We start from the raw sequence: 125,522 nt of genomic DNA, 5'->3' as shown, positions 1-125,522 counted from the left end.
ATCGACGCTTAGCCACAATATTGCGGCGAAGTGCAGCAGTGCAAAGCTGCATTTCACTACAAAATTGTGGCAGAGCCTCCGTGCTGTTAGACTCACTGTAAATTAAGAAACAGTTTTTTATACCAGCTATACAAAGGATACTTTCGTTTCTCAGTCACCTACCATTATACGCCAGCCTTATCACTGTACTAGTGAGAGGGCAAATTTATATTTTATTCGCTCAGGGAAGGGTGCGACTGGAATTAGGCGAGGATGCGTTTGCTCTCTCTTACATAAGTTCCGGCATAAAAGGACAATAATAGGCTAAGCATTCGACACGGATTATGCTTACGGAGCACGTTGATGCAATGGTGCTAAATACTATATTGCCTTTAGAAATTTAAATACATGTTTTAAGGTATTATAAATGTTCATCGCTTAGTAAAATCGCTTGTTGAGAGCCGGTTTTTACAACTGCAAAGCGAATAAAACGAAGAATCCCCTTTGCCATTTATACAGGAGGCGTAAAATTAGTTTACGCCGAATATTCTTTTTTGACAAGCTTAACACTTAACATAGGGGATGCAGTTCATTTGATAGGAGCAAGCTGTGAATCTGTTACATGTGGCCCCTTCTCAGCTGTCCGAGGACGACTTCATGGTCGCACTCACTGTGTCTGCACAGCTTGCCGCCCCGTCGATCCTCCCGTGGCGATCTATAGGGGTTCTTCACAGATTATTATCTCAGCTCATAAGCCTGCACAAGCACCATAAGCCTGCAAGCTTCTGCCAATGTTCTATCTCCATGCGAGCTGTTTGCTTAGGTATAATGATGAAATTATGTTAATGCATCGATGAGCTGACCGGTTTTGTAAACGCTTACCGAGGGACCTGAAGAGTCCATGATGCCTAGAAGCTTTCTTGTGTAAACTCTTGTTCTTGTTCCCTAGTGCAAATAGACACGATAGCTTTTCGATCTTTCTTCTTTTCTTCTTCAGTCGGCGCGAATGCCTTCTTACTGCAAGGTCAGCTACCGCACGTAGATGCCGTTGATGATGGTGATGATCCGAATTTATGGCACGTACCCACTAAGGGGATAAGCCAAGAATCTGGCGGCAGGAGGCAAAAACGAAAAAAGCAAAAGGAAAGACCCAGAAAATTGCTGCAGAACCCGTCTCAGGATGACTGTCGAAGTTAATTCGTTCGCATTTAATAAATGTGGCTACACAAGGTACTGCCACCGTCGAAACGAGTTATGCATGAGGCATGTACTGCAGCGCGACTCCTCTTTCGCGCTTCCCTAAGAACACTGGGCGCCATCTAGCGCCGCCACCACGAATCATGCGCGTGACGTCCGAAATGCATGGCGCACAAGCGCGGGCGAACGCTGAGAAACGCGTCGTGCGGCAACCGGGCTCCACTCTCACGCTTCTTCCCAAACACGCGTCAGCGCCACCTAGTGGCGCTGCCGAGAAGTCCGCGCGTGGCCTCTGAGTCGATAAGCGTGGTGCGCCGTGCCTGCGAACACTGATAATGGTTCCCTCGGTTGCCGCACACTCAGCGACACATACTCAGCGATCCAAGGTTGGCGAGACGTTCATTGAAGAGTGACACATACCCAATGCGTTCACGGCGCAGCTCGGTAAAGCGTCGGCATGGAGAGGAGAGGAATCGGAGCATGGAGAGGAGGCATGGAGAGGAGCATGGAGGGGAGGGCATGGAGGAGAGGGAGAGGGCATGACGTAGTAGGTTCTCCTTTTTTCTGTTTTTTTATTTCTTTTGCTATAGCGGCCACGCCTTTCGCGCCACAACGGCGGCTTTGTTGTGGTTGTGTCCGCTCACACGTGTTACTCCGTAGGTTTCGTACCGTGGCAAACGCGCCGTGTGGGCAGGTTTGCGTTGGTCTCCGTGTTTTGTTGCGCTGTGTTATCTGGACCGTACTCCCCTGGATGTTGCTGTGGCCAGGCGGGACAGGAGGAGCTAAAGTCCTTGAAATTAACGCGCATGCAACGCTGTACGCAATGTACTGCGCCACGGCAATGGAAACGGACGAAGGAATATCCGCGGGAAGTTTTGCCCTCTTTGGCAGAATCACGCTAACGTACCATCACAGGCAGAAACAAATGCATTTCAGAATCTGTACAATGAACACCTTGCAGGTCAGTGATTCCTGCTTTTGATAGCGTATGGCGCATTTGCGGCACGTGGAACGTACGTTATGCAAGAATGCATAGTTCGTATTCTGTAACAGCTTGCTTGTATGCATATTAAAACACACGTTGCTTAACTGTTGCTTGTTTCTCGCAGTACTCGCGACAGCACGAAGTCTTTTGAGCAGAGCGCGTTCGAGGTTCATACACACCCGCACAGGTGTGCCTCAATACACGTGCTGATAGAGCGTTACGCAGAATGTGAGCATTTTGGTGCCCTTGGCACCGTGTGCCGGCCAAACGACGCTTTATCCTGGAAGATGGGAAGGAAGCGGCTGCTTTGACTTAAGGAACGAATCCTCCCTACCGCAGGCGTATCTTATCTATGAGCGCAAGAAGCGCATTAGCGGATGCGCTGCAAGAGTCAGCAAGACTCCACAGAACGTACGCCTGCGAACACATCAAACGAATGTTTCATGGTCGCTCGTAGGCCGGTTCTACGCGCGTACTGTTCTGCACCGTGCGTCAGATATCGCAAAACTTTGGTTCCGCGAAGCTTCACTTACCGAGGTAAGAAGGCACCTCAGGCCGCAGTCAATCAATCTAAACGCGAAGTCAGAAATGACATTCTGCCTCCTCGCCGGCGCGCTGTCGTAGTGATGCGCGGCCACCCGAAGTTTGTTCAATAAATCACGACAATTGCTCAAGCCACATCGAGAATATGTGTTTGTGCTCATCAACTCCAAATGGATCGCAAATGGGTTGGTGTGTCATACGTGTCTCCAATGCGCTCTTGCAGTGCAGTGAGCATGCGTACATTGTTTTCGTATCGCCAGACGTCTAGCTCGCAATTTCGTCTGAGAACCCCAGGAGGCCCAAGCAGGGGAAAGTAAGTAGAAGAAAGCGATAAAGGTGACCTTTTTTAAAAAATCACGCAAGAACTGGGCAGCAGCCAGTACCTGCGGTTCATGAGAACAGTTCAGTTGGCTGGCCATATAAGGCATGTTTACTTTCATAAAAGCCGGTAAAAGCAGCCGATTCGACCTCACGGCCCAATTTGCGAAGTTCATTTTGAACTTCTTTCAACATGACTTCGGCAACGGCTGCAACGAGACATCGCGATTGCATCCTTTGGTTAGTATTGCTGCGGAGCGCGCGCGTCCGAGCGGCCCGGTTGCGCGCAGCCCGGCGTGGTTTCGTGAGAAATGTAAACAAGAGAGGAGAACTGGCCCGATAGGTGGAGAAACGCCAACTTCGGGTTCAGGAAGGGCCCTGAGGAAGGGCCCTGACGTCACTCATGAAGGGCCCTGAGTGACGTCAGGGCCCTTCCTCAGTTTTCCTTCCTCCATGAGCGTCGTCGTGAAATGCGTTCATTGAAAAACGGCACATACACAGTGCATTTGTGACGCAGCCTACTAGTGAGTCGGGTTGCTGTCCTTGGGGAACGTTTGTAAGGTGGGTTTGATTCCTGTCAGCATCGCAGAAATTTAGAGGATCTTTTTCGTCATTGTAGCGCGGCACATTGACTCAAGCTGCCATCAAAGAGGTTCATTCAAGACCAACACAGAACGATTGACACACACCTAGTGCTCCAAATCGGCGTGCAGCGGTGCAGTCTCGCACCTACAGTAACCCATGCCGGCGTGAAAGAGCTTCGTTGAAGAGAAGCCACTTACGTACGCACCCGCACGTGTTCTGTGACCCGAGTCGAACCGATGGCTGGTTTCGAGCCCTGTTACTTCAGCATAGCATTACGACGCACTAACCTTTCGACCACGGACTACAGTGACCCAGGTAGCGCGGGTTAGATAGATAGATAGATAGATAGATAGATAGATAGATAGATAGATAGATAGATAGATAGATAGATAGATAGATAGATAGATAGATAGATAGATAGATAGATAGATAGATAGATAGATAGATAGATAGATAGATAGATAGATAGATAGATAGACAGACAGACAGACAGACAGACAGACAGACAGACAGACAGACAGACAGACAGACAGACAGACAGACAGACAGACAGACAGACAGACTCGAAAGTGCATGAAGTACCCAAAGAATTAAAAACAAGAAAAGTATGCGAATGAGTAGTCAGACTAACTGACACAACCTGGATGAATGATCCACCTATCCGCACGGGCGATCGGCCACACAGCGTGTAAGGAAATGCGCCTGCGAAGTAACGGGACGACTTGCAGTGCGAAGCTGGACATCGAGGTGACTGATGCCTGTCAGGAGCGGCAAGTGCAAGTAAAGGAAGCGGAAGAGAATGAGATTATACGAACGAAAACATACAAGACATCGAGAAAAATTCAGCGCCATTCCACTCTGTAAAGGTGGATCACCAACGAAGCTGTGTATAGTGATGACTATATTGATCTAATATATGGTGATTACCATATTTATTGAATAAAGACAGATGCACGTGACTTCTTAATTCCTACCGTCTTTTATTTTATTTTATTTCGTTACCATAGTGATCATTGCTTTATGGCCACTATGGTAGACGGTCATGGGCTGAACGACGATGCTGGAAATATTTTACCAAACGTCAAGTCTATACATGGACGATTACGCGTAGTTGGTAATTGTCATGTGCATAGCATTAAATGCCGAAGCTATCCAGCAGGAAAACGACACTAACCACGTTCCGTCCGGTGGGGTCAGATCGATGTTGAAATCGCCTACAATATATATTGTAGGCGATTTCAACATCGATCTGACCCCACCGGACGGAAAGTGGTTAGTGTCGTTTTCCTGCCAAGAAACAAAAACATCAAAGATACCATAGAGGAACTTACTCGTTCTTACTAATTGAATTAAAGAAATGATAAATATAATGGCAATGAAAGTGGATGAAAAAACAACTTTCCGCAGGTGAGGAACGATCCCACGTCTTCGCATTACGCGTGCGAGCTGCGGCGGCGCCGTTTTCCCATATACTTTCATGGGTATTTATGTTTTTGCCACACGGTTTCATTAAGTGCGTGCAAACAAGGTAATTCGTTCCGATTTCTTTTATTCCGATGGCAATTATAAGGACACTCCTGGCGCATTTTTGCCGTCGTCGTCGTCGTCAGCGTCGCCGTGATGTTGGCATCAAGTCCAAAGGCGATAACACTGTTGCAGCGCGTCGCATGCTGTATGCGCGAGTGAAAGCACGCGAGGGAAGCCAACGATCGCGACTCAATCTTGCGCGTACGAAGGACAAAGCGGAAGGCAAGCGCGCCGTCTTCCGTCGCGCGAAAGGCCGTAGGGGGATGGGAGGGAAAGTCAAGGAGCGGCATTGTGCTTTGGCAGCAACTACGCATTTCGTGACCGAGCGTAAAAGGAACTGGCGATCACAGCTCTATCTTGCGTGCCATATATGGAGTAAAGCGGAGATGCAGCGCGGGAGGGGGGCGAGGGGGGGGGCGGCGTCGACTTTGCGAACAAGTGCGTACTTCGCATGGCCACGCGCGCAGTATCTGGGAAGGAATCTCCAGACGGCTCATACCTTTGTGCGCACTGCAGATTCAGCAACACTGGGAAGGTGACTGTTCAGAAGCACTGGAAATAGAGTGTTTTAGTTGAGCGTGTTTACGCTCCGCTAAGCAGTTAAGCGGAGCGGAAGCGCGAATGCGCATGCGCCATCCGCTTAGCCGTAAGCGGGATAGCGGAGCGAGGAACACGGTCCGCTTAGAAGCTGCCTGAGCGGAGCGTGCAGCGCAGCACTTTGGCTAGCGTTGGCGTCAGAACGGATTGGATTGGATGCAGGAAGCAAGCGCGCTGGCTAACACGTGGCGTTCCCCAACACGGCGCTTTATTTTCCATTGGATAAAATGGACCGGTAACGCATTACAAGCGCACGTCTAGATACTTCATGGAGAAATAAGTTATATATATACACATATACGTTTTACTGTATAAGAGTGATCATAAAGTGTTTTTGTTTTCTTGCATTACCCTGTATTTAGCCAGGGGGCGCTGCAACCACGAAAGGTCCGCTTCGCTACGCAAAACGTATAACTAAAACGTGAAAATCGCCCGCCGCTCCGCTGTGGCTTAGCGGGGCAGCTCGGAGCGGAGCGTACCGTAAAGACGCTCAACTAAAACACTCTAATGACTTAAAAGGGTACTATTGCGAGCACCCATGGACTGGGAATGAATTGCAACAAATTATTGAGGACCTCAACGAAAGAAAGTGTAGAATATACGGTTGAAAATAATAAGCAGAAGAGAAAGGTAATGTTGAATAGCCTTGCAATGTCACAATCACCTGATTCTTGGCCAATCCCCCATGGTGGGTATGAGCCACTATCGAAGGCAAGCAATGAAGCAAGCAAGAATTTGTGATCGCCAGTCAGCCTCTAGAGTCTGTGCAGGAGTATGTTTATCTAGGTCAATAACTCACAAGGGTCCCTGACCATGAAAAGGAAACTTACACTGTAAAAATGGGTTGGAGTGCATGTAACAGGCATTAACAAATCCTGACTGGGAGCTTATCACTGTCGTTGAAAAGAAAAGTGTACAATGTGTCAGGATTGGGGCCTCAATCCCATCGCTCGTGATCCGTTGTCAAGATTGGAGTCCGGCATGAATTAGAAGGTAGCTGGCCCATGCCGTCGTCCAACTTATCCACGTTGATGAAGGGAAGGACTGCTTCTCATCGAGAACGAGGAATATGGGTTTATTTACAGTATTTATATCAGTCTAACATGACTGTTTGAGAAAGTACATCAGTCTAACATGACTGCTTGACAGAGAGTCTCAGTCCAACATGAGTGCTTAAGAAAAAGTGTATCGAGCATCCGCACAACAGCAGTTTTTAAAGACTCGGTCTTCCCGCGATACAAGGTGACGCGAACGTTCGTTTAGTCATCGCAAACTAGCCATCTCTCCGCAGGACGGTTTACACACACACATGCACACACACGCGTGTTTATGGTCCGAAACCGACACCACACGAATTTCATAGAACTCGGAGCCGTTCCGGGTAGCGCGTTGTCTTGCGTCTTGGTCGGTGCGTGGGAAGGAGTGTCCGTCGGCATTCCCGCGGCAGCTCCCCCGCCCGTAGGAGATCACGTCCGCTTTGTCGTGTTGCGCACAAAGCCTGCTTCATCGAACTTTTTCAGTCACAACGCATCCTAGCTGAAGCGACGGAGAGTGGAGGATGCGCGTATTGATATCGACACAAAGTCGACTTAGTCACGCCGTGGCTAGAGGTTGGCGGCGATGCTCCCGGGATGTTGCCTCCACAGTCGCAACTGGTTGGCAAAACTTTGTACTGCAGCTGGGCGTCCTTAACAAATGTTTGCATTCTACCGGTGCTGAGATATGGGGCGGAAACTAGGAGGTTAACAAAGAAACTCGAGAACAAGTACCACGCAAAGAGCGATGGAAGGAAATATGTCAGGCGTAACGTTAAGAGACAGGAAGACAGGGGTGTGGATAAGAGAGCAAACGGAGACAACCGATATTCCAGTTGAGACAAAGAGAAATTAAGTCCGCCTCCATTCCACTCTGTGCATGTTGATATGTAGCGAAGCTGTTGCCGACGTTAGACAAGCACAAGCGACGCTATACAAGTATCAGCACCCCATCTGACTTTAGATGACATTAGACAACCAACACAAGCGACGCACGTGCGGGTGCGGACATGCAGCATACATCATCATACTTCTAGGCCCCCGCCAAGTGCCAGTGCCTTATTGAAGTAATTTAATTTTTCAAAGAAATTGCGTCAGAAGATTTGTAAAGTACGGCTTACACATGATGGTGATGATGAAATATTTACAGGCCCCGAACTAAATCGGTGGTGCACGCAGGCACCAGAGGGGGTAGTTCCCTAGTTACGGGACCCATATGTTCCCAGCAGCTCCTGGCCCCTGTCCGTCAGTGCGAGCTGAATCGGTAGGGCGGGGCTGGATAGCAAGGTCTCCCATTGCTCAAGGGGTTAGGGATTGGGGGTGTTAGTGGGAAGGGGGGGAGGGGGGTTCTTGAGTTCTGTGCACTCTACCAAGACGTGCGGCAGGGTGCCCTTTTCTCTTCTGCAAAAAGGACAGAGCATATCGTATTCCGCAGGGTACGTGCGGTTCATCAGTACGGAATGCGCAAGCGATCCCGCCTGCGCTCGACGCAGGATCAGTTGTTGTCTGGTGAGTTTGGGGTGCGATTCTGGCAGTCTGCACCTTTCCTCTCGGTACATCCGGGTAATGTCCCGAAAGCTGGTAACCGGGTGCGGTAACTCTACCGGCTCGTGCTCGGCCCGCATTGACATTTCTCGGGCATGGTAGTCGGCGATGGTGTTGCCTGCTACCTGCGAGTGAGCCGGGACCCACACGGAGCTCTATGGCTCTTCCCGGTGGCTTGCGCTTGGATAGAATGGCTAGGGCCGCGGAGGAGATTAACCGCCCCCCCTCCCCTTGCGGAAGCTTCTGTAGGCTGTCTTTGAGTCGGTGACTACGGTGTCCACGCTCGGCTGTGCGAGTTCGAGGGCCACGGCTGCTTCTTCGGCAACTGCGGGGTCTGTTGTCTTCAGGGACGCGCTGACGATCAGCCTGTCTTTTGACGTAACCGTGTTTTGACGGTCACTGTGTTTTCGGAGCGAGGCGTCCATGTAGAGGACCCTGGGGTTCTCTTCCAGCTTCCGGGCTATGGCTTCGGCTCGCGCGGTACGCCTCTCGTCGTCCTTACCTGGCGTCATGTTCCGGGGAAGGAGTTTTGTCTGAATGGTCGTCTTCCAGTCATCCGGTAGGGCGGTCTTGATGGGTACTGGCTCTATCTTCCATCCTATCTTGCGTAGCACTGCTCGTCCGTGCTCCGTGTGACTGAGCCAGATTCTTTGATTAGAGAGGTGGGCTTCTATGAGCTCCTCCACCGTGTTGTGGGCGCCCATGTCTAGCAGTCTTTGCGTGGAGGAGTATATGGGCATGCCCAGTGCTTGCTTCATTGCCTTACGAAGCATCGTGTTCAGGGTGTCCCTATTCGCCTTCGTCAGCTGGAGATACGGGGCGGAGCAGGTAACCCGCGACACGACGAACGCGCGTACCAGGCGCATGGCATCGTCCTCTTTAAGGCCTCGGTTTCTGTTAGATACCCTCCGAATCATACCAAGTGTCTGTTCGGTTGCAGTCTTGATCTTTGTGATGGCGGCGTGTGCCTTCGCGTCGCTCTGAAGTAGTAGACCGAGAATCCCGAAGCTATCATGTCATGCTGTCATGATAGCTTCGGGTTGTAATTCGAATATACGAGGAAACAAAAGTCTGTTACGCGGTAACTCAAAGATAAAGCCCTTCTTCAGCTGCCGTTTGATGTCTTTCTGAGTGACCGCGACCGCTAGGTGGCGGTACTGTTTTTAGGTGAGCACGAGCCTACCTAAAATCCCGAACTACAGGCTCACAGCTTCGCTGTAAAAATGGAGCTGGGCAGGTCATGTAGGATGTAGGTCACATGACCGGTGGACCAGTAGAGTTACAGAAAGGGGGCCAAAGGAAGGCCAACGCAGTTGAAGATAGCAGAAAATTAGGTGGGGCGATGAAATATTAACTTTACAGGCGCAAGTAGGAATCAGCTTAGGCGCGACAGGGGTTATTGGAGACCGCTGGGGGAGGCCTTTGTGCTGCAATGGACGTAAACAGATGATGATGATGATGAAGATGATGATGAAGATCGGGGTGGTGGTGGTGGTGGTGGTAGTGGTAGTGGTGTCGTGCAACCAACGGTGGTCTGCTCCTGACCACCATCAGTTTCACTTCGCTCCTCGAGGAAGCCGGACGTGTGTCGAGTGAGCTCCTGAACAACACTTTACAATGCGGTGAAAGCGGTTTAAACCATGAATCCGGGACTTCAAAGAGGTACGATGTAATGCTGACGCATTTCTCGCGCATTTACCGCTAAATCGCCTCAGTTCTTTTTATTTCGTGTGAGCAGAGAAAAAATTGCAGCAGAAGAGATAGCGCGCTGAAAACAATTGAAAATGATATTCTTCAGTGTGTTTCAAAAAATAGCGCTGAGATATTTGCGGTAAGTACATCAGAAAATTTGTAAAAGAATCGTTGCAAACTGAAATATTAGGTGCAATGAAGAAATAAACACTGAACGCTTCTTCAGGTTATTGCTAGCAACTTATACATACATACATACGTACATACATACATACATACATACATACATACATACATACATACATACATACATACATACATACATACATACATACATACATACATACATACATACATACATACATACATACATACATACATACATACATACATACATACATACATACATACATACATACATACATTTGGTTTCATCCAAACATAATACCTCGCTTAAAAGAAAGTGATTCATGATACTTGTGGCACCCTATATACCATATGCCCTGACCACTGTCTTAGATTCTCTAACTTCGTCATAAGCTCTAGCATTACCAGTCAAACATTGTGTGTGCAGAGCTGCACCGCAGAGTTGCGAAATAATACTTGGCAGAGTCACTCTGGGCAGCTTATATCCCTGCAAACGTTTATCCTGGGGAAATGAAGTTGCCTTGACCTGTTCACTTGGCATCAACTACCCGTGAGAGCACAGGGACCGTATCGGTATTTTTAAGTTCCTGTATGCTAGCGCTCTAATGCCACCCACAACCTCGCCACAATGACTTAAAAGCAGACTTCGTCGGAGACCCCGACCATTGCAGTTTCCGCAGCGAAGTATTTTGTCGTTGTTGTACAGAGACCATCCCTGCGAGCGCTAAATGTCGCTCGGAGTACCGTCTGACAAGACGGCGATTCGTGTATCGCCCCGAGGACACCCGCACGCGCAGAGGGCTCCATATTATTGGCCTCCGCGGACGACCCTCCCTCCCTATAGCCGTCGTCATCAAGGCGACACTAGCTCGGTCGCCGGCTGAGTGACTGCTGCACGTGGACCAAAAGGGAACATCGTTCGCGCCTCCCGCCGGCTTTTATTTCCTTATTTTCACGTCGCCGACGCCTCTATTGTGGCTGCCATTGTGCGACGCTTTTTTTTTTCCGGGCCGCCTCCTCGCCGTAACGGCGCGTAATGAGGAAGCGACGCGAGACGGGGCGGGACGCGTGCGCAGTCGACGACGTCTATTCCAACATGGCGGCCGCCTGAGGTGAGAGCAGACGACTTCAAAGGCGCGCCAGATTGTGAGCTCTTTAAGCGCTCTCACGTGCAGCTCTGTGGTTCCCCGTGCAGCGTACTTTTTTTTTCTTGTTCTTTATTTTTGTCTGTGTGTGTTGGTTTTCCGTCCACGCTTGCGCTGGTGCCTTAAGCCATCTGGAGACGTGACGGGCGCAGAGATACAATAATTGAGGTAAGTGAGTACTTAATTCCGCGTATTCATGTCACGCTTGATTACGCTCGGGAAGAGCTTTGTGTCTTTCCTTGAAAGGAGTGCTTGTTGGCTTGTAGTTGCCGTTTTATGGTTATGTGTAATGGACTCGCGCAGTGGTATCATCAAGGAGAGAGCCTACTGTACAGAAGCCGCCACCAATTATTATCTTCCTTTGCGTTCCTGGTCTAAAAGAAAAGTAATATAGATGAAGAAAATTTGACGTAAGCACGCTGCGCACATTGAGAGCGCGATGCGGCAGAGCGATAAGGAAAAGCCTGAAAACGTGATTGTGCGTGCGTGCATGTGTGCGCGTGCGGAACTTTTGTGCGCGTGAATTGCACGAGGTCGCAACAAGCTTCGTCCTGCACGTTCCTTTCGCTCGTCAGGCCAGGTTAGGCTTGACACTGACAAAGGTCCTCGAAGCGTGAAGAATCAGTCAACCTTGGTGTTTCGATGGAAGCGCGCCTAATGAGTTCCGCTACTTGTCTTCAGTTAGCAGTTCCTATACACCATCCACATCTGCTGCATCTATAGGGCCGACGTGCGCCGAAGCGCTGAGGTTTACGTGCGCGATGAGGACGTCCTTACGCTGTTGTTGAGACATCGTCCAGCGCCTTTCAATGTTCGCTTCCGTGACGAGGACGGCACATGCATAGAAAGACTCAATAAATAGGCTTCTTAGGGCAATCTTGTGTAACAAGGGGCTCGATGTGTGCACAGTGGGATCGCTGTACGGATGCTGAGCAGCTAAGGTGTGTGCATCTATACGCATCCCACGCGTCATGCGGAGGATGTGGACTCGACTAGAGCTGGCGCCCCCCTCCCCACAGTTGTATTTTCTCGTAGTTTCGTTTCCCGTTTTATTTAGTAAAATTATAATGTTTAGGGCAAGCTTAACCGTCAATAATACCTGATTGTACAGATTACTTGAAGACAGTTATTTTCCTCACTACTTTCCTTGGCTTCGATGCCAGGTGGCGTATAGTATATAGGGTGCCACAAGTATCGTGAATCATTTTCTTTTAAGCGAGGTCTTCTGTTCGGATGAAACCAAATGTGTGTGTGTGTGCGTGTGCGTGTGCGTGTGTGTGTGTGTGTGTGTGTGTGTGTGTGTGTGTGTGTGTGTGTGTGTGTGTGTGTGTGTGTGTGTGTGTGTGTGCGTGCGTGCGTGCGTGCGCGCGCGTGTGCGCGCGCGCGCGCGCGTGTGTGTGTGTGTGTGTGTGTGTGTGTGTGTGTGTGTGTGTGTGTGTGTGTGTGTGTGTGTGTGTGTGTGTGTGTGTGTGTGTGTGTGTGTGTGTGTCTGTGTGTGTGTGTGTGTGAAATTATTTTTCTCCGGCTGCAGCGAATGCAGCAGAGACTCTGAGTCATCTTCAACGACCACAATTGCCTTTCGCCTCTGCGAGGTCGCTTTGTGTGCTTTTGCGCCAGTCAGCCAGTCGTGTGGAGCCCCGTCACACTATTTTACACGCACAGCGGAAATGCTTCGACAGCATCGTTCGCGTTCGCAATTTCGTTGGCGCCTTCCATTTGCTCGCTCTCTTCTCCCCGCCTGCCTGCCACTCGGTCTGCTCCCAAGCCATCAACTTTCAGTGATGGTGCGATTTACGTTTGTGCATATTTGCTAGTTCCTTGACTGGCCGCCTCTCATGCATACAGCACAAATAATGCGTATTTCACATACCTTCATCCAATGGTAAAGAAATAAAGATAATGCAATTTCGTGCGTGCATGACGCGAAGATGTGTCGGCAGCTCTAGCAACCATACTGTCGACAGCTGTCTCTAGAAAGCCACAATAGGCTACTATAGAAATAACTTGGTTAACTAGTTCGCTAACAGAGTGAATTAGATGATTCGTAATCGGATAAATAATTAGGAGATACATAATTCGTAAATATGCAACGTCAATAGCATGAACAGTAATTTCTTAATTACGCGGCCTTGTAAGAGACAGGGGAAATAGCTTCTGCATTGTTTTCGTTTTTCCTTTCCCGATTCTGGTCAAAGCCCGCCAAATATAAGGAAAACACCTTCACTATTACGCCCTGTTGCTCTTATTGCAAAACACTCGTTGACAAAAGAATTAGCGTTATATTTGCCGCATGCACAGTGGTCATCACCCCCTTTTAATGCTTGGGCTTTCCATAGCATCGTATAGGGCATAGCGCTTACCCACCTCTGGCCAAATAGTAATCGTTTCCGTGGATACGCTCGCCTCTGGCTGCGTCGGAAGCAACGCAAATGGATATCTTTGCGAGCGCCTCCATTGTGCGTTAAAGTATAAGCTCCGCCAGTGTTTACGATAGTGGCGAATTCATCAATTAGGCACAGTGCAAGCTAAAAATAAGTAATTGTCTTGTGACTCGCTCAAGACAAGCGACAACAACGTGACGTTCATCTCACGTCTATATACGTGGCACCTCCCGTGATTGATGCCCTGCTACTCGGTAATTTAACTGCGCCAGTGGCGGGGACAGATGCGAAAATAATGCACGGTGTAAACAAACTCTACTGGCTACGCTGCAATAGCCTCCACCCATGCCCAGGAAGACGTGTGTATTGCGAAGCGTACGCGTTACACAGCGAGTGCATACCGTGCACTTTTCACCGTCGACTTCCTCACATGATCCTCCTTCCTCTTCACGACCTGTCTTTGTTGCTCCCCCAAACCCCTTCCCCAGCGCGGAGTAGCACGCAGAGGCACTTCGCTCAGGCCGACTTCTCTATCTTTCTGCCATTAAAATTTATTTCTCTCCCTTTTGTTCTCCCTCTCTCCTTAAATGTGTTTTAAATCGCGTGTCTATCACTCGGAAAAGCTATGACAACGCACTTTTAGGCTATAACACGCTTCAGTCGTTCACCGACCGCGCAACCGACAGACAGACGCGATTATTATTATTATTATTATTATTATTATTATTATTATTATTATTATTATTATTATTATTATTATTATTATTATTATTATTATTATTTATTGGCCTCCCCTTTGAGACGAGACATTGACAAATGGACACTTTGGTACCGATCTTAGAATGTTAGGGGACTTACCCCCGTATTCAGATATGCATCTTAAATTGAAGCCCATGCTTGACTTGATCTAAGTGACGCCTGCCGGGAACGCACCGAAGGAAACTCAATGAGAGTTCTGGGCCCGCTCACTACGGGCGTCCTTTAGATGAAGTCGAGCATGGACCAGAGGCGTAGCCAGGGGGGGGGGTATTATGGGGCTTCAGCCCCTCCCCCCCCCCCCCGAAATTTTTCGTGCTGTCATGCACTAATGACCAAAACAACCCCCGGCGCCGGAATTCATTCTGGCTATGTCTAGAACGTCTTCTTTTCGTGCTCGAAAAGACATTTCAGTGCGAACATTGTGAACGCGGGCTGGAATTCGTGGCAACGCCCATGCACCGGGCGACATGACGCAAGCAGCCCCCGTCCGAGCCCAAAGTTTCAAGGGAGTTCTGAGGGCGTGCGGGCTCGTCGCGGCATCTCGCTGAGGCCGCGGAATCTACAGAGTGCATAGATTTCAATTCCGAATTTTTATGGATATAAAGTTCTCATAAACTTTTGATGCGAAAGGTGCACCGACATTTCCAAAGTCATGCTTTAGACTTTCAATGCCAGAACTTTGTGGGTTTAATGTTGTTATCAACATTTGACGCCAAAGGTGCATTGACTTTTCTAAATTTGTACATCGGACCATACAACGAGACAAACCAAATCAACGCACTATCAGACGAACTGATAAAGCGTGCAGCGAGGTCCGACGAGACACTGCGTTGTGGTGGTTCATTTGTGCCGTCATGTCACAAAACGAATGTCAACATTTTTGTCACCTGCGCCAAGGCATCCATGTCAAGACACTAAAGCCAGCAAAGGTAACTACGTTCTGATTTATTTTTGTATCTTGACTCTTATTCGCGAGCACATATTGAGCGTCTTCAATTTTCTTGTTCATGCTACCGCGGGCTGCCTGAGCCAGTCAGAGCGCATGCGTTTTCTCGTGTTGCCCCGACCACCGCGTGGCGCACTTCGGTGCGCATTCGTTTTTTCTCTGGCCCAGTGGATTTTCGCCTGACAGTGTTTTGGACGCTTGCTGGCTAGCAGACGAGAAAATGAAACAATGGTCGCTCGCCGCCATCACTATGGGGACTCGACAGATTGCAACGCGTTCGCTTGAGCGCAACCTCTCCGGAAAGTCTCGCCGGTGTAGGATACCAAGCAGTATGCGTATGGTTCTCTATGGACCAAGCGTCTCACATTTTCTTCGATATGCCGGAATATATATATATATATATATATATTGTAGGGATTTATGCGGACTTCATCTGTACAAAGTTATCATCAATTCATCGGCTAGTGTTTGTTTTTCGTCGGCTCCATTTTTGCTTCGTGGAATAAAGCATCGTCTCGACCGTGGTATTTCAAGTGGTGGAGATACTTTAAGATCCCTTCGACCTCAATCCTCCTCAAGATCTGTCGTGGAGCTGCGTTCGGGACGCCGCTTACGCCAAGAAGCCGCCATGTCGCAAGACCAGCCCGCAGCGTCCACCAGCTCGGTTCGCCCAAGTGCCAGCCACCCCCACTCCCAGTCCTGCCAACAACTGGTATCGCGATTCTGAAATGCTTAAAAAAAATTAAATTATGGGGTTTTACGTGCCAAAACCACTTTCTGATTCTGAGGCACGACGTAGTAGAGGACTCCGGAAATTTCGACCACCTGGGGTTCTTTAACGTGCTCCTCAATATAAGCACAAGGGTGTTTTCGCATTTCGGCCCCATCGAAATGCGGCCGCCGTGGCCGGGATTCGATCCCGCGACCTTGTGCTCAGCAGCCTAACACCATAGCCACTGAGTAGCCACGGCGCGATCCTGAAATACTCTCTGGCTTGCCTGGTGAGGACGTTGAACACTGGCTCGACAACTACGATCGTGTCAGCGAGTACAACAACTGGAACGAGACATCGAGGTTGAACAACGTGCCATTTTACGTCTCTCAAGTAACCAAGACAGGGTTCCTGAATCACGAGAGAGACTCCCGTGATTGGTCGTCTTTAAGGGAGCAGCTACGGCGGATTTTTGGCGCACCCACGGTTCGTTCGGAAGTTGCGAAGAAGAGGCTGTTGGAGCGCGTCCAGCATTATGGCGAGTCGTATACATCGTACAATGAGGACAGCCTCACGCTTTGCCGCCGTGTCGACAGTGCCATGCCAGAAACTGACCGCATGCAACACCTTCTCCAGGGTAAGGGATCGACTGCCTTCAACGCAAACGCACTCGCCACTGAAAACCCTTCGACGATGTCGGACGGCGTCGCCGTCTGTCAGCGCCTCGTCGCCCTGCAATCAATCCGCTTGCAAACGGACTTTTCCAACAAACCCCTGGCAAAGAGTATTGAGCTCCGGTCTATCATTCGAGCCATAATTCGTGAGGGATTGCAAGAGCATGGTTCACCCCCTTGCAGCGGCGCTCAGGTCAAACCTGCTTCTACTGACCTGCGTGGCATTATTATGGAGGAATTGGCCTCACTGCAGAACACCCACCATGACAACGCTTCTCCTTGCCCACAACCGGCTTCTTACACCCAGGTTGCTGCAATGCCAGCCGCACCGTCTCCAGTCACACCGCCTGCGCCTGTTCACGATCAACTGGCCCCTTTAGTCGCCCGAGCTCCGAACCCGCCTTACTACTCTGCGTGGCGTTCGTCGAGGCCTACTTGCTGTAGCTGCGGCTTTCGAGGACATATCTCCCGGTTTTGCCGACGCCGCCGGCAAGACGACCCCATCTCTGGCCCCATCAACGCTTCACCATTCATTTGCGACCAGTTGGTGTGTCGTCTTGACCAATGTCGTCGTCACGCCCGTATGAACACTGAAGCAAGGCAAGACGATCGCAAACATAGGTATGATACCTCTCACCGCGTCGTCTCCTAACGCCCTGGTGACGATGTGCTCCTATGGAAGTCTGCACGAACATACGGTTTATGGGAGAAGCTTGAGTCTCAATATATTGGCCCCTACAAAGTCATAGAGCGGACCTCGCCAGTGAACTATCGCGTTACACCTGTTGATGCCCCAACTGACCGACGCTGTCGCGGAACAGAGATCATGCACGTTTCTCGCCTGAAGCCCTTTCATTTCCGTTCCACTGTCTAATGTGCAGGCTGGCCGCTTCCGTCCACGGGGGAAATTAGTGTAAGCATTTATGCGGACTTCATCTTCATCTGTACAAAGTCATCGTCAATCATCGGCTCGTGTTCGTTTTTGCGTCGGCGCCATCTTTCCTTCTTGGAATAAAACGTCGCCTCAACCGTGGTACATATATATATATATATATATATATATATATATATATATATATATATATATATATATGGGGGTGTTATGGTGCGTGTTATGGTGTGTTATCGTCCCGGTGCGGCATTATTCGATTCGGCGAATCAACGGGCGCCAAAACGGTCATAGTAATAGAAATCGACGAGCAAGACGGTTATTGCCGGCCACTCGGGCAAGCGGCCGAAACGGTTCGAAAGCAGGTTTAGGGATTGTGGTCTTTTTGTCGTCGGCGCGACCGTGACGCCCAGACAGCTTATCGTAGCAACCCCTGTGTATTCTCCCCCCCCCCCCTCCTGCGCGTGCAATGAGAAGCTTACTAAGAAGGCGGGATGCGAATACGCCGAAGTATGTGGTGTCTGTGCAATACTGTGTCCACGAAGTACTTGCAGTGAATGTGGAATGTGGACAGCGCTGTATGATCGGCTGCCGTGGTTTCTCCTGTGTTTTTGAACGAACAATAGAGGCCCGCTACGGACTCAAAGGTGTGCGTGCGTGGTGCAATACGAGTGCGCTATCTCTAAGTGGACAGGCCGCCATTGGAATCTGAACCTGGCAACGTTTAACGTTAGAACGCTATCTAGCGAGGCGAGTCTAGCAGTGTTATTGGAGGAATTAGAGGGTAGTAAATGGGATATAATAGGGCTCAGTGAGGTTAGGAGGACAAAAGAAGCATATACAGTGCTAAAAAGCGGGCATGTACTGTGTTACCGGGGCTTAGCAGAGAGACGAGAACTAGGAGTCGGATTCCTGATTAATAAGGAAATAGCTGGTAACATACAGGAATTCTATAGCATTAACGAGAGGGTGGCAGGTCTTGTTGTGAAGCTTAATAAGAGGTACAAATTGAAGGTGGTACAAGTCTATGCCCCTACATGCAGTCATGATGACCAGGAAGTCGAAAGCTTTTATGAAGACGTGGAATCGGCGATGGGTAAAGTCAAAACAAAATACACTATACTGATGGGCGACTTCAATGCCAGGGTAGGCAAGAAGCAGGCTGGAGACAAGTCAGTGGGGGAATATGGCATAGGCTCTAGGAATAGCAGAGGAGAATTATTAGTAGAGTTTGCAGAACAGAATAATATGCGGATAATGAACACCTTTTTCCGCAAGCGGGTTAGTCGAAAGTGGACGTGGAGGAGCCCGAATGGTGAGACTAGAAATGAAATCGACTTCATACTCTGCGCGAACCCTGGCATCATACAAGATGTAGACGTGCTCGGCAAGGTACGCTGCAGTGACCATAGAATGGTAAGAACTCGAATTAGCCTAGACTTGAGGAGGGAACGGAAGAAACTGGTACACAAGAAGCCAATCAATGAGTTAGCGGTAAGAGGGAAACTAGAGGAATTCCGGATCAAGCTACAGAACAGGTACTCGGCTTTAACTCAGGAAGAGGACCTTAGTGTTGAAGCAATGAACGACTCTCTCATGGGAACCATTAAGGAGTGCGCAATAGAAGTCGGTGGTAACTCCGTTAGACAGGAAACCAGTAAGCTATCGCAGGAGACGAAAGATCTGATCAAGAAACGCCAATGTATGAAAGCCTCTAACCCTACAGCTAGAATAGAACTGGCAGAACTTTCTAAGTTAATCAACAAGCGTAAGACAGCGGACATCAGAAACTATAATATGGATAGAATTGAACAGGCTCTCAGGAACGGAGGAAGCCTAAAAACAGTGAAGAAGAAACTAGGAATAGGCAAGAATCAGACGTGTGCGTTAAGAGACAAAGCCGGCAATATCGTTACCAATATGGATGAGATAGTTCAAGTGGCTGAGGAGTTCTATAGAGATTTATACAGTACCAGTGGCACCCACGACGATAATGGAAGAGAGAATAGCCTAGAGGAATTCGAAATCCCACAGGTAACGCCAGAAGAAGTAAAGAAAGCCTTAGGAGCTATGCAAAGGGGGAAGGCAGCTGGGGAGGATCAGGTAACAGCAGATTTGTTGAAGGATGGTGGTCAGATTGTTCTAGAGAAACTGGCCACCCTGTATACGCAATGCCTCATAACCTCGAGCGTACCGGAATCTTGGAAGAACGCTAACATAATCCTAATCCATAAGAAAGGGGACGCCAAGGACTTGAAAAATTATAGACCGATCAGCTTACTGTCCGTTGCCTACAAAGTATTTACTAAGGTAATCGCAAATAGAATCAGGAACACCTTAGACTTCTGTCAACCAAAGGACCAGGCAGGATTCCGTAAAGGCTACTCAACAATAGACCATATTCACACTGTCAATCAAGTGATAGAGAAATGTGCAGAATATAACCAACCCTTATATATAGCTTTCATTGATTACGAGAAAGCGTTTGATTCAGTCGAAACCTCAGTAGTCATGGAGGCATTACGGAATCAGGGTGTAGATGAGCCATATGTAAAAATACTGGAAGATATCTATAGCGGCTCCACAGCCACCGTAGTCCTCCACAAAGAAAGTAACAAAATCCCTATAAAGAAAGGCGTCAGACAGGGAGATGCGATATCTCCAATGCTATTCACAGCATGTTTACAGGAGGTATTCAGAGGCCTGGAGTGGGAAGAATTGGGGATAAAAGTTGATGGAGAATACCTTAGCAACTTGCGATTCGCTGATGATATTGCCTTGCTTAGTAACTCAGGAGACCAATTGCAATGCATGCTCACTGACCTGGAGAGGCAAAGCAGAAGGGTGGGTCTGAAAATTAATTTGCAGAAAACTAAAGTGTTGTTTAACAGTCTCGGAAGAGAACAGCAGTTTACGATAGGTAGCGAAGCACTGGAAGTGGTAAGGGAATACATCTACTTAGGGCAGGTAGTGACCACGGATCCGGATCATGAGACTGAAATAACCAGAAGAATAAGAATGGGCTGGGGTGCGTTTGGCAGGCATTCTCAAATCATGAACAGCAGGTTGCCACTATCCCTCAAAAGGAAAGTGTATAACAGCTGTGTGTTACCAGTACTCACATATGGGGCAGAAACCTGGAGGCTTACGAAAAGGGTTCTGCTGAAATTGAGGACGACGCAACGAGCTATGGAAAGAAGAATGATGGGTGTAACGTTAAGGGATAAGAAAAGAGCAGATTGGGTGAGGTAACAAACGCGGGTAAACGACATCTTAGTTGAAATCAAGAAAAAGAAATGGGCATGGGCAGGACATGTAATGAGGAGGGAAGATAACCGATAGTCATTAAGGGTTACGGACTGGATTCCAAGGGAAGGGAAGCGTAGCAGGGGGCGGCAGAAAGTTAGGTGGGCGGATGAAATTAAGATGTTTGCAGGGACAACATGGCCACAATTAGTACATGACCGGGGTAGTTGGAGAAGTATGGGAGAGGCCTTTGCCCTGCAGTGGGCGTAACTAGGCTGATGATGATGATGATGATCTCTAAGTGCAGGGAGGAATCACCCGTAGGGGCGAGGGAACGTTCCCTCGCCCCTAATTAAAATGGGTGTGGCCAAGACCTTGGGAGAACCCGGGATCCAATTGGGTGAACTTTATCGGATCGTCATCGATATCTGCCGATATCTGACATTAGAGGAGCCTGTCATAATGTAAACCTAGAAAAGTTATGGAGCCAGTTAAAGGAATATGGTCTAGATAGAAAGATGGTTGGATTCTTACAAGTTTATACAGATAATGAGGTACAGATAAGAAGGGAGGGGGTAACTACAAAGCCAGCTAAAATAAGAAGTGGTCTCAGGCAGGGCTGTCTATTGTCGCCCCTGCTTTTTATGATTTACATGAGCCAAATGGAAAAGAGGTTAGAACAGAGCACAATAGGAACCGACATAAGCTATATCCTGGAAGGGCAGAAGGTAGCTCAAGTACTAGCCGGACTGATGTATGCAGATGGTATTGTACTGCTTGCTGACACCCGAGTAGGGCTGCAGGAACTAATGAGGATATGTGGAGAGGAGGGAGAAAAACTGGGACTGCAATTCAGTAGAGAGGTCTGGGATAATAGTATGCAATGAAGAAAGGGGGGAACCGTTGGAAATACAAGGCACTAAGACTGATCATGTCGAAAAATACAAGTATTTGGGCATATGGCTAAAGGAGGGCAAAAAGTACTTGGAAGAACATGCACAAATTGTGATTGAAAAAGTGAAAAGAAATTCAGCAGTAATGAAACACAAGGCACTATGGAACTATAATAGGTACGAAGTGGTTAGAGGGGTATGGAAAGGGGTTATGGTACTTGGCCTCACATTTGGAAATTCAGTACTGTGCATGAGATCGGAAGTTCACGCATGCATGGAAACAAGACAGAGAAGTGTAGGCAGGCTGGCCTTAGGAGCGCACGAGAACACCCCTAATGAGGGACTGCAGGGGGACTTGGGATGGACTTCATTCGAAGGTAGAGAGGCAATAAGTAAGCTAAAATATGAACAGAGACTCCCAGCACTGGGGGAAAAAAGGTGGCCGGGAAAAGTGTACAAATATCTATACATGAAAAGTATGAACACAAAGTGGACACTTAGAACTAGGAAGCTGAGGATTAGATACCTACAGCCGAGGGAGGGGGTTCAACGTGGTTCTAGTGTCGGAAAGGAGGTGAAGGAGGCGGAAAGAAAAATGTGGGAAGAAAGAATGCTCGGAAAGCCAGCGCTATCTATGTATAGGACACAAAAACAGGATATAAAGAGAGAGCTCTTATTTGATAACTCGCGGGGCAGCTCACTGTTATTCGAAGCTACGACAGGGGTTTTGAGAACGAAAACATACAGGGCTAAATTTGAAGACGTGGACCTTTTGCGCACAGCTTGCGGAGCCGAAATTGAGACCACAGAGCATATAGTGCTGAGATGCACAGACCTTCACCCGACTCTGGCTGAGGGAACAGTGACAGATATGGAATGGCATTAGGTTTTCCCGGGGAACGAGGGCAAATAGACGAGAAAAGAGTGGCAGTAACGAAGGGGAGGCTAGAGGATTGGTGGGGGAAGTCAAGGGAGAGATAATACCATAAATCGGGGAGCTAATGTTTTCTATACTATTTTAGATATTTGTTTTGGGGGGAGGAGCGGAGTGAAAACTAGTTTAAGGACAAGGGGATATAAAGAAAAAAAATAGGAGGGACAGCAAAAGGCTAGGTGGCGCCAGCCGCCGCCCGTTACAAAGGGTGTAGCCGCCATCCATCCATCCATCCACCCATCCACCACAGGGAACTAGGGAAAGGAAAAGTTATTTAAACGCAGGTTTTAGAATGAGCTAGGCCGTCTAGAGTGTAGAAGCTGAGTCTACAATCAGCTGAAAAAACGTCAAGGTGCTAGTACCGTCCAGTATCGCTTGGGCCGCCTAGCCGCGTCTGAACTGCGAGTTACTAGTTGGCGTAAGAGACGACAAACCAACGTCTGCAACGAAGCTCACGGAAGTTCCCCTCAAGTTAGCTCAACCTGCTCGAGGGAAGACGTCAGACCTAGAGTCCCGGGAAACCCAGGCCAGCAATCGCATCCACCGCAACGAGATCGGGTTGCCAGCGTTCTTCGGGAAAGCTCTGCCGTCGACTCCACGCTTTATGGACTTGCTGCTGCTGCCCGGCCATGCGTATGCCATCAGTTGTTTTCTTTTAGACTGGTTGACCACCGTTAAGTGTGTTTTGGGTAGTGCTAATTTCTATATTTACTGTTAATGTTCGTTGTACTTCTTTTGTATTCATTGATCTAGATTAAGTGCATGTGTGTTAGTGTTCTTGTGTCTTTCGTGTTTTTTTTTTATCTTTGTGACATTGTCTCTCGATGAATATTTTTTTTTTCTTTCTCCCGACTCTGAGTCCTTCGCTGTGTTCGCTTGAGTACACAACAACCAACCGGCTTGTGTACCCCGTCGACGACTTCGCGCCGACGGCGAACGGACGACAAGCCGTGACAGTTATGTATAAAGAAAAAACTCGCAGTACTTCCGTATATACATATGTCCCACAAACTAAAGAGGGTAGGGCAACGCACTGGTGATGCGGTGAATTTTTTTTTTTCGCTCCGGAAAAACTAACAAAGCTTTGCAAGCTTGCTTCACAAGGCAGGCATGGCCATTGTACTGTGAAACACAAGAAGGGTTTAGTGCCCTGCATCAGTGGCGTGGTGTATGTGATTCGTCTCTCTTGTGGAAAAAGTACGTGGGACAAACGGGGAAGGTGCTTAAGAGATCGCCTCAGAGAGCACCATAACAATGTGTACAACACGGTACAGGACCATCTGGGTATTCATTTCCGCGACCACAAGTGTAAGCCCTGCTTGGAAGAAAGCGAAGTGCCGGCTAAGCATAGGTCACAGCTGACACGTGAAATCATTGAGGCAGATTTCATTAGGAAGTTTGATAGCTCGTGCGTCAGTTCTCCTTCGATTGCACTTTCATCTAGGAAAATAGCATATCTTGACAGGGTTTCAATGGCAAACAATGCGTGTGCTCTGTAGGTACCTGACTGTCATTATCAGCCTTGCAAATGATGTTGCAAGTCTTTTGCCGATCATTCACGTATGGTAGCACCCTGTATATTGGTTCCTTCATGGCTTCATGATTAAACTGTTGTAAGCCAGTGTGGTGTGCGTGTCGCTCTATCGTGTCCTTTTTTTTTTTTTTTGCTCTGTGTCCTTTTTACTATTGGAAATTAACTTGGTGAATATTTTATATAATGCTGTGAGCAAGCTAATGGGACTACATTTTTTTAATTCTTTAACGTCTCCCTGTTTGTGGATTAGTATAATGTTTGCATTCTTCCTGTTCCCTGGGACCCTTGAAGTCGATAGACACTTCGTAAAGAGAGCCACTAGCTTTTCAAGCATTATGTCTCTTCCATCTTTGATTAAATCGACTTTTATTCCATCTTCTCCTGCCATTTTTCCCCATTTCGTATCTTGCAAGGTGCTTCTAACCTCATCACTAGTTATATATAGAGTCTGTGCAACCTGTTCCTTACTGCTTCGAATGGAGGTATTATGGCTCCTCTGGGTCCTGTACAGGTCAGTATAGAATTCTTCCGCTGCTTTTACTGTATACCTTCTGGATTGCTGAAAATATTACCCTGCTTATCTTTCAGTGCGCACATCTTGGTTGTTCCTATGCCAAGTTTCCTCTTCACTGATTCCGTGCTGCGTCCATTCTTTACTGCTTCCTCAGTCTTTCTCACGTTATAATTTCGAATATCCCTTATTTTGGCCTTGTTGATCAGTTTCGACAGTTCCCCGAATTCTAGTTTACCTCTTGAGTTGGACGCATTCATTCATTGTCATTTCTTGGAGACTTATACGTCAATTTAAATATATTATTGCGAGATATTGTGCATGCGTGCAGTGAACTTTGTTTAGAGTGACACTTTTTGCCCTTTATCAGGCTGTATTTTCGCTGAAGCGATTAGCGCAAGAGTGGACACGAGACACTAAAAAGGCGTCAAGCACAAGCGTTTGTCCTTGTTGCTTTTTTAGTATCCCGTGACCACTCTTGCGCTAGCCACTTCACGATGGAATACCAACTAGCCCGGTTTCACACCTGCATCTTCGCATTTGTACATTCTATTGTATCTTCGCATTTCTAATTTACGAGGGCGAGTCAAATGAAAGTGTGCCAACCCACCCCACGCAATAATGGTTCGGTTAATTATGTGCGAGGCATGCGCGTAGCATACAGGCATCTCTCATTTACGGTGAACATTGAATTTCATTGGCCACTGTGAAGCGTCGGAGCAAACGGTTGCAAGAAGGACATGAAAGTTGCAAAGACGATTCAAGACCGGGCCAAAGCCACTGTGCAATCACCCCCAACACAATTCCAAAGGTTGATGAGCTGATTAGACAAGAATGGAGGATAAGCGTCGATGAATTGGTTATCAGCTCATGTGTGCGCAATGAATGCCCAACATTTTGAACGAGCGACAGAAGACGGAGAGGTTCGGCAGTGCCTTGACTCATCTGACCCGGTATCACAATGAGGGAAACGGCTTCTTGTCTGCAATTGTGACCGGGGATGAGTTATGGTGCCACTACTAAGAGCCTGAAACACGACGGCAAAGCTTACAGGGGAAGCATTCCAATTCACCACCGCCAAATAAAGCGAATACCGTCATTTCTGCCGGAAATGTGTTGACTTTTTTTTTGTCGATCATCAGGGGCCATGACTGATCGAATTTGCCAAACGTGGAGTGACTATCAATCATTTCCGATATTGTGAAACGCCGGATCGGCTGTCTGTCGCAATCAAGAACAAACGACGGGGAAAACTGACGAATGGGGTCACCTTGCTCCACGACAATGCTCGCGCCCACGTGGCTGATGTGGTTGACAGAAAACGGGCAAAGTTCAAGTGGGAAACGCTGCAACACCCGCCATACAGCCCAGACCTGTCGCATTGCGACTTCCACACTTTGGGGCAGTTGAAGAAACTGCTCAAGGGAACCAGATTCGTGTCAGACAATGACGTGAAAGAGTCAGTTGCAGACTTTTTGAAACGGCAACCCAAGGAGTTTTATGAGACGGGAATCACGCGACTCGTTATTCAGTGGGACCAATGTGTGAAGGCTCATGGAAAGTACGTTTAAATAAAGTACCCCGTTAGTCATATATTGGCATTGGCTCACTTTCATTTGACTCCCCCTCGTATATTTTGCAGAGCTCGTGCTTTTTATAAGTGCGCTCTGTTGCGACTATAATTTGGGTGCAATTACTCACAATAGACGACCGGTGACGGCTGCTCCTGCGCAATGCATTGGAACAAAGGCCAGCGTCATTGGGATTTCTCCCTGGCAATTGCTTACGTACGAAAATGTAAGCAAAGTTCTTGAATAAGTTCCAATAAAATTTTTGCCCTCAACTTGTTCATATCACCGCCTTTACATTTTTCATATCAGCGACATGCACTGCTTTGCTCGTTTCGAGCTGATATGGTTCTAAAGTTCGTGTGGTATTTCCTGCACTTATTAAAAAGACAAAGAAAACATGGAATCATTGATATCAGTTATTTCTGGCATAATTTTTGGGACATACTAATATATTCTTTTATGAAAAATACATGTTTAACTGGTCGTGACAGTGTGTAGCGTTTACGAAATCGTTTGGAGCATCTCTGGCAATGGCATGCAGTGCACTTATTATTCATGTATTTGATCCCTCGACAAATTCCATAACGAGGAGGCCGAGCTGGCATGTGAGCCCCCCAACCCCTGAACGAAATTTCTGGCTACGCCACTGGAATGGGCTTCAAGTTAAGATGAATTCCTGAATACGGGGATTAGCGTTTCACTATTAAAGTGGGGCACGAACTACATTTGACTTTCCAGTTAAGGGTTTCCCAAACGCGTGAAGCAGTTTTGGGCGATTGTAAGAGGAACGTAATACATTTTATTGCGATAGCAAATATATGGACACTTTAAGCTCATTTTTGCCGACGGCATTGCCGTGAAGCTCTGCATGTGTTTAAGCGTATGCCTGTTAAATACCATGCCGGACTACATGCCGGGCTGTTGATGTTGAACGTATTGCTACACTATTCTATCACTAAAATTGCTTATGCCAGATCTTACATTCTTGACTAAATTATTCCCCAGAATTTTGAGAATGGCAGCACGCAAACAAATGTCATGAAGCAGAACACTCACAGCGCAGGCCCATTATTCTAAATCTTCTCAGACTATTAAATATTAAAAGTTCGAAACAATATCACTGCTAAAACGTGATAGCGATGCAATTTTACTAGTCCTTACTCGCAGCGTAGCGGAGCCTGTGCGATGTCATTACTGGCCCTACACGGCGTGTTAACGCTTTTAAGGGTGTCCGCACCCGAGTTTGTCACATCCGCGTTTGTCGCACCCGCGTCAAGTCGGAACAATTAACGTCGGAGAAGTTCGAGCGCAGCGCTAAAACTTGCTATCGCAGTCAGTGCTTCGCACTTCGGAGAAGATTCAGCAGACGAGCGTTCATCAAGCTTGCACAAAGTGTCTGGGCAGTCGGAGTCGTTATGAGTGTACGTTCAAGCCAACCGATGAGCATCTTCATTTCCCGCCGATCCCTACATGCGAAAGTATCCACTGGGCAATGAGAGGTAAAAGACGTGACGCAATTTTATTGGCGGAGTCAGTTATGCTGCGCACGAATAAACAATCAGAGCGACTTGGTTGTAGTCTGCAAAGGCAGCGCAGGATTCGGTAAAAATGGCAATTCTGGATGCTATTTAGCTCATCTTGAACGCATTTCAGCGCAACGTCAATCGCTGCTAGCTCCACAGTTGATGAAGCTGGATGTAGTATATGAAACACACGTCGTACTTGATTCGAAGGGCAGAAAGAAAGTTGCAGAGGCACCTTGACCATCGGTGAATAGTTGAAGATAATCTGGAAACCTTTCGAACATGTGTGACTGAGCTAGTTGGAATATTGCCGAAACAGGCATAACAGACTTTTTGTGCACGTCAGGGATTTGGGGATAAATGGGGAATATACGTCTTTGTTGATATCTTTCGGAGGCGGAAGCGTAACTGAAGCAGGCCGTTCAGGACTGCCAGAAATGGTCATAAATAATGTCGTCATTTTTCCGATCCGAGAAAGCGGGTGGTGAATCAGCCGATCTAGGAAGGACTGGTCATTCTATGCGCGGTGCAGGCGCTCGATATGACACAGAGGTCTCTGATCTGCTTGCAGCCTCAGCGCTAACTGCTGTGCTTCGGTGAGTAATGCAGCACACTGCGCCTCAAGAGGTAATATAAGCATGAGTCGGAGGGTTCCAGTTGGGTCATCGTTCCAGTTGGGTCATCAAACTAGCCAGTACATTCAGGACTGGTAACGCATACACCACGCCTGAGAGCACAGATGGCAGGTACACCTGCAGAGCTGTCGTTTGGTCGCAGCCTGCACTTCTAGCAGTCAAGGCGCGGCCACATACTTAAGGAAGGATTGCGATTCGCGCTTTACAAGTTTAACCGTAGGAAGCCAAGATATGTGATTATCCACGACTAAGTCCAAATAACGGTGTTGCCGCGCCCAGCTTGTCGGCGTCTCGTCAAGGTACAGTCGGCCCACGGTTCTAGTAGCGCGTTTTTTATGATGATTTGCTAATGCAGCCGACTTGGCGGTTGATATCTGCAGGCCAATATCACCCAAGTACTCCGACGTCGCATTCAGATCTCTCTGCAAGCTTGCACGAAGCTGCTGAACAAGGCCCGAAGGGCCGCTTATCCGCGGAGCAATACCATCTGCATATATAGCTATACCTATAGTAGAGTCGCTGTCCCGAGGCAAGCGACTTCGAAGAGCGGCGAGTACGATGTTTAACAGAAGCGACGCTTAAACGCTGCCCTAAAGGACCCCGCAATTCACAGTGCGGGATTCAAGTGTTCTTCCTCCGACAGGCACTTTCATCTGGTGCTCCGATAGAAAGTTGCGCACAAAGCGGAGCAGACAACCCGAAATGCCCGCGGCCGTAAGAGCAACATAATCGCCCTATACGGAATCGAGTCGGAAGCTTGCTGTATGTCTGGGAATAGCATAGGCGGGACACTTGTTTCCTCTATAGCAACTTCAAGCGCTGAAACACGGTCTGCAATGCTATCCAGACCTGGAACAGCGGCGATGAAAGCCACTCATGACACCAGGAAAATAATTCTCGAGCCTGGCATCTTGGCGAAACAGGACCATTCATTCGTTCCATTACCTTAGTGACACTTGAAGTTAGTTATATTGACCCTGGCTTCTCGGAAACTATGCACAGAATGCTGTTTACCTGAAGTTAAGAGAAACGGAAGAACCCCCGCGAAATTTCGAGACCCAATCTTTTCCACTACTTTCTATTTAACCTTCCTTCGTATATAAGACGTTCATCTACGTTTTTCACGTCTAAATCATTGTTATCGCTTATTTTATTGGAACAAATTACCGAGCATTGTAGTGAATTGCACGACACTTGATTCACTTGTAGAAAACATAGAGGCAATGGCATGTTTCGAGAATTAATAGTTTATATTTTCGACTGGCTAAGTGTTCTTTTTTCTCTCGTTTGTTTGTTGTATTAATACTGACTAATTTTTATGCTTCGTACTGTTTTCATGCTCACTGATGTCCCTACTCCTGCTTCGGCCTGGAAAGGGTCTGCAGTATCTGTAAATAAAATACAAAATTAAACGCGAGCCCGTATCTCGCTAACCTAACAGCGCATGTTGCACAAGTCTCCATCGCAGCGGAATCGCGCTCCCGTTGCAGAAAACCTTCAGTAGCCGCGTCGTTTCCATCAATAAACTCCTTAGGGAACGTGTTTTGACCAGCTGCTACGTGCCCGGCACGTACAACGAGGACTTTGGGCATAGTGGCGATAAAGAAGAAGCGATGTAAATTTGCTCACGCAACGAACTGACTGCCCCCGCCACACGAGTGCCAGCTGCATCTGAGAGTCTCTCGCATACACGCTCAGCGATTCGCGACGCAGTGGACACGTGAGCGTGGAGGGTTCAAGGGAGCGCGCGCGCGCGCGCGTGAGTTTTCGCTCATAATTCATTCGACGTGCCTAGCCGGTCCACCGACGGCCGAGATAGAGGACGCGCCTTCAGTCGACGCTGCCGCAGGGACCCTGCGCTGGACGCTCGCGGCTGAAGGCAACGAACACTGTTCGGTGGTGACGCCGCACCGTCTTTCGTTATTAATTGCTTCCGTTATTTACTGTTGCCATTTAAGCGAATTGCCCGCCGAGTCTGGTGGCTTCGTGCTTTTGCAGTAACCTAAAAAGCATTCGTTTCTGTTTTAAAGACAATGTCTTTCTTAGCGAGTTACCCCCCACTTTCCGGTGTCAGGTATGTGCAGTTGTAGTCCCTTTCCTGAGTCGATCCAGGAGATAGTAATTCCCGTGGGTAAGTGTCAGATAAGTTCATGTGGCTAAAAGTGTGAGTGGCTCTAAAAATGTGGCCCGATGCCGAAAATGATGTATAGTAAAAAAAAAAGTCGCAGTTTCTCCCGAAAGGCGAAGCATCGATTGCGATAGAAAATTAGTAGACAGCTATACGAAGTAAGGATGGTAGTTTTATCGGCCGTGCAAACTTGGAAACATTCGCTTACTAAATAAATTAACAAACATGGTGTCAGCGCGCACAAGCAAACATAACACATCACACTCGATGAGTGCGGACACTGGCTGTCAAAACGCTCGTGTGAGCAAGCGCGGCAGCAGCTGCGAGCGAAGCTGCCTTCGTGCTCTCTATCGCTTCTACGCAAGAGTGGCGAAAACAGCGCGCACAAAGGTATGAGCCGTCTACAGATCCCTCTCAAGATACGACGCGCGTGACCACGCGCGGCCGTGCAAAGTACGCACTTGTTGGCAGAGTCGGGCTCGGGCCGGGCCCATGCCCGACCCGAGCCCGAAAGGGCTATGCGACGGCCCGCCCGAGCCCTACTCAATAGTTTCATACCTGACCCGTGCCCCGACCGGGCACGAGACCGGGGCCTTTGAGCCTAAGCGAAGTATGGTCCAAATCTCGGTAATTGTCAAGATACCATCCGCGGCACAGAACTTTTTCTGGGGATAGTTTTGACTTTTTCGGCACTTGATCTGGCGTTGTTGCTGATAAATGAACAGGTAAAACGGAAAGAAAGATTACATATTCAGCTCATTATACTCGTGCGCTAACGTGCGGTAAGAAAGCCTCTGCTACATTTGCCAAATAGTTGAGCCGTCCTCCAGCGTGCGCGATGTTGGAAGTCACGCTCAAAAGATAGCGGCGGCAATAGCGGGCGGAGGGGGGGGGGCGCAAAATGAGCGCGCTAGGGGGAGGAAGATGTAAGCGCGTTCCCCCTGGGCCGTAGCACAGGCAGTACATGGCTGTTCACACGGATGAGCCCACAGTGTAGATGCCGTGGAGAACTAGCAACACTCATCACATAATATGGAACTGCGCGAAGGACAATCCTCCTCCTAACTTGATGGCCTCTCCCTCAGCTGAAGCATGGGAGCCGGTTGCTCGCAGTTCTAACCTGGACACCCAACTCCAGGACATATAACGAGCGGGAGAGGTTGCCATCAAATATCGATTGAGCGCCATCTGCCCCGGCTGAAGAAAACACGCCTAATCACCCCACCTAATGCTGACGAAATAAAGTTTTCCCTACCTATAGTGTTGAAAAGTCACCTATAGCATAGCCAGCCTACTACGGGCCTGACCGAGGCTCGGGCCCGACCCGAGCCCGGCCCGCCGGTCGGGCCAAGCCCGGGCCCGTGAAGTGCTTTACACCAGATTGAACTACGATCCCTCGCGTGAATCCACGCGGACATACAGCATACGACTCGCGACGACGGCGTTATCGGCCTTGAACTTTATACGGAACATCACGGCGACAGCGAAAATGCGCCTGAATTGTCCATATAATTGTTATCGCAATAAAAATTAAGCAGTTCGGCGTTCTTCCTACTCCCATCACGTGAGGACTGACGTAGATAGACTGTCGTGCACAGTGACTCTGCCACATTCTCAGCCCCAACTCGCTCAAGAAGGCATTGCCTTTGATCGACTTAAACTGCAGTTTCAATCGCCTTCCAACTCTTATAAATCAGCATTTAATATACCTTTAACTATCGTACACGCATTGTTATGTGTAGGCCGTTATTCGGCTTTAGAAGTTTGTATATAAACTGCTAAGGCTGTCTTAAACAGCACTCGAAATCAGCTCAAACCCGACTAATAGTTTTTTCGTGCACGATAAAAATCAACTAAGAAAAGTTCCATTCCAAGTTCGATAACGAAGTTCGCTATTTTATAGCCGAAATGCACTAATGAATGGTCAATCTTAGGAAGAACTTGAGAAAACATAAAGGGTCCAATTAGAGAAACATTTTGAACGGATGTGTCATATGCGATGCAACTCTCATTATAACCGATCGAATATACTGTACAAGCCCTGAATGTAAGTCGTTGCACATTGAAGTAATGTTTAGCATGCTGAAGTTGCACACATCTCCTTTAATTTCGTCATATGATGTTTCGTACCCACAGCGGCGCTGAATTAAAAAACAATACCACGCGAGACGCACCAGCGTCTGCCTTTCAGGGAGAAGTCGACTATACTTTGATGCGTAGTACAGAAAACAACTGAATTGTCGCAGGCGTATTGTCCCTAATACCTTAAACTGTTCATTGTAGCGGAACTGTTACGTTATCCTAAGTTGCAAGGCTGAGCGGTCCACCCGTTTCCTTTCATTTTTCCTTCTCAACTTTCTCCTATGAGTCCAAACGCGTTTTATGTTTCTCCCCAGTACGTCTTCACGGTTACCATCCATTGTTGGCGCTTCTTGCGCCATCTAGCATGACCCGTTAGGGTTACATGAGCGAAATGGACCCTCGTTATTTGTTCTCCTGCCCACCCACCCCCTTCCACACACACAAACACACACACCCTGAGCTACGGAGACGACGCTTGGTGGACTGTTAATAGACTTTACCCGCTGGACTCCTTTAAAATTTTAAATGCATCTGAATTTTTAAATATAGCCTTTCGATTCATTTCAGTTGTGCTAATTTAGTACTCGGCAGCTTATCGAACTCATGAAATCTACATTTCGTTTTCATTCTTGTATGCATAAGTAGAGTATGCATTTTTGCATACATTACTTACCGACTAAGAACCATCTTGTAATACAATACAGGCAGAAGTCACGTTGACCAGACTGCGATGTCGAGCATGCAGTGATCTGGTCCGGCGATTGCTGCTTTGTGCCATTTCTGCGACACATTAGATACAATTGAACATTGCTTACTGGACGGCCGGCGCTTCTATTACCCCCAGAAAAATGAGATTGCAAATTACAATGCGATAGCTCGCCCTGCCATTGAATTCTTCGGTGGTGCTGTCTCGCAGAGCTTTTATACTTGTACACTAACACAGGAACGCATGCATTGCCACAGAAAAATACATTGGTGAATCTAACCGATTTTATTGATATTCGTATTAATCGTTTCAGTCTTCCCACACTGTCTTATTGATAAATATACATATTTCCTTTCTTTTTCTGTGTTCTATTACAATGGCTGTTTGCTGAATTGTCTTGTATTTTACTCACTTTAATTGATTCGTCAAAATTATTGATTTCTAAATTTAGTTCCTTAACACATATCTAAAATATCCCCGACTCTTGGTCAATCCACCTGAGTAGGTATGTGCCAGTGACATCAAGGTCATCATCATCATCATCAAGACGGCGCTCGCTGCATGGTGATATGTATACATATATCATATGTATATGTATACATATACATACATATACATATATGTATGTATATGTATATGTATGATATGTATATGTATGTATCGTGTCCCATGTTCGGACGTTAGGACCCACCCAGCCCTTCTTTCGCTGCGCCCCTGCTTCAAGGGCTGTGTTCCAGTTTCGAATGGGAGTTGTACTATCAATTGTTTAAGGGAAGAAGCGTGTGAGCTTCCTGTGTCCCGATAATTTCTGATCGTTTGTATCTACGATAGCCTAAGAAATACTTTTTCGGAGGTTCCTAAGTGGTCCCGTCGGATATGTCTTGAAAGAGACGTTCCGTGTCCATTTGTCGGCTGCCTGCGAGCCAAACGACGCGCCCGCGTGTTTGGGCCGCTAGAGAGCGAAGAATGTGACTCAAGGCTGATCGTGTCCTACGTCACCACTCTTTTCAACACGCGCGATTGTCCGAAACAGGCAGCCGGCATAGGCCGCGGCCTCCCGTTGGTGGATCACCGAAAAGCTGCCGCCTCGCGTGAAGCCAAACGTCGCGAGAAAAGCGCGCGAAACCCCCTTTACACCGATGAATCGTGCATGCAGTAAGCCAGCGGCGCGAGTCGTCTCAAGCAGTGCGGAAGTGCCTTGCACAAGGTTAAGACCTTGTTTGTCTCGACGAGTCGCTCAAAGAGCACGTCTTTCAGACGGCGTGCTCTTCAAGACACAGGCAAGGCCACGCAGGGGGTGTTCCCTATCTGCCCGTCGCCGCGCTTCATCGTTTTTTGGGGCACAACAACGACAAAAGAAAGAAAGAAAAGAGGACAAAGACAACGTTCCAACGCGGAGCGGTCCATTTGTTTTCGTCGACAGCGTGTTCCTTTTGTTTTCGTTTTCTTGTCTTTCATTTCCACCCTGATCGTCGAAACGCTGCTACGTGCGCTCACTGTTTTCGAGCCGTCCCGCTGTCCGCACCTCGTGCGCGCCGTCATCCATCACTCGTTAACCATGACATGCGTCACCGTATGGTGCTTCCGTTCAACCCTGCGTCGTGCCTGCATCCTTTGGAGACAACCAAGTGCAGTCTGTCCCAACGCAGCCAAGCGCTCTTTGCATCGGAATACGCGGAGACGCATGCCTGCATGGTTAAGAAGGAAGAGGGGGTCGGACTTGCGTCGCCTCGTTAGCGTGGACAGCCGTCGTATATCTTGCTATGTCGACACGTTTGTTCAGGCCGCAGCGCCTGTCCGTAATCGACCGCGCGCACTTCGCATGCGAACACGCTATCTCGAGTGTTCAGGCCAGCCAATATATATGTACGGCATCGACAATGATCTCTACACTAGGCGTACCACTGTGAACACCTCAGGAAACGCCTTCCATGAACCGCTCTTCCACGAGCATCTTTGACGTCAACGTGCGTCGCTGGGTATTTGCCGCTACTCAATGACGGAATCTAACCCGCGTCGTATGCATTCGGACAATCTTGTCTGAATATATATTAACACACGAGCCACGCACGGGTTTCGCGGCGGCACCGCTAGATGGCAGAGCGTGCTCGGTGAAGCGCGGGAGAGCTCGAACCCGGCTGCATACACGCCTCATACATAATGGGTCTCTGCGGCGGCGATATACGGTGTATCGCTACATTGCTCCAATGATAATCGCATCAACGTCGACATTCTTCTTAAGATGGGGTCTGCCGGATTTCTTTAGTAGCACTTCTTTTGCTTTTTGTTGATGTCCCATTCGGAGTCATGCGGAATTTGCTTGTGTTCACCCTGATTGAAAAATCCATATACCCCATAACTCCCATATCCAATCATCCGATGTGAAACATATAGTATCCCATGCAAAAACATAAAGAAACTTAACGATGATTAGTGTACTCCCTAAAGCGAAATTTTAGCGCAGCTATACAAGTGTTTTCATTTTGCGATATACTGGCGGACGCGGACAATCTGTCTCGTGCGGTACATTGCAAACGGAGCGAAGCGTGGCGCGACTTCCTCGCTAATCGGGAGATCACCAGAGGCAGCACGTGGATGACGGGTAGGCGCGATTCACAGCAGTCGCCGCATACAGACCTCCGCTCATGCAGCGCTTTGTTTGCATATATGGTATCGGAAGTGACATCGTTGAAGATACGACGAGCGCTACTCTTGCGCCACCTCGTAGCCATCGCCGCCGCAAAGTCCGCCTTGCGCGGCACTACGCTTTTCTTCTCACAGTTTCGTCATACGATCCTCCTCCGCTTTCCTCCTCGCGCTTTCTTCGCTATCGCCGTCTCTCATCCGCGCTCCGCGTTCGCTCTTTGATCCTTCGCTGTGCTCGTTGGCTCGGTTACCAGGACGCCGAGGGAGGACACCGACGCTCGCCGCAGGAACGGGCGCCTAAGGGCCTGTTTACGCTCGAGCCGCCCATCGCCGCAAGCCGCACCGCACGCGTGCGGTCGCGCGAAAAATTGCACGTATCCAGCACTTGTGCACAAATTACCATTTACACTGTGTGCACAGTGTATACCTTACACATTGTAAACCGAAATCTGTGCGCAAGTGTTTGATCCGTGCAATCTTTCGCGCGACCGCACGCGTGTGGTGCGGCTTGCGGCGATGGGCGGCTCGAGCGTAAATCGGCCATAAGGGCCTGTTTACGCTCGAGCGTGCGGTCGCGCGGAAAATTGCACATATCGAACACTTACGCACAAATTTCCGTTTACACTATGTACACAGTGTAAACTGTACACATTGTAAACTGAAATTTGTGTGGAAGTGTTCTATATATGCAATTTATCGCGCGACCGCACGCGTGTGGTGCGGCTTGCGGCGATGGGCGGCTCGAGCGTAAACAGGCCCTTAGAGATGCGCTCTAAAACCAGTTTTTCCTATATGTCATATGATCTTATTGGCTAGAGGAGTTATGGGGAAAACGTTCTTTTTTTTTTTGCAGTAGGACTAAATACTGTTGTGACTCCCTGGGTGGTTTGCATGTCTGCACCGTATTCGCCCGAACGTTGTCCATACAAAACATTTTTCTAAAATTAAGCGGGTTAGGATCGCCACTGTTCCTATACGTGCGGGGTACGAGAGTACATCACACACCTAATTTGCAGTGGCAATCTTTTTTGCCTCCAAACGACTGTCGTAATGACTACACGATATATACCCCAGGGTTTGCACCTTGAGCTACGTTATGTACTTGGGCCATGAACTAGCGCGGTCTGTGGGTCCCGCGCTACGAAGGCGCTTGAGTCACTGGTCTCGAGGAGAGATACTTTAATTGTTTATGCTGTGTTACGTGTGTGGTTAAGTGTAGCGTGTCCTGTGCATTTCATTTCATTTATCATCGCATTCACTTGGAATAGCATTCTCGGCGTGTTATCAGGCAAACCTCTCCAGTTTTCACTAAACAGCCTCTCTCACCGGGTAATTTCAATGGGAGCTACAGGTAGCTATATCAATGTGGCTTCTGCGAGGCACAAGCAATAATCCACATACGCACCGACTGCTTTTACCAGCCTGAATACCTCTTGCGTGAGGTGCATGGAGGCTCGTGTTCGCCCGGAGTTATGTAATTCGGTGATCTGGAGAGAGAGAGAGAGAGAGAGAGAGAGAGAGAGAGAGAGAGAGAGAGAGAGAAGGGGGGGGAAGGCATGGACGGTAATTAGACGTTATCCGGTTTGTTACCCTATAAGTGCAGACGGAGAACTGAAAGAGAGACGGAGAGAATACAAGAGTTCAATTTATGCGTGCGCACTGGGCGATACCCTAAAACTGCTCAGGGTTGATTTAAAGCAAAGCTGTTCGGTCATCTAGTAAGTGCGTAACACATAGTTATCTACCTTAGCTTATCGCTTATCGCAAGGTATATCATTGTTTTTCTAACATGCAGATGTTTTCTTTTACAGCGAAGCTGTTAGCCTCTAGTTGGCCGGGATTTCTCGTGTCCGTCAGCAAAAAAACAAAACAAAAACAATTGAACCGAAAAAAATGGCATATCTCCTTTGGAATCAGGCCATACAACACACCAGCTCAGTATTTATTTCAATAAAAAAAAGCACAATACAAGCGTCAAAACCGCGTGATGGATGATAAGGCGCCTGTGAACAATGCGAGGCACGTTCCTTCTCCCCGCGTGTGTTTCCCGGTAAAGATAAGCTGCTCCGGTGGGAAATGGGCAACAGCAGCATACGAATCAGTGAGTGACGTCACCAAACTTCATATATAAAAGGAAGACCCGCCTAGCAACTCATTCAGTTCCATTACAAGACCACGCAAAGTTAAAACTCCCGAACAGCAGCGTGAATACGATAAGCGTCGAAGAGTGCAAAATCGTAATGCTCAACAACGGTGTAGCGCTAAGACTGGGCAGAACAATAAAACATTTAATATCCCCACCGACGGTATTTGAGGGGTTTTATAGCACCTTCGCTGGCCACCTACTTTCGCAGGGTCGGGATGGCGAGTCAATATTTTTTTTTCCTTCGGTATTTGTGTTTGCGTACAAGAATATAGCCTCGGAAGCGTTAGCCAGTGCCGCTGACGCGGCGAAGTCAGCGGACGTTGAACGTCTTTTTAACCTTAACAGAACGTGTTGCGGGGGCTAGTTTGTTTGTATTTGCAGGTTGGACAAGCCTTAGACGGGGCAAGGAAGTAGACACGCTTGTCTTGCGCCCACTTCTTTGTCCCGACTAAGGTGTGCGCTTGCTAAGCCCTTCCAACTGCACGCGTCCGCAAGACAGCGGGCGGAAGGTGGCCGCCGCGATTGCTTCATTGGTGAAGCACCGCGTGCGGACGATGTGGGCTCGATCACCCACGTACGGAAAGTAATCTTTTCGTCCACTTTCGCTTTCTTTTCACCTGATTATTTCTAAATTTCAATTAAACATAGTAATGATATTTCCCCCGTGCTTTGTGTGGCTTCACTGTCTGTTTCATCGTATACCTTCGAGAATGCCTGTCATGGACATTAGAAAAAAAAAGAAAGAACAATGTGTGCGCGCACTGAATGACTGAAAACGCGCGTCGGCACAATGAGGAGTCATAAAGTGTGTTGCTGACGAGGCAACCGAATCTGATGAATCTGCGGCATTTGTGGAAGTCAGACTATTGCCATCTGAAGTACCTGTGCATCGTCTGTGCAACTAATAGCAAATTCCATTGTTATTTATTTATTTATTTATTTATTTATTTATTTATTTATTTATTTATTTATTTATTTATCTACGTACATTTACTGCATCCCATAGCTCTGGTCCAAGCGAGAGGGACTATATGTAGCAGAAGGGCAGGTTTGCCCAACGCCATGTCAGCGGAACACAATTATAGACCATTTAAATTTGAACAAGTCGGAAGTATTAAGTCTACCGTGCAGATACATGAACTGTTAATTATTGTACTCTGGAATCACACAAATACGTCGGCATCGGCTAGCAAGTCGATCATACCAAGCAAGAGCACGAAAACACCAAAAATAAGTCAATCTTGCACATTGGAAGGGCCTACAACATAAGTGGTTCTATTTCGATGATAAAATTGCCTGAGTCAAAAACACTGTGGCTGGCGACCAATGGCAATCGGCAACAGCTCTACTCTGAGAAAGAAAACTGTGCTTAAATGCGTCATTGCGGCTGCAGTAACAGTCGCAGCGAGTGCTTGCCACACAGTTATACTAGTGAGCAATAGCTTAAATTGATTTTAATGAGCATAATTCCAGGGTTAGCGATGTGCTTTTTCGAGAAAGAACGATCCCCGTTTTTTTTATGTTCTTGTTTTTTAAGGCTAGAATCTTTCTCAGTCGACCTTCTAGAGGGGACGACCCAATGCAGTCCATTATAAGGGCAAACTGATGCATTTGTTTCCTTTAACTCGTTACTGTTTCATTTAACTCGTCACAAATAGTCAGTCTTGTCGTAGTATTTTGTATGTTTGCTATTTTTGAAACAGCGGGTTTCGAAGCATACTTCGGACATAGCCATTGCCATAGCAGTAAGCCACCATGCTGGATGTGTTCGTGGACAAATCAACCGTCATTAATGATTTCAAGAAAGAAAAACAAACAATCTTACCGCTGATATTTGCATCCCTTTCTAGAGCTCCCACCGCGAAGGATGAGGTATTCCATCGTCAGGTTAATTAACTTAAAATTAAATTTTGGCGTTTTACATGCCAAGCGCGTGATCTGCAGTCAGGCACGCCGTAGTGGAGACTTCGGATTAATTTCGAACATTTGGCGCTATTTCCGGGCACCCAATGAAGGTACGCGCGCTTTTTGCTTTTCTTTTTTCCATCTTTCACGCCCATTGAAATCATGCCGAGCGCAACGTGAGCCTCTCCAGCGGTAGAGTCCAAGTCAATGTCTAAGTTACTTTCTTCTCGCTACCTTCGGGAATTCAAAATGCTGTTACGAGCTATAGAACCCTGCAAACCCTAGCCTACAGAGCCCATAACAACAAGATGGCGAGTCGGGCTAGTTGTTAAATGTTCATGTTGAACAGGTCTTAAAGCGCACCGGCGCACACACAAGAGGTGTGTGCGTGCGCAGACAGGGAGCGCAGTCCTGTCTGCCTCTCTGTAACCCTTTGTGTGTGTGCCGGTGCAATGCAAGGCCTGTTCAACGTTTTACCATAACAGTTACAGATCTTTGGGGTGTGTGGCCCGATCCGTATTGGAGCAGTTGCGAGTATATAGTCGTGCACAGTGGGCCTGACTCAGCGCGCTCTCAATGAAGGAGAGAAAGGGATAAAAGTGGTAAAAGGAGAGAAATGGAAAAAAGCGGGAAAGCGGAGAGAGAGAGGAAAGGCAGGGAGTTCAACCAGAGGCGCGTTTCCGGTTCGCTACCCTGCACTATAGGGTCGGGGATATAGGGGTTGTAAAGACGACAGCGGGAGAGCAAAGAAACAGCTGCGTTTGGGCAAGAAAGGAGTCGCAGGGTAGTAGCAAACGTCAAAGTGACGCTTCAAACGATTCTCTCCAGAGGACGAGGCACTTTTACCACGTGACGCGCGCACCCAGGCGGAGCAACTGGCCGAGAGCCGATATCGTCGCAGCGTGCGGCCGAACCGTTGGCGGTCCATGAAGACGTCGTCTCAGCGACAAACTCTATTACAAAAGGCCAGTCATCGGCGTCGTCATCTCACTATCGCTGAGTTCTGCGAACTCCGCACTGCAATTCGGTTCGTCCCGCACGGCAACGGGCTACGTCAATCGCCCCCAGCGGTTGCGGGGCGTCAATCAACGAACAAGCCTGCCCGTCTTCGCCGCCGGTAGCAGCGCTAGCGGCCGCTAATGAGCCGCTTACTTGGCAGAGATTGCCGGTTGAAGCGTAGAAGCTCACTTCTCGCCACGAGGAAAAGACAAAACAGCGGGCCTGGCGAAAGGCGCATTAATCACTCTCCCCCGGCCCCCACCCCCTCCCGACCTGCGGGCGTCGCGAACAGGCACGAGCCAGCCAGCCCAACCAGCCAGTGGCTCGGCGTCCTCGCAGTCTGCCTCGGCGTCGTCTCTGTCAGGGACCGCGCCGCGAGACAATGGCTGGCAGCGCGCGACGGTTTGCCGCTGCGCGCGTTGAGCGTCGCCTCCATCGCCGAACGCCGTCCGGACGCAACCGAGTGCGGCGGACTCGAGCGCGCGCGCACACGCCAGCTTGCTTGTGCGAGTGGATGCAGCAGCTAAGTGCCGCCGACAGCGGTCGCCTCTCCGGGAGAGTCGGGTCTTCCTGCTGCGCAGCGCGGATCGCCAGTCGGGGCAGCCCAGCAGGGGTGGGGCATCCTCCGAGGTGAACTCGGTGTTGACCTCCTTGAAAAAAGAACATTTCACGCCGCCCGTCAACGTCGACATATAGAGCGAGGGGGTCAGCTGACCGTTGCGTGGACGTGCTGTGGCGCTGCTGCGGCCTTGAACTCCCCCCCGTGTGCCCCCAGGTGCGTATACACGCTCGTTCGCAAGCGATTCCTCGTTTCGCGCGTTGTTTTCGTCCGCGATGTTCCTCGTTGCCTCGCGCTCGTTCCGCTGCGAATTATCTTTCCCGCGTCGTTTAGCGAGAACAGATGATGACCCTGTATTTACGACGTTCACGCTTGCACCGACAAGGTCATGTCTAAAGTTGGAAATGTTCCGGTTCCTCGTTTGCACACCGCGCTTGCCTCTAGCCCCGAGTGTTTCGAAACACTTTTTTTTCACTCGGTGGGTAAAAAAAAAAAAAACAAAGGCCGTCGTACGCAATCTCTGTCTACGGACGTCCGTTCCATGTTTCGGCACAGCTGCAGACGCGTGCATTGAGAGGGGTATATCTCTTCATACTCGGGCAGGGCTGGAACATAAGGGTATAGAGCCATTCCATCGCCGAGTCTCATTAAGTGTGCCAGATCCTGTTACGTGTGCCAGCCTCCAGCTGGCTGGGCCGCCGTACTGACAACGTGCAGAGCCCTTCTGACGGCAACGCAGGTATTTCACGCCAGTAAGAACCCTTCGCTGAACTTCCCTGGGCACTCTGGCTAAGACGAACTTACCTACGCAGCGATCAAATGTCCTCAGAACGAATGAGCCACTCTGACAAGGTGCAATGTTATACGAGGTCAGGGTTTCTGTCTGCATCTTTTGTTTTCTTTTTTTCTGGCATGGAATCTTGACCGTCCAGTCTAACAAACTATGGCTTAATTTATTTCTAGTCCCCTACCTTGTATAATCCTTACATTTATCTTGCAAGAGCATACCTTCAAGTCGACCATTACGCCCTATGTAACAAAGCCTTCTCTCGATTGACGAATGTACGTGGGAAAACAAGACGTCGCTTTTCGCGATATAGGCGTTCCAGTGCAGAGGCACAGCAGCGGAGTCATTTTTTCTCAGTGTGTTGATTTACGGGCGGTGTCCTTGGATGATCAGATCGAATAGTGAATAGTACCTGTCCACGGGCCCATCCTGTGTGCTTGCCGAAGGGTAGCATATCGGGCTAGTTGGAACACTCCACTGCGTTACAAGGATGTATTGCACGAAGTAGACGCAGCAGGATGGCAACAGGAATGAGACGCGCGCTCGTCCCTGTATCTTGCCGTCCTGTTGTTTCTACTTCGTGCAATACACCATCGTAACATTCTAGCTGAATAATGACGCGTCACGCTTCACTCTTACCTCGTCCATACACCTGAAGTTTATCGTGTCTTACTTGCAATGTAGAGACCGATGTCACGACGAATTTCACTACGCCACCGCTGCTGCCCGCGAAGGATGCTGGTAGTGGTAGTAGTTAGCGTGCTGAAGGGCAACTGTGGCAACGAGCATTTTCTTTTTTCACCATCACAAACCGGCTTAACTCGCGGTATGAAGAGACAGGGAGATTATGATAAAAATACTCTACTAAAGGAGCACTGCAAACAAAACATTCTCTGCTGTATTCACGGAAGCAACCACTCTAGGAGTGCCTCACCATAGCGCTTCGTGGAGTCTTGTGTCATTACGGAGGGGGCGGGGGGGTGTAGACTTTATTTAACCATTAACGACGGTCGTCTGTTTGTCGTCTGATTGTTGGGGAAGAACAGATATGCATAGGCGCACACTCTATGGCGGAGCTGTATTGTTTCGTTACTGGCTGGCGATTAACTGTAGGCCGTCCGTTGGATGGTCGCGAATAGGGATTGATGTCTACTAAGAAGAAGCAATGACAAGATAAATTCTTCATATCACAACTGCACTGAAAAATCGGCACGTTTCTGTTAACCAAGATAAGATGTAACTTCAACCTTTCTTGCGTTAACGCCTACTGCCATGGACACGCTCGGAACGTTCATTTTAAGTCAAGGGTCAACACTTCTGTCGATCGAGGAAGGTAAGCTTGTGCATGAGGTGTAGCTGCCAACCTGTAACATTAAAATTCGTAAAAATCCCGCAGACGGGCCCGGGGGGGGGGGGGGGGGGGTGTGGAGCGTGGTGGAAGGAAGAGCAGGAGGAAGGACAGCGGGTGGCACTCATATTTAAGAACTTTGTCCTGAGCACACACACCTTCTATGGCAGCATACCCACCTTATTGCATACGCACCGTAGCAAAGTTCGCACAGCAGATACCTTTACGTCTCAACACCACCAAGGGTGTTAATTGAACGTTTGCCAAGTGTCAAACCACCGCACCTCCTATCAAGACATCAACTCGTCGTGGACAACGACTAAAAGCGCTCACCCCACCATTACCTGGAAACTGGAGAAAAGGATAAAAGGGACGGAACCACGACAACGAATGGATAGGCGCAGTTAATTAGACGAGTCACATCACCACCCATCCCTCGGCACTTATCCAGCCGTCGAGACAGCGTGTAAACCGGCTGTTGCAGGGTTCCACGAAAAACCCTCAGCCCGCCATTCACCTGGCCGGCTGAGCGAAGGGGCAACGACGAACGAACTATTTGTCGCCGGATGATTTCTTTCCACAGATTCCAAACCAATTTCTTCGAGGCGGAGTTACTGCGAGTTATGGATAGCATGGGCGTGGTGTCGCAACGGAGTCGACGATGGTGAGTTGCTGCTGGACAGTCTTCAGACTCCCTAGTCGTCTCACCTAGAGAAGACGACGGGATTAGAAGCAGATACTTTTAGAGAGTGAGGGAAGAGGGTCCTGATGTGAACTGAGACGTTTAACTTGCTTCCGCATAGAGTGGGCTCCCGTACTGGAGCCGAGTAACTAAGCTTAACAAAACCTTTCTCCTTCATCTTCTACGACCTGACGTAGTAGTCGATGGGCTTGGTGGATTCCATGCCCTGAACGCCACCCTAGCCGCGACAAGACTGACAAGCAATATATTGTTTTTACATCGCAGTAACCTTGGCAGTGACTCTAGTGACACTGATTTCGCCTGCTTCAGAAACTTGTCTGCATATCGGAGCTTGGAACGCAGCACAAAACGATAGATGAGGAAAGAGACTCGCGACTGATTTTTATTGCACGTACACATCTTATTTTACTGCATATCTACACAGATACACTGAGCATGTCGAGAAGACATAAAAACAAACAAACATCAAATGTACCTGTGTCTAACAGTGGTTTATGAAGTTGAATCCTCTGTCACGTAGTAGCAAGGATGGCTGGCTTACGCATAAAGCGCCCATTCTTGGTGACATCACCAAGAATTCTCCGCGTTCTCTGTTGCCCTCTCCTGCGTGGAAATGCGCGCACATTTGCGAGTGTCAGACTTAAGTCCCCCCCCCCCCGACGCTCGTTATAACTGAAATCATTAATTTAGCTCCTGTGTCTTCCTCTCTCTGTTGAACATTGTGTTGCTTCTCAAGGTGCTCTAACCAAGTTGAAGCTTTCTTAACTTGAGTGCATCGTTCTAACTGTTGCTTTTGTTGTGAATAAATTATCGACACCCTCTAGACGGGGACAACATCTCGTCATCTCAATCGGCGCATGTCGAAACAAGATTGCCTTCGTTGCGAGCTCATGCACGAAAGATCGGCAACGGCTCGGACAGTGGAAATGCACCTTGCTCGCTCGTCTCGATCGCGTCTTTCTCTTTTGTTTCTGTTCTTTGTCTTTTCAAACATCACGTTCTTTGCGGCGTGTACGCTTCCTTGACCTTAGTCGCGCGTCTCGCCGGCTGGAGTCCCAGCGACCTATACCGAGTCTTCTATCTACGCGGAAGACAGCTCTTCCGCACGTTAGCGCGGCGTGCGACGTCCGCTTCCTCCACACTTCCAAGGTCACCAGGAGACATAGGATGCCGCGGTGTTCGCTATTTAAAGGAGGCAAATGAAAATGAAAAAAAGTAGATGGACTCGGGCACCATTTGCATTCTTAATTCATTTATTGCGTAGATCAGTAACTAGGTATAAATGTTTTCGTTCGTTCACTTATAGATCAATGGCAGTGCATACGGGAATAAACGCTCGAGTTCGCTCACATTCTAGAATGTGCAATTCGACATTTGCGTCGCGCGCGCGCAAGACGCGACGCTTTCGCCACAGTATCCGCGACAAAATTCAAGAGAGAGAGACAGAGAGAAAAGCAAAGAGAGGAAAAGCAGGGAGAGTAACCAGACGATCATTCGGTTTGCTACCCTACACTGGGAGGTACGGGAAAGGGGGAATAGAAACAGGAATATTTGAATACAGTAGGCGCGTCTTGCGGCGAACGGCAAACCGATATCAGCGACGACCCGGTGAAAAACGGTCGCCATCAAAAAAGCAAAACAATTTACGCTTGATAATATCGTGGAGCACAAAATGCTACAAGTATATTTCTTGAAGGTCAACATTAGACCATTCTCAGACTGCGCTTGTCCTTGCTTTATTTTTATTTTTATTTATTCTTTTGCGGGGGGGGGGGGGGAGGGAACCTCCTGTCGACACAGCTCAGTGACACCTGCGAATGCTCGTTTGAACACACATTCGAAGTCCTTGGGAAGGGGACTTTCTGGAGGTGCTCGACCGTGTTTCACCGTTGTTTGTAACTTGATTTGTCACACTGCCATGTGTCTGCTGAAAAAGTCAAGCTCCTGAACTAAACTGTAAGTTGATGTTCTGTAGTCCTCAGCTAGCGTAATGCAGATCAATCGCTGTAGCTGTTTGGGCAATGTGGTATACCATTGCGCTCGCGTATTGCGCTGTACTGTAGCACGTTTGGTGGCGAGGGAACCGATGAGCTTTGAAAGACAGCAAGGAGGAGCGTTCCGATTAAATGGCAAATTACACTTCTGGAATACCAAAGACGTCAGCCTGACTACGAACGGAGTGTTTGTCAGCCAGAAAACCAGAGAGCAATTAAAGGCGGAAAACGGGCTTGAAGTACCCGCGCTATATCCTCGTGACGTCATGAGATATCGACTGCGTCTGTTTGCGACGAGTTATTAGTTCATTGGTAGCTAAGAACTATCCCACATTATAAGAGAGAGAGAGAGAGAGAAATAGAAGGGAGGAAAGGCATGGAAATTCGCTACCACGTCCGGTTTTCTACCCTGCACTTGGGGAAGGGGTATGGGGACGAAGAGAGAGCGAGAGGAGATAGAGATAGCACAATTTCGCGCACATTTAAGGTTCTCACCAAGACTACACATGGTTGCCAAGACCTGTTGAGGTATTTCAACAACACTTTCGTGGCTTTCTGTGCTATCGACGCGTACGACCAAGGTCCAAGGATTTTCATTTCCGAAAATGATCTAGAGTCCAGCTGGTTCAATGCTGTCCGGAGAGCTTTACTTTAGGCGTCGTACTGGGGACAGATACATAGGATGTGTTGGATCGTTTCTATACTTCCACAAGAGTCGCGCATGGGCTTATCCCCCGTTACAATGCTGTCGCCTACTGCTGCCTCAGAGCGGGAAACTTTTGATGGCACTTGTAGCTTTAAGGATGGATCAAGCCTGTGAAGATGACACCTGTGGAGGTAGGGAGAAGACCAGTGTTTGTGTGTCATAGTTTTAGCCGCGATATGAAGCTTTCTCGCAGCGTCAGTTCTGGATGAGGGGATTGGAACTGGTCCGGCTTCCAGATGGGCAAACCGGGCGGCTTCGTCGGCGAGGTCATTACCAGCAATGCCGGCACGTCCAGGTAGCCACTGGAATATAACTTCTTGCCCTTTAGCGATAACTTGATGGTGGTCTTCTTTTATTTCTTATGTCAGCTGCTCATGAGTCCTATGATATAGGGCAAAATGCACAATGTGACGTGATGCGATAGAGTCGCAAAAGATGACCCATTTCTGAGGTGTCTCTTGCAGGAAGTATTTGACAGTAGCACGCAGGGCAGCAAGCTCTGCCGCCGTTGATGTTCTCAGGTGTGACAGCTTGGATATCATTGTGGTTTTCGTAGTCGGAATGGCAACGGGACCTGAAGAGCTGGTAGGTGATACCGAATTATCGGTATAGACATGTATTCGGTCCCCGTATGTCTTATTGATTAATAGCAGCGGCATCTGTTTCAGAACCATTTTTGGGTAATTGGCCTTCTTCTTTACACCCGGAATACTTCGGCGCACCTCGGCTGTTGGAGACACCACAAGGGCAATGAAGGCCTTGCTGCTGCTATGTATCCTAATGGAAGACAATCTGTATGGGTGATTATAACTTCAGAAAACGTTGCACGAGGTTTCTGCGATGGCAAGAACGCCAAGTGATGATCGGAAACGCGGGAAAGATGACGGATACGCGTCCTGAAACAATGCACTGCAACGTATGTTTGGATGGAATGATCTTTGGCCAGCACGATTGTTGCAGCTGTTGACGCACAGCGAGGAAGTCCTAAACACGTGTGCAATGCTTGGCCCTGTAAGCTCTCCAATGATATTTGACTTTTACGTACTGGACAACACTGGAAAGCTGCATCATAGATACCCTAGGAATAGATCTCTGCGCAACTGAAGCATGTAGCGTACAGATGTACCCCATGTTTTCCCTCACATGAATCTCAGTACCTAGGCAACATACAAGATTTTTTCTTGAGGTACGTGCAATAAGGGCTCCCGGAAGGATTTCAGTCGATTATTACACCCAAGAATCGATGGGTCTTTCCATAGGTGTCCATTAATGAAGACTGTATATGGTGTCATAGGTTTACGTGTGCATGCAATCAATGCACATTCCTCGGTCGATACAGTCAATACTTGTGTTTGAATGTATGCTGATGTCAAAGTTGCTGCCCGCTGCAATCGCGCGCGAACCTGAAGGCGAGAGACCACAGTAGTCCAAAGGCAGATGTCATCTGCGTATATCGAGAGGTAGTTTTTTTTTTAGGTAAAACTTCAGCTAGTCCAAGAATGTCACATTGAACAATGTGGGACTCAGTACTCATCCTTTAGGCACGCCGCAGTAAGTGTAACATTCAGCTGTGGGGCCATACTTCTGTTTGTACAAAAAACGACCGGCGAGTTGTGTAGTCGGATAACCAGCGAAGCATGCGGCCGCCGAATCCAATAGTCTCCAGGGAGTTGATGACGGCGTCATGTACAACGTTGTCATACGCGCCTTTCACATCTAGAAAGAGCTCAACTGGTATGCGCTTACGGCTTTTCTGGGGAGAAATTCTAGAACACTATAGAATGGGCAAGAGAACCCTCCCTACCCCCCCCCCCCCCATATATCTGTCACAAAACAGGAAGGAGTAATCTGGCGAAAACTGCAGTCGGGTACCTTCCCAAACCCGTATATCCTACACAAATGGCATCCTGAGGTGCACTCTTCCAAATGCAAAAACTGTGAAGCTATAGCGACCCTAAATCACATGCTCTGGGCTTGCCTAGCACTAAATGGTCTGTATGGAAATAAAGAGTCATGAGAATCCTCCCTCCGTAGCCAGGAAGAACAAGCCCAAAAACAAGCCATCGGTCAAGCCCAGGCCGCCGCCGGAAGCCTACCAATTCCGGCCGACGTCTAGGGGGGACGTAGACGGTGAAAGGGGGAGCTGCGTCTCACCCCGATCACCCATACTCCCTGACGGGTGCAAATAAAGTGGTTTCTCTCTCTCTCTCTCTCTCTCTCTCTCTCTCTCTCTCTCTCTCTCTCTCTCTCTCTCTCTCTCTCTCTCCTGTTGCACAAACGTTGTCAGGTCAATGGCGGTGTCTATTGAGGAAAGACCCCGACAAAATCCTGCCATGGAAGCGGAGTACATATTGTAACGCTCGAGATACCATTCTAGACGTGCAAGTACTATCCTTTCCAACATCTTTCCGATGCAGCTGGCCAGAGCGATATAGGGCGATACGCCGCCAAGTCCAACGGAGATTTTCGCGGCTTTAGCGAAGGTACCAGCCGACTTAACTTCCATTGACGGGGAACTGAACCTCTATGCCATGAGCTGTTGAAACTGTTCAGAAGCGCTCTTCTTGCCTCTTGTCCAAGGTGTCCCAGGGCAGCATAGGTGACGCCGTCAGGGCCTGGGGAGGGTGTTCGTTTAGAAACGGCCAGGGCAGCTTCGAGTTCTTCCATGGTAAAGGACACGTCCATTTCTTGTACCCGAGCTGCAGGGAGGTCACTTCCATCAATGTTAGTGTTGACAGGCTCGCCAATGACTCTCGCACAGAATTCCTCAGCCACAGCAAGCTCAGTTTGGCCAAGATGAAGGGCCAAAGCTGCGAATAGGTGTCGTTGTTGCGGGCATAAATGAAGACCGTGGACTGCACTCCAGATATGTGAAAGCGGCTTGCGAGGGTCCAGTGATTCACAGAATGTATTCCATCGCTCAATCTCTAGTTTGTCTATGCGACGTTGAACTTTCTTCTGAGTGCGTCGTGCGTCTCTGAGATCATAAATTGATTTATTGCGTCTGTATCATCGCTCCGCACGCCGTCGAAACGCACGAAGTCTCTCAAGTTCAATGTCGAAATCCGTTCGGGTTGACGACAGCGATAATAAATAGTTTGCAGCCTACATTGCTTCTGCGATGAAATATAATGTGGGTGCGACGGGTAGATTTCACCGGCAACGTCGATGACACACACATTACAAATGAACTAATACTGATGCTGATCTGCCCTAATAAGCTTTTTTTTTTCCGAACTACAACGCCCAAAGATGCGAAAATACTTTGAAATGAGTCACGTCATATTAACTCAGCGGCAATGCGGCTTGGGCACAAAATTCAAAAACAGGAAACGTTCACCTTCATTTTCTCCACTAAAAGGCACATGTTTTGCCTAGAATTAAATGCAAATCGAGTTTTGAAAAAATTACTCACCAGAGTGAGGCAATTTGGTGTTGATATTTCGTGTCATTTCAAGCGCGAGATTGTTCAGGGTGAAAGAGAGAGAAACACTTTACTTTGTGCTGTTAAAAAGTGTATGTAGAGCCCAATAGTGAGGCGAGTTGATGTGGGGAGGGAGAAAATGAGAAAGAGGAGGGCTCTTACGCAGTATGCGCCAGCATGTCCTCCACAGTGAATGCATATGGCGGCGGATCCTATGTGATAGGGTTTCGTATAAGGTGAGGGTTTGAAGGTTGAGAAGCAAATTTAGAATCCGGACGGATGGCTCATTTTGCGAAATTGTGTACATCAAGGGGGAGGAGGAAACAACTTTATTTCGTCAATTTGGTTTAGTAAGGGATGGCTACCAGGCAATGTCTTACAGCCGCGTACTCGGCTCTTTCGATGGCCCGAATTTGAGTCTCCAGGCTCGGGTCCCGGAGTATTGCTTCCCACGCTTCAGGCGAGGGAGCGGCCAGCAGATCTAGTTGGTGAATGGGGGAGGGGGGGAGTCTTCTCTGCAGTTTCAGAGGAGGAGGAGGAGGAGGAGGAGGAGGAGGAGGAGGAGGAGGAAATAAAGAGAGAAGGTAGGGATGTTAACCAGAAATGCGTCTGGTTGGCTACCCTACTCTGGGGGACGGGAAAGAGGGAATAGAAAGATAGAGAGAGGGAGGGGAGGGGGAGGAAAGACGCGGTGAGCTCGCGCACGCACGCGGAGGGCGAGAGAATATGATCTAAAGAAGCTATGGATTCACATAGCGATCAGTGTGGGTCTGTCAAAATATGTGTCCAGGAGAGTAAGCCACAAGCGATGCCTGTCCGAGACATAATAATAAGAATGCGTCAGAAAATAAACTACACCTAATATTCACTTCTAGCTTCTTGTACTCTTGTCACACTTGTCGCATTATCGTGACTGCGTAGCGTATCGCAGCAAAGGTGTTCAGAACCATAGAACTGCAGTCTGAGACCCTGTTATATCGACTTGCTATCGTGAAGTTTTTTGACAGCGTCTTAACCTGTATAGTCACGAAATTATTCGTATTGAACTTATGAATTCGCTCCACGTGAGGAAATTTCTTATGCACCCCGAGCAAAGGGAGTATGACGAGATGAAGACACCGGCACCGCACTCCCTGGAAACGCATTCGTGTAACGTTATTTCACGGTAACAACATGATAGCGCCAAGCTAAAACTCTCTAAGTAGAACGATTGAAGTTTCCCTAGCGGTCGAGCGCTGATCGCTACATTGCAATAGGGAGAAGGTTGTTGCACACGTGATAAGTAGACGTACTTCATTAACGAGGCACGCGAACAGACACGTTCAACTTGATGGCGACCGTGGGCCAGAAATGTTTGAGCAGCGAGCTTTTCTGCGAACACTGCGAACGCACGCAGCTTGTCGGAGCCGCACGCTAACGTACACGACCCTGACCTGTCATGGCCTTAGACTGACTAGTTTAACTGAGCTGCCACATCTGTGCAGCTGGAGCTGAAATTTCTGATGGCTCCTGGTAACGTTAGCTTAGAGGCTTGCAAAGAAAAAAGAAAAAAAACATTCGACGAAAAAAAAAGAACAAAAATACAACAGGTGGTACGTTAGGCTTGTGAAGTATGCGCACGTGTCGATGAAAGAGTAACCGCAGCATCGTACAGTGCTTAATGACACTAAAGAGAAACGCCAAATCACATTAAGCTGATCAAGCATTCTTCGAAAACTCTAATGTTGGTAATTTCGCGGATCTAGCTCCATTATTAGAACAGAAAATTCAGGTCAAAGCTCAATTTCTTTATTATTATTATTATTATTATTATTATTATTATTATTATTATTATTATTATTATTATTATTATTATTATTATATCGCGGTGAAATCGCAGTGACGGTGCGTTAGTGAGACATGACGTATTTAAAAGCACTATATTTCTTTCCTTACATGGGACCACATTGTCTCAGTGAAAGTTCGCGAAACTTCCTTTCGAATACAATGTGGTCCACTTTTACTGATAAACAAGTAACCATATGTCTTGACAGACGACATGATCCATGACGTCCCGGCGATCTGCTGCTAGAACTGCAAGACTGTTGTCGCCATCCACCTCTCTTTTCTTTTCTTCGGGGGGGGGGGGGGGGGGTGAGGCTTTCTAGGTTATTCTCGTAGTAAGGGTGGCGTTTGTGTGTGTGTGTGTGTGTGTGTGTGTGTGTGTGCGTGTGCGTGTGCGTGTGTGTGTGTACGTGTGCGTGTGTGTGTGTGTGCGTGTGTTGGCTTTAATGTTGGCTATCTAGCGAATTGAGTGTAGGCCGACGTATCCCCTTTTTATTTATTGTTTTCATTTTTATTTCATTTATCTTTTAATATCGTGGCCAGGTAGCAGCGCCACTACGTCAATGCGACGAAACAAATCCTAGAGTAGTTAGTTTGGGCAGTTTCTGAGCATAAGATGTTCTCAAAACAGGCTAGGCCTGGTCGAGTCTATGGCTCCTCCGGAATGCAGTGCAACCCAGTGCAGTACTCGCTTGTCGGCATACATTAGCTATAGTCCTCAGCGAATGTCATTAAAATTTGTGACGTCACAAGGAGCTAGTGCGGGAATGTTGAGATGGCGTCACCACGCGTCCTTTCTCGCTTACAACGCATGCTCGTGTTGGGGGCCTTTTACCAGTTCAGAGTAATTTATATAATTCAGGTTTAATTTTATTCTTATTTATACTGTTTCTTCCATATAAAACATCCGCTCATAGACCGATGACGACAGTGACTACGACAGTGCTAACGACAACAAGACGTCTCGCACGTCGTGGAAACAACGTGCAGTTCTGTCAGGGGGATGTGCAGTTTCATTTCGCGCAACCTTTTCTACACAAACAAAACGGTCATGACAGTACCCATCTGTGACAGACGGGACAGAATCAGAATCAGATACCTTTAAGACGTTATTAAGATTTGAACGTGATTAGCTCAAGACCAAGCCAAAACCATGATTCGGTTACCAGGCGCGCCGTAGTGGGGGGATCCGGATTAATGTAGATCACCTGGGGCTCTTTGACGTGCACCCAATGCACGGGCCTGTTCACCCCCATCGAAGTGCGGCCGCCGTGTCCGGTATTTCGTACCGCGCCTTCGGGCTTAGCAGCGCAACGCCAAAGCCCCCCACGGCGGACTGAAGCGAAAGGACGGCGAGCGTATCGTCAAGAACGAAAGCCCCGCCGCCGCACCTCGCAGCGGCTAGCGAGAAAGGCTACAGTTTCCCGGGCTTGTTTTCTTTCTAGCCTAGATGGTGCACGAGTGTTGCGACGCGCACTTCCTCGACGCGGACAATACACAAAGGAGGCGAAACGACGCTAGGCCCTTCGCTGACACTGCCCCCATCTTGCTTTCTGCATTCTTCGTCCCTATACTGGGAGGCTTTATACGCTACAAAAGCGATCTTTTTTCGCGAGTTCTATGCTCAGTGTGCTTCGACGAAATACGCTGGTTTCGCTGCGCAATTTCTCTCTGCGTGCGCCATTCAGTTTCACACTGCGTGCCTATCGCATCCAGATAACAATAATAATAATAACAATAACAGTAACAGTTGCTAGATGGCACGTTTGTCAACAAATGCTGATCGCTTTGCGAGCAATTTGCTCGCGAAGCGAAATTGCTCGCTTCTGCGAGCAATTTCGTGACACTGACGTGTGGCGCCAATGATTACATATGGATGGATGGATGGATGGATGCAAAACTTTAATAAGGTCCTGAGGTACGCGACTCAGCGCGCTGCGGGCCGCTCCCACGTTGGGACAGTCAGGCCTTGCCCGACCGCCGCATCGTGGGCCCTCTGGACAGCCCATAGTTGCGCCCCGGCATCGGGGCTCTTGATAGCGGAGAGCCACTTGTCCTCAATGATTTGTTCCGTGCCTCGTAACGAGGGGCAACGCCAGAGCATGTGGTCTAGGCTAGCGATGTCATTGCAGTGCCTGCAAGAACTAGTGGCATAGGTGTCGGGATAAATTTTGTGGAATAAAGCCGGGTTGGGATATGAACCTGTTTGCAGTAATCTGAGGGTCAATGCCTGCGCTCTATTTAACTTCTTGTGTGGAAGGGGAAAGTCTCTCCTGCCGAGATAAAAGTGCTGCGCAATTTCGTTGTATGTGGTCGGTTGATCTCTGTTCTCCACCACTGCGGGCCGGCGTTGGAGTTCTCCATGGTCGCGGAAAGCGAGACCTCGCGCCTTGGAGTGGGCCAGCTACTGTTGGTTTACTTTCCAAGGGAGTGCACAAAAAAAAGGAAAGCGCAAGGGCAGATCAGCAGGCAACGTTCGTGTGCTTTCACAGCAGACGTGTGGTCACAACGGCGCCATCTTAGTGTTACAAGAATGACAGCGGAAGAATGACACCCTGTGTTCCTTGTAAGTGAAGGACCCCCGTTGACAAATGTCCAGTCGAAGACATCTTTGTACAGCGGCCTAAGCTGACAAGGGTTCTCACGGCTTTCGACGTTTTGTCCATGACGTGTCTAAACTTAGCGTCTTGTAATAGCTGTAATCACAAAAAAAAAAAATAAGGATTGTCTTCACCCAAAATTTTATTTAGAGGTGTGAGCCATCATTGTCACTGTGCCGTCACTGTCATATTGCCTTTATAGTTGTCGCTGTCTTCGGACCCCCTGCCGCTGTTTGGTGCGACGTTTAAAAGTTTTCCTTAAGTGATCCTCTACATTTATCTATTACCTTACTGACTAGCACCAAGGAACGAACCGGTGTACCGCCAAAAGAAATGAAAAAAAAACAATACAGTGGTTGTTAAAAACTACGTGCACGTAGGAGAGTACATGATTAAATGTCACGGGCTGAACGTGTGAGAACACGCAATGATGAAGTTTGGTCGTACATTTTTGTTCTTCGCATGCTTGTTGCCTCTATAAGGGGGTGAGAATACGGTAAACGACAATCTGAAAGTTCATCTGCCGGCGTGTAAGTTGAACATCTCGTAGAGAGGGAGAGAGCAAGGAGGAAAGGAAGGGCGGAACGAATCCGCACGTGTGATTCCCGTCGGCTTCCCTGCACGGTAGGCAGAGGTGCGGAGACAGGCTTGCGCTTGGCTCGCCGACCAAGCGGCGGCCAGGAGGGCGCGAGCGCTCATCCGCACTTCACAGTGTTCAAGGAACGCTGCGGCAGGACTCACTGACAGTGCGCGGACGAGACCCCGTGGGCGAAAGCGGGGTCATTGACACAAGCTTCACCACATCGCGCAAGGGTAAAGGATGTCGCAAGAGCGATCGAACACGTATGGCCACTGCGTTAAGCTGAGCGTAAAGAACAAGTAAGAACGCAGAGGGCGCACGCAGAATCAGGAGCAGCACGCGATGCTGACAAACACTTTCCCTGTAGGACTCGAATGCAAGTGAAATGGGGAGTTTCCAGTCTTCGGCGAAGACGACCGCCGAGGACGCGTGTTGCTCAGACACTCTGCCGCGGCTGAGCTATTGTTTGCGTCGGCTGCCTAGTGCGGCTCAAAGTATTTGAATCTCTGCGCCGTATGGAAAGTGGGCTGAAACAGAACGCAGCTTTTGTCCTGTTGCGGCAACAGGTGTCACACGCGGTGCTGTTGACCACCTGAGGCAGACATGAATACGACTTTGTAAACGCTGTAGTCGGCACAGCAGTCGACCCTGCACGACTTGTTCGTATCCTTGTTGTTCAGGTATAGAGGACAGAGCTGAAAGTCAGGGTTTGCCTCTGACACATTGACGGGGTTCGAGTAACGTAGGCGAGAGTTTCTCGACAAAACTGCATGCGCTCGTGCGTCATCGCGCGAAGCATTGCCTCTGCGTCACTTACTGAAAGCGGAATCACAACGCACCGGCTGCTATCTTGGGCAGATCGCACGTCTCTGTCAGCACGTTCTTGATACCGCAGTGTCTTTCTTCACTGGCAGCATGGTATATGCCGCGCTTTTTTGTTTTGTTTTGTTTTTCTATCACTTTCCCTGTGAGAGTTTACGCAACATGAAGCAGGGAGAAATGGACAAAATAATGAAGGCAAGTAGTCAACCGGAACAGAAAGTCCGAATTGTTATCCAAAACTTTCATCGGGGAAGGGGGAGACAAAGATAAAAAGGCAGGACAGGGTCCGTTTGGGCAGGATCACAGCACAGGGTCCGTTTGTGCAGGTCTGATTTGCAACAAAGTAGTCGTCGACCTCTGCTGCGCCGGCTGATGGGGTCAGCATTTAAGAAAAGAATGACTTATTCTGACGATGGTCGATAATCAACGCGAGCTCTCCGTGTCGCTCGCAAGATTCTGCGCTTTTACAGTCGGCATCAGCGCTGCCTGCCCACACTTTAATATACCGGCGAAAAGTTGAAGGGGAATGCGACCAGTAATGAATCAAGTTTGTTCGGGAGTTAAGCGCGTGCATTCTCCCTCGTCCCTCCCCCCCCCCAAAGAAAAAAGAAGACAGAAAAATGAAACGCTGGAATAGTCGGCCTGTAATTATCTGTAATAATTGTTCAGGTAGTGATTCGCACGTATAGAACAAAGGCCACCAGTCAAATTGCAATAAGCTACTAAGCACGAGGGCACGCGGGATCAAATCCCTGACGTGACGGCCGCACTTCGACGGGGGCGAAATGCAAAAAACACCCGTGTGCGGTGCATTGGGCGCACGTTGAACATCCCCAGCTGGTCAAATGTAAGCGGGGCTCCCGCACTACAGCGAGCCTCATAATCATATCGCGGTTTTGGCACGTAAAATTCCAGAATGAATTAGTAGAATTGCAAGCTTCAACCACGGGTCGTCATAATCGCCCTCTTCTGTGAGCCACTGCAGATCTTCGAACACCCAATTATGGGCCCTATTGAGCGTCACTGCAGAACTTCCAACAAACTATGATGGCTCCCAAATTGATCATCTACACACAGGGGCGCCGTTGTCCCGCGGTCTCCTGTGTTGAGTCATTTACCGCACGCCGCGATAAAATGTGATGTTCAATACATTTTCAATACACTTTGTCTTGATCAATGGATCAAGAATTCATGATTAGCAGCAAGCTTCTTGAAGCTGTGTAGGAGTGCATTTACCTAGGTCAAGTAGTCGAAGGGTGACCCAGATAATGAAAAAGAAATTTCGAGGTGGGTAAAGATGGGTTGCAGCGCATGCGGCGGACATCCGCAAGTCATAACTGGCAGCTTAAAGTCAAGGGTCTGACGGATTGCCGTCTGGTCGGTCTGGGGGAGCCGAAACGTCATTCCATCTTTCTTTTTTTTGGCCGGTGCCTTCTAATTTTCGTCAACTGGCAGCTTACGATACCATTGAAAATGAGTTTATAGAATCATTGCGCTCAGCCAGTATTACCCTATGGGGCGGAAATTTCGAGGTAGGTTAACAAAATAGAAGCCTGTACAAGCTAAGATATGAGCAACAAGTGACCAAGAACCTGACACATGCCGTTTACGCCCTCTCTCTTCTTCTCGACGCGGTCCGCTGCTGGGATATCTCAAGTTGCGACGCTCTCGTGTCGTTTTGTGAAAACCTCACCGCTGACTGGGCCTACTGTCATCTCATCCGTGCAAACATTTACATGAGCTGCATCCAAAACCCTGTAAATCATTTATTCGTGCGCACGAGCTCATCTGCGGCGAAAGAAAAATGTGTCAGATACTTGGCCTACATTTTCGCGCATTCAAGAACAATACGTCTAAACTCTAAACGCACACTGTTATTTTCCACTGGCAGGAGCAGTTGCCCCAGCTGTTCAGAACCTAGTACGCTAGGTTTATCATTTCATGCATTTGTTTTCCAGTTCCTTTCTTTTTTCCTCGTATGACGTCAGGCGAATAGGAATTGGCCTCCCATAAATAAAACCGGATACAGATGCTCACGTTTCCATTTTACTATTTTTTTACGCCTTAATTTCAAACAAGCAGACAAGCTAACTAGCGAATAATGAATATGGTGGTGGAATTGCAAGCGGTCCCATGCGGTGAGTCAAAGCAACCTGTCCTGTCTGTCGCATTGTTGGAGATACGGCGCATTGCGCTTGCCAGACAGGCCTGTCCTTCACCTGACCTCTACGCGCTCTTGCTTTCCGCGCACTCGCACAGAAAAGTTTCCGCCTCAACAGGGACATCGCGACGCTTGCGTTCCACGTGCAGTGTTTGCTGACCACTTCGCATGCGTAGCCATCTTCTTTTTTAATCGTTATTATTATGGCACGAATGCAATGCGTAACGAAGTAGGGTTTGGTTGATCCAACGCTGTAATTTTTTTTTTTTTTTTGCGTAACGTAACGAAGCCGCAACTTTTTGTTTATGCATCATCGTGTGAAACTTTTTTACATATTGAGAGACGGAGGCCGAAATAACGAAAGCTATAGCAAGCGACTATTATGCCTGCGACTCTACGCACATGTAAAAGTTCACACTCGAAGAGGGTAGAACGCTGGACAAGTTGGTATTGGTTCACGGCTAGTAATAGCAGCGCACCGAGAACACTCTAGGCTCGCACTCCATTCCACCGCCGCGGAAGAGGTTAAACCTGGCCGCAGGAGTGGCGACTGAAAGGCTTCAGCCAGGAGACAGCTCCCATTCTGCGATCACGACGGTCTGTTTCAGCCACTGCGGGAAGCGAAGCGACAGTTCCCGGCACGGAACTTTGTTCAGCAATAGCGCCTGTACCAGTGAGGTGAACCGAAAATTTCTCGCGCAAGACGCAGGTGCGAGAGGCAGTTCATCGGATAACTTTGTCACCAGGGCGAAGTGAAGAAACGCTGTTCCGTTCGCCATACATAGCGACGTTTCCGGCATGTCTACAGGCTACGTCAGTATCGGCGTGAGCTATCCGAACGAGTACAGGCTACTCGGGAAGGAAGCTGCTGTGAAAGAGAAACGCTGGGAAGCACGGAATGTTTTAGAAAGTGGCGCGGAAGGCATAGAGGATGGATCGCCACCATGTAGCGAAGAATAACGGAGTCTGCTGAACTGCAGCATTGTAAGCGAAGTTCATGACAGGAAGATTATCGCCCATGTAGTGTGGCCCTGGCAGATGTCCAGTCGGCGTCAAAAGTTTTAAGGAATTTAAGGAAACATTTAATTTCCGCGCTGTTTGTGCACCGTAGCCCGGAAAAACCGTACAACGTTATGGTGTCCAAGTATACGTTAGTACCAGGTTGGATATCTGTATGCCAGGATGCGTGTCCAGGCTGAGGAAATATTTGGATTTTACCGAGATTCCGCATTACCTAAGCTTTTGACACCGACTACGCATATATACAAGCCATACCGGAGAGAGTTCGATGACAGCGCTCAGTAAGACTGTTTCTCCGGGGGTGGTAGGCAGACGTTGCCCCGTGCTCGGCGTTGGAGGTACGATGCTCTTCCTCCGTAACGTGCGAGAGAAAAGGCTTGTTGCCACGGTTCGCAACCGACCACGGCATGGCAGCGTCCAATATGTGCTAAGATTTATGTTCCAATGGCAAACATGGATTTTCGAACTTCACGCACCCCACTCGGGGACTCCCTGAGGCTCTTCTCAACCTGTCAGTGCAATCTACCCCAACGCTTCCTGCCTTGAGACTGCAGATGAAACAGTCGACGTCTTGTATATAATGTGGCCTTCGGACACCTCAAATGTGTCGACTGTCATCATGAACGCCAACAACGGCATCACGCGACAGCGAACTGCACCCGAATATGGCACGATTTCAATGCGGATTTTAATGTCTTTCAGTAGACCGCATAATACTGCTGTGTAAGCGCACCTTTCTCCGATTTTATGCAGACGCCCGCGCGTACCGTTTGAAGAGCTCGAACAAGGCGCCAAGGCTGACCTTTCTTTATCTTCTTCGTTAGACAGACCTTGCGGCTTTGAGAGCGACAAAATGGCTCTTCAAGGGGTGTACGGTAGCGCGATTAAAAGACGGGACAAAAGAATACACAGAGGGACACACACAGCGCTAACTTCCAACAATGTTTATTATCGAAAACCAGGTCGTACTTGTACACTCAGCCAACATGAGTCACAGCCACGTGAACAGACAATCAGAGCGAAACATTTTTGTAAGTGATATGTGAAGCCGTGCGCAAAAATTTCAACTTTGTCAGAGAGAGCCAATGACGGTTTGCTGATACATGAATCCCCTAATGCATCAATCTGCTCGGCTTCTATTATAAGTCTATTATATTCCATTATATTCTATTATATTCTATTATAAGGTTGGACTAAAGGCCTTCTCAGCAGATGGACCTGTATTATTTTTTGCCGCAAAATGAATTGTTGTGTTCAATCATGTATAGATGAATTCGGGGCTGTAAGATTTAGTACGAAAGCGGGTACAACCGTTCAATATTTTTTAGAACTTTTAGACTTATACATGAAGTCAACATTCGTGCAAAGGAATGACATTCCGTACCTTCAAAAACAAAGGGTCTGTATAGGATCCCGCTTATCGCCTGTTTTAAGCGACCTGTACTTAGCTAAGCTAGACAGAGACCTGTGCTCACGCATCAATGATACAAAAGTTGTTAAAATATTTAGATTTGTTGATGATTTTTTAGTGTTTGTCAATGTTAAGCTAGACAACTTTGATACAGAGTCTTCAACTATTAGCAATATTATACTCGAGTGCCTTTGTCCACTGGAAGTTACGTTCGAAGTGCCCATAGATCAAAAGATCAAGTTTCTTGATGTTAAATTTACTTTGGTGATGATCTAACTTGCTGGTGTTACAGTCCCAGGACAAATAAACCGTTGTTGTCATATCATTCAACCCCATTCTAAACTGGTAAAAAGAGGAATTGCGAAAATGTGTTTTACTAACGCACTTACTAAATCATGCCATCATTGCACTGACGAAGCATTCACACAACAGGCCATGCGGCTACATCAAGCAGGTTATCCCAATCATGTTCTGGCATCATTTGCAGAGGGACTACTTAGGCAAATGCAGCATCCTGGGACTTCTGAACGTGCGGAAGGAAATCGTAACCGTGAGAAAAAAAGACCAACAGTGATACCTTATATCCACCGGTTGTGCACAACCTAAAGAAAATTGCCGGCCGAGGTAACACTGATGTGTTTTTTTCTGCACATAACAAACTGAGCAGCTTCTGCAGGAAAACAAGACCAGAAATGAAAGAAAGTGCTTCCATCTGCCAAGTTAAACACAGGTAGAAATTTAGAGATTGTAAGACATCAATTATGTGTCGTATACCGTTATCGTGTAGGAAATATTACGTCAGACAGTCGGGCAGACGCATTAATGATAGACTGCGCAAACACAAAAATAACGTCGACAAATTTGTATCAGATGGGTTTCTCTCACTTCATTGTAAGCAACATAAGTGCTCCCCTCTCTTCTAATCCACAAGCATTAGTGGTAGAAATAAGTGCGAACTCACTAGACTTATAATAGAAGCAGATTAATGCCCTAGGGGATTCATGTATCAGCAAACCGTCATTGGCTCTCTCTGAAAAAGAGCTGAAATTTTTGCGCATGGCTTAACATATCACTTACAAAAATGTTTCGCTCTGATTGTTTATCTGTTCACGTGGCTGTGACTCATGTTGGCTGAGTGTATAAGTGCGACCTGGTTTTCGATAATAAACATTGTTGGAAGTTAGCGCAGTGTGTGTCCCTGTGTGTCTTCTTTTGTCCCGTCTTTTAATCACACTGCCGTACATCCCTCGAAGATGCATTACCAACAAACCCACATTGCAACCCTCGTGACAAAATGGCAATGAGAGCGCGGAAAAAACAGAATTTTTTAAATTCTTTTTTCCTCTATAGTGGTGACGGAGCACGCAAGCACGAAACAAGCCGCTTCAAAATAACCGCCTTGTTTTCAAGGAAAAACCATCGCCGCCTGCTGGGCGCCTTATCGCGCCGTCATCCAGCTGGCGGCGCTCCACGCAATCTACTGCCTCCATACACATATGCCACATTAATTGCAACGTTGTTAGGACTTCAAAATATCTCTTCCCCATGAGGTACACAAGCGCAATTAATAAACAATTTAGAGAAAGCGTTTTATTTACTGGAGTCGGAGGAACGGAATGGATGAGACATGATCCAGTCCAGGAGCGCGAATCGTCCAACTCCCACCATTCCGAGGCGTTAAAAAGTAGCGAAATTACGGGGGACGTCCACGCTCCGGATCGCAGTTGGAATGAAGGGCCCCACTCCGCGACTGTGATATTAACATCGACTTATAAGCTCGGCATCTTCCACGTAGCTCCTTTCCAGAGGCAGAGGCTTCCCCGAGGACACGGTGTCTACACTTAAGGCAAAACACTCAACCAAGCAACCGGTGTTTCGTTCGTCTTTCAGAACTGCGCGCCGTGCTTTCCGCGGCGTTCGTTTTTCTGTCGCACGCGATGTCGCGCGATTATGCACAAAGGGCTCGCGCAGCGAGCTCTCATGCACTGCTCTCGCGAGAGAAAAACTGTTGGATCGCGTAGCTCCGGCAGAACAAACAAAAGAAACATGAACGAGAAAGCACACGCATGCCGCAGGACAACGTAGAACAAAGCAAGAGCACCAAAGCGAGAGAGAGAGAAGAAAGCGGCTTCCCTATCGCGGCATCTGCAACGGTGCCTCGCCCTCTGCCTCACCTGCAGTGCGGGACAGCTGGAATGAAGCGACGGGTCGCCGGAGCGTCTGAAGGGAGCAGCGGGTGTGTCCTCCTGCGGCGCGGCTGTTGCATGCGGCCCGCCGGCGCAGTTACGCTGCAGCAGCGCTGCACGATGCGAGGCCGCGTTCTTTGCAAGTAGGTGCTCGCGTTGCGAGCGGGAGTTAGTGAACAGTGTCACAAAAGTTCGCGGGTCCCACGCACTGAGGGAATCGATGTAAGCGAAGCTTTGTATGCTGTTTGCTTTGGTTGACGATAATTATAGTGGCGACGTTGGCGGCGAAATGTGTAATTTCTTCGGCGTTTATATATGGTCCAATACGAGAGTGGTGAGTTCACGTTGAACGTCACCTTGCATGCACCACTGCTGATTGTCTGCGCAGTCGGCAGAACACACAGGGAGACTTGTTTTCTCGAGGCGTTGTTGCGCGTCATTGTTCATAATCTCTGAGAGGATTGAGCTTTATCACTTTCTCACATGGTACGTTACAGCGTGGCAGAAGTGTTAAACTTTAGTTGAATTATGTGACTGTACGTAATTGAATTAATTATAGATAATCGTGTAACGCGATCTGCACGCCGTTTCGCTGCGTAGCGAAGATTCTCCTCTTCCGCATCACGCTTCTTTCGGGTCTGAATGTCCTCGACGCTGGCCTTGGAGCCATTTTGCTGGCGCGTGTTTGGGGGCTCCTGGATACGTGACCAGCACGCTGTTGAGTCGCCAGATCAAAGCGCTCTCCTTCAGGTTCTGGACGATTGTAATGTTTACGCTGTCACAGCACAGCACCTGCATTTTTCGTCGCATAGGAAAGCAAGCACAGCACGTGCCGTACTCACAAACAGTGCAAAGCTGTCGCGGCGGTGCCGGCCGGCATGCGTAGAGTTACTGTATGTGCTCCAGCATGTGCAGAGGCAAGCGCCATCTGGTGGTGTTGCAAGAAACCTAACGGTGTGCGCGACCAAGCCCACAGCAGCAGCGCCCGGAAAGTCGGGAGAAGAGGCAAAGAAAGCTTCGCTTTAAAGTCGTGAGCAATTAGTGAAAACGAAGGAAGATTTGTGTTAATTTCATGGAGAGTTAGGGAGCAACGCCACAATCGGGAAAATGTGCTTGCCTATTAAGATACGTTAGGCGCCAACGGTGATTCCCGAAAGAATAGACAGTCAAACTTCGTTGTAACAAAGCGGGATATAACGAAGTAATTGAACTTCACCATAATATCCCCACAGGGGTGCATGTGCCTAAAACCTCATTTAAGCGAAGTAGCATATCCTGCAAATGGATATAACGAACTAAATTTGTCTCCTTAAACGAAAGAATACGCGACCCTTGCGAGCCTAATATGTCGCCTTCCACGGGCTTAGGCACACATTCGGTGCAGAAGTTCAAATCTCCCGCGCCCCCGCGTTGAACACGCCTTCGGGCAACGCTGGTCTTTCTCACCCCTGCGCGTATATGCGCTCGAGTAGCAGCTTACTAACGCCATCGCGCTTCTCTCTCTCACTGCGGCGCCACGCAGGCTGGTGCAGCTTAGCATGGCCTCCGAGATTGTACCGGTGCAATTGTCGCCTTTTATGCATGTTCACCCGACTGGGCATCATTATCCTACCCTTGTCGACAGCAGGACGTAGGCCTCTAGCAGCGATCGCCAAATACCCCTGTCTTGCGCTATATTCGGCATATTCGGCATATTTCGGCAGTTATGCCAGCATATATTCTAATCTGTTCTCACCACCTAATTATCTGCCGTCCCCGAGTGCGCTTTCTTTCCCATGGTACCTATCCTATAACTATAACTGTCCACCGATCATCTACCCTATGCATTACATGTCCTGCCCTACTCCATTTATTTCTCTTTATGTCAACTAGAACATCGGCTATATCCGCTTGCTCTAAGATTCACACAGCTCTCTTCCTGTCATTTAACGTTACGTTTAACCTTTTGCGTTTCATCGCTCTTTGCGCGATATTTAAATTGTTCCAGAACTTTGTTAAACTCGAAGTTTCTGCCCCATATGTTAGATGGCATCTGCTAAGTGTACTATAGTACCGGTAGAATGCAATGTATGAGTGTATACACTTTTCTTTTCAAGAGCAGCGGTAAGCTGCTGGGCATGATTTGGTGATTCCTGCAGAAGAGAACACATTTGGGCTGGTTGGTTCGTGATGGGCAGTGACCACTTTCCCATCGTCACCAACATCACCGGATTTCACACTGCTGGGCGACAATTCTGTGCTGTGACCCGCTGGGACACATACAGAGAAGCGTTGGACGAATCCCCTGGTGAGCTGTTCGCCGATATGCTGCGGAGCAAAAGAGTGGCTACCTCAATGTTGAAACTGCCAGATCATTTCCCTACTCCTGATTTGAAACTAAAGAACCTCTGCGCAGCGCGTAGGAGAGCGGAGCGTAAACTAATGAGAAAAACGGGAAACCCATCTGCGAAAACTGAATACAACAGGATAAACGCTGTCATCCGTCGTCACACAAAAAGATTAAGACGAGTTCAATGGGCTGCTTTCTGTGAGAGTTTATCGGCGTTTACTCCCATGACAAGGATATGGGGAGTAATGAATAGCCTATCCGGAAAGATTCGCCTACACAGGCCATTCGAAGCACTTGCTTTAAAGCAAGGAAAAGATTTGCAAACCCTTGCAGAAGATTTTGCAGACGTATACACATCTGGCAGATCAGCAGGAGTATCGAACCCTCTGTTGTCTGACGCATTCCATACTATGGATACGCCGTTCACCTTTCGTGAGTTGGATTTGGCGCTTAGCAAATTAAGAAGACGCTGTGCTGTGGGTCCCGATTCGATCAGCAATCAGATGCTGACAAATCTGCCATATGAACGAAAACGAGCACTTCTGGACATATTTAATCACGTCTGGAGCACAGGAGAGATCCCAGAAGCGTGGAAGACAGCATGGGTGGTGCCAGTGCTCAAGTCCGGAAAGGATCCTGCAAACCTCACCTCATATCGGCCAGTATCGCTAACATCATGCGTATCAAAGTTGATGGAAAGACTAATATATACGAGGTTGACATGGTATCTTGAGCAAGGAAATAGACTGCCATCATGTATGACCGGATTTCGTCCACGGTTGAGTGCCCAGGACAGTGTCTTGGATCTACTGAGCCATATCGAGCACCATCGCGTAGACGGCCTTTCCACACTCGCCATCTTTATGGACGTTGCCAAGGCATACGACTGTGTGCTTCATACAGGCATCATCAACGGACTCCGAGCCATGGGCGTCTCGGGAAATGCTCTTCGATTCGTCCATGAATTTCTCAGTGATCGATGTGTGCAAGTTAAGCTGGGAAGTATAATGAGTGTCAAGCGACGCATTTCCCTCGGCGTCCCACAAGGAAGTGTCCTATCCCCCTTGCTTTTTAACGTTGCCATGGCCAGCCTTCCAGATGCCCTGAAAGTAGGTCGGACGGCAGTCAAAATGTCCATCTACGCAGATGACATCTGCATTTGGATCTCGGGGTACCAACACAAACGTTTGGCCCGGATAGCCCAGGCCGCAATCTCCACTATCGATCGCCACTTATCGACGCTTGGCCTATCCTTATCAGCAGAAAAATCAGCCTTCATGCTTTTCCCGGGAGTGAGACGCAAGTCAACACGTCTGACGCTGAATATTAGAGGGCATTCAATTCTTCGTGCAACTCATGTTCGATTCCTGGGCGTCACCATCGACAACAAGCTACTATGGCGTGGTGCGGTCGAAAGTGTTGTGGCTGCATCGGTGCAAAGAATCAACGCACTTCGTCGATTGGCAGGTGTACGTTGGGGAAACAATCCTATATACATGCTTAAACTGAACGCTGCTCTGATAACAAGCCGCATTCTCTATCAGCTCCCTCTGATATCACCATCATCGAGTCAATTCGAGCGCTTGGAGGCAGTGCACAGAAAGGGACTTCGCTTGGCGATGGGAGTTCCAACGGCGGCTTCAAACAAGAAAGTCACTAATGGGGCAGAGTCTCTTCCACTCCGCCTCTTGGCATCTCAGGCCTTGCTGACGCAGCTATTAAGGCTGGGCGAGTCACGCGCAGGCACGGCGCTTCTCCGGCGGCTAAGATCAAGAACTCGCTCACATTTCCATGTGGCGCTGAACACCTTCCGATTTTTAGGATTGGAATGGCCTAAACGAAGTCGCCTTGGCCCGCCATGGTCTTTTCCGGACGTTACCTGCAGCCTCAATGTACCCCACCTACCGACGAAACGCACCATTTCAACTGCCGAAGCCAAGTTTATTGTGTTGGCCCACTTGAACACTTTGTTTCAAAGCCATCTACAAGTGTACACAGACGGTTCGGTGTGTGCACAAACAGATAGCTGTGCAGCGGCATTCTGCATACCATCCCTTGATGTGTCATGGTCTGGCCGACTGGATCGCGTAGTTTCCTCTACAACAGTAGAAAGCGCCGCAATCACCGCGGCTTTGCGGAAACTACGTGCCTTTTCTGCACGAGATGTCGTGGTGCTGACGGATTCCAAGTCAGCATTACAAAGATTACATCGGGGCCTACCTCTAGAGAAATTTACAAGGCAGTCTCTGGCACTGATTGACGACCTCACGAGCAAAGGATTTAACATAACGTTTCAGTGGATTCCATCACACGTAGGAATTGATGGAAACGAGGAAGCTGACGCCCTTGCACGCCTAGCGCTGACATGTGTCCCAAAAGTGAAAGCTCCAAAAGCTTTTCAAAACCCTAAGGATGCAATCCGCCTTCACTTTAGACAGATGCACAAGAATCCACACGAATCCTGTGTGACTCATGGATTTACACGCGAACAAGCGACGCTTTTATACCGCATCAGGACCGACTCCGCATACACCCCAGCTTGGTTATTCAAGACTGGGCTTCGCGCTTCCCCACTTTGTGTTTTCTGTGGTGACATTGGTGACATCGAACATTTGATTTGGCTATGCCCACAGTTTGACACAGAAAGAAAAGCGTTGGTCGACAACCTGCAAAAAAGCGGTCTCAAGCACAGGACCTTTGGAGACGTCGTTTTCCCCGGAGGGCCCGCGGCATTCAGGAAGAGAGCGCAACGCCTGCTGATAGCCTTCCTGCGAGACACGGGGCTCATCGACACCTGGTGACACATCCCTGATCTCAACTTGAAGGAGGATCAGGCGGAACAATTGCCGGCTATGTATGCCAGGCTAACCCCGCCTGCTTCAACATCACCACCACCACCACCACCACCTACGAGCAGTAAACAGCGCTAAACAACAGGACAGGGAGAGGGACACAGACAACAGTGCTGAGTCATCGCTGTTGTCTGTGTCCCTCTCCCTGTCCTGTTGTTTAGCGCTGTTTACTGCTGGTAATTTCTGCCTTAAGCGCACAACCCCATTTTTTATTCTTGTGGAAATTTCCTGCTCGCGATCAGGGTCCCTTATTATTAGCTGACCTAAATAAACGTACTCTTGCACAGGTCCTAGATGTAGACTGCCAATCATGAATACCTGTTCCCTTGCCAGGTTAGTGAACTTTACCTTTCTCGGTTAAGGCCCTTAAAGACTGATTGCAACCCGTTGCTGCCCACCGATGCCCACCGTCGCTGAACAGGACAGTGTTATTTGCAACATATGCCCATTCGGTATATACTGCAGTAAGAAGCACTTACGGATAAGTAATGGGTATAACGAAGCAATTTCGGTTTCCCTTCAGCTTCGTTATCACAAGGCTGTACTGTATTTAGAGCCTCTATGAAACGTCGCAATGACGTAGCCCATGACTCGTTTTCTTGCACTGCTGCTAAATAAGTGTTTTTGTCTGTGAGAATGCAGAAAAGTGTCCGCGTGCGTGTGTGCGTGTGTGTGCGTGTTTGGTGTTGCACGTATGAGGTGACCATGTCGTGTTGTATTCTAGGGTCTTGCGAATGTAAGGAATTTAGAAAACGTTGATCCGTTTGTTATGGAATGGTGCATTCGCTTCCAAGCCATTCGATTCTTTTTTTTTTTTTTTGCTTTAGACAGCGCTGTGTACGCATGGAACAACACGTTTCCTGCTATTTTCTCTTGCGTTTCTCGCTCTTCTTACGACCTTTGTTTTTCATTTCATGGTCCTTGGAACCCTGGAATGTCGTCACCACATCACTGCAGTAAGCTTGCAATAGAGGGATTATGACAAGAAATTACTCGTTTCCCTCACTTTTTCCTTTTCTTTTTTTCTTTGCTGGTAGGGCTGGTGTTGGTTTCAAGCGTCCCATTGTAAGCCACGTGCAGTCAAACCGAGGAAAACTGTTTTCGCCGCTTGGCGCTGAATGTCTTTCGGCACAGCGTCGTCCCCCGTCTCCACTTCACCGACTCATCTTCCGGCTGCTACGGCTAAGCTTGTGTAACGTGCCTTTGCCGTCGCCTAGATACGCGAGGAATGTGTATCCTGCAAGCGCCGTGCATACGTTAACCTGCAAACGCGCTGGCTGAACAGATGGTGAAGGAAGTGCGGGCCGGGATAGTTGATGTTCCGTCTTGCTTAAGCAGCATAAAATGAGACAAAAGACGGCAAGAAAGATGGGACGAAGACAAATGCTAAGTTCCAACTAGTCTTTATCTTTTTTGTCACAAGAACACACACACGCACACAGCGCATGCGTGATTTCATAATTACCCAACACATGCAAACGATGTTTCACAATCGCAGGTATACAAAACATTGTCACAGCAATGTCAGAACGTCGGAGCACGTTCCCGGAAATCATTGCGACATTATCATCGTCGTAGTCGTTGTCGTCACTGTTGCCGCCACATTGATAAGCCTTAGCTTAAACGGCTGCACATCAATCCCATTGATAAACGCTAAAAAATAATCCTTGTTGGTTGATCGTCACTGCGTGTTCATTAAAACAATGGTGCGAATAATGCCAGCCTACTTCCTCCACTGCTTGTTAATAATTGGACAGATGTCATAGGCAGCCAAAATTGCGAGAATTGAAATTCGTGGGTTATCTGATACCTGTTCTAGTGGAGCAGCCGTGTCGAAACACTATAATGCTATATATCTCTTTCACTAATAGCATGTAGTTGCGCGTGGTACGGCCAAGCGTATACCGGATCTTAAAAGGGCTTGCTGAGGGCTTAGTTTGTGCATACTTTACATAGTAAGTGAGCACAAATACGCAAAGTGCAACGAAACGAACGGCAATCCCTTGTCCTTTTTTCTTCTTCTCGTGTACGTGTCCGTGTCCGTGTCCGTGTGTGTGTGTCCGTGTCCGTGTGTGTGTGTGTGTGTGTGTGTGTCCGTGTCCGTGTGTGTGTGTGTGTGTGTGTGTGTGTGTGTGTGTGTGTGTGTGTGTGTGTGTGTGTGTGTGTGTGTGTGTGTGTGCGTGCGTGCGTGCGTGCGTGCGTGCGTGCGTGTGTGTGTGTGTGTGTGTGTGTGTGTGTGTGTGTGTGTGTGTGTGTGTGTGTGTGTGTGTGTGTGTGTGTGTGTGTGTGTGTGTGTGTGTGTGTGTGCGCGTGTGTGTGTGTGTGTGCGCGTGTGTGTGTGTGTGTGCGTGTGTGTGTGTTAGCGGTCGCGCGCGCTTACTTAACTGTGTAATTTCTGGTAGATAGTTCAATTATATGTACTCATTAACGAACTACTAGAACACGTGAACATTACTTGCACAAGAAATTGAAGTACATAATTAAGTAATTCACATAATATACGTCACGTAGCGAAATTTGTGAATTGGAGCAAGTAAGTTCGCGAAGTATATCCGCTAAGAACGTACTCTGAGGCTGTTACCAGTTCCGAGAAGTGTGTTCAAAAACGGCGGGACTAAGTTAATTAGTGTTCCAGTTAAATTGGTAAAGCACTGCTTAAGAAAGAATATTGACAAAAAAAAATAAGCGGGACAAGAGCGCTTTCTGCCGTAAATTTGACGGCACTTCTTACAAAACTGGTACTAGTTTCAAAATTTGTTTCAAGTGCGTACGTGCCTTGAGAACTAGTTTACTAGCTTCAATTCTTCAATCGCTACAAGTGTCCTAAGTGATTGGTTAAAATTGAATAGTAAAATTTGGGTAATTAGCTAAACCATGATCGTGATTTCTCCTGCAATCCATGTTCATGTCCTCGCCCAATCTACTTCAGGCAGTAGAATTGCTGTCTGCCACGGGCGTCAAGATCAGAAAAAAAAAAAGAAAAAGAGCAAATCGCCATATAAACACAGATTTCCCAAGGAACGGACAAATTCTTCTCCATACTGCATTTCAAAGCAGTTCCAGGATAAAATTTAGTATCGAAAGTGTCCTCGTGATGCAATTGTTGCGTAAGTGATGTTTTAAGATGTCTAGGTCAATTCGAAGGTTCGCGGTACATTCGGAAGCTCGAATTCGAATTGAGTAGATTTGACTACGACAACTATACGGTTCGATGATTTTAGTTTTACATTGTTGTCTTCTTTCTTCAAATATTCGACCGCTATTAAACGCACAGGGTAACAACGACTATTGGAATCTACGTGGAGAAATGATGTATGCATGTGGTGGCTATTTGCAGGCTTGGTTCAAATAATTGACTACTTACTTAATTCTTAATTAATTGAGATTTATTTTCACTGCACATACATGACTAGCCCGCAGAAGCAATGACGCTTGTATGCGGGACAAGACAGCCCGTGAAGTTGTGCATCACAGGTCTGAAAAATTGCACCTTGTACTAAACAGCAGAAAGACGCTTTCACTACGGAACAATGACGACCATATTTCATTCAGACATGTCCTCACACAATATTCTATATTTTAAAACACTCCTAGGGTACAGTCATCCGTTTAAATCAAGGCCGAGTTACAGCACGCCATATCACAATTCTCGTTCTTACCTTAATATAAAACATTTGCTATGTAATCCTCAATCACACAGTCGCCGATTTACCCATCTACATCCCTATAACTCAAATACCGAACACAATACGGTATACAGAGTTATACACAGACAAAGAAAATGTCGGCGCTTATCCAACTGAGCCGGAAATGTTGCACAATTTTAATGCACAGTCTGAATGATTCTATTGCTGGAGGCATGTCTGCAGTTCAGACTCAGGGCTACTAAGCGACCATTCAATTATATTAGACGATGTGTTATAGCAACTGAACAAAGAATGAGCGGCTATGTAAATGAGAACCGCCCGCAGGTTAGTTGTGTCAGCCTATTTCCAGAAAGGTTCTTTCTTTCTTTTTCGTACTCGCTATTTGGAAGTCGTACGCGGTCTTGTATGGTACTTATGTGTGACATTTTCAAAACACTACAAAGTGGATATTTAAGTTGGGTCTGTAATTAAGTGATTACGGAGCGAACTTCGTGCCGTGATTGTGACTAGTCATTTTTTTTTCATTTATCTCATTGTCTTGTTTATGCAAGGTTCTCCTTCTTTGTCATCGATAAGACCAGCCGCAATTTCGACATTAGGCGGCCGCCACCTCACCCGGGGCTTACCCGGGAGGAGGCAGTGTTATACAGGCAATTACAGACGGGGTCCCTGCTCACCCCGGTGCTAGCTAAGCACGTGTGTCCGAGCGTGTACGCGAGTGACGTGTGTAGACTGTGCGCTAAGGAGAGAGCCACCGCGGCTCACATCCTTTGGGACTGTAGTAGAAATCCACGAGAAGCCAGTGAGAAGACGACGATCCCGCCGCGGCTAGAGGCTGCAACGAGGACCTATGACCAAGATACACAACTAAAGGCCGTCCAGCAGGTCTCTGCAGCTCTAGAGAGGCAGCGACCTCGCGAAACCGAGGAGAAGGGGGGAGCACCCCTAGGAAGGGGATGGCGGCCCTCTCGGATCCGCGGAAGTAGCGAGGAACCAAGACCTCGAGGAGCACAATGCACGAGACTGACGTAGTGGCCGCGTCGCGGTAAAAGCTTGTCCTCCCTGCGTGGAGGGAGCCTAACCGACTCTGCAGGCATATTTACTAAAGTTGTTCTCTCTCTCTCTCTCTCGAAGTACCTTAATATTGTTACGTGTGGAAAGACACAGATTAAAGAGGCTATATACAGGCTATTTACACTGGAGCCAGATCACCAGGCCGACACTCGCTCGCACCAAGGGCACGGACCCACTTTGTCGGCGTTCTCGCGGTGGCTCGTCCCGATGATATCCTAATAATATCCATTGATTACAAATCCCCTTTATGCCACCTTATCGAAATTCTCGATGATAAAAAAAATTATTATCCACCATGTACTCAGTTTTATAGATTCGAAGCCAGTTTCTTTCTTTTTTTATTATTATTATAAAATTTAGTTTGAAAATTTATCAGTCCAGCAGTCTTAGTTCAGCGTCGATGAACTTTTCACAACTGAAGGAATAACTAAATATCTTGTATTCAATTCTATATTCGAAACCAATTCTTTTTTATCTTCTACATGCATGGTTCGTTCATTTCTCTATTTAGACAGTCCGATAATTACTCTTGGCCTACACAACGACTATCTTCTTTGTCTCTACGATCCCAACTAGATGACTGCAAAATTCGGAAAGAATGGGAACCAAGTGTTTGGATCCGGACCGCTGGTACGATCTGTTGGGAACTCGGCGCTGACGCCCGTGGTTGTACCTGGGTCGCAAGCCCCAAGGGTAGCGTTGGCCTGGCGGCCTGGGGTACAACTGCAAGCATCCGAAGGTCCCGGCAAAGCATGAGTCGACTGGTAACAACGAAACAACTTGTTTATTTTAACATCGCAAAGAGTTGGCGGTCAGGTTGACCGAAGTAGAGAGACGGGAGAGCACTTCACTCAACAGAAGAAATCGGAGCCCTCCTTTTGGCGTCCGGGGGCAGCTGTTTTTATACTCTCGCAGTTGAGGGCAAGAAGGAACCCCTCAAAAGACGAGCACGTGAATGTACAATGGGCTAATGGTGACGCACACTGTCGTAGCGATGCCGTAGCACCATGTCGAGCACGATCTCGTAGCACCCTGTCGTGGCGCTGCCGGTCGGACACAATGACTGTAATGAGAGGATGGTCCCTGCTTTGGCATCGCCTGTTTCGGGCACAATGACTGGAACGAGATCCCTGCTTTGGCATCGCCTGTTTCGGGCCCAATAACTGGAATGAGATCCCTGCTTTGGCATCGCCTGTTTCGGGCACAATGACTGGAACGAGATCCCTGCTTTGGCATCGCCTGTTTCGGGCCCAATAACTGGAATGAGATCCCTGCTTTGGCATCGCCTGTTTCGGGCACAATGACTGGAATGCGAGGATGATCCCTAGGCGGTCGCATCGCCGCAGTCGCGCCTGGAAACACCTGGCGATGAGTGTTGCGGCGACGACGATCGGGCCAAAATGTCTGCCGCCCCGCCGCAGTCGCGCCGGCAAAACCACGTGTCGCAGGCGAAACGCAACAGACCGCCCCGCCGGGGGAAGGAGATCCCGATGGACAGGGGACTGCATCCGCTGTCCGGAGGGATGTCGCTCGATGATGCTCATAACCGAAGTCGGGCGTCCCTTGACGTTTCTTGAGCGCAGCGCACAGAGAAGGCCTCGTTCTCTCGTTCAGGTTCGCACGGGACACTGCAAAGTGACTTCGGGAGAGTTCACATTTTTGTTCTCGTTCCCGGCAAGCGTTAGAACTACGCTGAAACTCAACCGCTCAGTCAGCAAGCACGGCACAACCCTCACTAAGCCCTGCCAGGCTCTTTCCCCTTTTTATACCACTGCCTAGTTCCTTACAGTAGTCTAGCATCACTCAGAACGCGTCCACAAATTGAAAAATTGCACTAGAAAGCATATCATCACTTTGAAACACTAAACAAAAGCAATATGTTAAAAAAAAATCCTGCCTCAGGAAGAAAAACATCAGTAACAAACAATTTTGAGGCTGATTCCTACGTTAGGGGCTTCGACTTAAGCCATCGGCGTTACCGTTGAGACTCCCCTTTTTGTAACGCACCTCAAAGGAATATTGTTGTAAAGCGAGGCTCCAGCGCAGGAGGCGGCCATTTTTGGGAGAGATGGTCTGCAGCCATTGGAGAGGGCAGTGATCCGTCTCAATGATAAACCTCGAGCCGGCTAGATAGCATGACAATTTCTGAACGGCCCACACGAGACACGCACACTCTTTCTCGGTGGCGCTATACGCCTGCTCACGACTGGTCAGCTTACGACTAGCATACAGGACGGGGTGTTCTACTTCTCCATTTTCCCGTTGGCACAGTACAACGCCCATGCCTCGCTCACTAGCATCGCACTGAACAATGAACCCTTTTGTATAGTCTGGCGATCGTAGCACAGGCTGGCTTGTTAGGGCACTCTTTAGGGCGCTAAAAGCTCTTTCCTTTGTCTCGTCCCAGACGACTGTTTGAGGCTCTGTTTTTCTTAGAGCATCCGTCAGGGGAGCCGCGATATCAGAGTACCTAGGGATGTACCTCTGATAGTAGCCGGCGACACCCAAGAACGACCGAATATCGGTCTTGGTGCGCGGTTGCGGAAAGTCTCGCACAGCGGCCACTTTTATTTCAGAGGGGCGGCGACGACCCTGACCAATCACGTGACCGAGGTAGACAACCTCGGCCTGTGCTATCTGGCACTTAGGAGCCTTGACTGTCAAGCCTGCTTCGCGCAGGCGGGTTAGCACTGCCCGCAAGTGTGTCATATGCTCAGACCAGGATGCGGAGAATATCGCTACGTCGTCTAGATACGGTAAAGCGAATTCTTGCTGTCCCCGCAACACTTTATCCATGAGACTTGAAAAACAGTATGGCGCGTTCTTCAAACCAAAACTCAACACTTTAGGACGGAATGTTCCCATTGGTGAAATGAACGCCGCATACCTACTAGCCTCTTCTGTAAGTGGAACCTGCCAATAACCCCTGACAAGATCTAGGGTGGAAATAAACTGAGCGCTACTAACTTTCTCAAGGCGCTCCTCGATGTTAGGGATCGGATAAATTTGATCCTTAGTGATGGAATTAAGCCTGCGGTAGTCGACGCAAGGACGAGGTTCCTTGCCCGGTACCTCAACTAAAATCAAAGGGGAGGTATAATCACTCTCACCTGCCTCAATAACACCGAGCTGTAGCATTTTCTTTACCTCAGCCTCCATAATATCGCTCTGGCGGGGTGACACCCGATACGCCTTGGATCGTACTGGCTCTGTGGAGGTAAGTTCTATATCATGAGTAAGTACAGAAGTCCTACCAGGCCTCTCAGAGAACAGACCTTGAAACTCTTGTAATAGCTGGTGTAGTTCGGTTTTCTGCTCGGGCGACAGCGGTGCTTTACTGATAAGGTCACTAATGACTTGACCGGTGTCTTCCCTGTTCGTCACTGAGCCTAGTCCCGGAAGCTCGACTGGAAGCTCTTCAGGAACGTTTATCATCATGCACACCACTGCTTCCCGTTGTCTATAAGGTTTGAGCAGATTACAGTGGTAAACTTGCTGTGCTTTCCGCTTTCCTGGCAGACTTACCACGTAGTTAACGTCCGACAGTTTCTGAACAATTCGTGCTGGGCCCTCCCACTGCACGTCTAGTTTGTTGTTTAGCGATGTGCGCAATATCATGACCTCATCGCCAACCTCAAAACGACGGGCCCTGGCTGTCCGATCATAATAAACCTTGGCCCTCTGCTGGGCCTTTGTCATTGCTTCACCTGACAACTCCTGTGCCCTTCTTAAGCGTTCGAGGAGCTTAAGCACGTACTCCACCACGACTGGGTCGTCGCCCCTACCTTCCCATGATTCTCGAAGCATGCGAAGCGGAGATCGAAGCGAGCGACCGTACACCAGTTCAGCTGGCGAAAACCCCGTAGCCGCATGCGGCGCGGTCCTTAAAGCAAACATCACCCCAGGCAGACACAGCTCCCAGTCAGTTTGATGTTCAAAACACAAGGCTCTCAACACGCGCTTCATGACGGAGTGGAGCTTCTCAACGGAATTCGACTGTGGGTGGTACACTGAGCTGTGTAGCAGCTTTACCCCACACCTTTCGAGAAAAGTTGTCGTCAAAGCGCTAGTAAACACTGTGCCCTGATCTGATTGAATTTCTGCAGGAAAACCAACTCGCGCAAATATGGACAGTAGTGCATTAACTATCTCAACTGAGCTGAGTTCTTTAAGCGGCACTGCTTCAGGGAACTTTGTCGCTGGGCAGATCACAGTCAAAATGTGTCTGTACCCCGTGGCTGTTACCGGCAGAGGTCCCACAGTATCAATAACGAGCCGTCTAAAAGGCTCCGTAATGATAGGTACCAATTTCAACGGCGCCCTCGATTTGTCCCCTGGTTTGCCCACCCGCTGACAAGTGTCACATGTCCTCACGAAATGGTCTGCGTCCCGAAAACACCCTGGCCAATAGTACTCTTGCAAGAGACGGTCCTTAGTTTTCTTAACTCCTAGGTGTCCGGACCACGAACCTCCGTGTGACAAGCGCAACAGATCCTGACGATAGCATTGAGGCACGACCAGCCGATCGAACTCCACTCCTCTGCGGTCTAGATACTTCCGGTACAGGACTCCACCTCTTTCCACAAAACGCGCAGTTTTCCTGGCGATCCCTTCTTTGACATTGCAGCGCACGTTTTCCAGGCTGCCATCCTTTTTTTGCTCGGCTATCAAAGCCGTCCGGCTGACTTTTAGCAACCTATCAAGTCCGTCTGACGTAGGCGCGATGAGCAAATCAGTAGATAGCTCTTCTAACTTCTCCGAATCGGGATTTTCCTCTCCAGTATCTGGCGCCTTCAACGCTACAGACTCAATTTTATTCTGTTCGGGCGTGCTCTGAATATCAGCTTGCTGCGCCTCTGACCCTTTTTCGTTGTTTGATAACGTCGGCCCCGCAACTACCGCCTTTGCAGCGAGCTCCCGAACCTTCGATCTGGTTAAGGCCTGAACACTAGCTTCACCAAACAAAAGCCCCTTCTCGCGCAGGAGGTGATCGGACCTGTTTGAAAATAGGTACGGGTACTGGGGTGGCAGCATAGATGACACTGCCGCCTCCGTCTCAAGCGCTCCGAAAGGGCCTTCAATAAGCACTTTTGCTACCGGCAGACACACGCTATGAGCTTCCACGGCTTGCTTGATCCATGCGCACTCGCCCGTGAACATATGGGGTTCTACGTAAGACGGGTGAACTACATCCATCGTTGCTGCGGAATCGCGAAGCACTCGGCACTCTTTCCCGTTCACGAGGAGGTCTCGCATGTAAGGCTCGAGAAGCTTCATGTTCTCGTCAGTGCTGCCTATTGAAAAAAAAACAACTTTTGGTGTTGTTTCCGGACACTGCGCCGAAAAGTGACCCGGCTTCTGGCACGTATAACAAACGCGCGCTTGCCTCATCTCGAACCGCTTTCTGCGTTCGGCTTCGGCTGCCGCCGTCTCCTTAGGTTCGGTCGCACTGCTTCCACTCGCATCCGCACTACGCGTGTTCCCCTTTGCTCTCATGGGTGTGAACTTCGGCCTCTCAAACTTCGAGCCAAATTCACCCTTTTGACCGTCCTTAGCTCCGCGAGCTCGACGCGTCACAAACTCCTCGGCTAGCTCAGCGGCTCTAGCCACCGTACTCACGTCTGGCCTATCCAAGACCCAGTATCGCACGTTCTCCGGTAACCAACTATAAAACTGTTCTAGCCCGAAACACTGCAGAACTTTATCGTGGTCACCAAACGCTTTCTCTTCTTTGAGCCACTCCTGCATGTTCGACATAAGCCTATACGCAAACTCTGTATATGACTCACTTCTGCCTTTCTCATTTTCCCGAAACTTCCGACGGAACGCCTCCGCAGACAGCCGGTACTTTTTTAGCAGACTCGATTTTACTTTGTCGAAATCCTCTGCTTCCTCTCTATCCAAGCGAGCGACTACGTCGGCCGCCTCGCCGGGTAACAAAGTGAGCAAGCGCTGTGGCCACGTTTCCCGAGAGAACCCCTGCTTCTCGCACGTTCGCTCAAAGTTAACCAGGAACAAACCAATGTCCTCTCCAAGCTTAAACGGCCGCATCAGGTCAGTCATTTTGAACAATACGCGTTCTCCTGCACCGTGTGCCTGACTTCCATTACGAGCGCGTTCCATCTCTACCTCAAGACGCTTCATTTCCAAAGCGTGTTCGCGCTCTTCTTTTTTCTCTTGTTGCTCTCGCTCTTTCTGTTCTTTACGTTCACGCTCTTCTTTTTCTTTCTGTTCTTTAAGTTCACGCTCTTCTTTTTCTTTCTGTTCTTTAAGTTCGCGCTCCTGTTTCTCTTTTTGCTCTTTAAGTTCGCGCTCCTGTCTTTTTGACCTCTCCTCAATAGTCTCAAGGCATTCCGACAGCTCGTCATCCTCAGCCTCTAACTCAAGAATAGCCTTTAGCAGTTCAGGTTTTCTTAGTTTGTCTGAGACATCCAGACCCAACTCTCTTGCAAGCTCCAACAATTTCGGTTTGCGCAACGACTTCAAATCCATGGCTGCTCTGAATGCTGCTTTCTCTACTGCTTACTATTGTCTTGCCGCAAACTAACCCGGCAGCAACGACAACCACAATTACCAGCTCTGTTTCTGACACTAACAAAAAGCCTGGCAAAGCTCAGAAGAAGAAAGTCCCGCACTCACCAAACCTCGCAGGCAGGAATTCCGCGCAGTCGTTCCGCTGCAGGCAACCAGTCGTCACACAGGGCTCGTTGCACTGCTCCCGGATCGTCGTTGAGCTGCTCAGCATACCGTCAACTGCATCTCTTCGCTGCTGGCCTCCGTTGTCGCGATCTCACCGCTGGCAGACAGTTGTTTGAAGTCGTAGGCGATCTCACCGCTGCCAACCAGATGTTTGGATCCGGACCGCTGGTACGATCTGTTGGGAACTCGGCGCTGACGCCCGTGGTTGTACCTGGGTCGCAAGCCCCAAGGGTAGCGTTGGCCTGGCGGCCTGGGGTACAACTGCAAGCATCCGAAGGTCCCGGCAAAGCATGAGTCGACTGGTAACAACGAAACAACTTGTTTATTTTAACATCGCAAAGAGTTGGCGGTCAGGTTGACCGAAGTAGAGAGACGGGAGAGCACTTCACTCAACAGAAGAAATCGGAGCCCTCCTTTTGGCGTCCGGGGGCAGCTGTTTTTATACTCTCGCAGTTGAGGGCAAGAAGGAACCCCTCAAAAGACGAGCACGTGAATGTACAATGGGCTAATGGTGACGCACACTGTCGTAGCGATGCCGTAGCACCATGTCGAGCACGATCTCGTAGCACCCTGTCGTGGCGCTGCCGGTCGGACACAATGACTGTAATGAGAGGATGGTCCCTGCTTTGGCATCGCCTGTTTCGGGCACAATGACTGGAACGAGATCCCTGCTTTGGCATCGCCTGTTTCGGGCCCAATAACTGGAATGAGATCCCTGCTTTGGCATCGCCTGTTTCGGGCACAATGACTGGAACGAGATCCCTGCTTTGGCATCGCCTGTTTCGGGCCCAATAACTGGAATGAGATCCCTGCTTTGGCATCGCCTGTTTCGGGCACAATGACTGGAATGCGAGGATGATCCCTAGGCGGTCGCATCGCCGCAGTCGCGCCTGGAAACACCTGGCGATGAGTGTTGCGGCGACGACGATCGGGCCAAAATGTCTGCCGCCCCGCCGCAGTCGCGCCGGCAAAACCACGTGTCGCAGGCGAAACGCAACACAAGCCTCTTACTTCCACTTCAAGCTGAATATAGATGGTAGAAGCTAACTACGACCTTTTTTCTTAACTACATATTAACAGCATCGTTGAAACTCTGAACAAAAATAAAACAAACCGGTGTCGTTATATACGTATTAGCTGCGGCCATGGAAGTTTCATTACGTCAAGCACAATTTTGAAAATTTTCGTTCCTCCTCCTAGCAAAACGACAGACAGTCCTTCCTTTCGGAGAGTGGCAGCTTTATTTACTTTTACTCTACTTACCGTGCAAGTCGGTTGTAATTAACGTGGCAGCATCTTCACACTTTTTCACGGCGGCGCGTAGTTCCCCTTCACGTGCAAGACTCAGTGTGCCGGCAATAATATACTCCGCCAGTCTGCGCTTGTTTTGCTCCATCTTCACCAAGAATTAATTGTTTCAAGTTGGGCCTTGTCTCGCGCATGAGGCAGGCTTTCAACCAAACCCTCACCAGGTGCGCTTATGCCTTTGAGAAAGTTAATAAGGTTGACGAGCGTTGCTCCTGGCGGTCCAGTGCGTCGACCACACACCGTAAAGCCAGTCATAACTTAAACTGAACAGACACCTTGGGTAGCAGATTAACATACCGCCTCTCCAGCCTGCGGATGGTGTAGTCGCTGAGTCAGTCATGCGGTTATCGAGCATTAGCAGCATGCCTGTGCCTGAAGGGAGAGAGTAGATATTTTTTTTTCCCGTCTTTTAGCGGTCTTCTTCTTTGAGCGCTCAACACAAATTCCCTGGCGTTGAGCTATACGCCAGAGTGAAGAGTTCCCTTAGCCAAAGGCCAGAGTGAAAAAAAAAGAAAATTCCGTCTTTATGTTTCAAAAACTTCCATGTTTTATAGCGTTCGTTCTGTGGTGATTGTATTTTGAGCTTGAACAACGTTCTTAGGCGAGTTGCTTTAACGAAGTAACTTTCAGGGACTGTTCGCTCGCAGTCTCTTGATTCACCAAACACCTAGTAGCGTCCCTGTGTGAATGTGACGCTTACATGTGTAAACGATGTCTCCGCGTGAGACGGCCGTGGGATTGCAAAGCGTCTTGAACAAGCATACAAGGGACAGCCAATGTTTCTCGGTCATGGACATTTTCTCTTCGCATTTGCATATTTTTTACAATGCGTGCACTCAATCCTTTGACATGAATCTCATGACCTTTTCACGAGGAAAATTGTGATATTTGTGCGACCAGAGAGAACACGAAACGTGTCCCTCTTTCTGGTGCATTAGAATCTCGAGAACAAGAAAAGGCCGTCAAATTACTTTCGGGCGGTTACCTGGCCACTGCAACATTGATGGCGATAGATTATGCAGTTAAGGCTGTTTGAACTTCACTCGCGGAAGGCCACGACATTCCTGTTTCGCTCTCGAAGACGGAAACTTCGAGGCAGGTTCGTCTTTTCGCGCGCGCGTCCTCATTAAGCACGTGGAACGCCCAGAATATCAGGCGAACCGTGTTCGCTCTAATCCCGACCTTCTCCTGAACCACACCGACGTGGAGCAACTGTGGTCGGCCGTCGCGTACACGAAATCTTATACCTCTGTCACACGGCACGTGTAATGTCATTCACAGTAAATGACATTCGTACCGAATGTCATTGCGGTCTTGCGTTCCCTGTCTACGTGGGTTTACAAAATGACATTCGCAATTGATAGCGACGTTTGTCGGCACGCAGGCAGTTCGCAAACGACATGTGTAATTTCAGGTTGCTCTTCGCCCCGCGTAAATCGGTGAGGTGGTCATCCCGCACTTTCAGCAGCGCGCCCGCCTCGTCGTCGGTCCAGTGCACTTTTCGTTTCTCATTCACCGCTGACGAAGCTGCAGAGTTGGCTTCAGTGGTTGGTAGATAGGCTTAAGCGCAGCACCACTTTGAAAACAATACGCAGAAACGAAAAAAAAAGCAGACGAGCGTTTGTAAACATGGCCGACAAGGGGTGCTAGTGTCCAGTCGGAGAAACAAGAATATAGATGCACAAACTACTTCAACTATCGTTCTGTACGCCATAAAATTATTAAAAAGTTCATAACAGCAATTATAAAAATCTTCACTCAGATTACATTTTGTTTTAACTTATCAGTTTCGCAATGTTTGCCAAGACCCTGTCGTCGAGATTACACAAGTCGCACTTGCATGAGTTCGGGAAGCTCATTGAATGAGCGAATGCAATTAGCTGTGAATGTCATTCACTATGTCCGTGTAGAAGAAAAAAAAATGGCATTAGGACGTAATATCATTCGCTGCGAATGACAGTACACGTGCCGTGTGACAAGGGCATTACTCTACCCAAATCAAAATTAGATGTCTCCGTTGGGCTGGCGAAGACGACCAGTTTTCAGTGCATCGACACCGCTAGAATTTAGTGCGTTGTCCGTAAACAGACACTACCTATAAAGACTGTCTCCGCCACTTGTAGGCTCACGAGGCAATTGAAAGCAGTTTTGTTCTTCTCGGGGACGACCGGCCGATGCGAACGCTTCAGAATACATGAGCTGTCCGCGCACCTGTTTACACGCGTACACTCTCAGTGTCCTCTCTCCCCCTCTCTCTATCTTTCTCCTATTCTTCTGTTTCCCTCCATCGGCGGACAATAGTCAACCAGATCTATTAAGGTCTGTGCCTTCTTTCTTTCTTCTTTCTTTCTTTCTTTCTTTCTTTTCTTTTTCTTTCTTTAACTATTGCTCGCTTTGGTTACGTACTTGTGTATCTGTGTTATTGTTAATCACTGCGTTACCTGCCAGTTTTCGATTGTTCTCCTTGCCGAATGCTTCCGTACGCCCCTACCTTGCACCGTTTAAAAGGAAGCTTTAGCTCGGGGCCCGACTCCAATGCAGCCTGTTCAAATACATGTAAGACGTAGAAACGTTTTTCTGTGATAGCCACTGGGCCGATTTTAATGAAATCCGTTGCACCCGAGAGAGAAAGTTGAACTCGGCGAAAATTGATAAGTTCGAAAAAAAAATATGAGCGCAGTGTTTACAGATTTGTAGCTCTGAAGAAAGAAGAGATATTGCACTTCTGCAAGCTGCATCCTTTAGAGCATTCAATGCGGACAAATTTGATATGTGAATTTTTATATGATTTATATCACACGTGAATTTGTTACATTGTTTACAAGAGTATTGCGAAACTCCTACTCACATATTAGTGGTCTATTTGAGTGGTCTATGTATACAACAGAATAAAAAAATGTTGGCCTAAATCAAAAATTCGTCACCAGATTATAACTTCTTTTAATGCAACAAACCTCATCAAATTCGATGGAGTGGTTGCCGAGAAAAAGATTTCTCCTTTCCAATCTATTTAGAAGAGAGCCCTTCAGCTAAAGCTTCCTTCTACTGCCATGCTGGCGCTGATGGCATATACTTTCATACTAATCTGGCGCCAGTGTCTGCCTGCATCGTCAGCATTGCTGTTGAATCAGCATGGGGATGGCAGGGCCGGAGGCACAGTGTGATGATGGTGATGGTCCCCCACAGTGGATACACTGCGGGGGATCGGCCAAGAATTTGGCGGTTTGGAGAAAAGTAATGAAAAATAAGATTTAGGAGGAAAAAAAACAGAAATTAGGGGAATATGTATTCTGCTCGGTGTTCTAATTAATTATTAGAATTGACTGGTTTAGGATGACAGCCGACTGGAATCAAGGATTTGCCTGAAAAACCCCTTCGTAGCTTCAGACAGTCTTGTGGATTGTGATACTGCCGCCCCTGAAGCTAATTTTTCGTTGTACGGCAACAATTATTCTCGTTTTAAGCCTCTTCTGCCATTTGAAAGTGTTCGGGATATTGAAAACAAAAATAATAGCTAGGAATATAAATAGATTTAGTTACACACTCTCACAAGGGTCGCGATTCATTTGGGCGCTTGAAATTTTGCAATAAAGCTGTATTAACCGCGGAAATAAAGTGCTTCACTGCTCTAAAGAGTAACCGTGAGGCTAGCAAACAACACAAATACACGTCGAAGAGCAATGGAAAAATATTCAGTGTGCCTTCTCTAATGAATCTATGCCAAACAGGGAAAAAATGCAGATTCAACACACATGTTGAAATCTATCTGGAACGTAGCTTGAATGGAGCGGTTTTAAAATAAATTATTTACAACTAACGGCGATGTGTAGAATTTTGTTTAGTTTCATCCTGTGCAAAGTGTAATCTCATTCAATGTTCACGTGTATCCGGAACTTTACTGTCATGCAATTTTTTTTTAATTTTTATGCACTACATCGCTCACAAGCTATGCGGAAATGCAAACATCAAATCAGGCGGGTGCACAATGTGAGACGTACACGCAGCAATGACACATGGACGAAGACGGCGTGTGATCCTTGTCGAGGAAAGAATGCTAATGACAGGTGTTGGTAATGACAAAGTTTAGGAATCTTGTACACCTTGTATAGCTGTGGGACATACCGATTTTCGAGGATTGGCAAAGAACGCGTCCGCCCCTAGTGACACATCCGGAACGTCTAAATCTAAGAGAATAGACTAAATCAGAGAATATGTGAGATATATGTAAAGAGCGAGGTGCAATGGACCAGGACAGAAGAAGAACACGAACGACAGGTGCAGGTCCTGTCGTTTGTGTTGTTCTTCTGCCCTGGTCTATTGCGTCTTGCTCTTTACATTCAAGCATGAACCATCTAACCCAAGCAAGAGTTTTACTTGTGAAATATATTTCGCCATTTTATCTACAGATCGGTGTGCTTAGACATCGTGTGCGCAGGTTTTATATAGGAATCGTAGTGGGACGCGCCCATTCTCTACGACTGGCCAAGAACGGGTACTCGCCCAGGGGGACATACTGCGTGGATAAATCAAACAAAATTCAAGTAACCAAAGAATTTGCTAGACGTATATAATTCAACGTTCCCTTAACAGATTGGTGTGCATTAGAGATGCCTGCGAGCTGACGTTATATGTTCAAGTTTTATGTAGGCGGCTATTTCTGTTGTTGTTATTGCGCAAAACAGACGTGAGTGCACTTTGTTCAGCATGCAAGCCACTTCGCGAGCACTGTCATATAACCTGTATATGTATATCCACGAATATATCCACCCAGACGGCGATCGACCCAGCAGCCAGGCTTTCGCTTTAAATGAGAGAAAAAAAATCCTGAAGTGCCCCTGCCTTTCTTGGTGTGTGAACAGTTGTGGAGCCAAATCTTCATACAGTATAATCTTAGTACGAAATTCCATCAGTGGACACAACGCGCACCGTAGGTAAATAAGTAAAAATGAAGTTGGGCACAAACCCCATTCGAGGATGCATCGTCAAACTCGCGTGGTGGTTTCCCGATAGACCCGGTGAGATTTGCTGCTGGGGACACTCATTGGTTATAGCTCTACACGGTTAAACGCTATGAGGCGTGCGCGTGGTTGACGTTTCATTGTCTCGAGGATTTTCTCGCGTTGCAAACGTTATACAAACCACATTAAGACCCGCATATATCTCTCACTGGCACCAAACAGTGAAGCTTCGCTTTCTCAAATAAAGCTCTCTCTCCTCCCACTGCGAGTTGAGACGACCGACCGAATCACAGCCGTTTACTTGTGTGCAGGTGTGCGTAGATCCCGAACGCTGCCTGCACCTGTCCGAGTCGTCGGGAGCCTTAGCAGCAGCAGCAGCAAGCAGCGGGCGCCGAGCGCGCCCCCGTGGCCCGCACGTGACGATGCCGCACTCGGAGCGGCGGTCGCAGTCCCTGACGCCCCAGATGACGGCGTGCGCCGCGGCCCGCAAGGCCGGGGCTTCGGCCGTCGGCGAAGGAGCAGGAGACGGCCGCCACAGGATTGGCGCCGCTCCGGGCGCCGGCGACTCGGCGATGGGCGACGACGAGACCTTCTGGGTGCGGGGGCTGAAGCTGCCGCGAGAGTTCTCGCGCGCCCTGGTCGAGTCCGCGATGGAATACGAGCCGCGCGACGACGACGTCTTCGTCGTCTCGTACTCCAAGTGCGGGGCAGCCTTCGTCCAGCACATCGTGCACCTCATCTTCAACAAGGTATAGGTGTCGTCATCATCAGCAGCAGCCTGGTTACGCCCAGTGCAGGGCAAAGGCCTCTCCCATACTTCTCCAACTTTACCCCGGTCACGTACTAATTGCGGCCATGTTGTCCCTGCAAACTTCTTAATCTCATCCGCCCACCTGACTTTCTGCCGCCCCCTGCTACGCTTCCCTTTCCTTGGAATCCAGTCCGTAACCCCAGTATAGGCGTACTAGCGAATACAGTCCGGTATACGTGTACTAGCGGGCAAACCAGTGCTGAAACTTCGCCGTGCGAACAGCATGTCTGCCGTATATATACACATCGCTATATATAGCGAGCGGGGGATGCAGTTTACGGCAACGCGTGCTGCGATTTTGCATCAGCGAATGCATCGCTCGTTTCGAAGCGCGCGATCAGCTTCTGACCTGTCCAGCGTCTTTACCTGTCTGGCCACTGTCGCGCCAGAACGTAGCAGCGCATGCGCTCTTCGCAGCCCGTATGGCAATGGACAGAACTTGGCAGGGCACATCGGCCTAAGCAAACGTTAGTACTGGCACCCGTCTGGTATGGTTAAATATGCCATGCAGTCTTCGTGGCCTTCTTACCGGAAGGTGTCAGCATATTTTAGTCACACACTGAAGCTGCTGCCGAGCCTCCTGGCCAGCGCTGGTGGAAAGTTGGGCTTGGTGCTTCCTGGATTGGGTACACAGCGCGAGGAAGAAGGCGGACAGGAGCAGAAGCACACAGCTAGCGCCTGAGTTAAAAACATTAAAAAACGGCGCGCATCACATATATACAATCCTAATCACACCCGTACGTCACAATCGTGGCGTTGCAACACTCAAATGTAAGTCGCACAGCTCGCGTAGCTGCCGTCAGTTTGCGGATAGAATATCAAAGAACCAGTAAGAACTTCACTTTGCTAATGTCAATTTTTCCAATAATATTTATAAAGGAAACGTAACTGTTTCGCCGATAAGGCTATATGTGGAGTGCGCATCCGCAATCTTTTCAGCTTCAATATTTTCAACGCGTGCTTGCTTGAAACAGTGCACACTCGATAAGCACGGGAGAGCATTTACACGGTTTACAGCGGGCGTGTCTACAGTGTGGCTATGAGTGTGTATACGCTGAGCGCCGTTTTTCCAAGCTAAAGTGTCTTAAAGTCAGCGCTGAGCGCCTCTACTCCTGTCCGTGTCTTGTCTTACTCGCGCTGTACCTATTGTGAAGGCGGGTGCTGTACGTTTGATATTGGCGCAATACCTGAAGCTAGGCACGCCGCCTCGAGCCGCCTAAGTGCAAGTATCTTACAGCAAGGCACCCACAGAGCTTATTACACTGTAGCTTACTGCACCCAAGTTGCGCACTTGCTTTTCGGTAACTCGATATGATTCGGGGCCGGCCGTCCTCGGACATTCCCTCCACTGACTCTTCATCAGCTACGATCCCCCGCCGTGCGCGCACAAGCAGACGCGAACATTGCGGTAGCGACCTCCGGTGCAGAAGGAGACCAGGAGCGGTGGGCGAGCGGACCGCCCTTTCTTTAAAGACGCTGATTACCATATTCATTGCGTTTTCGTCGGCGCTCCAAGCCTATAGGGCTAATGAGTGCCTGCGATGTCCGTCGTTACCTTTGCAACAAGATCTTTCTGCTATTTCTTAACGTGCACGTGGCTCAGAAACGCAAAACAGATGTTTAACGGTTACTATAACTGCTATATAACTCTGGCTACATTAATTTCGTTATATTTATCTTCCCTCTCTGGCCGAGCACGTTTCACATGTCGGACTGCTTCGGCAAGGAGGAACTGCTCAGCAATAAGGCCGTGGATGACAAAAAAAAAAAGCTTATACGATTCTTTTCTCTTTTATTTTATTTTGTAATTTATTGCAAACTGGTTCCGTTAGTACAATCACGGTGCTGAAAAACGACGTTTCCTATATAGTAAAATGTCGCTGTTGAGTATTCATCATCATCACCATCAGCCTACTTTATGTCCACTGCAGGACGAAGGCCTTTCCCTACGATATCCAATTACCCCTGTCCTGCGCCAACCGACTCCAAGTAGCGCCCGCTAATTTCCTAATTTCATCACCCCACCTAGTCTTCTGCCGTAATCGACTTCTCTTGGCACCCATTCCGTAACTCTTATGGTCCACCGGTTATCTAACCTATGCATTACATGACGCGCCCAGCTCCGTTTTTTTTTTCTTAATGTCAATTAGAATATCGGATATCCCTGTTTGCACTTAATCCACACCACTCTCTTTCTGTCTATTAACGTTACGCCTAACATTCTTCGTTCCATCGCTCTTTGCGTGGTCCTTAACTTGTTCTTGAGCTTCTTTGTCAGCCTCCAAGTCTCTGCCCCATATGTTAGCACCGGTAAAATGTACTGATTGTACACCTTTCTTTTCAATGATAATGGCAAGCTTCAAGTCAGGATCTGACAATGTCTGCCGAACGCGTTCCAACCCATTTTAATTCTTCTGTAAATTTCCTTCTCGTGATGAGGATCCCCTGTGAGTAATTGATCTAGGTAAACGTACTCCTTCACAGATTCTAGAGGCTGACTTGCGATCTTGAACTCTTGTTCCCTTGTCCGGTTATTTATCATTATCTTTGTTCTTCTGCATGTTAATCTTCAATCCCTCTCTTACACTCTCCCTGTGAAGGTCCTCAATCATTTGTTGTAACTCGTCCGCAGTGTTGCTGAATGGAACAATGTCATCGGCAAACCGAAGATTGCTGAGGTATTCGCCGTCGATCCTTACTCCTAAACCTTCCCAGTTTAATAGCTTGAATACTTCTTCCAAGCATGCAGTTAATAGCGTTGGAGCGATTGTGTCTCCTTGTCTGACCCCTTTCTTTATAGGTATCTTCCTACTTTTCTTGTTTAGAATGATGGTGGCTGTGGAATCTCTGCAGATATTTTCAAGGGTACTTACGTAAGCAGTCTGTACTCCTTGATTACGCAATGCCTCTATGACTGCTGGTATCTCTACTGAATCGAATGCTTTTTCATAATCTATGAAAGCCATATAGAGAGACTGATTGTACTCTGCGGACTTCTTGATTACCTGATTAATGACATGAATGTGATCCATTGTACAGTATCCCTTCCTAAAGCCAGCCTGTTCCATTGGTTGACTGAAGTGCAGTGATTCCAGTCAGTCCAGTCCAGTCCCTTATTCTATTGGAGATCATCTTGGTGAATATTTTATACAATTCTGGAAGTAAGCTAATGGGCCTATTATATTTCAATTCTTTAACGTCTCCCTCTTTGTGAATTAGCATAATGTTGGCATTCTTCTAGTTCTCTGGGACCTTTGAAGTCGATAGACAGTTCGTATACAGGGCCGCCAGTTTTTCAAGCGTTATGTCTCCTCCATTTTTGATTAAATCGACTGTTATTCCAATCTCTCCTGCCGATTTTCCCCGTTTTACGTCTTGCAAGGCCCTTCTAACTTCATCGCTAGTTATAGAAGGAGCCTCTGTAACCTGTTCATTACTGCTTCGAACTGAGGCATCGTGGCTGCTTTGGGTACTGTACAAGTCGGTATAGAATTCTTCCGCTGCTTTTACTATATCTTCGAGATTGCTGGTGATACTACCCTGCTTATCTTTCAGCTGTGCATACATCTTGGTTTGTCCTATGCCAAGTTTCCTCCTGGCTGATTACACGCTGCCTTCATTTTTTACTGCTTTCTCAGTCTTTCTCACGTTATAATTTCCTACATCCCTTATATTGTTATTGTTGATCAGTTTTGGCAGTTCCGCGAATTCTGTATGATCTCTTGAGTTGAACACTCATTCTTTGTCGTTTCTTTATTAGGACCTATTTTACTTGGGAGTGCTTGCCTACTGGCTGCCTTTGTGCCTTACCTCCCACTTCAATTGCTGCTTCTGAAGCCAGCCTAGTTACGGTTTCATTCATTACCTCTACGTCATCTTCATCTCTCTGCCCTAAGGCTGCATATTTGTTTGCAAGTGCCAACCTGAATTGGTCTGCTTTTATACCCTTTGCTCTTTCTCTCTTCAAATTGAGGTGAATCCTAGCCCTCAGTAACCTATGATCACTGCACTTTACCCTACCTAGCACTTCTACATCCTGCACTATGCTGGGATCGGCAGAAAGTGTGAAATCAATTTAATTTATTGTTTCACCATTAGGGCTTTTCCAGGTCCTCTTTTTGTTCCGACGCTTCCTGAAAAGCTGTTCATTACTCGCAGCTTATTCCTTTCCGCGAATTCTACCAACATCTCTCCTCTAGTGTTCCTAGAATTGACGCCGTAGTTGCCAATTCCTTGTTCACCAGCCTGCTATTTCCCCACTTTTGCATTGAAGTCGTACATGACTACAGCATACTGAGTTTGCACTTTTCGCATCGCTAGTTCAACATCTTCATAAAACTGTTCTATTTCTTCATCGTCGTGAATGGAGGTTGGAGCGTAGGTTTGTAATACCTTTATTCTTTACCTCCTATTCAGCTTGTTTACGACTACTGCTCGTTAATGCTGTAGAATTTGTCAATGTTGCCCGCTATGTCCTTATGGATTAGGAATCCTACTCCATACTGCTTCTTATCTGGAAGTCCTCTATAGCAGAGGACGTGGCCATTTGTCAGCACTGCATAAGCCTCACCAGTTCTTCTAACCTCACTAAGGCCAATGATATCCCAAACAATGGCTGATGGCTAGCCCCTCAAAAAGCCCTGCTAGACTAGCTTTACTCGAGAGAGTTCGGTTGCTAAACATTGCAAAGGTCAGTTTCCATTGGCGGCCTGTCCGGGTCCAGAGATTCTTAGCACCCTCTGCTGCGTCACAGGCCTGTCCGCCGCCTTGGTCAGATGCTCCGCAGCTGCTGGGGACTGAGGGCCATTGGTTAATCGAATGAGGCATGTTGAGTATTTGTCTCCGTCAAATGCTCCTAATGGGCTCTTTAGGGCAGAGGAAATCAGCGCTTTGGTCAGCGTGGTCAGCTCGTATTTTACTTCGATTACGAGAATTGGGCGCGATACAGCCGACGCCCGGCAACAATGCACCTCGGAAATTTAGCGACGCAGCTCCCCTCAGTCGTTCGCCGTGGGCTAAGCACGTTTATATCCCCGTCCAAACGGTTTCCATGACCGATGCCTGCAGCTGCTTTTTTTGTCGTGCCGAGAAAGCTGTGCACCTGTTTTACACAGCAGCCTCAATCCGAAGCGTGCATGGTGAAATGCGGCGAATGTCATTTCGCAAGACTATTATATCTGTTTGCTCTAAAAAAGTAGCTCAGCTTTGTTGGCAAAACGTATTTCTAACTGTGCACGTCGAGGTCGCTCGCTGCTGTTGTCGTTGACTCTTTTTTACTCGACTGACTATCGAGTGGCTTCTTAATAGTGAAGGCGAATAGACTGTAACGAACGCTTGTGACTTTTAGCGAACATTCCTGCGCGAGTGTGTCCACATTGGCTGCCTCTTTATTTATCTTTGTTTCATCTTAGTTATCCTACTCATTTTCCTCTTAGCTATCAGACACGGCTTTCGTTAATCGGCCTGCCTTTCCTTTCGCGCCGTCACTCTATCACTCCATCGCAAGACGTAATGTTTTATAATGCAGTGTGAAGCACTCTCTGTATTTCTTATCTTTTCCTATAACCACGTTTTCTTTTGGTGTTTTCGTTCTAAAACTCTGTCAATAATTACCAGGTACTGTTCGAATCACGCCAGATAAACAGAGAAATTCGCATTCCAGGAGTCGACGTCTTGCACCGTGCAATAAGAAGTTTCAACGCACTGACGCGAGTGAAAGTGTGCAAGCAATTTAAAGCGCATCCCGAACGGAAGAAGAGAGAAATGATCAAGGTACAAATACTGTCGTTGGTGCACAGTATACTATTACGGCTGAGCGTGCGCTCAACGTCCTCGCGCGTCAGACGCAACGAATGTGGAGAAATTAGGCCAACGTTTCCGTGCGAGCCCTCGACCACGCGTGACTTAGCTATAGAAGTGCGCCAAATATTTATCCTCTGAATGATTATCAACATAGAGCGACGGCAGTTTCAAGCGACGCCCTTTGTAGTATAGCGCTCAGTGGCCGCTCGAACCGCGTGGCAGACCAGCAGTTCACATCTGGTGTACACGTGTTCTGGGGAAGCTTCTGGATCTGCGTATCACGGCTCATTAATCGACACGGAGGCATCAACTTTAGGAAAAACGGCTAGGTAGTTTGCGTATTTCCAGTCCGACGATTCCTGTAGGAAACACAATGCATCGAAAGAAATAGTCGACAGCGAGGAAAAAGAAAAAGAAAATGCCGCATGTAATGCGACAGATCAGAGAGCCAGCAACTTTAATTGCACAGTTTATGGGTAGGCTTGGTTCAGCGGCTCATTGACTCTTCCCGATTTTGAAAATCTCTACAGGCGCGCTGTTTCTAGGCCCCTGGGCCACACGTTTGAAACTTTGCCACCTGAATCACTTGAACTGTCGTCGAATAACTCGTGATGATTATTCACGCATATATGACCGCGAATATTTAAAGTATCGTAAGCTTCCCACCATCTGCTAAATTCTTGACAGAGGGCCACAATATAAAGCAAGTCTTGCCGGGATTTTTCCCCATTTCTTTTCTCGTTCAGATGCGCATAGTTCTGTTTTTCACGCGAAAAAGCTTTGGTCGGAAAGGATCTTAAAATGCGCAGTCAGTAAGTCGTTCTTTGTGGAGCCGTAACTGTTTTGAAATAGGGTACTCGTCCTTAGTATGACTCTGGACTAATGTGTGTCACGCATTTCAACTGGTGCAACACAGACTAGTGTGATTCGTCTCGAATAACAATGAATTTCAAGGCTCAACACTAATTCCACTCACAACAGCATCTTGTAGCATATTCAACTCAACGAGCCCTCAGCGTTTTATATTGAGAGCAACGTGTTTAACAAATCATAACTCCCTGACGTCATCGAAGCCTGGAGCAGTCTTTCAGAACCAGTTGTCTTTGAGCATGATGCTAAGAATGTAGGAAACTGCTAACAGCACACTTACGGGGTACGAGCTCTGGCTATCATTCTTTGTCTGCGTTTGATCTTCGCGCGTTCGTTATTTCTCGGGCAATTTTTATCAAAAACAACTCTCAGAACGCGGCTGTCGTTGTTATTAGTTCGTGTACTACTCTGCATTTATAACGGTACTAAATTTAGTTGGAATAGTTCAAAAAGAACTGTTCGTTTTTGTTTTCTTGTACCGCTCCCCTTTTATGTTAAACCACAGTGATGACCACCCCACCAATTGTGCCCACTTCAAAAGCTCGCCTGGCGTAGCTCAACTTAAATGACACAGCCTTGTCTTTTCTCGGCCTGTCCTCGTGTCTCCGCGCAAACTTTTTCAGTGTGCATAAATGAACAACCTCATCACCGTAAATTAGAAACGTATTTTCGAATTTCATTTAACCTCTTTGTCAGGGTCGCCGACATCACTGCATGGCGGCATGACTGCGAGCATTCGCCATCCAGCGCTTCATGATTTATTTCCTTATTTATTTATTTATTTATTTATTTATTTATTTATTTATTTATTTATTTATTTATTTATTTATTTATTTAGTGCTATCGGTCCAACTCAGGACCAAGGTATAGGAGTGGTGGGATTCATACATAACATGCAATCGACTCACAATTAACATGACAACAACTCAATAACTTGTTATAAACACATAATAACACCCCGCTTAATTGCTACTATGGCAATAAACAATAATCTATCACGCCATTATAACATCGAAGGCGCGCTCACTTGTCATTACAGGCACTGTAACGAAAGCACAGTCGTCGAGGTTTTCTGAGCCAGCGGCAGAGTAGCTCAAGCGGGAAACTCTCTCTCTCTCTCTCTCTCTCTCTCTCTCTCTCTGTGTGTGTGTGTGTGTGTGTGTTTGTGTGTGTTTGTGTGTGTGCACGTGTGCGCGTGCGTGCGTGCGTGCGCGTTGTGTGTGCTTCGCCAGGGCTAGGGCTAGGGCTAGCCTTTGAGCGCGTTTCGTGAAGATGCAAGTTTTTTTTTTGATGAGTAACGTATATGAACGTACGTTGCGCAGTTTAAGTTATTAAACGTTATTTCATTCCGTGCGTCGCCATTGGCTGGTCGTAAGGGGCTGCTCACAAACCCTGCCATGAAGCCAGGTCGCTTCATCTTCAACGTAAACGAACATATGTACCACTTGCTTCCATCTCATCTTCTGCCAAAGTAGCACGGCTATATCCTCAGACCTGAAAGTGTTTGTCCCGCCAACGTTTGCAAACATGTCGTCTTCGCCAACATAACAACAAATGGAAAGAGCTAAACCATCCTCATTTAAACACGCAAAACATATCAGTTTTTCGCGTCATGAAGATTTTCAGAGGTTTACTGTCTTTGAAACATTTGGCCTTGCTATGCGGTTGGTGTACGCGTGCTCAAGATGAAGGCACCGCCCGTTGTCTTCTGCAATCGCACTTAGCAGCGCTGAACACACTGCACCCGAATACCTGAGAGGCGAGGTCCTACAATAAAGGTTATGCGTGCGTCCGTACAGGCCGGGTGAGTAGGGGAGTGCGAACGCTCAAAATTTCGAATACGAATGGAATAGCATTTGCTACTCGATTCGCATTTGATTCGAGAATTTTCTATTCGAAGTTTACGAATATTCGTTTTAGTTCGAATTAAGGGATTCGATATTAAATAGGGAAAGCAAATGGTGACTGCTCTGAGTGATTCCGCTGCAGCTGTAGGGGAGCAGGGGTTGCTGCGGAGAAGCACCAGTTTCTGAGCGAACGCAGGAAGTAACTAATTTATGCTAAATAAATTTTAGGTAATTCAATAAGGATTCCTCGCCTTCATAATTTAGCTTACAAGTATTTACTCTCGATCTAGGCAACACAATTTATTAATTTATTACGCATTTGAACAACCTCACCACGAATCTGGCAACATCTTGCGACGTGCTGTTCCTGTGTTTTATTACTGTCATTAATTATCATGTTACACCAGATGCGATCACCTTTACTTTTGCGCTTCTTATTTACGAGGTCACCAGTTGATGCATTTAAGTCCAGCTGTGAATGGCATTACATATGTATTGAACAACGTAAATGAGCCTTCATCTTTTCTTTTTTCGCCTAAACAGAGCTCCACGTAACCGTTATGTTTTAATATGTTTAGAAATGAGAAAATACTTGCTGTACGATTGAATATTCGAAGGTCGTCTTTCTCGAATATTCGTATTCTTTTTTATTTTTGTTATTATTATTCGGGAGGATTCGCAGCAAGGCAAACGAACGCCCCCATTCGAACGCCCCTAGTAGACACTCAAAGCAACCCTGGGACACGCGTCACCTGTTTGTAGAGGAAAATCTTAGTCACACAGCGCTCTTGTTACACTATTCACGTTAGCTTCGGTTAAGTAGTGCTCAAACGGCCTTGTTCGTTGGTGTGGTTCTTTGAATTCCGTAGCGATCCGCCACAACCCAAGGTTTTGTTGCATGTCGCAGGGCCACCCGTCTGGCGACTACGTCCAGTGGTCCAAGGCGACGCCGCACCTGGAACTGGTGGGCGCCGAGGCTGTGCGCCGCATGCCGCGTCCCAACGCCGTCAAGTCGCACCTGCCCGTCCAGCTGATGCCCTGGTCGGAGCGGGCCAAGTACATCTACGTGGCGCGGAATCCCAAGGACTGCTTCGTCTCCATCTTCCTCAACCGGCAGCTCTTCCTCAAGCAGAAGTCCATGGACGCCGCATTCCAGGTGATGGAACGATTCGAAAGAACTTGTTCGCGGGCAAGTTGGTTCAGCAAACACGAGGAAAGGAAGAAAAGGGCACCACGCGTGCTACACCCACAAGTGATTTACTACAGTCCCCTATAGAGGACGGAAGCAGAGAGAGAGAGAGAGAAATTTTATTGAAGAAAAGGCAAATAACTACTCCATGCGAACTTTTGGATATTTTTAATATCGGGAAAAGAGGCACGGATAGTGTCAGCGCCCTGTCTATCTGTCTATTTGGAAGCGCGATGGGATTTTTATTGCGATAGTAATTACGTGGACACTCCAGGCGCATTTCTGCCGTCGGCGTCGCCGTGAGGTTCTGTATAAAATCCAAGGGCGACAAAACCGTCGCCGCGCGCCGAATGCTGTATGTGCGAGTAAAAGCGTGCGATGCGAGGAGAAGCCGTTGATAGCAGCTCAATATCGCGCCCGCAAGGAAGGAAAACGGGGAGGAAGCACGCTGAAGGGGTGCGCGTTCTACCCCGGGCGGCCGTATCTTGAAAGCTATCTTCAACGGGAACAGAGTACGTCGTGCGCTGTGTTTTCTCGGCTTAGTTCGCGTTGAAGCGAGAGGCAGCACGAAGGTCAATTCGCTCTCCGCTGCTGCCACGCTTCCTCGCTCCAACGTTTTGACAGCGAGTTTCCGCGGTCGTCGAGTAAGATGTGTTCGTTTCCTTGTGCGCGCGTGACACCATGCTTGTTGATTTAGTTCACACGCCTATGTTTGCAAGTTTATACGGGCGGTAAACCTACTATCCTTACTTCGTACAGCTGTCCACTAATTTGCTATCGCAATCAGTGCTTTTTTTTTCCTTTAGGGCGAAACTGCAACTCTTTTTTTTTTCTCGTGTGACGAACGTCCACGCATGTGCATCGTGAACATTTTTTTAATGGACTGATCCATTTTTTTCATTTTGGGTAAAGGGACACTAAAGAGAAGAAAAATTATCTCAGCTATATTAGTGAATTACTCAAGTAAATTACCATAAATGTCACTCTTACCCTAACAAGGGGCTTGGTAAGTCAGAAAAGACGCGTAAACAAAAGACGGGTGGCAAGGCCACCTTGAAGTTCCCGCACCTACTCGCCATGACTAGAGTCAGCGTATTCTAAAAGAGCCAAAGACTGAAGTTAGCAAACTTTTACTTAGCCACGACTTGTGCGAGTACTAAAATATACTTCAAAATCCACAACGCCTCAATCACAAGGGTATCGGCGCTGAATTTCCGGCGTGAAAGCTAAACTGAAATTCTGTCTTTCATTTCACCTTCTTATATTTTACCTATTACAGCAAAAATTAAGGAAAATAGTTCTGAAAGAATACTCTGCTAGCTAAGCTGTTCCCGTGTTTTTCTAGTGCCCTTTAAATCTGTTCTTTTATACGCCATATGACTGGTATCATTACGTGCACTTTGATTACTAAATTTCTGGGTGCAATGATCTGCCGAAATATTTGTGTTCGTGACAACTTGTCCTAAAGTACCGTTTTTTTTTTTCTGTTAGCAGTAAGCAAAAAAAAATTGTGCTCTTGGTCTCTTTGTTCTGTTTTTTTTTTCTTGAACCGATAGCACTGACCCCTGTATATGAATCATGTAGAAGAATTGGAATTTCATGTCTTAGACCCACCGAACACGGCAATTATATGAACTGATCAAAAGCTCGCTGTAAAATTCTTTTCTCTAAAGTGTTTAGTTTTCATTTAATGGAAACGGAGTCCGCGGGTGTCGTAGATCTGTCATGGCTTACCGCGCAATAGGTAATAAGGACGCACAACAAGGTAACTTCAACACCAAATAGTATGAACTGAGCCGTCCAGTAGAAGCATGTCACACAAAAGCTCCGTGAAGGTAAAGGGCATCATCATCGTCATCATCACCGGCGTATTTTTATGTCCACTGCAGGACGAAGGCCTCTCCCAGTGATCTCCAATTACCCTTGTCTTGCGCTAGCTGATTCCAACTTGCGCCTGCAAATTTCCTCATTTCATCACCAAAATTAATTTGCTGCCGTCCTTGACGGCGCTTTCCTTCCCTTGGCACATATTCTGTAACACTAATGGTCCAACGGTCATCTGCCCTACGTATTACATGACCTGCACAGCTCCGCTTTTTTCTGTTAGTGTCAACTATAGAATATCGGCTATCCCCGTTTGCTCTCGGATCCACTCCGTTCTCTTCCCGTCTCTTAACGTTACGCTTAGCATTTTTCTTTCCATCGCTCTTTGCACGGTTTTTAACTTGGTCTCGGGCCCCTCTGTTAACCTCCCAGTTTCTGCCGCATATGTTAGTTAGTACCAGTTGAATGCAATGATAGTACACTGTTCTTTTCAAAGACAGTGGTAAGCTCCCAGTCAGGACTTGGTAATGGCTGCCGTATGCACTCCAACCCCTTTTTATTCTCAGGCAAGTTTCCTTCTCAAAATCAGGATCCTCTCTGAGTAATTGACCTAGATAAACGTAAAAGAATAACAGAACACATAATGCTATAGCGTAGTTGACATCAGCAGGTCGGCATTTTCCTTTTTAATGAGTGTTGGCATATCGTGTATAAATGCTAATGAAGAAGCATCGCAGAAACGCGTTTCGACACGACACAAGGACAAAGAAGAGGTGAGGGGCGGTGAGGGTAGGGGGGACGTATAGATTGAGAATAGCGCCTTTCAGCGTATATCTTTCACTTTTGCAAGGCACAGCAAGCACATAAGAAAAAAAATGTGAAACCGAATGAAAAATGCGTGTGCACGTTTTCACACTAACTACTTGGTATATAAGTTCACATCTTTCAGCCTTAAATGGTGCACCGGTAGTTGTACGAAAAAAAGGGGGGAACAGTACAAGGTGTCGTCTAAGAGATAAAGCGGCGGCTGGGTCTCTGCTCTTCCAGTCTCCGATATTTTACATCACGATAATGATGATGTTGCTGATCATGATGATTTATTGTCATCCCTTTGAAACTGGGCGGTGACATATAGTCACCTTGCCTGCCCGAGCTAATTCGGAAGTCTATACATTGTTTGGGATCGGACTGCTGGTACGATCTGTTGGGAACTCGGCGCTGACGCCCGTGGTTGTACCTGGGTCGCAAGCCCCAAGGGTAGCGTTGGCCTGGCGGCCTGGGGTACAACTGGAAGCATCCGAAGGTCCCGGCAAAGCATGAGTCGACTGGTAACAACGAAACAACTTGTTTATTTTAACATCGCAAAGAGTTGGCGGTCAGGTTTGACCGTAGTAGAGAGACGGGAGAGCACTTCACTCAACAGAAGAAATCGGAGCCCTCCCTTTTGGCGTCCGGGGGCAGCTGTTTTTATACTCTCGCAGTTGAGGGCAAGAAGGAACCCCTCAAAAGACGAGCACGTGAATGTACAATGGGCTAATGGTGACGCACACTGTCGTAGCGATGCCGTAGCACCATGTCGAGCACGATCTCGTAGCACCCTGTCGTGGCGCTGCCGGTCGGACACAATGACTGTAATGAGAGGATGGTCCCTGCTTTGGCATCGCCTGTTTCGGGCACAATGACTGGAACGAGATCCCTGCTTTGGCATCGCCTGTTTCGGGCACAATGACTGGAATGAGATCCCTGCTTTGGCATCGCCTGTTTCGGGCACAATGACTGGAATGCGAGGATGATCCCTAGGCGGTCGCATCGCCGCAGTCGCGCCTGGAAACACCTGGCGATGAGTGTTGCGGCGACGACGATCGGGCCAAAATGTCTGCCGCCCCGCCGCAGTCGCGCCGGCAAAACCACGTGTCGCAGGCGAAACGCAACAGACCGCCCCGCCGGGGGAAGGAGATCCCGATGGACAGGGGACTGCATCCGCTGTCCGGAGGGATGTCGCTCGATGATGCTCATAACCGAAGTCGGGCGTCCCTCGACGTTTCTTGAGCGCAGCGCACAGAGAAGGCCTCGTTCTCTTGTTCAGGTTCGCACGGGACACTGCAAAGTGACTTCGGGAGAGTTCACATTTTTGTTCTCGTTCCCGGCAAGCGTTAGAACTACGCTGAAACTCAACCGCTCAGTCAGCAAGCACGGCACAACCCTCACTAAGCCCTGCCAGGCTCTTTCCCCTTTTTATACCACTGCCTAGTTCCTTACAGTAGTCTAGCATCACTCAGAACGCGTCCACAAATTGAAAAATTGCACTAGAAAGCATATCATCACTTTGAAACACTAAACAAAAGCAATATGTTAAAAAAAAATCCTGCCTCAGGAAGAAAACATCAGTAACAAACAATTTTGAGGCTGATTCCTACGTTAGGGGCTTCGACTTAAGCCATCGGCGTTACCGTTGAGACTCCCCTTTTTGTAACGCACCTCAAAGGAATATTGTTGTAAAGCGAGGCTCCAGCGCAGGAGGCGGCCATTTTTGGGAGAGATGGTCTGCAGCCATTGGAGAGGGCAGTGATCCGTCTCAATGATAAACCTCGAGCCGGCTAGATAGCATGACAATTTCTGAACGGCCCACACGAGACATGCACACTCTTTCTCGGTGGCGCTATACGCCTGCTCACGACTGGTCAGCTTACGACTAGCATACAGGACGGGGTGTTCTACTTCTCCATTTTCCCGTTGGCACAGTACAACGCCCATGCCTCGCTCACTAGCATCGCACTGAACAATGAACCCTTTTGTATAGTCTGGCGATCGTAGCACAGGCTGGCTTGTTAGGGCACTCTTTAGGGCGCTAAAAGCTCTTTCCTTGGTCTCGTCCCAGACGACTGTTTGAGGCTCTGTCTTTCTTAGAGCATCCGTCAGGGGAGCCGCGATATCAGAGTACCTAGGGATGTACCTCTGATAGTAGCCGGCGACACCCAAGAACGACCGAATATCGGTCTTGGTGCGCGGTTGCGGAAAGTCTCGCACAGCGGCCACTTTTATTTCAGAGGGGCGGCGACGACCCTGACCAATCACGTGACCGAGGTAGACAACCTCGGCCTGTGCTATCTGGCACTTAGGAGCCTTGACTGTCAAGCCCGCTTCGCGCAGGCGGGTTAGCACTGCCCGCAAGTGTGTCATATGCTCAGACCAGGATGCGGAGAATATCGCTACGTCGTCTAGATACGGTAAAGCGAATTCTTGCTGTCCCCGCAACACTTTATCCATGAGACTTGAAAAACAGTATGGCGCGTTCTTCAAACCAAAACTCAACACTTTAGGACGGAATGTTCCCATTGGTGAAATGAACGCCGCATACCTACTAGCCTCTTCTGTAAGTGGAACCTGCCAATAACCCCTGACAAGATCTAGGGTGGAAATAAACTGAGCGCTACTAACTTTCTCAAGGCGCTCCTCGATGTTAGGGATCGGATAAATTTGATCCTTAGTGATGGAATTAAGCCTGCGGTAGTCGACGCAAGGACGAGGTTCCTTGCCCGGTACCTCAACTAAAATCAAAGGGGAGGTATAATCACTCTCACCTGCCTCAATAACACCGAGCTGTAGCATTTTCTTTACCTCAGCCTCCATAATATCGCTCTGGCGGGGTGACACCCGATACGCCTTGGATCGTACTGGCTCTGGGGAGGTAAGTTCTATATCATGAGTAAGTACCGAAGTCCTACCAGGCCTCTCAGAGAACAGACCTTGAAACTCTTGTAATAGCTGGTGTAGTTCGGTTTTCTGCTCGGGCGACAGCGGTGCTTTACTGATAAGGTCACTAATGACTTGACCGGTGTCTTCCCTGTTCGTCACTGAGCCTAGTCCCGGAAGCTCGACTGGAAGCTCTTCAGGAACGTTTATCATCATGCACACCACTGCTTCCCGTTGTCTATAAGGTTTGAGCAGATTACAGTGGTAAACTTGCTGTGCTTTCCGCTTTCCTGGCAGACTTACCACGTAGTTAACGTCCGACAGTTTCTGAACAATTCGTGCTGGGCCCTCCCACTGCACGTCTAGTTTGTTGTTTAGCGATGTGCGCAATATCATGACCTCATCGCCAACCTCAAAACGACGGGCCCTGGCTGTCCGATCATAATAAACCTTGGCCCTCTGCTGGGCCTTTGTCATTGCTTCACCTGACAACTCCTGTGCCCTTCTTAAGCGTTCGAGGAGCTTAAGTACGTACTCCACCACGACTGGGTCGTCGCCCCTACCTTCCCATGATTCTCGAAGCATGCGAAGCGGAGATCGAAGCGAGCGACCGTACACCAGTTCAGCTGGCGAAAACCCCGTAGCCGCATGCGGCGCGGTCCTTAAAGCAAACATCACCCCAGGCAGACACAGCTCCCAGTCAGTTTGATGTTCAAAACACAAGGCTCTCAACACGCGCTTCATGACGGAGTGGAGCTTCTCAACGGAATTCGACTGTGGGTGGTACACTGAGCTGTGTAACAGCTTTACCCCACACCTTTCGAGAAAAGTTGTCGTCAAAGCGCTAGTAAACACTGTGCCCTGATCTGATTGAATTTCCGCAGGAAAACCAACTCGCGCAAATATGGACAGTAGTGCATTGACTATCTCAACTGAGCTGAGTTCTTTAAGCGGCACTGCTTCAGGGAACTTTGTCGCTGGGCAGATCACAGTCAAAATGTGTCTGTACCCCGTGGCTGTTACCGGCAGAGGTCCCACTGTATCAATAACGAGCCGTCTAAAAGGCTCCGTAATGATAGGTACCAATTTCAACGGCGCCCTCGATTTGTCCCCTGGTTTGCCCACCCGCTGACAAGTGTCACATGTCCTCACGAAATGGTCTGCGTCCCGAAAACACCCTGGCCAATAGTACTCTTGCAACAGACGGTCCTTAGTTTTCTTAACTCCTAGGTGTCCGGACCACGAACCCCCATGTGACAAGCGCAACAGATCCTGACGATAGCATTGAGGCACGACCAGCTGATCGAACTCCACTCCTCGGCGGTCTAGATACTTCCGGTACAGGACTCCACCTCTTTCCACAAAACGCGCAGTTTTCCTGGCGATACCTTCTTTGACATTGCAGCGCACGTTTTCCAGGCTGCCATCCTTTTTTTGCTCGGCTATCAAAGCCGTCCGGCTGACTTTTAGCAACCTATCAAGTCCGTCTGACGTAGGCGCGATGAGCAAATCAGTAGATAGCTCTTCTAACTTTCCCGCGTCGGGCGTTTCCTCTCCAGTATCTGGCGCCTTTAACGTTACAGACTCAAGTTTATTCAGTTCGGGCGTGCTCGGAATATCAGCTTGCTGCGCCTCTGACCCTTTTTCGTTGTTTGATAACGTCGGCCCCGCAACTACCGCCTTTGCAGCGAGCTCCCGAACCTTCGATCTGGTTAAGGCCTGAACACTAGCTTCACCAAACAAAAGCCCCTTCTCGCGCAGGAGGTGATCGGACCTGTTTGAAAATAGGTACGGGTACTGGGGTGGCAGCATAGATGACACTGCCGCCTCCGTCTCAAGCGCTCCGAAAGGTCCTTCAATAAGCACCTTTGCTACTGGCAGACACACGCTATGAGCTTCCACGGCTTGCTTGATCCATGCGCACTCGCCCGTGAACATATGGGGTTCTACGTAAGGCGGGTGAACTACATCCATCGTAGCTGCGGAATCGCGAAGCACTCGGCACTCTTTCCCGTTCACGAGGAGGTCTCGCATGTAAGGCTCGAGAAGCTTCATGTTCTCGTCAGTGCTGCCTATTGAAAAAAACACAACTTTTGGTGTTGTTTCCGGACACTGCGCCGAAAAGTGACCCGGCTTCTGGCACGTATAACAAACGCGCGCTCGCCTCATCTCGAACCGCTTCCTGCGTTTGGCTGCCGCCGTCTCTTTACGTTTGGTCGGACTGCTTTCACTCGCATCCTCCCTACGCGTGTCCCCTTTTAATCTCATGGGCGTGAACTTCGGCCTCTCAAACTTCGAGCCAAATTCACCCTTTTGACCGTCCTTAGCTCCGCGAGCTCGACGCGTCACAAACTCCTCGGCTAGCTCAGCGGCTCTAGCCACCGTACTCACGTCTGGCCTATCCAAGACCCAGTATCGCACGTTCTCCGGTAACCGACTATAAAACTGTTCTAGCCCGAAACACTGCAGAACTTTATCGTGGTCACCGAACGCTTTCTCTTCTTTGAGCCACTCCTGCATGTTCGACATAAGCCTATACGCAAACTCTGTATATGACTCACTTCTGCCTTTCTCATTTTCCCGAAACTTCCGACGGAACGCCTCCGCAGACAGCCGGTACTTTTTTAGAAGACTCGATTTCACTGTGTCGAAATCCTCTGCCTCCTCTCTATCCAAGCGAGCGACTACGTCGGCCGCCTCGCCGGGTAACAAAGTGAGCAAGCGCTGTGGCCACGTTTCCCGAGAGAACCCCTGCTTCTCGCACGTTCGCTCAAAGTTAACCAGGAACAAACCAATGTCCTCTCCAAGCTTAAACGGCCGCATCAGGTCCGTCATTTTGAACAATACGCGTTCTCCTGCACCGTGTGCCTGACTTCCATTACGAGCGCGTTCCATCTCTACCTCAAGACGCTTCATTTCCAAAGCGTGTTGACGGTCACGCTCTTGTTGCTCTCGCTCTTTCTGTTCTTTACGTTCACGCTCTTCTTTTTCTTTCTGTTCTTTAAGTTCGCGCTCTTCTTTTTCTTTTTGCTCTTTAAGTTCGCGCTCCTGTCTTTTTGCAGTCTCTCTCTCTTCAATGGTCTCAAGGCATTCCGACAGCTCGTCATCCTCAGCCTCTAACTCAAGAATAGCCTTTATCAGTTCCGGTTTTCTTAGTTTGTCTGAGACATCCAGACCCAACTCTCTTGCAAGCTCCAACAATTTCGGTTTGCGCAACGACTTCAAATCCATGGCTGCTCTGAATGCTGCTTTCTCTACTGCTTACTATTGTCTTGCCGCAACTAACCCGGCAGCAACGACAACCACAATTACCAGCTCTGTTTCTAACACTAACAAAAGCCTGGCAAAGCTCAGAAGAAGAAAGTCCCGCACTCACCAAACCTCGCAGGCAGGAATTCCGCGCAGTCGTTCCGCTGCAGGCAACCAGTCGTCACACAGGGCTCGTTGCACTGCTCCCGGATCGTCGTTGAGCTGCTCAGCATACAGTCAACTGCATCTCTTCGCTTCTGGCCTCCGTTGTCGCGATCCCACCGCTGCCACCAGATGTTTGGGATCGGACTGCTGGTACGATCTGTTGGGAACTCGGCGCTGACGCCCGTGGTTGTACCTGGGTCGCAAGCCCCAAGGGTAGCGTTGGCCTGGCGGCCTGGGGTACAACTGGAAGCATCCGAAGGTCCCGGCAAAGCATGAGTCGACTGGTAACAACGAAACAACTTGTTTATTTTAACATCGCAATGAGTTGGCGGTCAGGTTTGACCGTAGTAGAGAGACGGGAGAGCACTTCACTCAACAGAAGAAATCGGAGCCCTCCCTTTTGGCGTCCGGGGGCAGCTGTTTTTATACTCTCGCAGTTGAGGGCAAGAAGGAACCCCTCAAAAGACGAGCACGTGAATGTACAATGGGCTAATGGTGACGCACACTGTCGTAGCGATGCCGTAGCACCATGTCGAGCACGATCTCGTAGCACCCTGTCGTGGCGCTGCCGGTCGGACACAATGACTGTAATGAGAGGATGGTCCCTGCTTTGGCATCGCCTGTTTCGGGCACAATGACTGGAACGAGATCCCTGCTTTGGCATCGCCTGTTTCGGGCACAATGACTGGAATGAGATCCCTGCTTTGGCATCGCCTGTTTCGGGCACAATGACTGGAATGCGAGGATGATCCCTAGGCGGTCGCATCGCCGCAGTCGCGCCTGGAAACACCTGGCGATGAGTGTTGCGGCGACGACGATCGGGCCAAAATGTCTGCCGCCCCGCCGCAGTCGCGCCGGCAAAACCACGTGTCGCAGGCGAAACGGAACAACATGCTCGTCAGTCTCGAATCTTGCGTTTCTTTCCTTAATGTTTTCTCGCTTCCCTAAAACCTCTATATATCTACCTTGTACAGTTATCTATGCCTCTAGGGATCCGGTCCTATCAATCTCTTCCCGTTGTCGTTTTTTTATCACCGATATCCAGAAGTTTCTTGCTTATCTCGACTGCTGACCGGTTATTTCCATCGGCTCTGAATCACAGCGCTTCTGGAAGGCGGACGTTACGTATACGGGCGCCGCCGGGTTAACACCTTCGCATTCCATTCGGATTTGCTGAGTTATCTCTGGATTTTTGCTGCAAGCAGAGACATATGCCTCATCATGTTGCAAATATTTGTCCCGGTGTGTTTTTGTTTTTAGGCAACCAGCTTGGGCCTCGAATAGGAAGGCACTGCCCATTCTGTTGTACAGATTTTCTCTTCCAACTTCTTTCTTGCCGTCCTTGTAAATCTCAATGATCTTCCTTTTTTTCATTCTTTGCATCCAATTCGCTGTCTCTGTTTCTCGCTCTTTCTGATGACTCCTGGTTGTCTATTTGCACTTTAAATTACCCTGCACTTGGTTGCCAACTTTCTTGACGTATTCCTCCATTCTGTGTCCATGCTCTCGAGTTACAGATATCCCGGTAGCCGCACATTTAATTTCATCCGTGGTCCTGAATCTTTCTTCAAAACTAATTTTGATCTGCGCTTCTCTGACTTCAAAGAGGTCCAACCGATGTCACCCTGCACGGCCTCAATTGTAGTTTTACTGTGAGCCCCTAAGCCAACCGGCCTACCGATATTCGTTTAGCTTATAACGCACCTCCCTGCAGATGGCTATTATTTTTTGCCCTACCGCGCCCATTGGGCATCGTTAGCCCGCTAACGATGGTTTGAAGTGTCGTTTTCTAGACCTTCTGTGCCGATCACAGACTCACTGCGCTATCGTACGTGAAGGAAGAGAATTATATTTTTGTTCTCTAAGCAGTTCGTTTTTTTACAGCCAGGCAGTAAATTTTGAACGCGCTCCGAAATTTCGCGATCGTCAAAGCAGAAAGCAAAAATGGCCGCCTCCAGGAGCGGCGCTCGCGCTTCGAAAGATCGCGGATCTCGCGATTCCGCTCCGTCTGCGCGGCTGACTTTGTCGTTGGATCGAGCAGCGGAGGGTTTGGGGATGTTGCCTTTTTGTGGGGTTTTGATGCTGAGAGCGACGACGACGCAAACCAGCCCGGAACATCGGCGGCCGCAGCCCGGCACGCCCAACTGTAGTGCTTGAAGTTAAATTTTTGCAGTGGAATACCTGTTCAATGAAAATGTTTCGTTTCCTCGGAGACAGTGCCTATTAGACGGCAATACATCTTGTATATCTCGTAATTTTTGTTACCTTTCTTAGTATATACAAGCGCGGTTTTCAAACTTTGCTCTCTTTTATTCCACAATCTTGATTCTGGCAGTCCATATCTCTTTTATGACATGCATCTCATAAGTAAAAGTTTTATGCGTGAAAAGTGCATTAATTCTGCTTTTTGCGTATGTATTATATAAAATATTGAGAGCAGTAGTTGCTTCAGAAAAGATGATCTGGCGTAGCCTAACAAAAACACCCATTTTGCCCATGGATGGTAGGGAAATAGTTAAACACAGAATGGCATTTGCGAACATTAAAACAAGCCGCCAGATGACACCATTCTTCCGCGTCTGGTTGCTCTCTCGCAGTGAATATCGTCAGAATTCCATCGCTATTTGGCTAGTATTTTACCTGGGCTGCGGGCAACATAAACGCAAATAAATTAACCTCATCTATATACATTAAGGTTATTTGCATGTGCGCTGTCACAGTAGCTGCCGCATAACAGCTGTTAGATGCTGAAAATCATGAAGATATATATCTTTATCGTTACTTTTTAACCACAATGGTAGGTACATCACGTTCACCGCATGACTATCCGGCTGTCCTCTCTCCCGCAGGAGTTCGTGAGCGGCGACATGATTTGGGGCGACTACTTCGACCACGTGTGCGGCTGGTACGCGCGGCGGGACGAGCCCAACGTGATGTTCCTGCTCTACGAGGACATCAAGCGGTCGCCGCACGAGGTGACCGAGAGGCTGGCCCAGTTCCTGGGCGACGAGTGGCTCGAGTCCGTGGCGCTGGACGAGAGCGCGCTCGACATGATCGTGCACCACAGCTCGTACGACTTCATGAAGGAGCACGCCACGCGAACCGTGCACCGCTTCGAGAAGGCCAAGGGCGAGGACGACAAGAAGAACGAGGAAGAGGAGGAGGACGACGTCGACGACGTGGTGGTGCAGGCGCCCGCCCTGCGCACGCGGACATTCGCGCGTCGCGGAACCGTGGGCGACTGGCGCTCCACGCTCAACGCGGGCCAGGAGCGCCAGCTGGAGCGGCTCCTCAGGGAGCGCTCCAAGGACTCGGGCCTCTGGAAGCTCTGGCTGGACCTGGACGAAGAGGACGACAGCGACTTCTGAGTCGTCGGAGGTGGCTGCGCGGCCACCGATTGCCTTTGCGAGACCGCCGGAAGAAAGGCGCGCCGCGACTTCTGTTCTTGGCACGTCCTGTATAGACTAAAACGAAAGCTTACCTCCGACCTATGCAGAAAATCTGCGCAGCTTCCGGAGCTGTCGAAGGCGTCGGCCTCGTTTCCAGGTGCCGAATCCACGCGTAGCCTTACATTCGTAAGAGGTGTTTGCTATATTGGCCGGCTTTCTTCTCTGATAACGTGTCCGACGTCTTGACAGGCCGACAGTTGCTCTTGCAAACAGTTTTGGCGTAAAAAGTTTCTTTTGTGAATACGGGCCCTGACGCTTGAACAGAGCGCGCGCCTTTACTCTTTTTTTTTTAATCTTCTGATAGAGATGTCACACACGTAGGATTTTGGGGGTCTTGCCACATCGTGCGCACGCGAAATCGGACACACGTATAGCACTATACAGCTTCGCGCGCTCGGCCCTGCATTTGGCTCGAGGAAGAGCCTGCTTGATCGTTCACACGAGCAGGGCCGCTTTTGTGACTCTTTCTTGTGGCAGGAGTTCGCTTCCAAGCGGCAAAACCGCGAGCGATTGCCAGTCGGTGTTGATCACGACGCGGAAGCCCTCGTATAAGGGCGGCCGCTTTCACGTGACACCGTGGACGTCAATATCACTCGAACCTCTGGACGTGCACGCATGCACACAGCGGTCTGCAGCGTATTCTGAACGGCCGCAGAAATGACTCGCGCCTATACGACACCTGCAAACAGAAAGTTAGGCGACCGGGGTACGTACGACGCATGCGGGACGTCTCTATACTTCATTACGTTTCTGCCGTGCAGTGAATTTTGCGTTCGGCGGGTTCTCGAAACGTCGAACTCGTTCCGATTATTCTGTGCAGTGTGTACGCGTCCTACAGGTTCGTATGCAGGCAGAGACATTTGTATAGTCATCCTAATAATCGCGAACGAGTTTTTCTTATAGGCATGTACAAGAAAAAAAACTGGACAGCGGTGTATAGTGTTGAAATTCTGTGCGTCTCACTTCGTAATAGTCGAATAGGACATCGCTGTCGAGTTGTATCGTCGTTCGTGTATGAGCGACAGAGCTTTAGCATCCGCTAAGACTCTGAAGCCGAAGCGTGTATAGTATGTTATATAGTGTAGCTTCGCGCTCTGTGCGAGCATGTGCGTGCTCGCTTTTGCCAAAAAATAAAAGAAAACGCTGGCAAAAAGACGCAAGTACGTAGCAAGTCGTAAATCTCACGGCAAGCCTAAACTCTATTGGGCCACGGTATACGCAATCACTACCCTGAGGCCAAGTTGCTGTCCCGAAATTTTGGAGCGCTGCAAACGACACGGATGAGAGAGTTTCCGTACATTGTGTCCATTCGGGCCTGTGTAGTATGAACCCAGAAAACAGCTATTCGGCATCATGGCCTCGGAGCAGGAGGTCGCGGGTTCGACTCCCAGATTCGTCGGTCACACGCTCGTGCACCGTGTTTTGGGCACATGATAAGAAATAAGTGTTCAATATTAACATTGGAAGTATAGGGAAGCGTAAGCTGCGGTAAATAAAATGTGAACACGTTATTTACAACATGAAATTAAGACAAAATTTACCAGCTATTGTCAAATGTGACTTCTTTTTTTAGCTTTTCTCTTCCACGTTCGGGTAAATACAAACCAGTCGCACGTGGAAGCTACGCTGATTCGGCGTCTGTTCAAGAAACTGAAAGCGCGTATCAAACGGCGCAGTACGTAAAAACACGTGCAGAGCAAACCATGTAGCTTTCTCTTCATTGCAGAAAGTTTTATAGCGCTAATCTCCATACAGACCATCTTCCTCGTCCAGGGGACCAACGTATTTCTTCAAGGAGCGTAGCGGAGAGAGAGATTCTTATTTGTGGAAGGAAAAATTGGGGTAAAGTGCAGCGCAGTAAGACAAAAAGACAATTGAAGCAAGATAGTGCATTTATGGGGAAAAGAGTGCACTAAATGACACATTGCTATATTAACACCACAGTAGCGTCGCGGGAACTGAAAGCTGTGATTGGTTCGCCCTTGCGCATAGCGTCACTTGGAGCGGGAAACGATACACATGGTACGGCACCGATATTAATCGCACAGCGACCGATTCCGTATAGGCCACGCTTTCTCTCGCGTTCATTTCCGACATCTTTTCCAGCTGTCGCTTGGCGCGTAGCATCATTGCGAAGGTATTTGCGGTTCACTTCAACAATACGCTTTTGTTTTTTTGTCAGATGACGTGGACGTATACGTGTATATCCGTACTTCTTTCTTTCTTGTTTTCTTTTAACTTGTAATGGATTGCAATAGCTGCGCCCTCTAACTATCACTCACGCACTTTTACGAAAACAAATGTGCCACTATACGTATGGAATCGCCTGGGGAAGTCAGTCGGGCTCCTAGCAAAGCTTCGTGTATATATATATATATATATATATATATATATATATATATATATATATATATATATATATATATATATATATATATATATATATATATATTAACAGGTATACGCCATTCGGGCTCCGTGTTTGACTCAGTAGGTGCTAACTTTATAGTTTGCAGCACCTTTGCAGTCGGCTAGTCCGTATAGACCATCTTTCTCGCTGAGTGCGGTACGCTCTCCAAAGCAGTGGCTCTGTTCAAACTCACATTCCTTCATAAGAACCGCTTTACGAAGCAAGGTCACCCTCAATTGTCACACATAGATCAATAGCACGTGAACTTTCCTTGCAGTTGGGTCATGGCTGAAAAAAAGTGCATATTCAGTGACTGTGGTTTGACCACCGCCTCTTCCAGCATTCCTTGTACGAGAACTTGAAAGTTTGCTACAAATGGATAAGCTAAAGTGGATGAAAGGAGGAGCGAAGTTCAGTTTTTTTCTTTTTCTTTTACCATTTCCTCCCTCATTTAGAGCGATGTCTTACTCTGGGACTACACTCTACAATACGTTTTTAAACGATTTGTGACACACATATGCACACGACGGCACCAATACAATGTAGATTTGACGACTTCGTCCGAAGCTACGCTAACATTCCAACTGCTGAACCGCTATGGCACCAAGTTGTTTCTAGCATGATAGAGGTGCCGTTCTTTTCACTTTTAAATGCATTCGTCTTGCTTCGTCGCAGGGATGTATTTCACTCTTGCTGTAAAGGTTTATTTCTGAACAAACGTATGTCGCAGAAGAAAAGAAGCTCCTGTATGTGGGCTTACCATCTAGTCAAACACTAAAGGACGTTGCCACCTCTGGCCCTCTAAGACCAGGGTTGTTGACTTGCATACCGAAACGAGCCGATACAATCTCTAACCTTGACCACAGAAATGATACAGAGCACCCTCTAAAGATCCAGTTTCAATTTCAATTCGATTCAATTTATTTATTACAGGTGGTATGAAGTATATACCGAAGGCAGGAAAGGGCAGCAAAGGGCAGCAAAGGGCAAAGTCTTATATACATATATAAATGGGTGTAAATACATAAACAGTAGGACATATATATATGAAAATGCCAAATCAAGCTTACACGTACTGTGCAAGGAAACGCGAAGTTCTTCATTTAGATTAACTAATGAGAGAACATTTATTAAGGTCAGTGGACAATAAACCCACTGATTGAATCCAATGAACTTATTCTCGCATATCTGACTGACTATCCATGCACTTCGTCGTCTCTCTCCACTAAGGTGGCGCCCATTACTTTGCTTCCTGTGGGTATGAACCTGTGCAGACACCGAAAAGGCGCGACACTTCAGAATTGCCTCGAATCGCGTCTTCAACGCAAGCAAACCTACATAAGACTGGATTATGTATGGCCTTGTAGTCGCAACTATACATAAGGTCAAAAGCAAAAAAAAAAGAAAATGTCTTCGTATCACTTTCGGTCGTCCATCATCGTTTCTTTACATCACTCCCGGTTGGTCGCTTCGGAGCGATCTAGCAGCGTGATAATAAAAGTCGTGCAATAAGGAAGTTGTCGTCACCATAAGGAGCACCAGCAGCATATTTCACATGCACTGCAGGACGAAGGCTCCTTAGCAATGTCCAATTATTCCTGCCTCGCTACTAGCTAGCTAGCTCCTCCCTCACCCAGCAAGTTTCCTAATTTCGACGCGCCAGCTAGTTCTCTGCCGTCCTCGACTATACGCTTTCCTTTCATTGGCCGCCACTGTATAACTCTTGTGGATTACCGATTGTTGTCTGTCTACACGTTGCACGACCTCTTCAACTACATTTCTTCCTCTTAACCTCAATTAGAATATCAGCTACCCCCGTCTTCTCTTTAATCCACACCGCTGTCTGTCTCAGCGCTACGCTTATCATTTTCCGTTCCATACCACTTGTCGCGCGGCCCTTACCTTCTCCTCGAGTTCCTTTGTTGCCCTATAAGTTACAGACATTCGGGCTATTATAGCACTGGTACAATATTATCCCTGGTCGACACCGGTTAGCACTGGTGTAAGGAAGTAACTATAAGCCATCTGCTATATCTATATATGAAGGAGCCTGATTCATAACTTTTAGACCCTTAGGTATAAGGATTCTCAAAACAAATCTTCAATGATGCCTTTCAATACTTTATTTTTTAGTATATATAGCCGGAGCGCTATAAGACGATCGGTAGAAGGCACTGTTAGTGATCATTTTCTGCTGGACTTATTGGGTGACAAAAAGCAGGCAGCGCATGTGTCGCATGCGTGCGGGACGTTGTTGTTGCTTTCTGACAACGTTCGCAAACAAGGTCGGTGACTTCGACAAAGCCACTTGGCATGCTGACGCTGTATTGCTTCTAGCTCTACAAGCAAGCAAATGAAAAGAAGCGAATGCACTGCAAGCACTTAAGGCGCCACGAACGCTGCAGTTTTGTTACCATGGCGGCACAGATACGTTCACAAGGCAGGGAACAAAGCGCCGAACATGGTGCAGTAACGTCATTCCAACACGTGCTGACGACGTGGGACTCAACGACGTGAAAGTTCCTCAAGCGTTACCAACGTGTTTCTTTTTCAGCCGTTTGAGATAAATAATCTCTATCGTTTACAGCTCTTATGACATATGTCTTTGTTGTTCGTTTACTTGCAAAACGTTGAACACTATTTCTTTTATTTTATCGTTTTTTTTTTTGTCAATGCGGACATTGACCGTATCGGTAAACGAGCTGTTTGATAGAATAGTTGCTGTTGATGCGCTTTAGCAAACACTCATCTAATTTAGTTCATCCACTGAGATCGCCCTTCATCATAGTTGAATTCATCACGTTTTGTTACTGTTTAAATAAAGAGACACACAACTGGGACTTGTCTCTTTTTGTTGTTGCTGTTGTTGTTTCAACGCAAATCATCCGAGTCATGCCCTTGTTCTCCAGCTTGGTGCAGCAATGGCAGCAGCATTAGCATGCACGCCTCAAAGTTGGCGAACTTCTGCGGACGCCATAATCGGGTGTACAATATTTGCATAAACTTCAGTATCAATATCTGTTTTTAGGAAAGTCGTTAGAGCTCTCGTAGCTTTGTGAGTTACTGAAATACTAACATTGGCCGTCGAAGCGGGTGCGGTGCTCGATGGTCTCGTCACAGTAGCAGTGGTAGCGTGTTGGGGAGTCAGCCATTTCAATGAGGTACAAATAGGAATAATATCAGCAGACCTTAGAACATGCTTGTATAGACACCCTACTTCTACAGCTGTACACTTGACCTATCTCTGCTATTGCCTTTATCTACGGGGGAAGGGGAGGAGTATATAGGTAATTCTATAAGAGTCCACCTAGTGGACTGCCCACTTCGGCCGCCGTTGATTGGCTGGAGCTGTATGAGTGAAGAGGAGACAGGCTCTCCCAGTCAACCTCCAGTCGGTCTCCCCCTCGCTTTTGCTGCTCCAGCCAATCGGTGAATTCTTACATAATACCCCCTCCCCCTCCTGAATACCCCCCCTTCCGCGAGATTAACCTTTCTGCCTTTCCTTCTTTTCGTTTTATATTTCTAAAATCGAAAACCCAAGCAAGAATAGCTGAAATTAAGCAATAGAAATCAAGAGTATAACATCCGCATCAAACATCCATGTAAAAAAGATCTCGTATGCCGCATAAAGCCCGCTCTTCCAATAATCTCGCGGGAAGCCACAATAAACCACATACAAAGCGTAAATATAAGGTTTCGTTTTTGTTTATTGGAGACGTGATTGATGTGGCATGTGAGCTCTTTTATGGGACTTTTTGTTACGACGTGGTAAGGGCGGAGCGCAAGAGAACGGCCTTGGCACTCCGAACTGGAGAGACCGGGTGGAAACGAGCCGTTGCAGGGCCCTTTTATATGTATTAATCGAGACGTGTTCTTGATTTTCCTTCAGCGAATCTTTCATGCATAATGCTCGCTATCCGCAACATTGCGAACAATACAATAAGGGGCGCCATATTAGAAGGGGCGTTATTCCCATGAAGTTTAGCAGCACGTAACGGTTTATCCACAAAACGTAAGTCAGAGACAAGAGTGCGAAAGAAAGTGGAGCCGCTCACTTTATGCAAGCTTAGGTCTCCGGCATCGCGCTACTTTCTGCAGATGGACAAGTCGCAATATTCTCGAAAATATATAGATATTTTTTTTTCACTAGTAGTACTTCTACTGGGATAGTCGGTGCGTGCCAAGTAATAATCAATTTGTAGCGCCAAAAGCACGATCACAGAGAGGGCTGGACGTACAGACAGGACAAGCACTTTCTTCTATCTTTATGTCCACCTCTCTCTGTAATCGTGTTTTTTTTTTGGCGCTATAAGTTCATTATAGTTCATGTCCTTTTCAGTAGCGTGGTCGACGACCAGGTCACGTGCCGGTAACGCGAAGCTCCTTGCTCCCAATACAGCGACGGCGGCTGGACCGTGAGCAACAAGGACACCAATAATTCTCCGTTCAGAACGGAGAGCACTCAATGCGAGGTCACGTGAACGGCGTTGGGCGTACCGAGAAAGCCCGACCTGGGGGGCTGCCGGAAACTTATGTACTGGATGCTCTACGGGAGACCGCAAATGTCGGATGCTATATTCGCAGGAGCCCTTTTGTCTTTTGTAATGCTTCAGCGACGTAAGCATTCGAGTTTCAACAAAGCGATAATCAATACCATCTCGTCACCACACTCATTCTCGTCAGCACGTCGTCAGCGATGAGTCCGATTCCTACGCCTCAAAACGAAATAAAGAAGTTCACTGGTGCTTTGCTTCGCATGCACATTGCGCAAAACTTGGTAGCCCGTTAGAATTGCCTGCCAACTTGCCAAGTTTAAGACAAACCTGCTGTAAACACAGTTACTGTATACACCGAAACAATTTTTTTTGCCTGCCACAGCCTCCGCGATGCAACCCTGTATTCACTGGAAAAAGGAAGAAGAAAAGCTACGGAAAAAAAAACGTAGGGACAATGCCTATATTTCAGGTTCGAGCGCATGGAACGAGGTGCTGTACAAAACGAATTCCCTTCTCAGAAAAGGAGACCTGGGATGAGACGACAACGTCACTTCCTAGTTCATTTCTCGTTCCGCAACACGAAAACAATTAATGGGCTTCCAAGTCTTGGACCAATAAGGCATACTCTGTTTCGTGAAGCACGGAGCTCCAGCATACATGACTGCTGGACCTCCCAGCCACACAGCTGTGTCAAGCCCGTTTGGCTTTTTTTTTTATCCTGACACGTCATAGAAGTCAGCAAGGCTTCACTGTTCGCCGGCGTCTTACAAGACGTGAGTGCGTCGGACGAATCATACTGAAAAATTCGTCACGTATGCAAAGAGCGAACGCCCCAAGAAACGGGCAGAAGATCAAAGACGCGGGACAGGGTACTGATATTAATTGAAATGTTCATTGCATAAGGCGTTATAGTATATATGTATACATCAGAAAAGGACGCAGTAAAGTAAGAAAACCCAGTTCAAGAAAGTTACACACACAGAGAAAAAAAGCACGAAATAAATTGCCGACGATTTCTTAAAGGTAAGCCTTGCTGTTGTGACGCTAAACAGCGATGGTTGGTCTGACGATGACAATAACGTGATCGCGGTGACAGCCGGTCCTTCGGAGGAAGTGCCGGAAAGAAGGTCCGACTCTTGGAACTTGTCGAGCTTCCTGGCGCAAGTATAGCATATTTTTCCCAACTTTGTTGTGCGCCAACAATTAGACTCATCCCAGTAAAAAAGAAAACATTGAGGCCAGTTGTATTTTTCAATGGGACCCAACTGGGTTCCAATTGGACGTCATCGGAGGCCCAAGTTCCAATTGGGCATCATGAGAAGTCCATTTGGTTCCAGTTGGACAGCACTGGATCTTGGTGTGACAATTGGTCCCAAATGGACCCAATTGGAAGTCGACGAGTAATCTCATGAAACAATAGAATAGATGATAACAATAATAGCACAAATATAATGTTAGTTTTAAAGTAAAATATTTTGTATTTTGGTGTGATCAATGGAGAGAACCATTCAGCTTTCTGTCAAGTTAGATACTTCTCTTGAAATTTTACCAATTTCTCGTGAACCACTGGCACCACTCGGTCAACCAAATTTTGCTCACATATATAGCACCTGACATGCATCTCTCATAGTGAAGTGGTGAGTGTTGGGTACGTCGATGACGAGAATTGCCGTAGCGTGTTCATGTATGAGTGTGTTTCTCGAAAGAAGTTTCAGGTATATCAGTGTCACATCAAGGTTAGGGCCCGTCTATAGGTTTTTCTATTTCCTTTCCTTCAGTTTTCATGTTGGTCCCAAGTCTAATTCAGAGACAAATTGGGTCAAAATGTGTTCAAAATAACAATTTAGTTCAATTGGACCTGTCGGATTTTTCCAATGGGTGTCCAAAAACACAATATAATATATGCAATTCGTTCCTAATTGGAAATTTCCAACTGGTATGAGCAATTTTTTTTTTACTGGGAGATTTAATTTCTACCATTCGACGTATTTCAGAACACCGTTAGAAAGAAAAATAAATTATTATATTCTTTATAAATATTACTATTCATGGTACGCCATCAGATTAAGGGACATAGCTTCTTTGAACTTGTAGTTCGTTTATACGCTGCAATGGTTAACAATAATCCATTCGTGTGTGGTGTTGCGCCTACAACACTGTCAAACAAAATTACACCCTTTGAGTTGTATCTTGCCACACAACAATAATCGTCATCTGTCTTGCGCGCGTTTCTTTTCTTTAACGCTGCGAGCCTGGTACATCCAAGTCACGAACAAACGGCATGCGTGTTATTACCATGACAGAGCATTTTCCACAGGAAAGTAGCGAGCGCAGCGTTTTCAAGAAGGAAGCGCGCAAGCAAAAAAAGATGAAGATTATTGTTGTGCGGCAAATATACACTCCAAAGGATGTACATTTGTTTAAGAGTGAACGAAAGGCTATTTGCTTACATCTACGAGTGGTGAAAGTTTACGCCTTCCTTCTATGGCAAAGTTTATACCTTTATGGCATAAAGATATGCCAAGCATCCAGACAAATACTCACCCTCTTCGGATTGGAGTTGTGCTATTTGAGGTATGAAAGGGCTTGGAGTTACGACACGGGGCTTACGTTAAAACCACCCAGGCGCAGCCTTGCCCTTACGAAATATGTGCAACGTTTTGCTGGTGAAGCATTCGGTAAAAATGGAGTAAAACGCACAGTCGTGTTCAGATGGAAAAGCGTAGTCCTTTGAACAACTAGAAGCGTACGGTGAGGGGCTAGTTGGTATGACATTATGAGAACAAAGAAAAACTGCGCAAAAACAACAACTGAAAGTTTGAATGAAGTGATGTATGTGCGATGATATCCGTGGGCGAATGATCAGAGGCTGTCATCAGAAGACTGTCATCATAAGAGGCGTGCAACTTCGGCAATCTTAAGAATTTTCCTAACAGCTCCTCCGGATCGCCTGAATGGTTGCGCATATATGTCACATCAGAACTTTCTGCTCTGACGCAAAAGTTTACGAAGCGCAAAAAAACATCGCGACTGATATTGAACGAGACCTTGTGCATCTCCAGACGCTGCGAAACGTATTTGCGGAGACGTCGCTTCGTGAAGTGCAGGCTAATTCCAAAAAAGATGTAGTTCTGTGGTGTCACGTGCCACAACCACAATCTGTTTGTGAGGCACGTCGTATTGGGGGGATTCTGGATTAATTTGGCCACCTGGGGTTCTTCAACATGCACCCAACGCACTGTACAAGAGCGTGTGTCTTTCTTTTTTTTTCTTCTTTTTTGCATTTCGCCTCCATCGAAATGCGGTCGCTGTGGCCGGGAATCGCTAGGCGGTTGAGACAGCTAGGTATGCATCTTTATTGCGTTGCATTGTTTTGTGGAAACTTCGTTGCGCCGAATGGCTAAATGCGAGTGATAGTGGATTCCTTCTCTTCATGAGCATATCGCTGTCACTAGCTCACCAGGAAAATATATAAAAAACAATTGAAATGAATAATAATATGGAGGCAAAGAACACAAAGTCCAGATAGGCAATGCTAGACTGCTATATATGTAATAAAAGCTCGCTCTAAACAAAGTTCACACCCTTTGGAGCTTATCTTGTCCCCAAACAATAATCGTCATCTGCCTTGCTCGCGTTTCCTTTCTTGAAAACCCTGTGCTCGTTACTTTCCTGTCGAGAATTCTCTGTCATGCTGATAACGTGTATGCTGTTCGTGACTAGGAAGCACCGGGATCGCAGCGTTAAAGAAAGAAAATGCGGACAACACAGATGACGATTACACACTAAGAAGAGTTTACACCCTTTGGAGTGCCCCTTCTGCCACACAACGATAATCGTCATCTGCCTTGATGCGTTTCCTTTCTTTAACGCTGCGAGCCCGGTACTTTCCAGTAACGAACGGCATGCGCGTTATCAGCATGATAGCATTCCCAACGGGAAAGTAGCGGGCGCGGCGTTCTCAAGAAGGGAAACGCATCAAGGCAGATGACTATTATCGTTGTGTGGCAGAAGGGGCACGCCAAAGGGCGTAAACTGTTCTTACACACTTAGGCAAAGTTACACCCTTTGGCTTGCCCCTTCTGCCACACAACAATAATCGTTATCTTCCTTGATGCGTTTCCTTTCCTTAAAGCTGCGAGCCCGGAACTTTCCAGTAACGAACGGCACGCGCGTTATCAGAAGGGGCTCTCCAAAGGGTGTAAACTGTTCTATGCTGATAACGCGCGTGCCGTTCGTTACAGGAAAGTACCGGGCTCGCAGAGTTAAAGAAAGGAAGCGCATCAAGGCAGATAACGATTATTGTTGTGTGGCAGAAGGGGCAAGCCAAAGGGTGTAACTTTGCCTAAGAGTGTAGATTGTATCGTTGTGTGGAAAAAGGGTGTAATTTTGCTTAAAAGTGTACACTTTTAAGCAAATGTACACGCTTGGGAGTGTATATTTGCCACACAACGATAATCGCCATCTGTCTAGTCCGCATTTCCTTTCTTGAAAACGCTGCGCTCGCTACTTAGCTCGCTACTTTCCTGTCGAGAATGCTGTGTCATGCTGATAACGGGCATGCCGTTCGTGACTTGGAAGTACCGGGCTCGCCGCGTTAAAGAAAGGAAATGCGGACTAGACAGATGAGGATTATCGTTGTGTGGCAAAAGGGTGTAATTTTGCTTAAGAGTGTACCGAGTGTCCAAATAATTCCCGTCAATATAATTCGCATGCATTCAACTGACAGTTCAATGCGCTTTAGAGATGTCTGTGAGCAGGCGTTTATTTATTTATTTTTTTGTTAGGCAGAAAGCTGGACATACGTAATTGGTCAGCATACATATATAAGCCAGTTAGGGTACCCTGACATCGCGTTTACGTATTCACTTATGGCGTAATTGCAGCGCAAATCACCGAAGCCCGGAAAGGCAAACGCGAGGTTCTGAAAGAGCAGTGCATGTTATTGCTCGGTATTTTGCGCGAATAGCATATCCGCCGAGATCGCCACTGACCCAACGGCAGCCAGGAGGCCACGTCAAAAGCCGGGAAATCTGAGAAAGAAAGCTTCTTTTGAAACGCGAACATTTGTCGGCGGCATGCGGGAATGAAACCCGCACCGCAAGGCGCTAAAACGCGCGTGCGCACTTAGGCGAGTTAGGCTTCCCAATATGCGCGCTTGTAACGGAGGGCTAAACAATAACGGCCACTATAAAGCAAGTGCGAAAGCGAAGCGATCATATGCGTTTTTACCACGGCTTCGGCAATTCTCCGTCTCGGCTAAAAGACAGAAAAATAGCCGCACCTGTTCAGAACCGCGCCGCCTCGCCACGTAGCCGTCCAGCAGTCGTGGCCGAGTGGTTAAGGCGATGGACTAGAAATCCATTGGGGTCTCCCCGCACAGGTTCGAATCCTGTCGACTGCGCAAAATTCTTTTTTCGCCCCCTTTTTTTTTTAGGACAGCAGAATCCAGGCAGGATCCGCATTGTCCGTGTCATACTTATTTCTTTTTAGCTCAAAAACTCGTGTTGTCCCCGGACGCCACTGTTGTGGCGTGACAGCATATTGGAGCAGCACAGGCTCGTACCTAGCCTTCACGGCGTACCCGCTCCAACAGTGCTTTGCAAGCTCTCGAACTCCTGAAAAAAAAACCTGCAGGTTTCAGTAGTGATCCTTGCGGCGAAGTCATTTTTCGACAGCGAACGTGTCTCAACATTAATCGCTTCTCTTTTGAGTATAGGCTACCCTAACGGCTAATAAGCTGTTTATTTACGATTATCACTGGAACATTGTAACATCGCCGTTTCCAAACAGCGGTCGTAAATATAGGAAACTCAGACTCGTCACAATATGAGACCCAGCCGGGCTCACTGGCTCTCGGAATCAGCAGCAGCCAAGCGCTTCAGAGCTCACTCGAACTCCCTCAGATCCAGTCGGACTATCCCGAAGCAGTGGCTCAGCACGTGGCTTTGGTGTTGTAAAACTGAGCACACGGAATCAGCAGCAGCCAAGCGCTTCAGAGCTCACTCGAACTCCCTCAGATCCAGTCGGACTATCCCGAAGCAGTGGCTCAGCACGTGGCTTTGGTGTTGTAAAACTGAGCACACGGAATCAGCAGCAGCCAAGCGTTTCAGAGCTCACTCGAACTCCCTCAGATCCAGTCGGACTATCCCGAAGCAGTGGCTCAGCACGTGGCTTTGGTGTTGTAGTAAAACTGAGCACACTCCGATGGCGGTGGGATGCGAAAAACGCTTGCGTGCCGTGCTTTGCGGGCAGAAAAAACCCGGAGACTCCCACGATGACGCGCCTTACAATTATAGTGTAGTTTTGACGCGTATAACTAGAGAATTTAATTTTATCCAGCCGGATTCACTCGCATTCGTGCTAATTGGCGTCACCGCCAGAACTGAGATTTCCAGCTCTGAGATCGCGCAAAATGGCTTTCAGTGCGATATAATGGCCGACATTCCCGACCATAAAGATGTGTCGTTTCCCTTCCCTCCTCATTAATCAAGCTAGCTGCCTTCTCACATTGCATTTTTTTTTTTTGCTTCATGCATGCCAATGAGACATATGTAAAAAATATTTTAGCTTCCAATCTTGATTCCTTTAATACACGTGGGTATTCATGGTGATGTTCATGTTTTTGAGTGCACTGCAAAACTGTGCATTTATGAGTTTGTTCTCTTAAAGACTAAAAAGGACAAATTAAATTTCCCTGGATGAACCAGAGTATACTTATAATTGGCACATAGTGTTTGTCATTTGCAACAGCAGAAAAAAGGTATTTAATTCAGATAGCATTGTTCACTTCAACGAGGGCCGCATTGTGGGCTTTTTGGTAATGCATCCCAAATACATATTCCCATAGCACAATTAAAAGACAGGACAAAAGATGTTCAAGGACACACATGGCACTATGTGTGTCCTTGTGTATTTTCCTTTGTTCCGTCTCTTTAATTGCACTTTAACACTGCTAAAGGGGATAGGCAAACCAAAATAGATGCACTTAATGACTACTGCTTTTGTGTTCAACAGCTATGATTATTATAAACTAAACCAGGCAAATGCTGCAGTTCTATTTCACGAGCTAACACTGCTGTAGCTTCCTTTACATCACAAAGCGCAAGCATTTGTGATTCGATTTAGACAGCTGATGCGTTAAGTATTCGTGTCCAATCCATCTTTGCATACGATGACAACTCTTTGCTATTGCAATAAGCGATAAAGGTATCCTTACTTCGACACTAAACTTAGACACAGTCTTCCTAGACACGACAGTATTCTCAAAAGCTTTTTGTCCCGTTACTTTCTCTGGTGCTCATGTTATTTCGACCCTCTGCAATTTTCATCAAATCATGTACTTCAGGTGTCATACCCACCCAGGAAGCTAATCCAATATTGTCCTTTCTGTAAATCTGCTTAAAAACAAGTGTAGGCTAACTACAGGCTTACTTTGAGTTTTCGTAAGGCCCTAAAGTATGTAATACCTTGAATTCAATAACCTCCTTTATAATATTATACATGGTTTCCGTCGTGTCAGTACAGTAACACAACTCGTGGAATTGTCCCATATTTCTAGCAATTTTATTGTTGACGAAAAAATTGACGTGCTCTTCGTCAATTTTAGAAAAGCCTGCAGCACCGTTATTCACAACAAGCTGCTATGTAAAGTAAGCACCACATTAAATCTTTCTTCGACTGGTAGAATTTCTGTATCACCAGTTTTCTTAACTTTCGCTTTCAGATCACTTCTGCATGCGTGTGCTGAAATGGGCTGGTTGGTGTACGTTTAGAATGTTTACAGGGGACTCAAACAGTGCTACAGACAGGATGAAGTGAGGACAACAGACACAGTGCTGGCTAACAAGCAGCGCTTATTGCATATCAGCTGCAATATATAGGAAGGAGGATCTGTGCAGAAAACCTAAAAACACTAAATTATCATAAGCCACTGTTATCAGCAGGCTACACCCATTCGATAAATCGTGTATTGGATTACTGTGCAGAGATATTGTAGGCACACTAACACACGAATCACGGTGTTGGTATATCTGAAAATCTATGCTAATTTCACGGGTGCGTTGTGTGAAGTGGGGGGTAAGTTGGCATGTCTCGATTTCTGGCACACGTCTCTCGGCCATGGCTGCACATGGCTGTGAGCGTAGCTGAGTGCATATGCAGTCACGTTTTAGAGGTAACCTGCCACATGTGCAAAGACTGGGAACGCTAAGACGGCGTGACACCATGTAAACTGTCATTCCGTGCGCTTAGTATTAAAGGTCACATAATCTCAAGTTTCAGTGACCCACAGGAGCGAGAGGCAGACGAAGCATTCGCTCCCCGCTGCCAGCACTTTTCCCCATAGCATCGTCCCAGTGCGGGTGACACTATCAGCTGCAGGGGCGTAGTGCATAGGAAAGCGTGGGTGGCGTCACTTATAATTCGTACAGCCAATGTGAACATATCGTCAATGTACAGGACATGAAACCATGTCATTCTTCGCCGACTACCAAATTTATCAAAATTTGTTTTCTCATTCAAATTTGATTTTTTCGATCGCCCAATAATAAGGAAAATTTTTTAGCCCCTTTCCGTGTAAGAAAAATTGATCGGTGACTGTGCTTATTTGCATAAAAGGTCGAATGTCAATACAACAAAATTTCGATGTAACGAAGCAAACTGTCAACTTTACCAACTCCATTACATCAAGGTTCAAGTGTATAACCAAGGATGTTCTCACGATCACAAGATCAGCCAATGGCGTTGGTGGGCCAGCTGCTCTCAATTAGCTTTAGATGACATTCTGGATGAGAGGAAGCGTCTGCCCACTGCTTTTGACACTAGTTCGTAAATTTTGACACTAGTTGTAAAGCCATAATATTTGGCTCACATGTTCAAAGGCACTTCATTAATAGATCGGCAACATTTTTGATCCATGTTCAAAAAGCGCTTCAGGGCCCCTTCAAGTGTGAGAAAAGTATACACTATACATATATATATATATATATATATATATATATATGGGAAGGGATTTGAAGAAGCTCTTCAAGTTCCAGCCCCCCTCCCCTCCACTACAATCCACAGTATGCCTGGCTTCAATGGCGACTCTACCAGATTTTGCGGAAATACCGTATTTACTTGCATAATGATCGCACTCACATAATGATCGCACCCCTGTATTTTGTCGTCAAAATTCGATTTTTCTTTTTGTTTCCCGTGCAATGATCGCACCTCGAACTTGCCACAGTGATATGTCGTGTGCCTGGTCTAGCTAATAATGATCGCGCTTAACGTCTGTCGGATGCTACGCGAACAACTCCTCAAGACATACCAAGCGGTCCGCACGCACCAAATATTCTTAAGCAGATGCCCCATTTTATTCCTTTCATCACTTTCCACACTTCCATGAAAAAAAAGAAGGCTACAACCAAACTTGCCTTGGCTTTATTATTTTGTAGGCTTTATAATGGTTGTTGTCAACAACAAAAAAGGCGCTTTCGATTCTTCTCGTCTGCACTCGTGGGCACGCAACAAATGGCGAGCAGCAATGATAGTAGCCACGTTTACACTGATACGTTAGAAGTGTACCCTATTCATATGCCGACGCTTGTAACACAACCTAAGATATT

The 125,522-nt window shown here is 47.8% G+C and overlaps 2 protein-coding genes and 1 non-coding gene across 5 annotated transcripts in view; 2 read left to right on the top strand and 1 right to left on the bottom strand.

Moving 5' to 3' along the window:
* Window positions 1-947, bottom strand: part of LOC142586234 (uncharacterized) — a 6,556-nt gene extending 5,609 nt beyond the window's left edge. The window contains exon 1 of the mRNA XM_075697485.1: window positions 862-947. Coding sequence (XP_075553600.1) covers window positions 862-882 — 21 coding nt within the window. The 5' untranslated portion in view covers window positions 883-947. The remainder of the gene's footprint in view (window positions 1-861) is intronic.
* A 10,314-nt stretch (window positions 948-11,261) lies between these two features.
* LOC142584960 (sulfotransferase 1C2-like) lies at window positions 11,262-114,255 on the top strand. 3 transcript variants are annotated; one of them, XM_075695337.1, is made up of 4 exons: window positions 11,262-11,462; window positions 86,418-86,855; window positions 96,344-96,592; window positions 108,406-114,255. In XM_075695337.1, the coding sequence occupies exons 2-4, from the start codon at window positions 86,529-86,531 to the stop codon at window positions 108,922-108,924; spliced, it is 1,095 nt and encodes a 364-aa protein (XP_075551452.1). In that variant the 5' UTR covers window positions 11,262-11,462; window positions 86,418-86,528; the 3' UTR covers window positions 108,925-114,255. The 3 variants fall into 3 exon arrangements, with proteins under 3 accessions (XP_075551452.1, XP_075551451.1, XP_075551453.1); XM_075695336.1 differs by lacking the exon at window positions 11,262-11,462 and adding an exon at window positions 41,427-41,889; XM_075695338.1 differs by lacking the exon at window positions 11,262-11,462 and adding an exon at window positions 42,305-42,412.
* Window positions 114,256-121,233: 6,978 nt separating this feature from the next.
* On the top strand, window positions 121,234-121,315 carry TRNAS-AGA (transfer RNA serine (anticodon AGA)). Its single transcript has one exon. It is a non-coding gene; the product is annotated as a tRNA-Ser (tRNA).
* The last annotated feature ends 4,207 nt before the right edge of the window (window positions 121,316-125,522 follow it).

The sequence above is a fragment of the Dermacentor variabilis genome, chromosome 6 (assembly GCF_050947875.1).
Source record: "Dermacentor variabilis isolate Ectoservices chromosome 6, ASM5094787v1, whole genome shotgun sequence".
In the NCBI taxonomy this organism is placed as follows: domain Eukaryota; kingdom Metazoa; phylum Arthropoda; class Arachnida; order Ixodida; family Ixodidae; genus Dermacentor; species Dermacentor variabilis.
This window is presented reverse-complemented; position numbering and strand designations above follow the sequence as displayed.

Coding starts and splice junctions, on each gene's coding strand:
- LOC142584960 (XM_075695337.1), top strand. CDS start 86,529: ATGCCGCACTCGGAGCGGCGGTCGCAGTCCCTGACGCCCCAGATGACG. Junction 86,856..96,343: donor TGCACCTCATCTTCAACAAG/GTATAGGTGTCG, acceptor TGCATGTCGCAG/GGCCACCCGTCTGGCGACTA. Junction 96,593..108,405: donor CCATGGACGCCGCATTCCAG/GTGATGGAACGA, acceptor TCTCTCCCGCAG/GAGTTCGTGAGCGGCGACAT.